At 42.3% G+C, this 140,138-nt stretch overlaps 3 protein-coding genes across 6 annotated transcripts in view; all 3 read left to right on the top strand.

Moving 5' to 3' along the window:
* The first annotated feature begins 21,299 nt into the window (after positions 1-21,299).
* On the top strand, positions 21,300-31,946 carry PRRG4 (proline rich and Gla domain 4). Of its 3 annotated transcripts, none has more exons than XM_074997634.1 (6): positions 21,300-21,461; positions 23,907-24,009; positions 25,218-25,381; positions 27,045-27,093; positions 27,897-28,032; positions 28,914-31,946. In XM_074997634.1, the coding sequence occupies exons 1-6, from the start codon at positions 21,300-21,302 to the stop codon at positions 29,134-29,136; spliced, it is 837 nt and encodes a 278-aa protein (XP_074853735.1). In that variant the 3' UTR covers positions 29,137-31,946. The 3 variants fall into 3 exon arrangements, with proteins under 3 accessions (XP_074853735.1, XP_074853736.1, XP_074853737.1); XM_074997635.1 differs by having other exon boundaries at positions 21,300-21,465; positions 25,276-25,381; XM_074997636.1 differs by having other exon boundaries at positions 21,350-21,465.
* A 13,202-nt stretch (positions 31,947-45,148) lies between these two features.
* On the top strand, positions 45,149-114,565 carry QSER1 (glutamine and serine rich 1). 2 transcript variants are annotated; one of them, XM_074997632.1, is made up of 13 exons: positions 45,149-45,413; positions 64,619-64,731; positions 65,713-65,874; positions 72,340-76,035; positions 82,469-82,758; positions 84,402-84,518; positions 85,768-85,901; positions 89,173-89,381; positions 90,275-90,412; positions 93,803-93,900; positions 105,584-105,736; positions 107,962-108,057; positions 110,479-114,565. In XM_074997632.1, exons 1-13 carry the CDS (start codon positions 45,286-45,288, stop codon positions 110,617-110,619), a joined length of 5,475 nt encoding a protein of 1,824 aa, XP_074853733.1. In that variant the 5' UTR covers positions 45,149-45,285; the 3' UTR covers positions 110,620-114,565. The 2 variants fall into 2 exon arrangements, with proteins under 2 accessions (XP_074853733.1, XP_074853734.1); XM_074997633.1 differs by lacking the exons at positions 64,619-64,731; positions 65,713-65,874 and having other exon boundaries at positions 45,350-45,413; positions 110,479-114,564.
* Positions 114,566-135,636: 21,071 nt separating this feature from the next.
* Positions 135,637-140,138, top strand: part of DEPDC7 (DEP domain containing 7) — a 12,199-nt gene continuing 7,697 nt past the window's right edge. Inside the window, exons 1-3 of the mRNA XM_074998973.1 lie at positions 135,637-135,709; positions 137,029-137,422; positions 139,639-139,766. Coding sequence (XP_074855074.1) covers positions 135,637-135,709; positions 137,029-137,422; positions 139,639-139,766 — 595 coding nt within the window. The remainder of the gene's footprint in view (positions 135,710-137,028; positions 137,423-139,638; positions 139,767-140,138) is intronic.

Below are 140,138 nucleotides of genomic sequence, written 5' to 3'. Positions count from 1 at the left end.
CATAGACAGTATGCTGATTAAGTTTGCAGATGATACCAAGCTAGGAGGGGTTGCAACTGCTTTGGAGTATAGGGTCAAAATTCAAAATGATCTGGACAAATTGGAGAAATGGTCTGAAGTAAACAGGATGAAATTTAATAAAGACAAATGCAAAGTGCTCTACTTGGGAAGGAACAATCAGTTTCACACATACAGAATGGGAAGCGACTGTCTAGGAAGGAGTATGGCAGAAAGGGATTTAGGGGTTATAGTGGATCACAAGCTAAATATGAGTCAACAGTGTGATGCTGTTGCAAAAAAAGCAAACATGATTCTGGGATGCATAAACAGGTATGTTGTGAACAAGACACAAGAAGTCATTCTTCCACTCTACTCTGTGCTGGTTAGGCCCCAGTTGAAGTATTGGCTACGTCTACACGTGCCCCAAACTTCGAAATGGCCATGCAAATGTCCATTTCGAAGTTTACTAATGAAGTGCTGAAATGCATATTCAGCGCTTCATTAGCATGCGGGCGGCAGCAGCGCTTCGAAATTGATGCGCCTTGCCGCCGCGCGGCGCATCCAGACAGGGCTCCTTTTCGAAAGGGCCCCGCCTATTTCGAAGTCCCCTTATTCCCATGAGCTCATGGGAATAAGGGGACTTCGAAGTAGGTGGCTTCCTTTCGAAAAGGAGCCCCGTCTGGACGCGCCACGCGGCGGCAAGGCGCATCAATTTCGAAGCGCTGCTGCCGCCCGCATGCTAATGAAGCACTGAATATGCATTTCAGCACTTCATTAGTAAACTTCGAAATGGACATTTGCATGGCCATTTCGAAGTTTGGGGCACGTGTAGACTCGGCCATTGTGTCCAGTTCTGGGTGCCTCATTTCAAGAACGATGTGGAGAAATTGGAAAGGGTCCAGAAAAGAGCAACAAAAATGATCAAAGGTCTCGAGAACATGACTTAGGAAGAAAGGCTGAAAGAACTGGGCTTATTTCGTTTGGGAAAAAAAGAAGATTAAGGGGGGACATGATAGCGGTTTACAGGTATCTAAAAGGGTGTCATAAGGAGGAGGGAGAAAACTTGTTCTTCTTGGCCTCTGAGGATAGAACAAGAAGCAATAGGCTTAAACTGCAGCAAGGGAGGTTTAGATTGGACATAAGAAAAAGGTTCCTAACTGTCAGGGTGGTCAAACACTGGAATAAATTGCCTAGAGAGGTTGTGGAATCTCCATCTCTGGAGATATTTAAGAACAGGTTAGATAAGTGTCTGTCAGGGATGATTTAGACAGTACTTGGTCCTGCCATGAGGGCAGGGGGCTGGACACGATGACCTCTCAAGGTCCCTTCCAGTCCTAGCATTCTATGAGCATATGGTCACCGATTCAGAGTCCAGAAGAAACTCTTCCATGTAGAAGCATGGCCCCCGAGGATCTCCCAGAAGGAAATCCTCCTTCCGGAAGACCCATAAGAATAGCTTACTTCAAAATGGGGCTTCCGGAAGGAGGATTTCCTTCCAGGAGATCCCAGGGGGCCATGCTTCTACATGGCTATTTTGGAGTTTGGAAGAGCTTCTTTTAGACTCCGAATCACCTGCCAGAAATTTACGTCCACACCTCATCAGCATTTTCTGGGCTCTTCATTAGCATGCCGCTTTCGGAACAGTGGCATATGTGGAAATGTCCTTAGTGTCTACACAAAGCAACCACTATTTCAAAATAATTTCAACATAGCAGTTGGCTTATTTCAAAATAGGTAAACCTCATTGGCCGTGTCTACACTAGAATCTGCTCATAGGAATAAGGGGACTTCAAAGTAGCTGGGGTCCTTTCGAAAAGAAGGCCCGTCTGGACAAGCTGCGCAGCGGTGAGCCACATCAATTTCGAAGTGCTGCGGCCACCCATATTCTTATGAGGCGCTGAATATGTATTTCAGCGCTTCATTAGTAAACTTCAAAATGGCCATTTGCATGGCCATTTTGAAGTTTTTGGCTAGTGTAGACGTAGCCATTCTATGAAGACTAGCGCCTATTTTGAAATAGGTGCTGTTAAGACAGGGAATAAAGCCTATTTTGAAATAAGCCATAGCGTGTCCAAATATGAACTGTGTATGTAGATGCCAAGTGCTATTTAAAAATATATTTTTGTATGTAGCATCATTATTTTGAAATAAACTATTCTGGAATAGCTCGTCCAGAATAGTTTATTTCGAAATAAAGCTGCTGTGTATACATACCCCAGTTTCCAGCTGTTTACAATGTTAAGGCAGCACATAAGGGATTCTCCAGGTGGTATAAACCTAACATAGCTTTATTCCATGCAGCTTGGCACAGAGCCGTCTACAGGTCCAGTCCATTAAATTTACAGAAGCTCTGGCAACTGGTAGGATTCATGATTTTTAATCTGACAGTGTTAGCCATATAGAAGATAAACCATAATATTTTACACAAAGTTTTATATGATTGAGAAAAATGTACCCACTAATCTACTCCCTAGATTATACAACAGGGGAGACTAAAGAAAACATGGCTGATATTTTAGAAAGGGTGCCATCCATCTCCTTTCTGTGGGCTCCATCCCAGGGCACGTCTGTTCTCATAATGACATTGTTCAATTTTTTGAAAAACAATTGATGGTAGTCACACCAGTTTAAGGAGTACTTGCCTTGGTATGAAATTAGAGATGAAACAATCATTGATGTAAAAATTAAAAGACCCTCTGCATCATCCAGGGAAAATATTTCAGGGTCCACTACAGAATTGAGAAGGATTTTTTTATATTTACATCACTGCAATGTATAGATGGCAGATAGCACTCTTAGATTTGAACTTAAATTGCTTCATCTATTCATGCAGGCAAAGTGACCACTATGATTTATTTTTCCCTTTCTATTCAAAAATATTCCAACTCAGTTCTAGTAATGTATTAACACAGTGTAGCCAGAGAGTTAATAAAGTTTTAAAATTAGTGTGCTTAAGGAAATGGCAGATATTTACTCTTGAAAGGAGTATAAACTTTTAAGAGAAGGTTACAAAAGAAATTCCTCCAAATCTAATTGAGAAATGTCACATCCTAAACTGGAAACGGAATTTATAAGCATTTCCCTGTATTTGCTATTGAAGACCTTCTAAAAAGAAGAAAAATCTGATTTCTTGAGTCTATTACTTTAACCCAGGAGTACTGTACTTCAGGACCTCTGTATATGGCTCACCTAACCTTAATCTGAATTTGACACCCCCCTCAACACTGTACAGTTTAACACCAATCTGATAATTGATTCACGCTGACTCAAAGGAAAGTGTGCCACCTGCTGAACCTACCCATCACTTTCTGCTGCCGGCTTTCCCAGCGAAGTACTAACCAAGCTTGAGCTTCAGCTTGAGATCAGATGTCACTGCTATTTTGATTGGGAAGCAGAACATTTTTAAATTATCTTTGATAATAACATACTGTAGAACTGCAAGATCAACAGACGTAGAAAACCTGTTGGGAAATTTGACTGAGATTTACTCCTAAATAATTTTCGATCAAAAGCTTGAAAAAAGATAACCAATGAAAAAGGATCTATGAAGTTACAGAGGGTGGATCACTGAGTTGGTCACTCTTTGATGTTACCTACCAAACACAGAACAGTGGCATGAAGAGTCTATTTGCCCTTTTCCTGGTAGGTGTAAAGTACTAAAGGAGATGGTAGATTAGAAAATGCACAGGGGGGAAACATCAAAGAAGTCAGAAGTAAAATCATCTGAGATTTCTATTATGGATAAACTCAGGATAGGGTTTACTGAAACACATTCTAAACTAAATAATATGTTAGATATGTCTCAGAAATACAGACTTACATTATGTTTCAATATTCCTGGTAAACCCTTCCATCCATTCATATGAATGGCTATTGTCTTTCAAAATTGTTGCCCAGAAATCTGTAAAATAAAACAGTATAAAGGAGTAGGAAAAGGTTATTTTAATCATGTGGGAAGTTTGCTTAATACTTAAAATGAGATCATGAAGTTAATACCACATGTGATCTGCAAACTAAAAAAGGTGTCCTTTTTGCTTTGTGGCAATGTATAAAGGAAGCATCAAAGTCTATTTGTTCATTTTTAATGGGGATTTTTCTACTTTATCTTCAGAAATAGCAGATTCTTTCCAGCCCATTTTTTCTGGAGCACTATATGGAAATTGGAGAACCAGTGAGACTATGAAATATTGGACTGGAGACTGAAAGGAAGTGTTTTATTCAATCTTTAAGACACTATCAACCTAAAGTTTTTTGAAAATAAATTTAATTCAGTCATAAGGCTTGGGGGTTATACATGGCTCTTTAACATATTTCCTGCATCTCCGTTCAATACATTATATTAAAACTGTGCGATTTTAATTAGTAACCAACTAAGATTATTTTGCTAGCTTACTAACAAAATATAGAATACTTGATCAGTCATTTTGCTGTGAGAATGACACACACACACACACACACACTCTCTCTCTCTCTCTCTCTGGCCCTTTGGGGTAATCCTGGATACTAATGTGGCTCCTGAGCTACTGAGGTCTAAGTATCACTGATTTAGTTAAACTGACACAAATTCTGTATGGGCATACATTACGTAAATCCATTTTACAATTGAGTTACATCAAAACATTTGAAGTAAGCTAAACTATACAAGTGTATTGTCAATTCATGTAACAAGGAAGTTTCCATCGGTTTAATTAACTTGATTTAAAAACTGATTTTAATTAAACTGATATAAAATTTTTGAGAACTGCACGATAGCCATTGGTGCTTTCATTTCCAATCTTAAGAAAGAGAAAAAAGATTGAATAGGTGTACAGAATAAATAAACTTATGACCTCTCAAAATAGTCCCTTTAAAATTAGATTGGATACACATGTGCAGCGCACTGTGGGGAGCTTGTATCACCTTTGCTTCAGTGGTACCTGTGGATAAATAAGACTTCCTGTATAAGGACTGACAATCCATGAGATATAAGCATTACCATTTAAAATTATTTGAACATCTGCAAGTGTAATTTGTTCAAAAAACTAAATTTTCCAAGTATGGTGTGCAAACTACACAAAATGTATTTCATGATAATAATACCAATATGTAAAAAAAACAATAAACAAATGCATGTCTGTGAACACAGAAGACAGAAAGGCAGTCAGAGGAAAGGACAGTAAAATGCTCCCTCTAGTGTGGAAAAGAAAAGCTAGCAGTTTAAACAGGGGAAGAGATTGTTGAAAGAAACTACATGGCATTTACAGGAAAAAAATATAATCAAAGTACAAGGAGAAAGAAGTAGCTACTCCAAAGCACACAGAGAGAAAGTTGAGACAAAAACCAGCCTCTTATTTTCAAAAAAGATAAGTGTACTAAAAGATCAGCCTAAATAAACGCAAAGAAAACACTTCAATTTTCAGTTCTTGTCAAACTTGCATTAATGAAGAGAAAATGTAGGCTGAATATCAAGTTAAAACTTCCCACAGATCTACTGGTTTCTGAAAATCTCCCAAAGGAGACTATTTAAACTGGAAAAAATTATTAAAAAATATGCTTTAGGGAATGTTGCTGTACCTGCATGAAGATAGATTCAAATCAAAGTTATGGCTGTGTGTTGTGCCCTGCACAACATTGTGGAAGGGAAGTGGGACACCTTCCTCCCAGTGGGGGGTAGGGGGGGCAGACGCCAGCCTTAGGTATGAGCAGCCAGGTACAGCTCCAATCCACCAGGCCCATCAGGACAGGCTGTGGATCCATGAGGCCCTAAAGGAGAGCTTCTCCCATGGCCCCCATTATCCTCCCCAGGGCCTCCCCAGCAGGGGCCTTGAGCCTACAGCCCTATCTCATCCCCATCACAACCCCTCCTGTTGCCCCCACTCCTCTTCCCAACCCATATCTAAGAAAGAGGGATGCAGGAATGGTGCTCAAAGAACTATTTTACTGACATAAAATCCAATGCAAAACAGAAATGGTGCAATAAAGAACTATTTACATCAAAAGCAAGTGCAAAAACAATGAACTATGTACAGTGGAGGGGTTTTCAATGGGGGTGGGCAGCTTCAGAACTCATGGGGGCTTGGGACAGGGTTCGGGGAGCCTCAGTCCATGGAGGGGGAAGGGGGACATGAACCTGAGGGGGAGCAGGACCCCAAATGGCATCAGCCTCAGTATCCCCTCCTGCCATGGCTTCAGAGTCTCCATTGGGGCTTGGTTGGGGCCAGGAACAAGTGGAGGTATGGAGGCAGTGGGGCTGCAGCAAGGTCTGGGTTAGCAGGAGGAGTTGGGGCAGGGCCTGAAGAGCAGGGGGGCCTGATGAGCAGGCAGGGGGTGGGCATGGTCTTCAGCCATTGCCAGAGGCCAATGATGCCCTGTGGGATGGCCAGCGATGGCAGGGCAGTGGGGGCATTGATGAAGCTCTGGAGATGGCTTGGCTGGCGGGGACTGACTCCAGCACAATGAAGAAGCTGTACCTGTCCTCCAACACCATATCTGGCCCCAGCTCCAGTGGGAGGTTGGGGCTTGGAGGCCTCCTCCTGATGATTGTGTTCCAGCTGCAGTGGGGGGCACAGGCTCGCTGTGGCTTTAAGAACAGCTGGAGGCAGGCACCATAGAGCACTGCTTGCTGTCAACAGGGTGTCCCCTGGGGCACCTACGCAGTGCCCTGGAGCTCTTTCTGTCAACAGAAGCCGCGCCCCCCCAATGTCCAGACCCACATTTTGTCAACAGAACAAAAAAGCAGTCAAGTAGCACTTTAACGACTAACAAAATAATTTATTAGGTGAGCTCTGGTGTGACAGATCCACTTCTTCAGACCATTAGCCATACCAGATCTCTGTCGACAGAGGTGTTCTTCCTTGTGGGGAGAAGCATACAGCTGTTGACAAAAGTGCTGAGCTCTGTCAACTTACTGTTGACAGAATGCGCTTGGGAATCTGGATGCTGCACAGGTTTTGTCAACTGTGGACAAAACCTTTTAGTGCAGACATAGCCTAAATTTCCTATCCTAATGGGAAAGAAAAGCTTAAAAACACATAACTCCAAAACCAGAAGACAAATAAGACCTCAAAATTCTGATTTAAAAAAGAAACATGATTTTTAAGCCACTGTCATTACTCTTTGGGCCATACTCAGGATTTTTTAATTTGAGGGGCTGGTAAACCCACTCACATTTTACAAGGTTTTTGACGGTTAACAAGAAAGTTAACCAGAGCACAGCCTGTTCTTTCTGCATTGTTGTTACTGCTAAGGTAAACTAGATCATTAAACATTCCTTTCCTTTTACAAATCCTCCATCCTACTACTGTGGCATCTATCTAAAACACCAACTGTCAGAAATTCCCATTTCAGACACAACTCCATTCCGATCAAAACTGCAACTCTCTCTCATGACTCCACTTATAACCTGCTCAGGTAACTGGGACTAGCCAGCTCAATAAAATATATATATATATTTAATCTTGGGGTAGATGTAATTATCTTGCCAAGTGGGGAACAGGCAGTGGAAGGTGTGAGAGTGCACAGATTGCTACAAGCATATACACTGTACTACAGTATGGAATCAGGAAATCCTACTGCAGTTAAAATAAGTGGAAATGGAGGTCAGCTTGGGAAGTGAGTTCACTGCAAAGCTTCCTAAAAACTGAGTTGAATTTATTTTCTTCTGTGTTCATTTTCAACAGGACAGTCTCACGTTTTAAAAAATAAAGTGTGCATAAAAGTGAAGATGTTGCTAAATGGTTGCTGGGATCACGATCACAAAGCATGGGGTGCCCATACTCAGTCTTTCTCTTTTTATCCCTATTCTGACTGTTCCATGGGCTCCCACATCAAGCTATTCCAGCCTGGTAAGTCTTCCCTAAAGTGAATCTTTTAACTTAAAAGTGAAAATCCTGCTTGCCAGACCTATTAGCATAACATTGAACCTGTGAAAGAGCCATGAAGTGGTATTCATCATCATCATCATCATCAACAACAACAACCATGGACTCAGCGCCTGTTGGTATCTGATACCTCTCATTATTTCCTTCCATTTTTCCCTGTCCAGTGCAGAGCAGCTTAGTTTCTGTAGACTAGCTCTGCACCAATCTACTGTAACAACTACCCATTCTTTGGGGGGTGTGCCTTTTCTATTCAAACTGTCCATTATGCTGAATACCAGGGTCTTGACTTTTCATTTGTCTGTTATGCAAATTTTGGCCAAGCCAGAATACCCTGCAAACGCTCAGAGCAGCCAGAAAAACAGTACAGCAGACGGCCAGGCACTGTGCCAACAACTACTGGGTTGAGCTATGCAGCAGCATCCAGACGAGTGCTGACTTCGGTAACCTCAGGGGAATGTACGAGAGCATCAAGAAGGCATTAGGACCCACCCAGAACAAGATGGCACCTCTGAAATCCAAATCTGGTGATGTCATCAGTGACAAAGCCAAACAGATGGAGCACTGGGTCGAGCACTACTCCGAGCTGTATTCAGGCGAGAACATTGTGGTCGACTCAGCCCTCGATGCCGTTGAACTCCTACCAGTAATGGACGAACTGGATCAGGAACCAACTGTGGATGAACTGAAGAAAGCCATTGACAACATTGCAGTAGGAAAGGCCCCGGGCCAGGATGGTATACCACCAGAGGTAATCAAGTGTGCCACAGACACTCTCCTGGAACCCCTACATGAGCTACTGTGCCTGTGCTGGAGAGAGGGAGAGGTTCCACAGGACATGCGTGATGCTAACATCACAACCTTGTATAAGAACAAAGGAGACAGAAGGGACTGCAACAATTACCATGGAATCTCCCTCCTAAGCATCACTGGTAAACTGTTCGCTCGCGTCATCCTCGGCAGACTCCAGAAGATTGCTGAGAGGGTGTATCCTGAATCACAGGGCGGATTCCGCGCAGAGAGATCTACCGTCGACATGGTCTTCTCTCTGAGGCAGCTGCAGGAGAAATGCAGGGAGCAGAGGAAGCCACTCTATATTGCCTTCATTGACCTAACCAAGGCCTTCGACTTGGTCAGCAGGGATGGACTGTCAAACTGCTCCACAAGATAGGTTGTCCGCCACGGTTACTCAAGATGATCCAGTCTTTCCACGAAGACATGAGAGGAACTGTCCAATACGATGGCACATTATCGGATGCTTTCAGCATCAGGAGCGCCGTCAAACAAGGATGCGTCCTTGCTCCGACATTGTTCGGGATCTTCTTTGCACTCCTCCTTAAACATGCCTTTGGTCTTCAACAGAGGGCATCTTTTTGCACACAAGATCTGACGGGAAACTGTTTAATCTTGCAAGGCTGAAAGCTAAATCTAAGGTGCGGGAAGTCCTCATCAGAGATATGCTGTTTGCAGATGACGCTTCTGTCGTGTCACACACAGACGACTAGCTTCAGAAGCTGCTGGATCGGTTCTCCAAAGCATGCAACAACTTTGGGCTCTCCATCAGCCTAAAGAAGACAAATGTACTTGCTCGGGACATTGCTGATTCTCCATCAATCAGCATTGACAACTATACATTAGAGGTAGTCCATGAGTTCGTTTACCTCGGATCCACCATCACTGACACCCTGTCCTTGGAGACTGAGCTAAATAGAAGGATCGGTAAAGCAGCCACAACTCTGTCCAGACTCAGCGAGAGAGTGTGGAATAACAACAAAATGCAAGTCTACAGAGCCTGCATCCTCAGCACCCTCCTTTACGGCAGCGAGACTTGGACCCTGTACGCCCTCCAGGAAAAGAGGCTGAACGTCTTCCACTTGCGCTGTCTCAGGCGCATCCTTGGAATATTGTAGAAGAACTGTCCTTGAGCAAGCTGGAATCCCAACTATACACACCCTCCTCAGGCAGCGGCGGCTCCGCTGGCTTGGCCACGTCCACAGGATGAATGATGGAAGGATCCCAAAAGACATCCTGTATGGTGAGCTAGCCTCTGGCAAAAGACCTCCCGGATGCCCCCAGCTGCGCTACAAAGATGTTTGCAAGAGAGACCTCAGGGAAGCAGACATCAAGCCAGACAGCTGGGAGGAGCTGGCAAACAGTCGCAGCAGATGGAAGCAGGAACTATACAAGGGCCTTCAGAAGGGTGAGCTGAGGATCAGACAGCCAGCAAAGAAGAAGCGAGCCCACAGAAAGCACAACAAGGACCTGCCAGACACCCATTACATATGCAACAGATGCAGCAAGGACTGTCACTCTCGTGTGGGTCTTCAGAGTCACAGCCAACACTGCAAATGAGAATGCCAAACAGAACTACGAAGGGCACGATCCATAGTCTACGTAGACTGAAAGATGCTACTATTATGCAAATATGCCCAAATAGCTGTAACTTTCGTTGTATAATCTTCTGCAGTAGGTTCTTTCAAATTTAGTTCTTTTAATTAGGTACCTTCTGCATATCCAGTCTTCACAATCTGCAGTGGAAAACATGCTCCATTGTTTTTAGAAAAAAATTTAGAAGTGTGTTTTTTTCAAATGTCATTTGCTACATTTAGGTTCAGGAATTTGGCTGGAGGGGGTGAGAAGGGAGAGGGAAGGAAGAGAAGGGGGAGACAGTGGGGAGGAAGCAGGACCTGGGCAAAGTGGGGATGGGGCCTGGGTGGAGCAGGGGTGAAGGATGTCCTTGCCTCCCTAGAGAAGCAGCCCACATCCCTTTGAACCCTTTGCTCATATCCCAAAGAGAGAAGTTCTCTGTTCAGTTTGCAACATGGTTTCCCAAATTGGGGGATGTGCCCCCCTGGGGGGACATGCAGAAATTTCAGGGGGGTGTGAGGTGACCCAGCCCCCACCCCCCCGTCATTCCCCTTACCCAAAGAAAAAGCTGGCCTTTGCTTCTGGCTCTCAGCCCCTGCCATTTTTCATGGGCAACCCGACAGCTGCTCTAAAAGCAGGAAGCTGGCGAAGACCCACGTGTAGCTAGCTGCCACCTGCAAAGGTGAGTGGGTGTGGGCTGGGGAAGGGAGGGGGAGAAGGAGGATAGGGTTAAATGAGGAGGCTGCGGGTGCCTGGCTTGGGGGAGGGGGGTGGGGTGTAAGTTGGGTGGGCTGGTGGTGCCTGGCTTTGAGGGAGGGGAGGGGAGGGCTTCGGGCAGTGGTGCTGGTGGGCCTTGGGTGGCCAGCTTGCGAGGCTCATGGGGCTTGATAGTTGGCCCCAGCAACACAGGGCTCAGGAGGCTGGTGGGCAGGCAGCTGTCCCCAGCAGCATGGGGCTCAGGCGACTCAGGCTGGCAGGCAGGTGGCTGGGGCTGGCAGCTGGGCAGCTGGCCCCAGAAGCGCAGGTCATGGGAGGGCAGCTTGGGCAGCTGGCCCACAGCTGGGGTGGCTGGCAGATGAGCAGCTGGCCCTGGCAGCACAGGGTCCTGGCAGCTGGTGGGCAGAGCCAGCAGCACAGGGCTCAGCCAGCTGGCTCTTGCAGCTTAGGGCTCAGGTGGTGGGCAGTTCTGGCGGCTGGCATGGGGCTCACGTAGCTGGCCAACTGGAGCTGCAACAGGCTCCTGCAAGGGGCCAAGAGCCGTGTCTACACGTGCACGCTACTTCGAAGTAGCGGCACTAACTTCGAAATAGCACTCATCACGGCTACACGCGTCGGGCGCTATTTCGAAGTTAACTTCGACGTTAGGCGGCGAGACGTCGAAGTCGCAAACCCCATGAGGGGATAGGAATAGCGCCCTACTTCGACGTTCAACGTCGAAGTAGGGACCGTGTAGTTGTTGCGCGTCCCGCAACGTCGAAATTGCAGGGTCCTCCATGGCGGCCATCAGCTGAGGGGTTGAGAGATGCTCTCTCCAGCCCCTCAGCTCAATGGTGGCCGCATGGAGCGGCCCCTTAAAGGTCCCCTCCCCCTCCCTTCCTGTGCAGGAAGCTGAGGGAACGTGCAGGTGGCAGCCCAGACGCGGCCAGCCTGCACGTCCCTCAGCCATCCAAACCAGCCACCCCACCTGCGATGGCTGCCTGGCAGCCCCCCCAGTGCCCCCAGGGGACCCCCCCAAGGGGAGCCAGGGCAGCCAGCCCAGCCAGGCGGGCAGCCAGGCTGGCAAGCGGCAGCGGGGCCCCTCCTGGACGGAAGCCGAGCTGCGGGACCTGCTGGGGCTCTGGAGCGAGGAGGAGGTGCTCCAGGTAATGGGGAGCAAGAGGCGGAACGCGGATGCGTTCACTCGGCTGGCCGACAGCCTGGCTGCCCGGGGTCACCCTGCCCGCACTCCTGATCACGTCAGGAGTAAGGTGAAGGAGCTGCGGCAGGGTTACTCCCGGGCCCAGGATGCGGCCAGCCGATCTGGGGCCGCCCCCGTCACTTGCCCCTTTTACAGGGAGCTCAGGGACATCCTGGGCCCCTGGCACACCTCCTCCCCTCCGGCCACCCTTGATACTTCGGCCGACGAGCCCCAGCAGGCCCTGCAGCTGGAGTGCACCCCGGAGGTAAGCCCCGCACCCCGGGGGCCCCCCCAGAGCCCACCCCCAGGACATCGCGGCAGGAGGAGGAGGAGGGAGATGGGGGCTCCTCCTCTGCAGAATCCAGGCTGCAGATCCTCCTCCTGCCATCCCGGAGCAGCAGCCGGGCCTCCGCCCCCCAGGGATCTCCAGACCGTGGGAGTAGACCGACAGGTATGTACCCCCCTCTGGTGTACACCCCTGGGCTTGAGGGGTGGGGGGTAATAGATATGTGTCCAGGGCCCCCCACATGCTCACATGGCCATGGCCCCAAGGACAGCAGGGCCATGTCCCTCACAGCAGTGCATCAGCCCCTGCCCCCGCCACCCCGCACGACAGTGCCATGCCCCATCCCCTGGGCAGGGGGGAGCGGAACCTCGAGGGGCCCCCGGGAGGAGGGAGTGGGACACCCCGCAGCAGCAGCAGCAGCAGCAGCAACAGCAGCAGCAGCATGTGATGGAGTGGGGGGAGTGCAAAAGGGAGACTCAGGCTAGATATGAGCAACAAGAGCCGAATAGCTCCCAGGGGCAAAGGATGATCCTGGGGCTACGGCTGGCAGGTGACACCTCTGCCCTGAACAAAGAGGAGGGAGGAGCCGAGCTGGCTTGGAATTTGGGGGGGAGGGCAGGGGCCACAGGTAGAGGCTAGGGGAAGGGAGAGCTGGAAGGCAGCCAGCCTGAGGAGGGGGAAAGCTGCATCCCAGAGGGGCACCCCTTGGGGTCTTCTCCCCAGGATGGGTTGGAAGGACTGTCTCTTCCGACAGCTGGTGCTGTCACTTCTGGGAGAAACTGGGCATCTGTGGCCTAAGAAACCTCTCCTGCTGTCAGACCCTGCGGAGTGAAGTGAGAGTCGCTCCCACCAGGGGACGGGGTGCAGGGCAGGGGGACCCCTGAACCCCATCCATCACAGCAGCATCTCCCGGGGACGGGGATGGGGAACCTGCAGCACAGGGCTAGGGGGACAAAGGCCACAGCTCGGGGCCCACACTAACGCCTGTCTCCATTCTTCTTCCTCCCCTCCTCTCCTGTGTCCCGCACCTGCACCATCAGAAGGACCAGAAGAGAGCGCCGGAGAGCCCTCCGGGACCATCGCTCCAGGCCAGCCCCTCGGCCGAGGACCGACCGGCCCCACGGCGGGCTAGATGGCGGACCCCGCGCCACCACCAGCCGACGGCGACGGACCCCCAGCTGCTGGCCATCCACCGTCGGCAGCTGGAGGTCGCGGAGCAGCACCTGCAGCTGCAGGAGCGGGCGCTGGCCTGGCGCCAAGAGGCATGGGGGGCCTACATGGAGACTTTCAACCACCTGGTGGACTACCTGGCCCCCCATGCCGCGCCGGCCGCCGCAGCGCCCGACGTGCCTGCTCCACCCGCTGCACCACCAGCTGCTCCGCCCGTCGCTGTCCCGTCCGCCGTCGCCCCGCCACCCACTGCCGAGGGCCGGAGCGCCGAGGGACCCCTGGAGCCAGCTGAGACTCGCTGGGCATATCTTCCAGTCCGGCCCGCCCCCAGCTAGCCCCGGACAGGGCTGTGGCCGCGGCGGGGCTCCTGGCCGCCCATGCCCAGTGCCGGACTTTAGGGGCGAGGGGCCCAGGACGTGGGCCCCCCCCTTGTATATAGTTGGAACTTATTATTTTGTGCCCCCCGTTTGCCCCATCCCCCCCATGTAAATAGTTCTCCTCTTTATGCTCCCTGGTTTTCTTTTTATTACTGAGCACACTTTTTTCTTACTATTGTTTTATTTGTACATATTACTTTGGTTCCACACGTTGTATATAGTTTGTTCTTGTTTTATATATTTATAGTTAAAAAAAAAAGTTCTCAAAGAAAAAGCTGTGTAAGTTCAGCCACAAGTGCGTGCTGTCATTTGTCCAGGAAAAGGGAGCGGGGTGCGGTTGGGTGCTCCATGGTGTGGGCGTTGGGGCAGGAGTGTTGTGGAGGAAGGGGCGGGCAGTGGGGGGCCTGGCAGAGTTCACCCCACGGCCTCATCATCGAAGTGGGCCCGCAGGGCCTCCCGGACCCGGGTCCCTTCGGGGTCCACCTGCCAACTGGGGGCAGCGGGTGGCTGCACGTCAGCCCTGCCGGCCTCCACAGCCCAGCCCTGGAAAAAGGCCTCCTCCTTGCTCTCCACCAAATTGTGCAGGGCGCAGCAGGCACCCACAATCAGGGGGATGTGGTTGGGGCCCGCATCCAGGCGGGTCAGGAGACATCTCCAGCGTCCTTTCACGCGGCCAAATGAGCGCTCCACCACCTGGCGCGCGTGGTTCAGGCGCTGGTTGAAGCGCTCCTGGCTAGCGGAGAGATGGCCCGTGTACGGGTGCATGAGCCAGGGCCGGAGGGGGTATGCTGCATCTGCGATGACGCAGAGGGGCATGGTGGTGTCCCCCAGAGGGATCTCCCGCTGGGGGATGTAGGTCCCCGCCTCCAGCCGGCGGCACAGGCCCAAGTTCCGGAAAACCCAAGCGTCATGGGTGCTGCCAGGCCAGCCCACATAAATGTCCTGGAAACGTCCCTGGCTGTCCACCAAGGCCTGGAGGACCACAGAATGGTAGCCCTTGCGATTCATGTATCGTCCTCCACTGTGATGCGGGGCGCGGATGGGGATGTGAGTCCCATCCAGAGCCCCGAAGCAGTTGGGGAAGCCCAGGGTGGCAAAGGCCGCGATGGTGGCATGTGGGTCCCCCAGCCTCACGAGCCTGTGCAGGAGCATGGCGTTGATGGCACGCACAACCTGCAGGGAAAGCACATGGGACAGCACCAATGAGGGGTAAGCAGGGTGTGCGTGGCCCTGCCCTGCCCTCCCCTCCTCTGCCCTGCCCTGCCCTCCTCTGCCTGGGCCCCCCTCCCCTGCCCTGCCCTCCTCTGCCCTGCCCTGCCCTGCCTTGCCCTGCCCTCCTCTGCCCACCCCTGCCCTCCCCCCGTGGGTTCTCTTACCTCCATGAGGACAGCCCTGATGGTGGCCTTGCCGACACCAAACTGCTGGCCCACGGATCGGTAGCTGTCGGGAGTGGCCAGCTTCCAGACAGCGATGCCGACCCGTTTCTCCAGTGTGAGGGCACGCCGCATGGTGGTGTCCTGGTGCCTGAGTGCGGGGGTGAGCCACTGGCACAGCTCCATAAATGTCTGCCGGCTCATCCTGAAGTTCCTGAGCCAGCGGTCGTCGTCCCACTCCCCAAGCACCAGCCGCTCCCACCAGTCGGTGCTGGTGGGGTAGGTCCACAGCCGCCGGCGTGTGAGGCGGGGGTGGGGGCGTGGTGCTGCAGGGTTGGGGGTTGAGCCCTACTGCCCTGGGGGCAGCTCCTCCTCCGGTGTAGCAAGGAGGTGCTCAGCTGCCTCCCGCATGGCATGGAGCAGGGCAAGCCCTGCTCCTGCCGGGAGGGCTGGGTGGACCTCTGGCTGCTGCTGCTGCTGCTGCTGCTGCTGCTGCTGCTGCTGCTGCTGCTGCTGGGGGTCCATGACTGCGTCGCCCGGGGTCTGTGTGCCTATGGCTCCTCAGACCGAGTGCTGTGCAGGCTGAGTGTGTCTGGGAGGGGCCTTTAAGGGAGCGGCTAGCTGTTGCCCCGGAAGCGCTAGTCCGCCCTGTGACCCTGTCTGCAGCTGTGCCTGGCATCCCTATTTCAATGTGTGCTACTTTGGCGTGTAGACGTTCCCTCGCTGCGCCTATTTCGATGTTGGGCTGCGCAACGTCGAAGTTGAACATCGACGTTGCCAGCCCTGGAGGACGTGTAGACGTTATTCATCGAAATAGCCTATTTCGATGTCGCGACATCGAAATAAGCTATTTCGATGTAGGCTTCACGTGTAGACGTAGCCAAGAAAAGCTATTTGTACTTATTTTTAATTGTAAATTACATTTTTATGTCAAGCTTTTGTGTTTATTTTAAATTACAAATTTAATTTTTTGTTAAAAGTGGGAGTTGGATGACGGTAGAGAAGAGGGAGGGCATGAGGGTTTCTCAGAAATCAAAAGGGGGGCATGATGCCAAAAAATTTGGAAACCGCTGGTTTACAGGATGGCTACAGCATGAGCAGTGACACTGCAGCTTCCCCTGCCACTGATGTTCCTCAGTTAGGAACCTGAACAAACCAGCTCTGGGATAACAACAGGGGTGTCTCTGAAGATAATTTAGCACTGTCCTTTCTGATGAATAGCTATCAAGAATGCCAACTGAAACCAAATGTGATGGTGCGTTTTGTGATTTTGATTCCAATCCACTCGGAATTGAGACCCTCCAAACTTTGTTTTTTATACATGCAGTGAGATATTTATTTCTATCACGAATTTCTGGATCCATATAAACAAAAGGACTTTGTGCTCATCCCAAAAGAGAAACAGGTGTAAGCATGCTACTTTAGGACATCTATTAGCACTCGTGTCTAGTGCAGAAAAGGGGCCATGAGGAGTGTCAGCTCAATATATTTAACTCAGCCTATCTGTTCAGCATTTTTATAGTGCATTCAATCAATGACTTTTGAACAAAAGATGATTTTTTCACGATAGGATATATTCCACAATGTCTAAATTGTTTGGTGTGAACACCTAATTCAGAGTGTCTGTGCTTTTGTGGATTTAAATGTGAATCCAAGTATTATTTTAATCATTTTCTTTTTGTACAGTCTGAAAATCTTAATATATCATATCATGATCTAAGCTGGACAGACCAAACTTTTTATGTTGGGCCCCACTTTTCATCCCTGCAGTTAGCAGGGCTCCCCCCAACCTGTCTAATGTAATTGAAATGGATGGAAGTTTCAGTCATGTTGATATGAAAAAAACCCTTCTGACATGTTTAAGAAAATAAGTATATAGAACATAAAAACTTTATTAATCAGTATATAAATGTGAATACACATGCATAAAAATGAGAACATATTTCAACATTTCTGATGAGACAGATGAGCCTGAGACCCAGCAGCTGATCGTGTTGCACCCTCCTTATGAAATTTCATGCCCTCTCCCCAAGGGGGTCCGCCCCCGCACTTTGCGCAACCCTGCTCTAAGCCAGTCATATTTAGTTGCATTAACTGTCTGTTGCTACAGTGGTAATGGAAATGCAAACAACTGAAATGCAGAGATCTGTGTGATGCTTCCCCATGGTGCCTCAGGTTGTAAGGTACTACACCAGCACTTCACTGTGAATCAATCTTGTCTTTGCACGTTGTGCATCTGCTTCCTGAAACCACCCATCTCTGGGAGCACAAGCTGTGCTTTCCAGGCCCATGCAGACCTTGCGTTCTCTCCACAGGTAGCAAATAGGCACATACCAACCACCAGAATCTCAGAGCATTCCCTGTAGTGGGCAGCCGTGTATCCACTGAATACTAAACTATAGTAAACTCTTTCATATCTGGCATTCTATCATCTGGAAATGTCATATAACCAGCATTTTAACCATAAGTACATTTTAGTTATATTTTCTATAAGTACGGTATAGTGAAAGCAAATACAGTATAAGTTACAGCGTACAGCACTACTGTTGTTGGCAAATAAAGTACTCTGCATACATTTTTGTTTGTTTCTTAATATCTGATCTTGTTTTTCCTTTAGTGTTATGCATTGCTAGTTATACCTCTCTACTATGCAGAGTATTTGAATATCCGGCAACCTCCCAGTCCTGGCGCTGCTGAATCTGAGAGAGTTTTCTGTAATAGATTAAACTCCTGTCCAATGTTCTCTATAAGCTGAGTGCTTGGGCAGCTGTCCAGGATAGATCCAGGTGTCCCCCAGCTGATTAGCAGAATGCCCAAAGCCATCCATAGTGGGTACCCTGTGTTCCTATTGGTGTTGCACATGTGTACATTCTTTGTTGCATGTAACAAAATGTATTCTGTCTATAGATAGAAAAAATTAAAGGGAACATTTGCTCCTGTCTAAAGTTTATATCATCCTAAATTATCTTCAGCATTTTCAATAAGCCTGTATTAGAGCTCTATTTCATTAAGCAAAATCACTATCCTTTTTCTTCCTCAGTGAAAGATACCCAGGCATCCTTTTTTTTCCCCTGGAACTATACTCAAGCAAACCTTTGGTCTGTACCACCCAATATGGTTCTCTCTCCTTCCCCTTTTTCTCCTCTTTTTACTTTCTTTCTGAAGTCCCCACAATCATTCAGTTGCATTTGGTTCAGACTAGTTATGGGAGACCTGTTGTGAGTGAGACAATACACAATTTACATATAAACAGACAGATGGATAAACAGAAACCTGTTTTGCATCATTGCTGTTGGCCAACTTTACAGACAGAGACTTTAAGAACATACATTGGTTATATGTACACAGCTCCTTACACAACACCTGTCCATGAATTTTGCAATGACCTTGATAGCCACTGTGACACCGGCTTTTATGTGAGACCTTGCATGATATTCTTTGGGGAACTTGAATTTACACACCAGACTCATGAGGTTCTTGTAACCCCTCTGCCTTCCCTTGCCAGTTGGCATTAAGCCTAGGTCTACAATAGCGGTGGAAGAGCGAACACTTAGGTTCGATCTTCCAGGGCGCTGTTTCACGCATGCATGAAAACCTGTGTTCTGGGATCAATGTCAAGCCCAGAATTTCTTGTGAGCCATAAGAATTCAGGAATGTCATTGGAAGGAGTGCTTCTGTCAACTTTCTGCAGTGAAGACAGGGACCAATGTCAACATCTGCAAAATTGATTTTAGGTACACAATAGGCATACCTAAAATTGCATAGCAGCCATCGACATTTCCAGTTAGTGTAGATGTAGCCTAAGAGGTTCTTGGGTCACAATCAGGACAGCTTCACTTCAGATATAAGGCTCTTCCCCACCCCCTGCCGACATATACCCTTCAAAAATGACATATTCAGTAAGTATCTCTTCCATGCAGGCTATGCATGTGAAAATGTAAATACCATATGTAATTAATGTTATCTTTCCTTCAAACTGTACTCTTACACTAGAGTTTATCTTTTCTTCCATATATGCATAACCCACCAACACAGTATTTAGTAAATAATAAGTAATATCCACACACAACAGGCAAAACTATTAGCATAATTATGAAACATGAATCACTTGTAGTTCCTGACCAGCATGGACAAAGATTTCTTTCTGAGAATTCTGCTAGTCAATTCATTATGTATTATATATCAATTATTCTCAAACTTTTTTTTTTATTTGCAATCTTCAAAATTCCGCCAAATCCTAACATGATCTTTCTCTCACCATGCTGGGAAAGCAACGATGCTCTGGTTGTGCTACATGAGAGAGCTTGTGGAATCAAGATGCCTCTTTCTTCCCTTTTCTTCAAAAGGTTGTGAATTCAGTTCCATGGTTCTTTTAAACACTTCTCCTGCCTGAAAGATAAGTGCTGTGTGGGGAGGCAGTTGCCCCACTGCCTTGTGGGTTATCCTGGGAAGGAGCAAGGCTAAGGGAGTAAACCCTGACAGAAAATCCGGAGCGGAGTCCTAAGGCGGTTCTGTGCCAAGTTCTGGCATTGACCTGGCAACTCCTGCAGCTGAGCTGGTACCAGACGTAGAGGTTATCCTCTTCTTCGGACTATATCAGTAAAGCTGAGAGGGGGACACTGGCGTCTGGGCAGTCCAGGGTCCCAAAAAAATTGCCCAGGCTCACGCCTGGAGAGGTACTCCAGCATCGCTTAACAGGGGAGGCAGTCTGACAAAATGTTCTGAGTTTATGTGGTGAGCAGCAGTCCTTAAGGACCTAATTTTTGCTTTCCTTCCCCTGGGCCCTGGGAAGCAATAAAAGCTGTATTAAGTTGTGTTCCAGCCAGACATTCAGCCCCCTACACTGGGAAGGGAACACTAGGAGTAGGCATAGGGAAAGTCTCAGTGTACTTGCAAAGGGGCTCCAAACCACTGGGGGGAAGGGACGAATCACAAGACCACCTTTCCCCCCCAAAAATACCCCAACCCAGAGTCAGAAAGGCTATGGCTACACTATTGTTGCTATTGCTGATACAAATGTATCCCAAAATAGCAACTCCGGGGCTAAACACTGAGCTCAAAATACTGCACTCAACGTGAGAGAGGTCATGGAAACCTCTAAACAGCCCCTTATTTCAAACTTCGGTGCTGTTTGGATGGCACCAAATTTGAAATAAGATAACTCAAAATAACTTATGCAAATTACGTAGGTTATCTCAAGTTATGGCTACAGTGTAGCCGTAGCTAAAGGGTACATTGTAGGAGATGCATGCTGTGGTGGGAGCCAATGGGCTGGAGCAGGGCCAACACCCAGGGGCAGGAGGCAGTGCAGGGTGAGGTAGGGTGAGCTCTCTTTTCCTTTTTTATCTCCCTTTCTTATTTCAAAATGTAAATCTTTTTACTTTTTATCAATGGTTAAGCGGGTCTTTGCCCAAGAAACCTTATGCTCCAAAATATCTGCCAGTCTATAAGGTGCCACAGGACTTCTTGTGGGTTTTGAAAGGGTTTGCAGAATCCCAAATATTTCAGCTCGGAAACATATTTTCCTTTTTTCTCCTACCCCTATTTTCCAGTACTTTTATTATCAGGTACTAGATGGATTAAGATCCTGGACTGTTTAGTGAAACCCCTAAGACTTTGGTGTGGCTCCTTCTAAATTTCACAAATAAATCACAGTTCCCTTGCTTCATCCTTCCAATAAGGGCAGCATCCCCCACCCCCGAGGGAAGGGGAAAGAAAAGATTAAAACACGTATCCGAAATTCTGGCTGGGAACAGCTGGGGGGAGGGGAAAAATGGATATGGGACAGAAGGAAGACGATACCTGCTCCTGGTGGGGCTGAGAGGCTCAGCTCGGAGGGGGAGCCACTCGGAGGTCGCTAAGGGCCCCTCCCCTTGTGTCAGGTTGGGGGACCTGCTTGCGGGGGCTCAGTGCTCCGGACAATACCGCCACCTCCCCGCCCGGCCAGAACAGGTGCCGCTGGGGCGGCTCCGGATGAACCAGCGGCTGGGCCATGTGATCCCGGCCGCTCCCAGTCCAGGAAGCGCCGCACAGAAGAGGAAGCCGGACCCGGGGCCGCGGAGCTGTAGATCGCGGGCGGTGTTTCTTTCCGACTCCTCAGCCTGGCGTCTGGGCGCTGCACCTCGAAGGGAGCGGGTAGGTCAGTACCCGGGCTGCGGCGCGGAGCGGCAGGCGACAGACAGTGGCCGGCCCGGGCGGGGGATTCCTCCCCGCTCGATCTCCCCTGCAGGGAGGGTCGCGTGAGACTTGTTACTTTTACTCCTCTTCGCCCTTTCCCGTCGGGCCAATCGGGAGGAGAAGCTCGTTCCCGAAATCAAACCTGAGGGTAGCCGGGATCTCAGCAGCCACCAAGTCTTGGCCAGCGCTCTGCTTGCACAGAGGTCAGGTGGTCTGGTCCCATCTGACTTGAACGTGCCTGCGGAGAGTGGAATGAGGTGACAGAGTGCTGAACGTTTGTCCCGGGCTAGGTTATGGTCAAGAGCCTGGGTTAGTTAATCCCACTTTCCATAATTAGTCATGTGAGCGCAAAAATAAGCCTCTGTAATGGGATCCCTGCACGGGCGCCTGATTCCGTCGGAGAACAAAGAGGGCGCGGCCAGGTTCAGTTTTCTTGGAGGGATAAATGGTTGTTGCTTAAATTCCGTCGACGGACCTTATATAGGGCTCTGTCTGCTAGCAACAAACTAGCATGGCAGGAGGCAGATGCCTTCCATGCAGACAAGGTCAGCTCCCTCAGTGTTTCGGCCTTAAAAAAGAAAACAATGGTTTTCAACAGGCTCTACTGGAGGGGAAATTGTTTTTTAATTAATTATTTCTTAGAGCCACACTGTCACATCTTAGAGTCTTTCCTTTACTTAGAAAAGCATTTGAGATGCATCTTGAAAAGATTTAAATAGAGAATCCGAACTGTCTTATGTTCTGGAACAATTTAAACTGTAACTAATTGGAGATATGCACACATCTCATAGAACTGGAAGGGACCTTAGGAGGTCACTGAGTCCAGTCCCCTGCCCTCTTGGCAGGACCAAACATCATCCCTGATGGATATATATATATATATATATATATATATATATATTTTAAATCTATTTGCCCCAGATCTCTAAATGGCCTCCTCAAAGATTGAATTTACAACCCTGGGTTTAGCAGGCCAATGCTCAAACCACTGAGCAGTGGTTCCCAATCTTTTCCACTACTGTTAGGGCAACCATAACACCCTGTCTCAAATACGGGCCAGGGAGATATGAGGGGGAGGGGCAGCTCCTCCAAGTTCCAGGGAGCTGGGAAGGAAGTGGCAGCTGCTGGCGCTCCCCAGGAGCCCTGGGGAAGCAGCAAGTGCCCATGCTCCCCCTGCTTCCCTGAGGCTGGGGGTGTGGCAAATATGGGACAATGAGTCCCTTTTAAAAAAAAAGTCAGGACTTCCTTTTGGCATCCCAAATACAGGACTGTCCTGCCCAATACAGGATGGATGGTCACCTTAATTAGTGTGGACTGCCAATCACACCACCGCATAACTATTTGCATTCCCCCATCAAAGCCAATTCTATTTTCTATGATCATTTTCATCTTTCTTTATTTCCCCCATGGATCCCATACAATACTTTCATGGACCCCAGGCTGGGAACCATTGGGATAGAATATTGCAAACTCTGCCATAAAATGTCAAGTAGCTAGCCGTTATCTGATAAAAATCGCTGCTCTCTACCCATGTGATGTCTGTACTTCATCTGTGGGCAAAGTGATTCTTTCCTTTACAATCAGTCACGCTTTCACTTGCTTTGTTTGGCTGTAGGGTCATCAATATTAAAATCTTCCAAGTGCAATTGCCAGAAACACTACTGCACTCTGTCAACAGAAGATACTGTCGGGAGAAACTTCCCAACAAAAATTCTGCTGACATTGCAGCTACACACGGAAGCCAATCAGAAGAGCTCTCTGCGCTGTCGACAGAGTGACTGGACTGCCTGGCTGCTCTCCCGACAAAACAGGCACCCCAAAGCACAGTGGACAGGGCTGCCCATTGTTGTGCGTGCCCTGTCTATCATGAGAGGCCCCATGGGGGCATTTACACAGATTTGTTGTTAACAGAATCTGTTGACAGCAGCATTATGCGTCAAAGCTTTGAGGCAGAACGCTGCTGGTAGAAGTCCAATGGTTTGTCAAGATACTGTTGACAAATTCCATTTTGTATGTGCATGCGCCACAAGTTTTGTTGACAAAACCGGGATTTGGCTGGTAAAAGTCAATAGTATAACCGTAGCCAGAATGTCTGGTATCAACCTTTGATAATGGCCTGTACTACTTCTGCCTGCTAATATAGTTACTCCAGCTCAAGTGGTAGAATACTATGCTTTCTTAATTCAAAATGTGACAACTATCAACGTGGAGGTCATTATGCAATTATTAAATACATATGGGACTGGTTTGGGTAGGTGTACTGCCTACAGGGAAAAAATACAGTAATCCAAGTTGCATGTAGGGACTTGTGTCTGACAAGTACATAGAGAAGATTCATTAAGACACATTAAAAACATCTGGGAGTTTTTAAACTAATACATACTTTATTTTTACAAATATTAGATTATGTCTGTGGTTTTGGTACTGCTGTGTCAGCTATCAATAATGTTTGCATTTCCGCATTGCTCAAGAAGATTAAAGGATTCAACACGTACAAGGAAAGAAGGTAACATTCTTCTAAAATGAAGCTGTACTTTCTGAAGCAACACTGCATTTTATAGTTGTCCTGTTGTTTCTTCAATCTTTTGTTAACAGCTAACATTGTGCAATAAGTTGTGATAGTTAATTAACATTAGAAGCAATGGGATTTAAATAGGTTTAAAGGTTATATTCTTCTCCCACAGTTTTAAAGTAGTTGAATATTTTTGATGAAATGATCACCAGAGAGACTGTCATTGGGGTTCCAGAAAAAAAAACACCCGAGTGAGATGAACAAGATGATAATAAGGTGCTCTTATAATTCAGAGAAGATCAGATTTTTTTAAAGGGAAACTACATATCTTGTCTTGATCTGGCCCACAGTGGCATGTGCTGGTATTGGTGCTCCAGCCCTGCAGTCCCATTGTGGCTGGAGCAACACTACCAGCTCCCTTCTAGGGGCAAGAAGCAGTTCTGTGTGCTGCTGTTCCCCCTTCCCAAGGCTGGAAGAATGACAGCACGGAAAACCACTCACCTAGAGACTTCTCCCCCACTGCTCCCATTGGCTGGAATCACAGCCAATGGGAACAGCTGGGAGCAGTGAAGGGCACGGATCAGAATTCAGATACCAGAATGTGTGAAAAGGCCTGTATGCTGGGGATTCTTACTGGAACCTATCAAAGATGGTAATCCGTAGGGTTTTTCAAAATGTAGTTACTGAATCTTTTTCAGTCCAGGTCTGCTTAGAAGTCCATCCAGATCTGAAGAAGCAGGTCTGGCCCATGAAAGCTCATCACCTAGTTAATTATTTTGTTAGTCTTCAAAGTGCTACATGACTGCTTTTTTGTTTTTGTGAATATTACAAGGTACCTTTGAATTCTCAGGGACTCCCACACTTAAGCAGGGTGACAATATCACAGCTGTGGTGACAATCATTTCAGACAACTGGCATGAGGGACAAATTCCAAAAAGTAGCTATGAGAAAATCTGAAACTATTGACATGGGAGAGAGAATACTTGAATTTCAATGTGATACAGATAGAAAGAGAACAGTTGTATTAGCAGCAAAGAAAATGATTAAGGAAGAGACCTTAAAGTCTCCTCTTATATCAGGTGAAACTTAGGAGACACACAAGAGAGACATTTTATTTTGGGTTAAAGAGATGCAGAGTTTTTGTAAAACTATCCTCCAGAACTATCCTCCTAATTTAACTATTTAAAATTAATTTTTGTTAGTGTTTATATCGGCGAAAGGAGCCAATTTGTTCATTGGACGACATCTTATGTATAACAGATTTGACTTTGAAGCATTTACCCCTGGTAATCTAGAAAGAGAATGCTATGAGGAGCCATGCAATTATGAAGAAGCAAGAGAAATTTTTGAAGACCCTGATAAAACGGTAAGTGTGTTGATTTAGTTTAAAATACTAAGTAGCCATCAGTATGCGATTATTATGAGCTACTGCAGTCCTTCAGGAAAGGCTACTTAAAATAGGTCTGCTACTATGGTATTACTGTAGACCAGAAATCCCAATGACAGGGATTGTGTTAGGAAAGCAATGAACGCACACAAATATGCCGTAAGTGCCCCAAAGAGCTTATGGGCAAAAGCAGCGGTAATGTGAATACTTACAAACATCAGTGGACTTTAGTAGGACTATTTAGAAAAGTAAAGCCAGGCACATGCATAAGTATCTTCAGAACTGGGAACTTCTCGAGGGCAAACAAGTGACCTGAGAAGGAGAAAATGTCACACACCTAAATATGTGTATTTTATGCTTTTTAAAAAACTATGTGTCAGCTATTTCCATCTGCCCTTACTCGTTAATTAGATGATTTAATATACAAGTTACAGCAAAAGGGAATCTTGAAGAGGGCGTGGGTGACCTTGTGGATCAGATAAGGGTGAGTGTTCCATGGCTAAGGAGCAATTTGGAAGATACTGTACAATGAAAGAAACTTTTGTCAGCAGAGGGACAAGCCTTCTGCCCCCCTCCCAGGAAGCCATCCTGTGCAATCAAAAAGTGCACCATCTCCCAGGAGGATGGATCTGCCACTGGCGTTTGCATTCCCTAGGAGTCTCCCTGGAGGAATTTTACGTGACTACATCATCATTTCCTGGAGACTTCTGCACAGTGGCTTCTTACTCCTGCTATACTCTTCCGTTCCCTCCTCCCCGCCCCACGATCCCCAGGCTTTTCCAGTATGGGTTATGGATTACCCTTAATCTTAACTATAGGATTAAATTTAACATAGTGTGTTATTGTCTTCAGTCATAAAATACTGTTATATGCATCATATTATTAACCTATGGAACTCACTGTTGCAGGATATTATTGAGGCAAGTAGCTTTGTGGAATCAGGCACTTGAATGAATAGCATTGGAAATTATTCTACTAGGGGCACATCTTCATTTCCAGGACGATTGACCTGCTCAGGGTCGATCTTCTGGAGTTCGATTTCACACATCTGGTAGACACATGCAAAATTGATCTGTCTGGGATTAGCAGTCCACCCCTGTACCCCTCACAATAGCGAGGAGCAAGGAAGGTCAATGGAAGAAATGTTTCCATCTCCCATCAACCTCCTCAGTGAACATAGTCTGGTAAGTTGATTTCAGATATGTCAATTTTAGCTATTTGATTGCTGTAACTAGAATTGTGTATCTGAAATCAACTTATTCCGCTAGTGTAGACCTGGCCTAGGTGTAAATTAAGCACCATCAATCTTTATTGTCAGCATGTAAGCTAATTACTAAGTGATATCATGAAGAAATTCTCTGTATAGTACAGTACTGCAGTGTAAATGAAAAAGGCACAAACCACAAACACATGTAAACAGCTGACAGTTCTTTATATTGATTTAAGTGGACCACTGGTTTGTTGTAGTTTGGCAGTTTTTATGACATAATACAAGTGGATTTTCAGCCCTGGAGTAAATAAGTGCATTTTTTGACTTCAGTGTAAGTTGTGCCCATTTTTGCCATGCCTGAATTCTGTTCACAATCTTATATAATAGTTATACTTTACATATATGCTTAAACTTAAAAAAATATTTTCCCAGATGAATTTTTGGAAAGAATATTCCATTAAGGGACCCGACACAAAAACTGGTAAGTCAAAATCAGAGTTTCTCATTTCTTTCCCAATTATTTTGCAGATATTGTACCGCTCCCCCTTCTAACCATGTTGCAATTTATGTTGTCACTTGGTCATAACTAAGTATTCAGCTGGAAAAATTATAACTCTTGCTTTTACAGTCTTTTTATATTTGTGTATTTTCTTATTACAATTTATACACTGAAGTGTATATTTATATAGTATAATATCTAATACATTTGTGAAGCACCGGTAGTTGGAAGACTTAAATAATTTACTATTGCATATTAAAATATGCATTCTCCTCTCCATTTCCTTGTTTTTTTTAGACTGTATAGAAACTTTCTAACCATTTTTCTGGTGCTGCCTATTTCTGTTTGTATTTTATATTGCAATAGTTCAGAGAGGTCCCAGTTAGGATCAGGACCCTGTGGTAGATTCTGTACAAACAGAGTAAAATAAAAGTCAGTATCTGTTCTAAAGGACTTAAACTGATGAAAGATGCAACACATATGTGAAAGAACAATTGGTGGGGATGGAGTGGTGGAGAATCTCAATAATCTGCATATATAAATGATCTAGGAGATGAATATTTGTTGACCTTTGCTTTTGGTTGGGGTGGCATTAATATCTTTGGGTAATGCTGGATTGAGGTGAGGTTTGTCACGTAAGAAGACTAATAGGAAGGAATTACTATTGTTAATGTAACTATAAAATTGCTCTCAAATTTTCAAAAAGAGAAGGCCACCACTGAAGAAGCATTTTTAATAACGCTGTGGTGTTAGTCAACTGAAAATAATTACTCATTTCTGTTCAGGTGGTGAAGCTGTACAGAAAATTGATGTTACAGTACTTCTGATTGGCCTAGTTGCAACTGGAGTTTTGTTGGTTATAACTGGATTACTTATTTATTATTTTTGCAAAAACAGATGCAAATCAAGACAACAAACAAGGTAAGAAATTGAGTCTTTATAATTCATTTTCCTTTCATAGAAGAAACGGTGACTAAGGTGCAACTTTCAAAATCAGTCTGCTTCCATTGAACTGAATGGACTTCTACTGTCAACTCCAGTGGAGACAGAGTAGGTCACTACTAAATGTTTTTGAAAATAACACTCTCAGGATTAAGGGCATATAAAAGATATAACTATAAATCACAAGAAATTATATAAACCAACTTTTCATGGGTGACATATTCTCATTAAACAATATTTGCTAGGTCACAAAATCTTTACCAAGAAAAATGTTCTCTGCATGCAGGGGCCCTGAGCTAAATCTGGTGTTTGAAAACTGCAGTGGAGGAGGATGGACAGATTTTAAGAATAGTTTTAGGTATTAGCATTTGTAACTGCTGGAGAGTGTAAACTGTTCTCAATCTTAGTGGATTTAGCAGTAATCTTAGTGGACTTTTTCCAAGAATAAACTTGCTGAGGATTCACAGTCTCCTAAAGACAGAATTTTAAACCTAAAATTATCAAATACAAGAAGGCATTGCTCGGGTCTTTCAGAGATGAAAGTGTGGGGAGTGCAGGAGACAGGGTTGCGGGGTGAGGGATCGCAGGAGGCAGAGCATGGGGTTGGGAGGTGAGGAAGGACTCAGAACAAGGGATGGGGGTCCCAATGCTTCTCCCTGGGGTAATGGGGACTGCACAGCCTGCCAACTGGCTGCTCACTGAGTCTGGAGGATTCCAGCCTATCCTTGTCCCTGTGAATTTCTGCAGCATCTAACTGTGCTCTTCAACTAAGGTTCTGGGGATGCCTCTTTGGCCCATGCTGTTTAAGATTATTAATATAATGTACTTGTGTCATTCATAAGACTTTTAACTCTATTTAGGTACTTGGCAAGTGTAAGACATAGAAGACATTCATCAATCTTCAGAAGACATGAAGAGGTTTCTTTAAGTCCATTCCCTCAGAGAACAGATGAGACAGGCCTGCCAACTTACGAAGAAGCAGTGATATTAGGTGGAAAATGTGATGCCCCCCCACCACCATATCCGGGGCCTGCAAAAGGGTTTAAGGTGCTTAAAAAGTCTATGTCACTTCCTGCTCCATAGTCCCAAACTGACTTTGGCAGAGTGGGGAATTTAATCTTCACTGAAAGATGTACATTTGAAAAGGTATACTACCTTAGAGGACATTTTTCACAAATGTGAAAGAGCTACAGGTCTTCAATACAGCTAGGAGCAAGTGAATTCTTTCATACTGGAAAGGAAGCAACTGTATTACAAACGTCTATTGTATGAAACTTGTTTATACAGGTTTTTGGTGCTAGAACTGAACCATGTAGAAAGGTACAAATCTTTATGAGTTCCCAAGCATTCTGAGCCAAGTAATAACTATTGATATTCCATTACTAGTTTTTACTGTTTATTCAGAAGGAAAAATACTTTTACTGTTAAAACTGGACTTGATGACACTAATCACCTTTCTATTAAAAACTGAAACCACTGTGACTATATTATGCAATGAATAACAAAAGTAGATACCTCATTTGGTTGCTGGATGGTTTTTTTTTTACTGGTTCTAGAACTAATGATAGGCTGTATTGATGAAAGCTAGTTAATCTTTTAAGCTTGTATAGCATTATGTTTTCTTCTGAATTAATTTACCTAGTTGGTAGTGATAGGCTTATTTCTCTTCTTCCATATACCACCTTAATATTACATGGTGTACATTTTCAAAGTGTTTTGTGGGGAAACAACTTCCTCTTGAACACAACTTCCATTGATTACTTTAGTCTTGGAGGCTTTAGTATGCTGAAATGTGAATTCAAAAGCTGCTCCTGCATGCTTTTGCAGATCATTTACATTGCTCTGCTGGAATGACATTTCTTAGTCTGATATTTTAGGAATCTCTCATCAACAGAATGTCCAGTAATCAAAAGAAACTGGACAAGATTTTCAATAGTGACTAATGACTTTGGGTACCTTCATTTCTGGGGCTGCAACAAGAGACACCTTTAAAGTTGGGAGTCTGTAAGGTGTCACTAGTTAGTTGGACTGTCAGAAGCCGAGTAACTTTTGAAAATCTTGGCCCATTGTTCAAGAACAGCAAATTAATTTTTCATCTAAATAATTAATTTGTATTCAGTCACTGTTTAAATTTAAAAGTTGAATGTATACTTGTAACGTGATTATTTTTTGATGGAAGCTCAGTGAGAAACTATTATATAATGACTCCATATCACTGTTCTTAAATCTAAAAATCTCTTGAGCTAAAGAGAAATCTCTGGACATGGGGTGCTACGTAAGGCCAGTCTTTTCTGTAAGTAACAGGCATTGGTTTACGTGGAAAGGAATTATTTTCTTATTCCTGATTAACAGGATTGAGAGTCAGTTGGTTTCTCTTCTGTCTCAGTCAGACTTGCTCTTGGCAAGTCACTAAACATTTGTTCCTTACTTTTCAATCTGGAAAATGGGTATAATACCTACTTCAGGGTGATGGGATGTTTACTTCACTGAGATTCTTGGTTAAAGGGTGACATAAATCATTCACTGCTGAATCTTCAAAGACTGCATCTCAAATTGTGTGGTAGAGCAACTGATACATGAAGTGCTGATCTAAGAGTTTCATGGCTTAATAATAATAAGATTAGAAACCCAACATTGTCCATGAGAAGTGCTTGATCATTGAATTATCTTGAGACCTGGTTCCCTGACATATCATGATCCAGATGGGAGATGGCAGAGTGGAAGAAACTGAGGATAGATAGCTCCGCTTTCCGCAGCTCCTGCCATGAGCCTCATGGGGCCCCACAAAGTGAAGGGCCTAAGGCAGCTACCATGAACCATGCTATGGACAGGACAGTTCTGGCTTCAGTATAAGTGCCTTTTGTAAATCCATCCTTTTCCAATTATTAAACTAAAGATGGATGGAGCATGAGAAGTTTTCATTTGGAAAAAGAAAATTAATACAAGGAAGATGACGCTTGGTGTGATAAATCTGTCCTGAATACAAAGCAGAATTGGTGCAACAGAAATTGCAGAGTTATAAAATACCGCCTCAAACTTTGGTATCAAGCTTCATATGATGGCATTATTAATGAAGTCACTTCAACAGTAGGAAGTGAGAAGTTCAACTTATACAGGTAAACAGGCCTAAAATGATCTAGTTATAAGTTTTAAGGTCTGCACCACGTTGCTAAACAAAGTTTCTCTAAACTCTGTAATGCCAAGCTTTTTAAAGAATTGATCATTTACATAATTAACAGGTTCCTTTTTCAGAATAAAATACTTAGGCTAGCATTAGCTTGTTTAAAATATTTTACAAATTATTTTGGATGAAGTAGCAGCTTATGTAATTTTACAGTTCAAAGGATCTACACTTACTTGGATTATGAAATATGAAGGCATTACTTACTAATGATAATTTTAATTAGTAGATATTCCAATTGATAGCTGTTGATCTTCCACATATAATTTGTCAGTTTACAAAACTAAAATAGTCTGCTTCTTTAAATGTTTGCATAGTTGGAGACAATATGATCAAACTGTTTCAAATTAAAGTATGAAGTGGAAAAATTCCTGTAAAAAGGAAGAATTTTTCAAAAGTTGAGTTTTCCAGGCCTTCTTTACGTTCATCCCAATGCACCCCGATCTTCTGTTTAGGGATGCTTTTTAAACATGGGTATTATGGGGAAAAATTTTAAACAAAACAGATACACATTCATGTATCCAAAACTGCCACCACATTTGCAATTTTACCAGCTCTGCTCTTTAGAAGTACAATTATTACCAGATGGTGATAGAAACTACATTTATATAGGAGGACATTTTTTGATTTTTTTTTGAGTATGACAAATAAAATATCAATGACACATTTTAAACATATCTGACTTTTATCGTTTTGAAGAAGATTGCATGGGGCAGGGAGTGATATATTTTAAAAAAGTGAACAGGGTAAGAGTTTGTTAGCAGAGCTATAAAATCATGTCCTTACTTCCTACATTAAATTGTATTTGTTGATACTGTCCTTTTACTTCTGTTTTCACAGAACAGGTCTAAAATAGCAATGGTACATCACTTCTGTACCCATTGCTTTTAATTTCTCTTTAATGTTTCCTTCCAATTGTAAGGTTATAAATTGACCCAACTTCAAAACCCTTCACCCATCCCTTGAGAGTGATTTATAAAATTGTATTGCTAGGCTATAAGGAATATTGGTTGGAACAAGTTCTCTTAGTTCAGGGCAGGAATATCTATGTTCCCTTTTTGTGATCCTTCACTGGCACCTGCTCTAGGCTCTTCAGCCGTTATGTGTCTTGTGAGAGAAACATGCCTCTACTCTTGTTACTTGCTTTTCTTCCCCAAGCTGCTTACATTCTAATACTCCCAGAAAGCCAGACTGCCAAAACATGTCACTGTTTGAGTTTTACTTTCTCTTTGAAAGCTAGGAACAGCCAGCCACATAGCTCTTTATGTAAGTTCACATGCGTACTTTAACCTTAAAAGCATTACTGAGAATAAGCTTATCAGAGGTCTCCCATTAATCATATGGCAGCTTTAGAAGGTCAAATTCTTCCAACCCTTCCCTAAAGACTAGGATCCCCATCTCTTGGATAGAAGTTCTGTATGTTTGCTGGATCAGAAAGAAGGTCTTGAGTTAGTTTAACCTCAGACCACCCAGAAGCCCTTCCTTTGTCTTTGGTCTCCAGAGAAAGACCTGGTTTGATTTAATAATGTAGAGGACTGGATCTGATGACCTCTAGAGGTCCCTTCCAGTTCTAGTATTCTATGTGAGCCTCACCAGGAGGGGATATCTCCTTGAGGTACAGGCTGTACCTCCCTGGTCTGGCACTCGAGCGATCCCAAATGAGGGAATTTGCTGGACCAGGTGAGATCAGGCCTTGAGGCTGCCCCTCCTGGCCGTCCCCAGCTCCCCACCCATAGGCTGCCTGAGGGCTCCTCTCATGACAGGGCTCCCCATCACTGCATCACTGCCAGAAGAAATCCTGGTCCTCAGTCAGGATCTTTGCCACAGGGCTGCTAGAGGGGATCCCCAACCTGGCTCAACTTCCTACTACCAGGCTGCCGCCAGGGATCCCCTGCCCTGGTGCAGCTCCCCACTGTTATGGGGCTGCTAGCAGGGCTCTCCAGCCCTGGCTGCTCTCCATGAAGGGCTTCTAGGCCAGCTGGGCTCCCCCCAGTGCAACTCCCTGCCAACAGTGGGAGGAGCCTGCCAGCCAGACCTACTCTGGGCAGCTGGAGCTCTTTAGTCCAGGCATTCTCTGGTCCAGTAACATTTGCTTCAACTTGTGATTACAAACTGGCTTATTCACCTTAATCACCACCTGCTGTTTTTCAATTCCTGGATGAGCTCTGGTAGCCCTCCCACTTGGAATAACATAATCATACATAAACCATTTATGTAAAACAGTGGATCCCAAAGATCCTGCATGATGATATAATATTTATTACACCTTCCCCATAAAGAAGCTACCTACAATCCAAGCCCACAGTAATGCATTAATTTAATACTTTCAGGTCTTCAAAAGATACTTCCAGATATTGCTGTATCTGTCAAACTAATGACTAGATACCAGCATTTTTAGGTTCTGTTTCCACTTCTGCCAATTGAATAAGCTTGGGCAACTCCCTTGACTGCTCTGTAATTAGGTAAAGTAAGGATCTCTACCTTTTCATAATGCATTTTGAGATCAAAGGAGAGATTTAAAAATTTTAAAATCACATTTTTAGTGGCATAGTTAAAGAGCAAAACCTTAAGTACTGTGTGAAAAGTGAGTCAGAGAAATATCTCCAGGCTTATGTGGGGCTTGAGGGGTTATACCCTACTCCCATTGAAGTCAATGGGAAGTTTCTGACTTCAAGAACAGTGGTCTTGGATGCAAAGACTGTGGTCACACTAGCCCCTCCTTTCAGAGGAGCTATGGTAATGAGGCACTTTGGCAGATGCTAATGAGGCCTCATTAGCATAATGGCAGCCACGCACTTCAAAAGTGCCTGTTTCAAAATGCACACCACCCATGTAACTGGGGGCTTTTTGCAATGACCCCTGATTTTGAAAGCCTCTTCTTCCCATTTGGTTTTGGGAAGAAGGAGCTTTCAAAATCAGGGGAATTGTTTCCAAAGGCCCCCAGCTACACAGATGGTGTGTGTTTCGAAACTGTGACTTTCTAAAAACACATGGCCATCATGTTAATGAGGTGCTGCATATTCATAGCAGTGCCTCATTAGTATCTGCCAAAGTGCTTCATTACACAGCCCCTCCGAAAGGAGGAGCTAGTGTAGTCACAGCCAAATTAAATGACTGATCAAAATCTACTGGCAACTTTGTATATGCTTACAACCGTACTGCTGTCAAATTTACTTATGGAAGACTGCTTAATAATGGCATGTAAATTTAACTAGAGTTTGTTTGAATGTTTTTTGCTTTACTTCTTTCCTGAAATAAAGCTCAGCCCCTGCTAGTGCAACATAAAAGAATTTTACTTTTGGTTAGATTGGTACTACAAGTCTTGGGGGAGTTGGTCAGAGGGAATAGTTGTGAAGAGATAGGCTGTGTCTACACTAGAGAGTTTTGTTGACAGAAGGCCCAAATCTGTAGTACCAGCAGAAATGTGATGTGCCGCTTCTGTCGACAGAGAAGACTTCTGTTTGCTGGGTGGTTCTCTTTGCAGAGCTGCCATTCTGCTTTCTGTCACCAGACGGCAGTGCAGTCTGGCAGTTCTCTGTTGAAGAGCGAGTTGTGTGGAGCAGCAGTCTGTCAACAGATGCTTCTAGTTTAGACATAGCCATAATGAAATCACTTGGCTATGAGTATCAGAGAGGTAGCCGTGTTAGTCTGTGTCTTTGAGAACAAGAAGAAGTCCTGTGGCACCTTATAGACTAACAGATATTTTGGAGCGTAAGCTTTCGTGGGCAAAGACCTGCTTCATCTGACTTCACCTGTTAGTCTATAAGGTGCCATTTGGCTATGGTTACAGCACAGTGCTCTGTAGACGGAAGTCACTATTGGAAGAGATTTCCCGACAAAACTTCTGTTGACAGAGTGCAGCCACACACAAAAGCCAATAGGGAGAGCACTGCAGTCTGTCAACAGAGCAGCTGGACTGCCTAGCAGCTCTCTCAACAAAACAGGCACCCGAAAGCACAGCAGACAGGGCTGCCCATTGTTCTGGATGTCCTGTCTGTAGAGAGAAGGCCCCCAGAGCGCCCACATAGCATTTTTGTCAAAAGAATCTGTCCACAGCAGCGTTATGCCTCAGAATGCTGTGTTTTGTTGAGATACTGTTGACAAATCCCATTTTGTGTGTGCATGCTCCACGAGTTTTGTCGACCAAAACCAGGGTTTTGCTAGTAAAGCTTACTATTGTAACCATAGCCCTTGATTATTGTGATGAATGGTTCTTTTAAAACCATAATTTTCAACCTTTTTCTTATTGTGACCCCATGTTACAAGAGAGAAGTTTTGGGGCCCAGCTATCAAGGCATAAAAAAGGGAGAGGTGTGTTATGAACCCAACTTTGAGAACTTATGCTTTAAAACACACTCTGCCTTCATCTGAACTTATTTCTGTACTCATGTCTGTAATGCTTATCAGCTATACAATTCTCAAATCAAGAAAAGTCCACTTGTTAACCTTCAGAACCTACACACATTCCCAAAATGTTCTGGCTGTTCTATTTGTAATTTTAACAGTAACTTCTGACTGCTTTAAGTAACTTTCTGACCGCTTTGTAATATTTGTAAATGTTTCCAAAACAGGGCTACTTTAATATGTTTTTACTGCCTAATCTCACTAGAGAACTTCACTCTTCCTGCAAGTCCTCTGCGATAATAGGAAACTGTATAGCATAGTTGAGTGCTTTACCATTTTTCCCTCATGTAATGCTGAAGATGTGCCAATCTCCATATTAATGTGAAAAGTAGTACCTCAAAGTAAATGCTTTCAAAAACCAACCACAGCAGAAAGGAGAAGTACTCATTCACTCTGCAAAAGAAACTTAACACACAACTAAAAACAAATACACAAATTGTTGCTTGAAGTGTTCTAGTGTATTGACTACCTAATCTCTTGACACATGGGATTATCCTGTGAATTGCCTAATACAGTAGCTCTCTCTTGAGGGTGAGCTGCAAAAAGCTGGTAGGTCACAGGTTGCAAGTTCTGTTTCCTCATGTCAAAAAGTTCATGTAGTCAGGTTTTTCATCACAAAAGAGCCTTGCTTCCTCCAGAAGGAATTAGTTGTTGCACCAATGAAGGGAAGGAACAGGAAGACAGGGACTGCTGGCAGGAGCTATCAGAGATGGGAGCCCAAAGCAGCAGAGAAATGTCTATAGATGAGAACTAGGTAGCACATTTGAGAGAAAACAAAGCAGTTGTGGTAACACACAGGCTGTGTCTACACATGCCACTTTTTCTGGAAGTGGCATGGTAATGAGCCATCCAGAAGATGCTAATGGGGCATGGATATAAATTTTCCATGCCTCATTAGCATATGGATACATGATTCAGAATCTGGAAGAAGCTCTTCCAGACTCCAAAATACACATGCAGACACGCAGCCCACGGGGATCTTCTGGAAGGAAACCCTCCGTCCGGAAGCCCCCTCTTCCCCAAAATTTATATCTGAGCCTCATCACCACCTTCCAGACAGCTCATTACCATGCCACTTCCAGAAGAAGTGGCACATGTAGACACAGCCATAGAGAAGAAAGAAAAGGATGTCCAGGAGCAAATGTAACAGAACGGGTCAGCGACCCCTCAGGCCTGGGTGCCACAAGTGGCACATGAGGCGGGAGCTCAGCCCACCATTCCTGCTCCATGCAGCCAAGAGCTTGCTCAAAGCCATGCCACCTGGGGATTAATAAAAGGCCAGCTAAAGCTACCAACCTAAATGGTAAAGCTCTGCATCCTAGTTTATTTATTAATCAAGTTGTTGTGAGTAGGACTATTAGTGACTTTAAAAAGTATCACTGGCACTCAGACCGTACATAGAGCTCAAAAGGTCAAATTTCGGCACTCTGCCTCAAAAAGGTTGCTAACCCCTGAAATAGAAAAGAAGCCAAGACATTAGCATTTTATGGCAGTGGGGTGTAGGCAGCCTGAGAAACTGAGACCATCAGGTGGAAATTTTAATGAAGATGGAGGAGAAAACTTATTTCCTTTATGTCACAATGAATTTTTCACCATATTTATGCAGCATCTACACTACATTCCTTTGAAAGGGGAATGCAAATGAGGGAGATCAAAAATACAAATGAAGTGCTGATTTACAAATCTCATGTTTCATTTGCATAATCTCATGTGACCATGTTTTTGGAAGAGACTTTTTGAAACCAAAAATAGCCATGTGGACAGGGTTCTTTTGAAAATAAACCCCGATTTCAAAAGAACCCTTCTTCCTACGTTGCTTTCAAAAACTCTTTTCCGAAAACGTGATTGCATGAGATTATGCAAATGAATCAGATTTGTAAATCAGTGCTTCATTTGCATTCCCCTTTCGAAAGGGGAATGCAGTGTACACACCAGCCTTATTCTGAAATAAACTATTCCAAAATAGTTTATTTCAAAATAACACTGCTACACACAAAAATGCATTTTGAAATGGCACGTAGCTATTTTGAAATACATTGTCTGCACACATACACAGACCCTATTTTGAAATAGAGTTATTAGATGCACTATGTCTTATTTCGAAATAGGCGCTATTCCTGGTACATGAGGTTTGCCAATTTCGTAATAAGTCAACTACTGTTTCAAATTTATTTCAAAATAGCGGTTGCATAATGTAGATGCTAAGATAGTTATTTCGAAATAATGGCTGTTATTTCAAAATAACTTTGCTTTGAGGACCTACCCTTAGAGCCTTTTCTTCTCCTATTACAGGAAGCATGTTTAATTTAGCTGGGTTCAGCTATTTGTATCCCTGCCCTCTAACCTGAAAGTTACTGTTAGAGCCATGAAAAATCCACTTTTCATGTAGTTTGTCAATTCTTTTCACTTGGTTACTATACAACCTTCAATAGTCACAGTGTTTCAAGTTCAACCAAATCAGAAAACAGACTGAAACCCCACAGAATTTGACACATTTTGCTTTATTTTGGGTTACAACCATAAGAAACCTGAATGTTCTGCATGGTTTTGAACAAAACCACAAATTTCTTCCTAGAATTAAGCCACTCTTTGCTTTTGTCTTCTGAAGGATTGCAGCATTTTGGTTTTATAACTAGAAAAGTTTAATCAGCTTTATTCCAAAGGTTTTGTCCAGCTGTTGTTGTTTTTAAAGTCCTAGATCTGTTTGAGACATTGCACAGTAACATACTGACCTGTTCTTTGCACTTGATAATGAACAAAAGAATTTAAACAATAATATATTCAGTATATATATTTTTGCTACCTGCATGAATGGGTGCATCTTCATTTATTTGAAATGAATTGATCAACATTCTACAGATGAATAATGACCTCAGAGTTAGAAAACCAAGTGCAGAATTTGTGGCACATAAGATTGTATTAATGTAACTAATGCCAGAATTTGGCTTGCAGAAATAAGCCAGTTTAATTTTGAAATCCCAGGCATAGGGTTTAAGGCTGCTAGTGCGTGGAAAAATTAATAGTAAAGGGAGCAGAAAAGATATGGAATCTCAGAGACAATAAACAAGTAATGTAATATTAAAGCCTTTGCTATTGTCTACATTTTATGACAAAATCCTATCCTGCATTGGGCAATACTATAACTTAGTACAACCCTCTCATCTGCATGAATTAAAACTAGAAGCCAGAACTCACATCAATGTACTTTCCATTCAATTCATACCTTCTGTGCTCGTTCTTTACAAAACCAATATAGTTTAGTTCAAATTACAAATACAGTTTTATAGTCTTTGCTATCTTGAAGTGAACTAGCCTGAACAATTTGACAAAAATGAAAGGTTAACGTTAAGATGAATTTCCATCCTGGAAACTGCAGCAGTTGAGGTAACATGTAGAGGAAAAAGGAAAGAATGTCCAGGAGCAAAAGGCAACAGAAGATAAGCCAGTACACTAGCAATAACAACAATGGACCCAATCTTTTTCTCATTGAAGTGAACAGGATTTTCACTATTGACCATGGGTAAGTTGGCCCACGTAATTTAGATCAAAACATAACATAGGTATTCTAAAATATTTGCATTGTGTGTTGCATTGAGTATATCTTTATGTACCACCTACCCTTTCTTTTACAGTCATGCTAACTACACCAATGGCTTACACGAAAAAGCAAAAGAGAAAAAATATGTAATGTATTTTAATAACCTTTAATACAAGGCTTGTACATTCTGAAGAATTAATTGCAGTTTATTGTTGCTCTTTATTTCAGCTTTCCTCCCCATGTACTTATTTTCTTTCCTTTCCTTATGGTTCTGCCCATGCTCTGTTACCTTGCTCCCTTTTCTTCCTCTCACCTTCCCTGCTGGTTGGTCAGAACCATTATTGAACATGCTTCCCTCTAGCTTTATCCCATTCTTTCCTAAATATGCAGTTCTCACCAGGTACTCTCCCCCCTGCACTAGGGGCACATATTTTCTGCTAGTGGCTGCAGTCCCACAGCTGACTTTGGTCCTGAAAGAAGCTAAACCTAGAAAAGAGAGCTAAAGTATTTTTTCCTTTGTTTTCAGCTACTTTAATAGGATTCCAGACTCCTCTTTGTGTGGCATCTATTGCAGAAGCAGCTTAAATGAGAAAGAGTCAGCACTATGTAACCAGCCAGCTGTTTACAGCCCATGACTTGGAAACCACTAGAAAACAATTTTACAGGCAACAAAGATGTAAAAAACAATCAGGAAAAGTATTTTCTTCTGGCTATCCGTCTATTTCAATGACAGCTTAAAAATGGAATCATAGAAACACGAGGTCCCAAATTTTTGGTACAGTATCTCCCAACTTCATTTTGACAGTAAGTAACAACTAATTTGGTAATAAAATCCTTCCTAGCACATCTTGTCTAAAAGCCCTAGAGATCTATAAACCTTACTTTTAAATAGGTATGTGTTACATATCTAGTATTTGCACATTATACAAAATAACAGCTGATAAATTTAAGAATAAACATTTCCCTTCTAAACAATGAGCCAACTACTTTTAGAGACATGACAAATGTCAGCAATTGTGTATAACCCTTCGCTGTGATGACCAGAGTTGCTAACTTGATAGTATCCAGAAGGCCCTACCTAATCTGTTTTGGGAGTAAGGACACTTTGAAGTTGCACGGGTAGTTCAAATGCCCACAGCTACACAGCTTGCCAGAGCTTCGAAGTTAACAACTTCGAAGTTGGTGCAGCGAAATTAGGCTAATGAGGTGCTGCATATGCTTTGCGAATTTCCTAATAGAAAAAAAAAATCTCTTTTATTTAACTTATCTCAACAGTCAAAGTCTGCATTGGCACACATCTCAGAAAAATACCTTTTGTAACATTAAATACTTGGAGCATGATTTCAGAGACAATAGCTCCTACAACCTTCAGTTTGAGTTTTCAAGTGTTCAACTGCTTTGAAACTCTGCCCCCATTATATAAAGCCTACTGAAGCTCAGCTCATGAAAGGAAGGTAATTGCTATATTTGAAGTTAAAGTTTTACATGCTAACAAAACAAGCACTAAAATCTAAATACTTTCACACTAGTGCTTATGGCTTTAAATTATATATCCACACTCTAATTTAAATCTAAACACATAATCCTTGTCTTTATATGTACACTTCTCTGTATACATATTTAAATAAACTTAAGTACTGAACATCAAATACAGATTAGGACAATCAAAGAATCGTTAGAGAGATCATTGAAAGACCTTTCAGTGAAACCCTGAGAGATAAAATATCAGATTGGACGCTATAAAGAGCTGATTGTTTCTAAGTCTGATCCTTTCTGAGCCCATTTGCATTAAAAGATTGAAAAATATTCTTCAACTCAAACAATAACCAAGCACAAAAAAGTAAAACATTGACATGACAATTCAATCTGGATTTCCCTTCCATAGAACAGAGTCAAACAACTGAACTTAGTGTACTAAAAAGTTGCAAAGGTTCAGAGCTTGCCATTAGAGCAGATGGATTTATACTATGTACATACAAGTGCAAAGCATTAGATAAACTGACTTTATTTTCCACTTGTGGACCTCAAGGTACACCATGTTAATTCATAACTCTCAGTTGCAACCACTTAAAAGAAACAAATCACAAGCTATCACTCAACTTCACTTAGAACATACTTGACCAATCTCAGCAATATTTTGTTGCAGCCTTAATTTTAATTAATGTAGGAAACTGGTATATGTGTTGAAATGTTTTTCTTACTTGTAAAGGCATGTGGTCTTATTTACATCTCATTTACCGTAATTTTACATGGACAGTCACACATCATAATACCGACATGAACATTTTCCCTTTAATGCCTGTTTTCTAATCAATATAGTATAAACAAAATATACAGTGCAGTAGTATACTATAGCTACTATTGTAATTTATTTGGACTGACCTCCACAATTCACTGGTAGGTCTGCCAATTATTAGCATGTTGTTGATCTACACTTGTGGCAATAAAACTTATATGGAAGCCCTGCATTAGCATAGTCTCTTGACAGGAAACACTGAAAGTTGGCAAAGCATTGTGTGTGATATGGGTGTCTATAATTCTTCCTCCTCACCCCCACATACTTTGGGAGGACACAATGTATTGTAACTGTAATATTGTAATGGAGATTACTTTAGATCCTGCAGGGAAATCAAGACTATGTAAATCCTTTCCTGCTGGAAATGCTACTTTTAATAGCCTCAAGTGTATATTTACTTGAACATTAGCATAAAACTGAGTCACTTCTTGTCATGACATTTAATTCATATGTAAATGGCAACCTACATCTTCTTCAATGGGTGAACCACCATCTCATCCATTCCCTTGAAGGGTGGCTGCAGCAGTACAGGTGCTATCATGTGGAAGAACACGGAAAACTCAAGTCTTTTCAGCCCCCTCTTTCCTCCTCCGCACACTTAGGTGACTTTATGAATTCTCAAGATTTCTTATTACCCCTGTACTGATAATTCTCACATCTACTTCTCCACCTATGTATAAGCCCTAATTTCTTCCTTTCTCCTCCTGGAAGATGCTGCTTCCTTAAACTGACCATGGCAAATACTGAACTCCCAGCTTATGCTCCTAACTCTCTAGTCATCTCCCTTTCATCATTTATAATGACCAGTGTACTGTTTTTGTTTTATTTTGGAATTGATCACTTACATTCACAGACTTGGTTAATCCTTTACTCTCTTCCAACCAAACCTTTTCCTTTCCTGCTTCTATACAGACTCTAGCCCAATTTTGTTTCTTCTGTCCTGACTTTCCCTCTTCCTCTACTTATTTAAATAATCTTCTGTTTCTTCTTTTTTGACCATTCAGTCCTTTCAATTCATTTTCTCTGAAGTTAAAATTCCTCATTTTCACTTTTAAGGCTCTGCACCAACAAACGTCTCATGTCTCTACTCATTGTCATCGCATCTGATAAAGTAGGTCTTTGCCCATGAAAGCTTATGCTCCAAAATATGTTAGTCTACAAGGTGCCGCAGGACTTCTCGTTTTTGTAGATATAGGCTAAAATGACTACCCCCAATACTCCTCATTGTATGGACTACACTCTTCTCACCTTGTTTTTCCTTTTCTCTTTCCTCTCTAGCCTTTTACATGCTATTTCCAAAATCTGAAACACCGCTCTATGGCTATATCCACACTAGAGAGTTTTGTTGACAAAACCTGGGGAGCGTCCAGATTCTGAAGGTGTTCTATCAACAGTAAATCATCAGAACACAGCACTTTTGTTGACAGTCTTATCGTGCTCCCTGTGAGGCTCAATGCATCTGTCAACAGAAAGCCAGTCGGGAGTGAGGGGGGAGGCAGGGGGCGCCTCTGTCAACAGCCCTGCCTGCTATGCTTCTGGTTGGCCATTTTGTCAACAGAGTTGCCAGGCAGTCCAGCTGCTCTCTGTTGACAGAGTGGGTGAAAGAGTGATCTGCTTTGCAGTCTAGACTCAATCTGTCGACGGAAGATATGTTGGAAGACGTACTCAGACAAAACTTTCTGTGGACAAATCGCTGTAATCTAGACACAGCCTATCAGATCAACAACCATCTTCAAACAGTGCCACCAACTCTCTTCTCACAACTCCTCTTCTTTTGCCTTATCACACATAGTAGAGTCCTTCCTCTCCCCTTTCCCTAACCACCTTCCTGTGTCTATATCTCTGTTCTAGGTTTATGTAGGCCTCAATCCTGCAATGACATCCATGACAGGATCTCTGTGGCTGCACAGACTTCCCAGTGAGGCTCTCCACTAGCTAAGGTATCCTAGATTTTACAATCTTTGTAGTAAGAATCATGTTTTTCTGAATCTCAAAAAAACTCCATGCAAAGTAACATTTTAAGTTCATCATGAAATAATGTGTTGTGGTGACAAAAAATACTTGTGGATGAGGAAATACCTCTAAGGCAAAAATATATTAATTTTATCTTGAGAGGAAAGGGATCATATTTTAAAGGAAAATATAAAAACAAAGGAGAAATGTGAAAATCAATAACTATTTTTGTACTTAAGTTAAACATATATTGATTATTACTGCAGAATATTTATGTCTACACCTTGAAAGCCAATGTGGAACAAAATCTGTCAGCGTGTTTGATTTTGTTTCAATTACACGTCTGTTTCTCTGAATATTTTACATTTATGTTGTCTACTGCATGGAAGGGGCTGATTTTTATTATGCCTTCTTTTGAAGGACCAATACAAACAATTTCTAAAACTGCCTGCAACAGAGCTGTTTTCAAACTGAGGGAAATTTCACAAACTCTGAGTGAGACTGTAATTTCAGCAACTCACAACAAACCCTTTCCTCACGAATGGGAGAAAAAATTGTTTCACTGCTTGTAAATGAATCCCCAAGAGGTAATCTCCCTAGGGAGGGCTGCAGTAGTGTAGTAATGACAGCTGGGTGGGATGGTAGGTAGGGAAGGGAAGTTCAGAGATTACCAGCAACTCCTTGATGGTTGAAATGTGCTCTTGAATGTAAAACTTCGGAGTGGGGCATCTAGCTTATCTCCTTCCAGCCATAGGAGAGAAGTCACCACATTCCCCAGAAGGGAAAATTTGTCAACGTCTGTGGGAGGGGTGATAGGTGGGGGGGAAGCTTGTATGGAGGTTTCAGGAGGAAATGCAAGTGTTAGGGACATGTTCCCTCCTTCTCCAGGGGAGCGATCACTGCCACTTATGGTTAAAAATAACCACCACCTCCTCCCCACCCCCGCGAGCTGACAAGCTGTGGGGCAAACGATCTGCTGGGGCTGGAAAAGGCGCGGGCCGGAGCGCCACAGAACGCACTTTCTCCTCTATAACGCGGGCAGCCAGAGCGAGCAGGCTGGAGGGCACGGGGCGTGGCAACGCGCTTTACCTGCCACTGCTCCGGACCCAGAAGGAACATTACATTACGGCCTTGCCTGAGGCTCACTGGGCCGACCCCAGGGACTCCCCCCTGCACCCCAGTCTAGATTAACACCCACCCCTGAGCACGCCTCTCCCACACAGAGACTTGGTTTTGTAGCCCTCCAACCACCGGCGGAACGTCCCATCCTTCGCTTGTGGGGGCGGCACGGAAGCTCCCCCTGCGGGGCTGGTTACACGCCCCCGCTCCGGAGTACATCTGAGACGAGTTTCGACTCACCCCCGTGGCTAAGCTGCGGCCGACTTTCAGCCTGGATTAAGGCCACCCCCTTTCTCCGAGGCTAGACTGCAGGCACCGCTGCCCCGGCCCATCCCCCGCTGGCCCAAGGTGTTTGCCCCGCTAGGCCACTCTCCCCCTAGCCTCGGGAGCCGAAGCCCATCAGCCCCAGTGAGCGGCGGAGGGGGAGGTGCATCCTGGGAAGGAGCAGCCCGACATGGGTCTCCGCCTGGGCGGCTCGCAGCCCCTGCCACCCTCTCCTCCGTGTGCAGCTCCCCCGCGCCACCCGCCCGCTGCCCGGAGCTGAGCGGAGCGCGTGTGTGTGGCGGGGTGGGCGCTCAGCGGCCTGGCCCGGAGCGGCCGGGGGGGGGGGGACGCGGCGCTGCCCGCCCCGCATGAGGGAAGGGGGGCCGCTCCCACCCGCCCTCCTTGGTCCCCGCTGCCGCCGCCCCGCACACAGGGCCCGAGCGCAGCCCCCGCGCCTCGGGCCCGCTCGCTGCCCCCATGATGGACAGGAACTACCCGCCGACTCCCAGCTTCGCCGACCCGCTGGCTCCAGCCACCGCCGCGCAGCCACCCGCCGCCACCGCCGCCTGGGCCTACGAGCGAGGCGCCAGCAGCCTCAAGCCCAGGTACGGAGGGTCCGCCGGGGGGCTGTGCTAGGAAAGGCCGGGGACTGAGATGGGGCCTTCCCCGCATAGGGGTGTGTGGGTCCCCCGCCGCCCCTCTGGGGGTCCCCTCCCCCGCGCGGCGCGAGCCAAGCAGGGCGGAGAAGAGCTCTGGCTGGTGGGGAGGGCCTGAGGGGCGTCCCCCGGGGCTGGGCCCGCCAGGGAGCTGCAGGGCATGGAGCCGGCCTTTGGGGCACAGCCGGGGCCCGGCGCTCAGCAGCAAGGCCCGAGGCACTAATCGGGCCACGGCGCGCTGCTGGCGCGGGCGGACAGCGGCGTCCTGGCGCGGGCGGGGGAGAGCTGGAATCCGGGCTGGCGTCCCAGCGGCCCGGCACACGCACGTCCGCAATGGCCAGGGCAGCTTCTCTTTCTCTCCCGCAGCAGCGGCGGGCCCCGGAAGGTGGGCGCGGGCTGGCAGCAGGCGCCTTTTCTCTCCTCTAAGATCCCCGCGCCGGATTTTGTACCCGGTTCCGAACAGTCAGTGGGGGAGGCTAACCTGAGCAGGGAAAGTTCTCCAAATCTGCAGCTAGGGTTCAAGAGTTCATGTTTTCCTCCTGCGATTCTTAGGGAAGCCCAGCACAGCGAACGTGTTGTGCGAGCTGTACAAAGGAGAGCCACCCTCCCAGAGCATTAAACTGCAAAACGGCAACATTAACAGGGGTCCAGTGGAAGGCGTGGGCCAGTTTATTAACGGCGTGGACTAATGTGCAGTGCGGAGTCAAGAACAATACCGTGTCTTTTAAGTGCAGTCCCTGAATTGGCAGCGTAAATTCTGGGGCATTGGGAGCTTTTGGTGACCTCATCCTACATCCTCAGAGGGAAGATCCCGTGTTTATGCTCTCACCAGAGCACAGCTTTGTTTCATCCTTTATTTTGGATTATAGCATTTTACTACTCTGGTGTTGTTCAGGGTTGCCTTTTCCTTATAAATCAGTTTTTCAGAAATATAGTACTCTCTCTGTGCAGAAGCTTGTCCAAGAGGATTCAGGCCTTTTTAAAAAAGTTGAGAGAGAATTTAAAATCTTTTGTAAATAATTTTTCTAGGGTCTCAATTGCTTTACTGTTGTGTAACTCAGATTAACTGTCAGTCTGAAAATTCAAATCCTAAAATTTTTCAAGTGTTTGGTCTCTATTTTTTGGCTTCTAATTAATTATATTGTCTAGCTGTCTTTGATATAGGTGTAATTCAAAATTACTGTTGTACAGAAAGGCAAAATATTGTGTCAGGGCAGGAGTCAGCCACCAAAATAGCAAGAAGAACCATCTTTTACAATTCAGTAACAAACTCAGTAATTCAAGAGATGCAAAGCATATGATTACGAGATGGTCCTTAGTAAATAATGTCAAACCATGCTTTTTGTAGACGCTATTTTAGGAACAGCACACACACAATGATTTGTAACCTGATATATGTTTACTGCAAGACATCCACATACTTTTATATACTTGATTTCCTCACACTTTATGTGTGTTTGTACCACTACCTTCCTGACTTCACTCCTGAACCTTTACTGTCTCTGGGTAGGTAGGCATCCTTCAGTCTGCATAGACTATGGATCGCGCCCTTCGTAACTCCATTTAAGATCGTCATTTGCAGCGTTGACTGTGATTGTGGAGGCCCACACGAGAGTGACAGTGCTTGCTACATCTGCTGCATATGTAGATTACTGTCTCTGGAGAATGGTAGTTCTGAACAATTTCATTTTTGTGTTTGAATTCACTGTTTAGCTGCTTTGATAAAGCACTCTTTTATAAATTTGCCACCCGTGAATGGCTTTCCTCGTTTCACAGTCTCTTGAGTTTTCACAAAACTAGCCACAGTTACGTTACTTGGTGATTTCACCCATTTAGCAAACATGTTCTTCCTTTGCTCTGCTTCATATAGTAGCTCCTCCACAGCTTTTTTTCTGGCCTCTCCAGGAGGACACTGGTCTGCAAAAGTAATGTGTTTCAGAAAATGCCTCTTGAGGTTGCATTTTTCATTGTTGGCGAATTTCTCAATACATATGAGACATAAACGGAACCCAACCAAACTTGATATAAATGTGTGGGATTACGTCCATTCAATTTGAAATTCTCTGTTTTCATCTTCAATTTTCCTCTTTTTTTAAAGCCATTCCAGCCCCACTTTAATTATGCCAATTTTACTTCACATTTAATTTCTGTTTTCTGTCTTAAAATGTGTGTTGCCTTTCACAGCATGAATGCTGCAAGCTTCCATTTCCTTTTCAAAATCAAGACTTTATTAGCAACACAATCAAAACACAGATACAGTTTCATATCCCACAATGCACTGCACATGTCAAAGGGAGAGTTATCCAGTATTTTGTGATCACATATCGTTTGCTATTTAGATATGAGTTGTTCATTGTTAAGCTTTTAGATATTCACTGTTTATCAAAAATACTTTGCAATTATAGCGTCGGGGGCCAAAAAGAAGTCCTTAAAGAGCCACAGCTTGCAGACCCCTGTGGTAGAGTATGCATAACATCAGAATGGATTCTGCTGTTGCTATGCTAGTATTTGGCCATGGACACTTGAATCCCCTTTTCCCTCTCCTTTTCCTTCTGCTGTAATGGAATGGGTTCTGAAAGACATCAAAATGACTAGATCTTCCCAGGTATTAGGGCTCCTAAAATGTCCAGCCGTCAGTTCCCAAAAGATTCACCTGTGGGTTTGTCTAGGAAAAAAAAAAAGGCCAGGTTTTGTGAAACATTTTAACTAGCATGTTTTAAAATTCTGTCATAGACAAAGCAAGTCCACAGCATCATAGGCTACTGAATACTACAGTACCAGAACTGGAAGACACCAAGTCTAGTTCTCTGCACTCATGGCAGGACCAAGTACAATCTAAACCAGGAGTCAGCAGCCCCCAGCATGAGTGCCATGAGTGACACACAAGCCAATTTCATGAACCCATGAAGCAGGAGCTCAGCCCTGACCCTCCCCCATGCCGCTGGGAGATTGCTCAAAGCCATGCCACTTCTGGATTAACAAAAGACTAGCTAATGCTACCAGCCCACACCTAAATGGTAAAGCTCTGCATATTTATTTATTAATGAATCTGTTGTCAGTTGGACCATCAGTAACTTTAAAAAGTATCTCTGGTACTCAGGCTGCCACACTGACTGTCCATAGAAGTCAAAAGGTCAAATTTCAGCACTCAGCCTCGAAAAGGTTGCTGACCCCTGATTTAGACTCTCTCTCACAGGTGTTTGTCTACCTGCTCTTAAATTGTCTCCAACGATGGAGACTCTATAGCTTCCAAAGGCAATTTATTCCAGTGCTTAACCATCCTTACTAGACATTAGGAAAAAATTCTCATCTAAACTTCCCTTGCTACATACAGTGTAAGCCCATTGCTTCTTGTCCTGTCTTTGGAGGATAAGAGAATATTTTTTCCTTCCTGCTTTTAACAACCTTTTAGGTATTTGAAAGTTGATAACATTCCCCTCTCTTAGTCTTCTTTTTTTCAGAATAAGCAAAGCCTGTTCTTTTAATCTTTGTTCATAGGTTGTGTTTGCTAGACCTTTAATCATTTTTGTTGTTCTTCTCTGGACATCCTCCAGTTTACCCACATCTTTTTCTGAATTGGCATCTAGAACTGCACACAGTACTCCAGTTGAGGACTAATCAGCTCAGAATAGAGTGGAAGAGTTACTTCTCATGTCTTGCTTACAACATTCCTGCTAATACATCCCAGAATGATGATAGGTTTTTATTTACAACAATGTCACACTGTTAACTCATATTTAGCTTGTGGCCAGTATGACGTCTAGATCCCTTTCAGCAGTACTCCTTCCTGGACAGACTTTTCCCATTTTGTATGTGTGAATCTGCGTTTTCCTACCTAAATGAGTATTTTGCATTTGTCCTTATTAAATTTAATGTCTTTTGGCTGAGACCATTTCTCTAGTTTGTCCAGATCATTTTGGCCGTGTCTACACTAGCCCCAAACTTCGAAATGGCCACGCAAATGGCCATTTCGAAGTTCACTAATGAAGCGCTGAAATGCATATTCAGCGCTTCATTAGCATGCGGGCGGCCGCGGCACTTCGAAATTGACACGCCTCGCCGCCGTGCGGCTCGTCCCGACAGGGCTGCTTTTCGAAAGGACCCCGCCTACTTCGAAGTCCCCTTATTCCCATGAGCAGATGGGAATAAGGGGACTTCGAAGTAGGCGGGGTCCTTTCGAAAAGGGGTCCCGTCGGGATGAGCCGCGCGGCGGCGAGGCACGTCAATTTCGAAGTGCCGCGGCCGCCCGCATGCTAATGAAGCGCTGAATATGCATTTCAGCGCTTCATTAGTGAACTTCGAAATGGCCATTTGCATGGCCATTTCGAAGTTTGGGGCTAGTGTAGACGTAGCCTTTGAATTATAATCCTATCCTCCAAAGCCTTTTCAACGGCTCCCTGCTTGGTATCATCTGTATACTTTAAGGTAGGCCATTACCTGAATTGTTGATGAAGATACTGAACAGAACTGGTCCCTGCAGAACACCACTTATTACGCCCTTCCAGCGTGACTGTGAACCATTGATATTTACTCTCTGGAATGGTTTTCCAACCAGTTATGCACCCAATTTATAGCGGCCCTGGCTAGGTTGTATTTCCCTAATTTATATATTTTATAAGATGGTCATGCAAGACTCTATCGAATGTTTTACTAAAGTCTACGTATACCACATCTATCATTTCCCAATTATTGCTTGTTATCCTATTAAAGAAAGTTGTCAAGTTGGTTTGACATCATTTGTTGTTTAGAAATCCTTGCTGACTGTTATTTATCACCTTATCTTCTTGATGGTTGCAAATGGACTGCTTAATTATGTGCTCCACAATCTTTCCTGGCAGAGAAGTTAATCTGATTGGCTTGTAATATCCTGGGTTGTTTTATATTTCCTTTTTATAGATGGGCACTATATGTGCACTTTTCCAGTCTTCTGGAATACTTCCTATCTTCCATGACTTTTCACAGATGGTAGCTAATGGCTCAGATACCTCTTTAGTCAGCTCCTTGAGTAGCCTAAGATGCATTTCATCATGCCTTTGTGACTTGAAGACATCTCCAGCATTCACTATGCCCGCGGTGTCCAATATACTGTCCGCTTGCCACATGTGGCAAACTGGACACCAAGGTGTGGTGAAGCAGATGGAGCACTTTCCGTGCACATCCCCACTGCTTGGTGGGACAAGTGCATGGTGGCAGCTGCAAAGGCAGCTCCTCCTGCAGCTTGCTCATGCTGGTGTGGCTTGGGGCAACATGGCTCCAGTGAGTCACCAGCAGTTTGTGTGGGGAGGTTAGGGAGGAGTAGGGTGTCTGGCTTGGGGGGCGGTGCCTGGCTGAGGGGGTGGGCGCTTGGCTGGAGGGCATAGGGGGGCACTGTGACAATTGTTTTGGACATCATTGCACTATCTTACGTATCCTGCACTACTAACCTCTGTGAAAACTGAAACAAAGAAGTAATTAAGCCCTTCTGCCATTCCACATTTTCTTTTAGTTTTTTCCTCTTCATTGAGTAAGGGGCCTACCCTGTTTTGGTCTTTTTCTTACTTCTAATGCATTAGGAGAGTATTTTCTTGTTACCCTTTATGCCTCTAGCTAAGTTGAGCTCATTTTGTGCCCTTGCCTTTTAATTTTGTCCCTGCTTACTTGTGTTATTTGTTTATATTCAGCCTTTGTGATATGGCCTACTTTCAACTGTTTGTAGGACTCCTATTTGGTTTTTAGGTCATTCAAGATCTTCTGGTTAAGTCAAGGTGGTCTCTTGCCATACTGCCATACCGTTCCACGCAGTGGAATAGTTTGTTCTTGCACCTTTAATAATGTCTCTTTGAAAAACTGCCATCTGTGTTCAGTTGTGTTTTCTCTGAGTCTTGTTTCCCATGGTACCTACCAACTCCGAGTTTGCTGATGCCCACCCTCTGGAAATCTACTGTACTTATTTTGGTGTTCTCCCTCCTACCATTCCTTAAAATCACGAACTCTGCCATTTCAAGAACACTTTCACCCAAGCTGCCTTCCACTTACAAACTGTCAAACAGTTCCTCCTTATTTGTTAAAATCAAATTGGAGATACACATCTCCTAGAACTGGAAGGCACCTTGGGAGGTCATCTAGTCCAGTCCCGTGCCCTCTCAGCAAGACCAAGCACTATCCCTGATATCTGAAAGAGGAATGCAGTGTAGATGTTGCCTAAGGAGAGTGATGTACTTCATTGTGCCCTACTGATTCCTGAATTGCAGGGAGAGCTTCTAAATGTGAAAGCTAAACGTGAGAAAATAATGCAGTCTATGTATATAGTGCACAGTAGTAGCAATGCTGCTGTAAGGTATGCTGAGAAGCTGCTCTTTTTGGGGTCTCTCCTGCCAACAAAATAAACCCACCCCCAACAGGTAACGGCAGCTTTGTTGGTAGCAGGGCATCTCCCACCAACAAAGCATTGTCCACACCAGTGCTTTTTTATGGGCAAAATATTTGTTGGTCCTGAGGAATGTTTTATTTTTCACACCCTTGACCAATGAAGGTGCAGTGTCGGCATAGCCTCAGTTTGGTCCTTGACCTCTTTTCAGAATAACTACGAAGTTACTCTACTCTGGCTCTCCCCTTGACTGAGACTCCCTCTTTGTACCCTCCTCTTAAACGCTCCCCGCCCCCATTAATCTGATGAAGTGGGTCTTTGCCTACAAAAGCTTATGCTCCAGATTATCTGTTAGTCTGTAAGGTGCCACAGGACTTCTTGTTGTTCTTGAAGATACAGACTAACATGGCTACCTCTCTGATACGAAGTTTTGCTAATTTTGATCATTTTTATTTTGGACGTGGCCTTTGTCCATAAGAACACGAACACTTCAGATAGGCCACTGAAGAGATTCCTGTACAAATGATTCTCTTAGGGCTCATCTGCACTAGCCCCTCTTTCAAAGGGGGCATGTAAACAAGTTTGATTGGTGAATAGCAATGAGGTGCTGCACTGTATACGCAGGACTTCATGCTGCGGGAATTATGTTAATGAACTTTGAAGTTGCTAACTTAGAAGCGCCAATAAGCAGTCTGGCCGTTGGCACTTTGAAGTACTTGTGCAACTTTGAAGTTCCCTTACTCCCAAAATGCTATTCACCAATCATTACTATTCACCTATTGGGCTTGTTTACATGCCCCTTTCAAAGGAGGGGGCTACTGTAAATGAGCCCTTGGAGGAGACAGGCTACCAGGGCAAAAATACATTCGGTTCTATAAATTTTTCTGAATTTTTTTTCTTCCTGCCTGCTGCTTTGAAAGATTAATCCTTCTCTGCATTATAGACCATTACAGCAGCCCTTTCACACTTTTTGTTTCTTGTCCTTTTTTTGCCTAGCTTTTGTTTGTATTGGAACATTTGATGAAGGTAGCAGGATGAGCTATTAGGAAGAATTCAGAAAGGTTTAGAGCATTGGTCAGCTACCCCTCTGATATCTGAATTTTTGAGGGTATTGTAAAACAACTAACAAAATCATGGAATATGTGTGTCTTTTTTTCTATTGAAATTGGAAATTTTTGACTAGTTTCACTGATAATTTGAATGTATGTTTAAAAAAACATTAACAACAAAAAGGCATCGAGACCTGCCTTTATCTATCATAAAGAAGCCAATAAGGAAAAAAATTCAGGCTCCTAATACTCAAGATTAAAATTAGTCTTATGGATATAAATTATTTTCAGATATATCGTTCAAAATGTATTTGAACTAATTTCATGCAATTGTAATTGTCTTTACTGTTAAGAATTCCTTGGGTGTGTTTTTTTTTTAATGTAAGCAGGCAAGCCAGCACTTGCATTCAAGTAATAAAATACTTAGTGTCTGTAAGAATGCCTTGGCCTTCAGTTAGCATGCACTTTTTTCAAGGGCTTAAGTCAAAGAATTCAGCTCTAAAAAATAAAATAAAAGTTTGTTTCCTTTTAGCTTTGAAATTGTTGTTTTGCTTTTTAAAATTCAATATTTATTCACTATAAACTAAAATAACCCCACATAAATTATGGACTTTGGCTCTGTATTCAGCCAATCTATGTTAGCTGTACCACAAAAGTCTTCATTGGAAGTGTCGCATCTGAATAAATGAGATCCAGGAAATGGTGAAGCTTTTGCACCAATGTCTTGATCAGTATACCATCTGCCTCGCAGGCATCTCAAACACGTTCTCAGTAGTCACACATGATTATTGAAAGTGGGGACTATCTGGGGTCATAACATAGTCCTGGCTAATAAACTCAAAGGCTGAAAGCAGAGGTTTATTCATCAGTGAGACAACGATTATGATTTGTTTTAATAGTCATTGAATGCATAAAAAAACAAGAGGACAAAAATGCTAACATGGCTCAGACAGAAGAGATGGTGTGAGACAAAAAGACATCCTTTAAAATTTGGAAGTCTGATCCTACTGAAGAAAATAGAAAGGAACATAAGCTCTTGCAAGTCAAGTGTAAAAATATAATTAGTCCACAGAAGTCACAAAACCCGTCAACTATGTGTGGACTTTTTTATATTTAAAAAAAAGATTGCCAAACAATCATTTGGGTCGCCAAACAATCAAGCTTCAGAAGGAGCATTCAGACAAAGCCACAGTGGAGGAGCTAGTGCAGTGGTAGTTAAACTTCCATGCTTTAGGTACCATTAGCAATTAGAATTACCCTAAAGGGCCACAGTAGTGTGACTCCATTGATGACTTTCACTAATGCTAACAGCGAAATGATTGACCAAGCATTCTACGTTTTGTTAATAAGATAGCAAAAGCACCTTGATTGGCTAATAATTAAATCACACAGGCTACATCTACACTTAGAAAAAACTTCAAAATGACCATGCTAATGGCCAAATCCAATAATACTAATGAGGTGCTGAAATGAATATTCAGTGCCTCATTGGCGTGCCGTATTTTGCTCGCGTGCGGCTCAACCACACGGGAGTCCTTTTTGAAAGGACCCTGTAAACATCAAAATCAGCTGATAGGAATAAGGGGATTTCGGTATTTGCAGGGTCCTTTTGAAAAGGACCCCTGTGTGGATGAGCTGCATGCGAGCAAAATGCATTTTCAAAATGCCGCAGCCGGCAGCATGCTAATCAGGTACTGAATATTCATTTCAGCACCTCATTAATATTCTTTGATTTGGCCACTGGCATGGCCATTTCGAAGTTTTTTCTAAGTGTAGACCTGGCCACAATATTTGAATATCATGTGCTGCAAATGGCAAGAGGAGACGCATTAAAGAGCCACTTACAACTTTTGAGCATTGGTCAGTATCACTGAGCTAAATGAATTCTTTGCATTTGTTGTCTCTGTAGAGGATGTATTGCGGGGGGGTGGGAGATTCCCCATTAAGGATATAAAATTCTATTTAATTAGTTAACTGGTTAAACAGCTAGAGGGGGAGCTGTCAGAGGGGCGCTTCAGCCCAGGTAGGCCAAAGTGCCTTCTCTGTCTTCTGTCACAAACAGGGGCTGCTTTAGTGGGGCTGGAGCACCCACTGCATATGGAGCTCGTGAGGCCACCATAGAAGGGGACTGCTCCAGGTGGGCGGGGAGAGTCCCTTCTGTGCTATGTTACTGTGGCTGCTCTGAATCAGGGCTGCTCTGGTCGGTCTGGAGTGCCCCCTCTGCCCTCTTCCCCCTTCCCAGGCCTGCTGCAGACTGGGGCTGTTCCAGCAAGAGAATTTGCCAGAACAGAATTAGCAGCACTACCAACACTTCCACTGCTTATTGTGCTCTTGAAAGACATTTGGGGTAAGTTACAGCTAAATAACAGCACAGAATACTGAGAGCCAGGACTGGTGGCTGGAAACAAAAGTTTGTTTGACCATGGGAAACTAGGCCACACCTATGATATGTGGTCATCCAGCTAACTAATATCATGCCAGATTATGGATGTTGCCAGACAAGTGTGTGCTGGATTAGAGAGGTTCAACCTGAAATTAATACAAACTTGAGCTGAAATTATATGCATCTAGATTAACCTAAAGGCAGATAGATTGGCAGAAAAATATAATGGTAAAGTATACCTCAGTTTACAAATAATTTACTGGCATATCTGGTATAAATTAGAGAGGAAATTATTTCTAGTTAGATTAGTCAGAATCACGTATCCCAGTATTTTCCTAGCGATTGAGAGGCTTTAGTAATTTTTGTCTGTCATCCTGCATCTAATTGCTATCCAGAAGAGAGTCTATTCTGGAATCCCTTTGTTTCTCAGGGAAGATGATAAAGGCAGCTGTGATCCAGGGACACAGGTGGTTCCAGGTAGTAAAGGACCCCTGAGAACATGAATTTAGGTAGAGATTCCCAGGTCAGTTGTATGCGAAATATGCCACTGAAATGTGACATGAGATTTCAACTGAGAGTTAGTAGCTCACTGGTAGCCATAACCATTGTACAATATAGCTATTCTAAATGTTATGCTCTTTAAGGTTTTGAAAGTTAGGCAGTGATACATGTCAAAAATATTCCTTTCAGAGAGGAGGCAGCAAACATATATCTGCTGTTTGGCCATTTGTACGTTGTTTATTGTATACCTAGCTGGCTGCTGATCCAGGTGCAAATTAAAAGAATGTGAAATCTACAGTAAAGGAAATCTCCAAAAGAAATGAACAATGGTCATGTCCTGTTTATGAATAGAAACTAAAGATTGTATTTTGAAGTGCAAAGGAGCACGTGGAGTCCTTCACCTAGGAAGCATAATTACACTTTGCTTGTCTCATGAAAGGAGGGTCACAAGGCAGCGTGTCTATAAAGAGCTACAAGGATTTGGGGTAAGCAGTATTCTAAAAGACATGAGAGTATAATGTTAATTAGGTCTTGGTTCTAGAATGCCTGCTTTGATTTTATTTTATATGTACCCATTTGTCTTGAATACTTCAGTTACCTACTACTTGAATCTCTGTGCTTTGTCAAATATTTTTTTCTGTAGACATGCATAGAGCCTGGGAAAAATAAAATCAATTTTCTGCTTGTGTCCAGGTAGAGACATAGAATCATAGATTACTAGAACAGGGAGGGACCTTCAGACGTCATTAAGTCGAATCCCCTGCACTCACAACAGTAACAAGCACCTTCTAGATCATCCCCTACAGATGTCTATTCAACCTGCTCTTAAATATCTCCAGTGAAGGAGCTTCTACAACCTCCCTAGGCAATTTATTTCAGTGTTTAACCACCCTGGCTATTAGGAAATTTTTTCTAATGTCCAACCTAAATCTCCCATGCTACAACTTAAGCCCATTGCTTCTTGTCTTGTCATCAGAGGCTAAGGAGAATATTTTTTTCTCTGTCTTCCTTGGAATACCCTTTTAAGCGCTTGAAGCCTGCTATCAAGTTCCCTCTGTCTTCTCTTTTCCAGATAAACAAACCCAGCTCTTTTAGTCTTCCCTCATAGGTCATGTTTTCTAGACCTTTAATAATTTTTGTTGCTCTTCTCTGGACCTGCTCCAGTTTGTCCACATCTTTTCTGAAATGTGGCATCCAGAACTGGACATGGTACTCCAGTTGAGGCCTAATCAGCTCAGAATAGAGCAGAAGAATCACTTCTCATGTCTTCCTTACAGCATTCCTGTTAATACGTCCGAGAATCATGTTTTCGTTTTATTTGCAACAATGTCACATTTTTGACTCATAGTTAGCTTGTGGCCCACTATGACCTCTAGATCCCTTTCTGCAGTACTCCTTCTTAGACTGTCATTTACCATTTTGTACATGTGAAACTGATTATTCCTCATTACTTCCTAAGTGGAGTACTTTACGTTTGTCCTTATTAAAGTTCATCCTATTTTCTGAGACAATTTCTCCAGTTTGTTGAGATCATTTTGAATTATGGCCCTACCTTCCAAAGCTTGGTATCATCTGCAAACTTTATAAGCATACTCTCTAAATCACTGTTGATGTTGTTGACCAGAATCAGCATTAGAAGTTTTAGTTTGAGGGCTTGTGTGTACTAAGTGGAAGATCAGCTTGTTCAGGGTTGATCTTCCAAAGTTGGATTTTGCACATCTGGTGAAGATGTGGCAAAAGTGGTGTCTTTGGGATCAGTCGACCCCTGTACTCCATGCTATCATATGGAATAAGTGGGGGTTGACGCACAAGTATAGAGGCTAGGTCTTCAGATATGTCAATTCTAGCTATGCGAATGCCGTAGCTAGAATTGGTGTCTGAAATCTACCTATTTCCCTAGTACAGATGCAGTTTTAGTGGGTTAGGTCTACAAGAGTTTCCGGTGTTGTTATTTAGGCTGATAGGATATAGTTTTCCATTTTCCAGCTTTTGAAAATTTCTGTTGATTGATTTAAAGGATTTAATTTTTCTGTTTAACTGTATCAGGAGCAATGAGACCAGTTTGCTGGACCCACAAAAGGCTCTTTTGCTTTCTAAAAGTCCTGAAAGCTACTTTCTTAATCTTAGCACGCCTACAGTTTGATCTGTAGTTCAGTTACTTAGCAATTTTTTGAAGCTTGCTTAAGAACTGCTAAATTCTCTGGATGTTGAAAGCACAATAGGTATTGTCCTCCCTCCATGTGCTGGCTCTCTCTTTAACACCCTTTGAAGGTAATCCCTAAAAACTTGTCAAAAATAAGATACAAAAATATTTTTTGCTTGTGTCCATCGCAGCCCCCCTCACGGAGCTGTGTAAGAAGGGAAAGCCTGACAAGGTGGTCTGGACCGAGCAGTGCCAAGAGGCCCTCTGTGAGCTGAAGGAGGCTCTGGTCAGGGCCCCAGTGCGGGCAAATCCAGACTTCAGCAAACCCTTCCTGGTGTTCACCGATGCCTCAGACGTGGGGCTGAGGGCTGTGCTAATGCAGGTGAACGACAAGGGGGAGAAACACCCCATTGTGTACCTGAGCAAGAAGCTGCTGCCCCGGGAGCAGAACTACGCAGCCATAGAGAAGGAATGTCTGGCCATGGTGTGGGCGCTGGGGAAGCTGCAGCCGTACCTGTTTGGACGGCGTTTCACCATGTACACCCATCACTCACCCCTGACCTGGCTGCATCACATGAAAGGGGCCAACGCCAAGCTCCTGCGGTGGAGTCTGCTCCTGCAGGACTATGACATGGAGGTGGTCCATGTGAAGGGGAACAACAACACCATAGCCAATGCCCTGTCATGCAGGGAGGGCCCCGAACTTCCCCAGGTCACTGACTAAGTGACCCCGCTCAGTTCGGTTTGGAAGGGGGGAGAGATGTGATGGAGTGGGGGAAGTGCCGGTGTGAGACTCAGGCTGGATGTGAGAGACAAGCAGAGCAGCTCCCAGTGGCTAAGGATGACCCTGGGGCTACAACCTAGGCTGGCAGGTAACACCTCAGCCCTGAACAAAGAGGAGGGAGGAGCCGAGCTGGTTTTTGAATCGGGGGCAGGAGTTAGAGACTAGGTGGAGAGGGACCTGGAAGGCAGCCAGCCTGGGGAGGGGGAAGCTACACCCCAGAGGGGCACCCCTCGGTCTCTTCTCCCCAGGACGGGTTGGAATGACTGTCTCTGACTGCTGTACTGATGCTTCTGTGAGAAACTGGGCATCTGTTGCCTAATAAACCTCCTGTTGTACCTGCTGAGTGAGAGTCACTCCTGCCAGCAGACGGGGTGCAGTGCATGGGGACCCCTGAACCCCATCACACTATCTTTGCTGTATGAATTGTAAGGAAGTAGTGTTTCTTGAGGCAGGAGGAAATAAAAATGTCTTGTAAGTATAAACATTGTTTAAACAGAGAACAACATTTTGTTGCAATAAGGTCCCCTGCACTTGCACCTGAAATTAGGAGACATACAAAACCTGCCACAAACAAACTTTAGGCAGTTCTGGAGGGATGGCTAGTATGATTTAATTTGCTGGCTTTTACTGCTGGAGACTAGATTCATCCAAGACACAGAGGTAATAGAGTGAATGCTATGAGTACTTCTTAAGTACTATGTAAATGCCTTTAAATCAGTGGCAGGCAAGAGCTCACAGGCTAGATCTGGCCCAACAAGCCTTTTAATCTGGCCTGCAGCCGGCCCTTATAGTTGTGAAGCAGGGAGTGCTTTGCGTGCTACCTCTGCCCCTGCAAAATCTGTCAGCCCCCATTGGCTGATTTCATGTGCTACTCCCAGTTCCAGGAAAATCACTCAGCTCCCATTGGCTGGTTTCTGGGCAGTGAGTGATACCAGTCAGTGGGAGACGAGAGATTTTGCTGGAGAAAGAGGGAATCTGCTTAGGTAAGCACCTCCTAGACAGAGTCTACCTCTGGCACCGCACCCCAACTCCCTCCCAGACCATGCACCTGCTCCTACAGCTCTCCCCGAGGCCAGAATTGTCCCCAGCACCCATACCCCCTCCTGGGCCCTGAACCCCAATTCTCGGCCCTATGTCACAACCCAAACCCACTGCACCCTCCTCACCCCAATCTCAGGTCACACTTCTCTGACCCTGCACCTGTTCTCATATCCCTCCTCCAGGCTCAGATCCTCTCCTGCACCGATCTCCTTCCCACATCCTGTATCCCAGGCCCCTACCCTGAGCTCCCTTCTGCATCCAACCTCCATCCCAGATCCCTCACCACCTCCATAGAAAAGTGCATCCTTTGACCACTTACCAAAATCTTTGCATGCCCCTGCATCAAAATTATTGTCCACCCTTGCTTTAAATACTAGGGGATTTGATTTATTTTAGCAATGTAATTTTTTTCTTGTAAATTAGGTGAATCCTTTCAGTTTGGGATAGTTAGCATTCTTGATGCAAAAGAGGCTCAACATACAACAACATGATTGGTTGTTGTACACCAGAACTGAGGTAGCATAGTGAGGTTAAGTACATGAATTTCACTTTCATTAGTGCTCAGGAGTCTTTGCTGTTAGCATTGCTGCGACAATAAAAAGTTAATAGTACTCAAGATGAAGTCTCTGGAAGAAGCTTCTTTTCTTTTTTTGTTTTCTTTTCTCTCTAAAGTCTATATCAGTGCTTTTTTTTTTTTTGTAAGAAAAGAGGAGCCTGTACACAGCTGGCTCCCTGTCCTCATTCCCAGGGTTCCTGTGGCTGGGGCTGCTGGTGGGGTTCTGTGCCCCTGATGGCTGCCTGCTGCAGGGGTGCCAGAGACCCTGCTCTCTCTGGCTGGTCCCCAGGGCTGGAGCTGCTGATGAGGCTTCCAGGCCCAGGACTGCCAGGGTTTCCCCTAGCCCCAGGCAGGTCCCAGGGCTGGAGCTGCTGGCAGGACTCTATGCTCCCACTGGCTCCCAGTCCTGGGGCATCCAGGGTCCCCCGCCAGATCCCCAGGCCTGGGGCTGCTGGCTGGGCTCCTAGCCCTAGGGCTGCCAGGATTCCCCCTCTTTGGTCGGGTCCCTGTGGTTGGAAATGCCGATAGGGCTCTGCACCCTGGCCGGCTCCCAGCCTGGGGGTTGCTGGGATTCCGTGCCCTGGTCCATTTGCCTGGGGTTGTTGGTGGGGCTTTGCACCCTAGCTGGCTTCCAGCCGCAGGGCTGCTGGAGTTCCCCAGTGGGGTCCCCAGGCCTGGGGCTGCTGGTGGGTCTCTGGGTCCTAGCTGGCTCCCCACTGCAGAGCTGCCAGGGATCCCTGCCCCTAGCTGGGATTCCTGTGGATGGGGCTGACAGTGGGGCACTGCACCCCAGCCATCTCCAAGCCATGTGGCAGTGGGGTCTCCTCTGCCACCCAGCTGGGGATCCTGAGGCTGAGCCTACGAAGGTGTCAGTACAGAGTACCAGCATGTACCAGGCAAAAAAAAATCAACAGCAACCCTCTGGTCCATATAGAGTTTTCAACATCTATCAGAATTGCACATGGGGACATTGCTATCCTTTTATTTGTTCAGGCCTCCAAGAGCCCTAAGTGATCAAACTGAGTGTACAATGAACTAGATGTCCATGGTATTATCCTTCAGTCCTTGATGTTTACAACTTTGCTGTGTATATTAAATTCATTATGAATTCATGTGCTTACAGCTGTAAGATACCCAAGGTCATAATCTTGTTTCAAAGTGTTTAAATTCAGGCACAGTAGATGCGTTACATAATATGCAGGGATATGTGGTTTTCTGAGATAAGAATCTACACTGTTAACAATTTATTGCACGATAATTGCTAATTATTTTTGTTAAATACAATTTTTATGTTGAAAGACAAATTCATTGTTGAGCTTGAGGCTGCATTAACTCCTGATGTGGGTGGTTGAGAAAGCAGAACAGAAATGTTGGACTCTTCAAAAACCTTCCTTGAAGTACATAAACATTAAAGTTATATTTACTATTCTTAGAATTTTGACATTTTAATAATAAAGCATTTTAGATAATGGATACAGTTAAGAGAGTGGTTAATTTTTGCTGTGCTCTTTGTTATGAAGTATGCCATTTTGGGATAGTTTGTCATTATACCTCCAATTCAAGTAGTTTTTGTCATCCAGAGACTTCTACCTCACCAGTTAACATAGGAGGTTGTCTTACTGAATTTGGATGTATTGGGATGGATAAGATACTGTATTGCATCTTGTAAAAATAGCCTGTACCAAAGGACCAGAATAACCAAATATTGTTTAAACACTTCTTATTCCAACAAGTCATTTTGAAAAGAAAATTTGTCCACTATGCAATTGCAGATTTTTCACTGTGAAGGAGTTGTCTGTTGGGTAGGAAAAACATATGAGGCAGTATGCCCCAAAACCATTCCAGGGCTTGCAATGCTTGTAGTAAGCTAGGTTGAAATAGGTTGCAGATTCAGGACATAACGCTCTTAAAAGGCAAACCTGATGGGAAACACCCTTTGATTGGCTCTTTCCTCACTTACCTGCCTTTTGGGGAAAAGCAGCCAATCATGGATGCAGCAAGAAGGAGGCAGAGCTATCTTCTTCCTTTTTGCTCAGCAAGGTGACATTATTCTCCCAAGAGGCAAGGGAAGAGGAGGGAGCAGAAGGACCAAAGCATTTTGAAGTGTATCCTTTTCATCTTCCCTTTTCCCTTCTATGAGCAACACATCAGTCTGAGTTCTGACCCATCTCCTTCCTTCTCCCTGGCTTGGGACAAGGAAGAGGGGATCTTCGCTGCAGCCCCCCCAAAGCCTGGGATGATGGGGAAAAATCATAGGACTAGTAGAGGTGATGCAGGGCAGGGGGGCAGAATTGTTGGAGGTTAAGTGGGGTGGAATAGTGATTGGGACAGAATGCGTAGGGGCCTAAAGGGATCAGGACTGACTTGAGGATACAGTTCCATGCTGAAGGAGACAGGGGCAAAGGTAGTGATTTGATCTTAGAAACCCCCACTTTTTTCAAACTATGTTAAACATTGTGCCCAAGGCCTTCTTGGGAAGAATGTCTGCCATGCAGTAAGGATCATTTTGGTACAGAGTGTGTCTGCAAAACCAGCATACACCTGCTTCTTGTAAAGTCTAATAGAGGAAAAACAAACTATTCTGCAGTAAATATACGTATTTATATACAGTATATTTTAGTACAGTTTAGCAGTAATTTATTTACTGAAAATTTGTAGCTTGACTTTCAAAACTAAGAAAAAGAATAATTATATGTTTTATGGATGTTACTGAAAATTGTACTTGAAGTAACCAGTTAACAATTCTGTCTGTAAATCAGATTTCATAGGGTTAGAATATATATCACTGAATATAATTCTTGCTAATAGTGCCTTTGAAACTTGAATTGATGATCAGTGTAGAACTGCACTTTTCAGTACAATCCAGGTTTGCTATATACATTTAAAAGTTACACGTACATTTACACTGATTTTGTGTGTATTATAAAATTCTCTGTTGGACTAGAAATATAACTATTTTTAGAACAAGAGAACAGAATAGAACTTCAGCCACAACAAAGTATAGTTATGCCTACCAACTGTTCTTAACAAAGCTACAAATGAGTAAAAATTACTTGTCACAGAGCACAAGAGCCTAACTCAAGTGATTGTTAGTGTTGTCACAGCCTAAACATGGAGCTGTAAAGAGGCATTCTCAAATCGTTTTTCAACCTCAATATTTTTTCTTCAATGTTTATGATAGGCTGCTGGGGTGAAATTTTGTATGTTGCTGAAAGAAATGTTGCCAAAGTAGTCAAGCAGAGCAATTGATGCATGCTTACCAATGAGCTATAAATATAAAGAAATTTTCACAGTGCTCGTCAGTGTCAAGAAATCTCTATGCCTATGCCAGATTGAGTATTGGTGAATAGGGTAAAATAATCATCATCTGCACAGAGGTAATGACATACTATATAGTGAGACCAAACGATATACACAGTAGGTGTTTTTAGGATTTTCTGTTACTCTTTTTGTATGCAGTGTAGCTCTCTTGTTCCCAGGCTATTAGGAAACAATTTGGGCAAGGTAGTATATTTTATTTGACCAGCTTCTGTTGATGAGAGAGGCAAACCTTTGAACTTACACAACACAGAGCTCTTCTTCAGGTCTGGGAAATATATTCAGTGTGTCACAACTAATGAAAAGATGGAACAAATTGTTTAACATATGTAATTAACACACATTTCACCTTGAAGGGTTACTTGAAATATGTGTTGAAATCCAGAGTTCCTGTTGCTCCTGCAGAACTGAGCCTCTAGAAGCTTAAAAGTAATTTTCCCCTACCAATTATCTGCTTTTCTAATTGTCAAATATTAGCATTTTTGTCCTGTGTTTCTAATGGAGTTTATTAATTTTGCTTTTCTAAGTTTATTTTATTCCTGGGCATTACTGATACTGGCAAAGATCTACACAGAACGTATTTTACATTTACTTACACACATTTGCTATCAATAGACTTGATAAACCTGAAGATTCAAATGACTTATTATAAAGTTTAAACAGTGTCTACAGTGTAAGTGTTAGGGTGTAATGGGTCACAACTAGGCAATTGGCAACTGATGCAGATAGCAAAGCAGTAAATTGCAAAAACGGTATGCTAGGTCCTTCACATCACTAAACTAAGTAAACAGCACTTTTTTCTTAAGTTAACTTAAGAGAATTTTTGTGGTTGTGAAACCAAGTTTTTTTTCTGGCCAGCTGGTTCATTTAGTACCATTTTTTAGTTACTTTACACTTTTAAGTCCTTGTTCAAACTGAAATTTCAAACCTTAGTGGTTTTCCTTTCTACAACTTTTTGGCGTCTTGTCAGAGTTTCATCTATTTGTTTCTTTGGTTGTGTGTTTTGTTTCCCACATTTAATTTCTTCCTTTAGCTTAAGCTATGGAGGAGGACATCCATCACTCTCGGAAACAGATCTTCTTCACAGGCAGACATACGCAGCTTCTCATCAGCTTCCAGGATATGCTACCACCCACCATCCTACTGGTAAATGTCTTTTGAACAAAAAAAAATCAATTTAAACAACTGCTGTGTGAAATATAGCATCTTTAATCTGATTAATTATATAGGCCTCAGGAGCAAACGTAAGGCAAGAAGTGACAAAAGCTATTTCAGGAGTGAATTTACTATTTCAGCCATTTACTAATGGTTTTCAGCCATGTGTGTGTTGTGTGTTCACAATGAGGAAGGTCACTGGAAAGTGCCTTGCTTCATAATCTGGTTTACTAGTTCTACGAGGTTTGTTGTTTTGTTTTTCTTTAAAGACCTGAGTTTTTTCTTTCAGATATTGAGCATCAAATTTTCGATGACTGTAAAGCCAAATAAGTATCTAACTGTTAATCTGTTCTGCACACATAAGAGTAAGAGATTCAGTTGGTCTACAAAGCCAACTGCTGAAATTGTGCCAGTAATTTTTATGCAAGTCAGATACTCGGAAGCCTAATTCATGTCAGTTTGGAGACAAAATTGCTTACTAATTTGAGCAAACTTACAGTGTGATATTAAAGGTTTGCAAAAAATGTACCTTAAAGTACAGTAATAATAGAGAATGCATTATAAGCAAATGATGCAACCTAATGGTTCATCGCTTCATAAACATTTGTCTGTTCTGCGATCCAGATATTGACTTGTATTGCATATGAAAGAAGACTTCACAAGAATATCTGTGATACAAAACCTGATGGAGAGAGGAAAGGCATATCAAAACTTAAAACTGATAGCTTTGCTTCCTAATAACATAGATTGCATTATAGTATAGGACTTTAATATATGGCTGACCATATTGAATTCACAATGCAACTCGTAAGCAAATTAAAATTGTGTGCAAATTTATTTTTAGTTTTTAACAGCAAGTTAAAATTTCATACACAAATGTTTTTGAAACAAGATGAAAGGGTTTGTGTTCTTTAAGTAGCAGCACAGCTCTGACTGTGGATTGTTAAGATTTGTATATTTGTTTCTTCCGAGGTCTTTCTGGAATATTTGATACCAGTATGCACACTACAGGAAGTAACACTAAAGATACTTCAGTAATGAACTTTCTCTCTGCAATTGAATCTCGCACTGCTCAATCTGCTTCTTCAGGAGCTACCCTTTTACCACAATTCAGAGCTCCATCATGGCAGACAGGTGATACTTCAATTTTTAACACACTTGTAAATTTTCATATACTTAAATATGTATTTAAGAGTTGTGGTGATGTAATAAATAAGACTGAGATGGGAATTCTTTCTTAAACTCTTCATTATTGTTAACTTTGTGAAGAAATTTCCTCTTGAAACAAACTTTATCATGTTGGTGGTAGTCCAGTGTTGAATATTCTTGAGAGTTTAAAAAAAACTTCAGTCATTTTTGAATTTTCCAGTTATGAAAAAGGTACACATCTTCTGCATCCATTTTATTTCACCTAATAAAATGGATGCGGAAGTTTATAACCCAAGCCAAGCTTTTCATTCACATTTTCAAAATGTGGCAAAAAAAAATATGATCAGACCAATGGTCCATCTTGTCCAGTATCCAATCGTCTGCCCATGGCCAGCTCCAGATGCTTCAGAAGGAATGAACAGAACAGGGCACTTTTGAGTGATACATTCCCTGTTGTCCATTCCCAGATTCTGTCAGTTGGAGATTGAGGAATACCTGAATTGTGGGGTTCATCCATGACCATTTTGGCTAATAGCCATTGATAGCCCATATCTGTGAATTTATCTAGTTCTTTTTAAAATACAGTTCATACTTGTGTTCTTCAAAATTTGCCCTCACAAGAAGTTCCACAGGAATGAAGAAGGCAGCTGCAGCCTACTAATTTTAGTGGGTGGCACACTGGTTTTCGTGTTATGTGAAGCGTCAGTAACACTTCCCTGCTCACTTTGACTGAACCACTCATACCTCCCTTTGATCATCTCTTTTCTAAACAGAGCAGTCCCAGTCTTTTTAATTTCTTCTTATGTGAAATGTCCCTAATTATTTTTGTTGCTGTTCTTTGTATCTTTTCAATACTAATGTCTGTTTTGAGATGGGGCGCCCAAGAACGAGATGCAATGTTAAAGGTATTTGCATACCATGAGTTTATATAGTGACATGAAGGTGGTATTTTCTCTTTCTTTTCCTAATGGTTCGTGGCATTCTGTTAGCTCTTTTGACTGCCATTGCACTCTGAAAGGATCTTTTCAGAGAATCTCACCATGGTGACCCCAAGATCCCTTTCTTAAATGGTTACAACTAATTTAGATACCATCATTTTGTATGTATGGTTGGGATTATGTTTGCCAGAGTGCGCTATTTTCCACTATTCAGCCCTGAATTTCATCTGACATTTTCACTGCCTTTTGTAAATTCCCTTTTTTTACTCTTTTCAGTCAGCTTTGAACTTTAACTATCTTATGTAATTATATATCCTTTGCAAATTTTGCATCCTTTCCTCTTTTTCCAGATAATTTGTGAATATGTTGAACAGCAGTGGTCCTTGGGGGGACTCACTATTTACCCCTCTCCAGCATGAAATCTGACCATTTATTCCTACTCTTCTTCTCTTCATCTTTTAACCAGCTAATGATCCATTAGGGCAGTGTTTCCCAAAATGTGGTACGTGTACCACTGGTGCTACTCAAAAGGATTTCAAGGGGTATGCAGCACCAGCAGAAAATAAACTACTGAAAATCAGGAGATCAAGTACTGGGATGGCACTGGGAGAGGGGTTACACGGATAAGGCCAAAGTTCTGAAGGGAATATGCGAATGTTCCAAGTATGGGAACACTTCATTAGGTGACCTTCCCTTTTATCCCATGGATATTTATTTGTCAGAGAGTCTTTGGTGAGGTACTTGTCCAAGTACATTATATCCGTTGTAGATGTCCTTGTCCATGTGGTTGTTGACCCCTTTAAAGAACTATAAAAGTTTGGTGAGACATGATTTCCTTTTACAAATGCCATGTAGATGCTTCCTCAACATATTGTGTCCACCTCTGTCTGCTGATTCTGTTTTGTACTATAGTTTTAACCAGTTTTCCTATGTGACGGAATTTGAGGGTATGCTCCTCCTGGTCATCCTTGGGATGCGCTCTGAAAGGGCAAAAGAAACTCCTGCACATTGAAGACCAGAAACCTCATTCATCCATTCTTGTAATAGACCTATAAACTCTGTGGAAGTTACTGAAGTCTGCAAATCATGATTTAAAGACTACATGTTACAGGAAATCCACTATTTACACTAGCTTAAAGTTGCAAGTTGCCTATGAATCGTGATCTCCTGATCCAAGGTTGGGGAAAGACCAAGCATCCCATCTGGTCTCATTCCACTAAGGCTTGGGTTTTTGGATGGGGTCAGAAACAGAATGCTCAAGTTCAGCCCCTGTTCAGGTGATCCTTAAATAGAATAGAGAAGAGTCAGCTGGAATCAGTTTTGGGTCAAACTGAGATGCTTTACAGCCTAAGCACAATGGTGACGACATTCCTCAGAAACTGTAAGCATTCTATGTATTCTAGACGATCTCCTATTCCTAAAGACTTCTGTTTGTCTTTTTATTTTTAATGTTTTTTTCTCTATTAGTTCACTACAAGTGTGCCGTGTAGTAATCAATATCTTTCTGTTCTGGTGGAAGGATGGTCTATTTTTACTCACTCAGCTAGAGTATGACTCATGAAAGGCCTGACCAGCACCTTTCCTCCCATACTTAAAGCTACCTCTCAATGGGCTGTAACTTTGTCCTGTCCAAGTTCACTAGTGCTACTTTTGAACCTGTGCTGACTTGTATGCAGTGGGGGCTGTCTGACCCCACAAATGGGGAGTGTCTGACTTCAGCCTGATCCCGCAAGCTCAGAATAGCCCACTTGTCCATGAAGGTGGCACTCTCAATACCTGTCACTTTTGCTAGAAGGATCAGTGAGTTGAGTGCCATTCCAGACCCTGCTTATACAGTGCTTCTCAAAGAAAGGGTTTCTCTTTGACTACACCCCAAGTCTGTTTGAGTTCCACATTGATCAGACTTACCTGCAGTGTTCCCTGTAAGTTGAGTTCTTGGGTGTCTGTCCTGGAGAGAGTTGGGTGCAAACCAGCTGATTAGTACAGTGCTCACAGCTGGCAGCCTGCATTTCTACTGGTGGTTCACATCCACAAAAGCCTCGGTGCAAATAACAGAATTTATTCCACCAGTAGATGGAAGAAGTAAGAGGGAACTCTGCTTATCTGTATTTTTCCTGAAGCCCCATGCTTTCACAAAAGACAAGAGACTTCTCTCTTGTTGTCTGTCATGAGTCAAACCCTTTAGAAATCTCAGAGGATCTTTATGGCCATAGCAGAGAGGATGCGTGAATAAGTCGTATCTTCTCAGAGGATTTCTAAGTGAGTCTCTGGATGTATGTTAAAGAACCACATGTGAACATTACTCCCCCTGAAGGTGTCACAGATCGCTTCATGCAAACCCAAGCTTTTTCCACAGTATTCATATCAGAAGTTCTATTGCAGCACATCAGTAGAGTGGCCACCTGGACTTCAGTTTACAGTTTAGCGATGCACTATGCCTTAGTCTGTGTCTTGGGTGTGGATGAAATAATGGTATTGGCACACATGTAAGTGTCTTTGCTGCCAGCTTCCTCACTTACCTTCAGTCTGAACACTGCTTAGTAATCATCCATATGTGCTGTACACATAGGGACTGTTGCTCAAAGAAGAAGGGGAGGTCACTTACTGTACCTGGAGGTTCTTCAAGCTCATCCTATCATCTCTCTGCTTCAGATCCTATTGAATTTGTGGTGAGATGAGGAACTGGAGAGGAATTCCCCCAACTACGTCTTACACCCTTGGTTGGGAGCATGAGGGAGGCAGTAGCGAACAAATGGATGCTACTTAGAAGAATTCCCTCACTCAGGTCCATGGCATGTATTCATACCTAAGTATGGTAATATGGATAATGATCTCACATCTCAGAGAACCTCCCATTACAGTAAGTAACCTCCACGGGGATGCTCACCAGCCACTTCCTCAGCCCGGGACCCCTGACCTTGCAGGGATGGCTATTTGACTGGCAACTAGGGATGTGAGATTCCGTTTAATTGGTTAACTGGTTAAACGATAGTTTTAACTGGTTACCCAATTAAAGAGGGGAGCAGCTGAGGAGGCCATGGACAGGGCTGCTCCTGCCAATCTGGGGTGCCCATGGTGCACGGGGGTCCAGGGCTGCTGCAGTCAAGCAGAGCAGCCCCTGTCCCTGGTGCACCACAGGCAGGGGTGCTCCAGCTGCTCCCACAGGCCATTGTAGGTGGGGACTGCTTCAGCCGAAGTGACCCTATAGGGGTGGAGCAACCTTCTCCCTGTGGTGGGCAGGGGGCTGTTCCTTCCCCTATTGGTTAACTGGTCAGGCATTAACATCTGTACGGACATCTTGGGACCAGCCACCTACCCCAGAACTCATGGGACCAGGCTACATACATCTCTCCCACTGCAGGCAAAACTCTTTGGTTACATCTACATGAGAAGCCTCTGTTGACAGAAGTCACTGTTGGAAGGGATTTCTTGGCAAAACTTCTGTCAACATATTGTGTCTACACATGAAAGCAGATCAAAGGAGCAATCCACTTTCTCGACAGACAGCAGCCAGACTGCATGGCCCTCTCTCAGCAGAACGGCTGACTGGAAGGTCTGCAATCAGCACAGCCCAGTGGACTGGAAGCCCTGTCTGTCAACAAAAGGGCCTTGGAGTGTCTACCTGGCTGTTTTGTTTACAGAACATTGTCAAGAGAGGCTTTATACCTGGACAGGGAGAGGTATAATGCTGCCGGAGGATGTGCCAAGTTTTGATGACAAACTGTCGACAAAGTGCATTTTGCGTGTAGACTCGCCATGTGTTTTTTTCCTGACAAAAGCCTCTCATGTAGATGTAGCCTAAGAGTTCCTGTGATGGGAAGTGCTGTAGAAGTGAAAGGCATCATTAAATAATTTCATTGTACCTATATTTAAATGTAATGAGAGAATATGTATAATTCTTGTATTATAATTCAAGTTATATGGAATTTGTATTCCAGTGATAAATATTTTAATCAATTAAGGATGGTGCAGCAAAGCAAGATTGCAAATAGAAAATAGCAGCCCTTTTGATATGATATGCGGATTGTGGATGCCATGGATGTTTTACTCCATTTCATACATACGGATGTAGTATAAATGTGTTTCTTCTCTACCCTCAAAGCAAAGCTTTCTTTTAAAAGTATACATGCAGCAAAATAAATGCATTTTCTCGGAAAATAAGTTATAAAAACTGTTGGTAAAATTCGCACTCTATGCATCGTGGCAGGGTGCCTCCCCCCCTTAGCCCAGGACCCTTGCCTCTTCCCCAACAGATCTGTTGTCCTGGCTTGGGGAGGGAGCCCACCACTCCTCCCACCCTAACCCTGCTGTTGGCACTCTCCTCCTCCTGTTGTGCTCTTGCTACTTTTTGCTTCGCTCACAGTGTCTCTCAAGAACAACAAGAAGTCTTGTGGGCACCTTATAGACTAACAGATATTTTGGAGCATAAGCTTTCGTGGGAAAAGACCCGTTTCATCAGATGAATGCATGCATCTGGTGAAGCGGGTCTTTGCCCACGAAAGCTTATGCTCCAAAATATCTGTTAGTCTATAAAGTGCCCCAAGACTTCTTGTTGTTCTCGAAGCTACAGACTAACACAACTACCTCTCTAAGTGTCTCAAGTGTCTCTCACACTCCTCTCCCTTCTCTCCTCCCCTTGCTCTCTGTCTCCCTGCCTTAAGCCTCCCAGCAGTTAGCTCAGCTGGACCTTGCTAACTGATTATCCATACCACATCCTATTGCTTACACCTGGAAGCTTAATTAACTCCTTCTATCTTTTCCCTAGCCCAGGCAGGGTTCTGGGCTGCCTTCCACCCGGGGTCTGCTGCCCTGATCCTGTTACAGCATGTTTCAATATAGGTTTGTAAACTTAACATCTCTTAGGAGTGCAATGTAAATTTTATTCACAGTAATGAGCATTATGTTCCTTGTGGCCCAGGCATTTGTGAGTGTTGATCACTACAGCTTAAGGAGATTTGTACATAACTGAAAAAAGCAGCTTTCTTAAGAAATTGTATTATTTTATCTGATGATTATTTGAAGTGTGTTACAGTGGAGAGTGAAGAAGTAAGTAAAGTGCTGCTGCTTTGAATGAACTATGGTTTGTAATGCTTATGGTGTGTTTATATTAAGAGTTGTGGATGTGTGGTTTCATATAGTTTAAAATACGAACAACTAAACAGATAAAAATAAAGGTGTCTGAGGATTCAGATAGCGCTCTTTTTGTAGCACATATTGCATCAGCAATACACAACTTCAGTTTGCTCTTTTTCTTGCTAATTAAGTGCATTGGGGAATCCATTATGCTTTCATAATGGAGACCTAGTTTGCAAATTAGACCCAGAATATGAGTCTTTGTATAGTCACAGGTGTGTAAGTAAACATTTTATGATATATTTGTGTTTCAGTCTAAAGTTAACATTCCTTATGTCCCTCACAGCATTGTTGAGCTGAAATTACACTTGTAAAGGACTTTAAGGTTGGAAGTACAAAATATTGTTACTTACACAATTTCCGTAAACCTTTTTTGCAGGTATGCATTCCTCAGCAGCAACAGAACTATTTGTTACTGGAGCACTGCCAACCTCTGGAACATTTCCACCAACATCTGCTTTATCAGCTTATCAGCATCCCAACTCTTTCAGCAGTAGAAACTTTGCTACTACTCCATCTCTGACACTTCAAGATACAACATTCAGTGCTGCATCAAATGGTCTTTTAACAGCTCATGACCCTTTACTGCAAATCAAGACATCACAAGGCACAATTCCAACTGCTTTGACATTGGAACGCCTAGGCAGCTCTGTTTTAAGTACCAGCATACCACCTCAGTCATCAACATACCGTTCTGCTCAAGAGTCTGCACCCCATCTCTTGCAACCTCAGTTTAGCTTGTTGCCTTCAACACTTGGAGGAGCTCAGCAGACTTCTCAGGCATACAGCACATCTGTCTTTTCCGCTTCCACTGCCTCCATTGATAGAGCACTTCAGAGAGAATGTAGTGTCATTAAACACCACCAGCGGCCTTCAAGTACACAGTCTGTTCAGGCACAACTAACTGGTTCACAGCATTCCTTACACAGTTATTTATCAAGTACAAGTGTAGTTAATTTTCAGGATACATCCAGGCAGTCAGGACTATCTTGTAGTCCAGTTGGAGATGCTACTGAGGTGAGCAATGGAGGATCACAACAGAAGATCTCTCAAGTCTCAGTGGAACTTGCTCAGTCTTATACATCTGCAGTTCCATCACCTGGTTTCCCCTCAACTTCTACAGGAAAATCAAAAAACTGTTCTGCAAAGCAACCATCAAGGTCAACAAAGACCCCTAAACCTCTAAATGTAGCCTCTCCTGTACAAACACAAAGCTATTCCAAAGCTGCACAAAACCAGAGTTCTGTAATAGCAGGCCAAGCACAAATCTATTCTACAGCACAGTTACCAAGTCTGTTGTCAGTCAGTCAATCCCAAAACTATGTTTCCACACAGTCACAGAATATGCCATCTGTCAGTCATTCACAAGTTTTCTCATCCAGCAAGGTTGAGAAGTTGCCCTCATATAAAACTCTGACTTTTTCTGGGCAATCACAAGCTATAACTTCTGATAGTCCGGGAACGCTAAGTTATTCTACAGATCAGCAGGTATTAACTTCAGTTCCAAATGAGAACTACTCTGGACAAACAAGGGATCTTTCTTCAGTTAGCCAATCTCAGAGTTATTCTTCTAATCATTCTCGGGGTTTATCTCCTGTTAGCCAATCACCGGTTAGTTATTCATCTCAATCACAGGTTTTATCAGCTGTTAGTCCTTCAGAAAGTTATACTTCAGGGCAATCCTTAACACTAACATCACCTTCTCTTCCATTTTCTTCCTCCCCTCGTGTTCAAAATTTATCAGCCTCAAGCCCAAACCAGAACTATATTTCTCTACAGTCTTCTCAGAATTCTCAGACACAAGAATCATCTTCTCCACAGTCTCAGAAGTTTTTGACAGCTCCTACATTTGCATCTCCAGCTCATTCACAAACACTGCAGAATAATAGATCTTCCTCAAATACAAAAATGTACATCAAAAGGAAATCTGACTCTAACCTATATGCGTCATCAAAACAAGAAGATGAATTGTCAATGCAAGATTTACAGGCACTGCAGCAGCAAACCTCTCTTGAATCCTCTACCCAAAGGCTAACAGATCATGAAATTAATGCTCAGGATGCTGCCTATAGGGTGTCAAAGGCAGATGACAGATATTCTCAAAGTGTAATCAGAAGTAATGCTCGTCTTGATGATCACATTGTTGGGCTTACTCTTCAAGGATCAAAAAAAGATGAGAGGATGGTTATTGGTTCTGTGGCACAGCTTACTCAACAGATTGGCCATATCACTAATGTAGCAAGCCATGATGTTAAAAAGGCAGCTAATTTAATGCAGACAGCACAAGTAAGTGTAAATGCTAAGGAAATAAACCAGCAGCATTCTCTTATGCATAAGGTACATGAAACTAAGGCCCAAGAAGAGCAGGGCCAAGTGATTAGCACATCATCACAGATTCAAGCTCATACCTTGAGGCATGGCAGTCAACTGTGTTTGCCTAATGCACAGGTACTTCTGGAATCTACCTGTGACTTACAAATTCTTCAGCAGTCAATACTACAGTCGGGGTTAGTACAAGCAAAGGCATCTCCACATGTGCAACGAATACAGAGTCCTCACCAGGTAGCACAACAGTACCTTCAAATGGATAGTCACATCATTCAAAGCAATGGGGGGCATTCTCAGCAACAGCTTCGTCCTCAAAATGCAGAAGTTATTAAAATGGACATTGCAGAGTCCTCAAAACCACTACAGCAACATATAACAACAAAAGACCATTTTACTCAACCAAATCAGCATGAATCAAAGAATCAGTTTGTTTCTTTTGGTTCAATATGTTTCCCAGAATCTATGCTTCTTAGCGACGAGAGGAATATCTTGTCTAATGTGGATGACATCTTAGCAGCAACAGCAGCAGCATGTGGAGTCACACCTTCAGAATTTGCCAAATCAACAGCTAATGAAGAAGAAATCCAGTCTGTTGAAAATGGTGATAATTCCAAATCTCAGTTCCAGTCAGTAGATGTTAGACATGTATCTCCTAGTTTCAGCTCCTCACCCACTGTAGTTGGGAAACCACACAGCATAAATAATATTTCTCTGAATGGAAGCCAAATTACCATAAACCTTGCAACAGTGTCTTCAATACAGTCAAAACATGCAGTCCTTGAACAACATATGGAGACTGCTGATCAAAACATGTCCACTAGAATGACTTCTTCAGCCCTTGGGCTTAGTCAGGAGGAGCAAGAACAAGGGTCTGGCAAAATTAAGAAACAGTCTAGCATTAGTCATGAATCTGAAGAAGATAATGATGTTTCCATTGATGGTACACTGAATGCTAGAGACTCGGAATTTGTTTCAAGTGGTCGGAGTCTAAGTGAAGAGAGTGTTACATCAGATAATGATTTTAATATGAGTGGTGATGATGGCATTGTAGTAGGTAACAAGATTAAAGGTCCATTGCAACCAATATCTGTGCTTCAAACAGGAGATGGAAGTCGTAGCAAAACTGAAGAAGAGAACCAAGATTTAAGTCAAGGAAACCTTCAAAAGAAAAAAAGTAAAGGAAAAAGCCAAATTAAAAATGCTACAGAAGATGACAGTGCAAGCCAGAAGCAACTAAAACGAAGTGGACAGTGCAAACGTCAGAATACCAGAGGAACTGACATTTGCTTAACGTATTCTTCTCCTGTTTCTGAAAGTTATGATACTTATCAACATCAAGAAAAAATGAGGCAAAAAATTAAAGAAGTGGAAGAAAAGCAGCCAGAAGTCAAAACAGGATTCCTTGCATCTTTTTTAGACTTTCTAAAATCTGGGCCCAGGCAACAGTTTTCAGCGCCTCCTGTACGAATGCCTAACAGGACTAGGCGGCCAGTTACCCAGATGGTCCGTGCCCCAGGTCCCCCGCCATTTTCAAAGTCACAGCAGGCAGTAGCTCCTTTGTCTGCTGAGGTTGGTTGTGAAAGTCCAACTAAAAAAGTTGATGATGAACTTAAGAAAAATTTGGAAACATTGCCTTCATTTTCTTCTGATGAAGATGATTCTGTAGGGAGTAACCACGATCTTCAGAAGAGCATCTCTACAGCATTATCAGCTTTGGATGATACTTCGGACAAAAAAAACAAATCAGGTAAATAGTTCTTTGCTTTCAAAGACATAATTCTGGACGTTTTCCATATACTTTACTTTTCAATTTCCAATATCTTTAGTTTTAAATAAACCATGTCTTTCAAAATAACTTCTGAGGTCACAATAAAGTTTAGAAGTAATGTTCAAATTATTGAACTGAGATTAAACTACATTAGTGGTTTCCACAGTAGTGGAAGTTATGTGGCTAAATCCTTGCATGCTGTTTTGAAAATGATTCCTTAAATGTTTCTCTTTTGAGTATAAAAGATGATTTTGGTATGGAATGGAGAAACTTGTGTTTTAGAAAACTGAAGTCAGCTCTGTTATTTTCTAACTCAAAATGGTAGATGAGGTTTTCCTTGGAAAACTCAGTAGTTCAGTACCAAATGTTCTTATCTCATGGTGTGACAGGATTGCCTAGGCCCTGAAGTCTTCTGCCTAGAGGCTTTGTGGTTCTGCCACACCCCACTCCTGAAACAAGGCAGGGCCTCCAAGCAGGCTAGAGTGGGAAAGCAGCCAGTTAGGGGCCAGGAAGGATGTATAAAAGATGCTGCAGAACAGAGCAGTAATTAGTTGCTGTGTGGAGCTCAAGGAGTGAAGACTGGCTAGCTGGAGGAGGTAAAAGTGCCCTGGACAGGTCCATATGGAGTGCTTATGGCAAATGAGACAGAGTGCTGAGGTAAGGGCAAAGATGGCACAGTTTCCCAGGCCCCCTATGCAGTGAGGAGCTGGGAACCAAGCCTCAGCCTGGTTCCTGGCTGCCCTGCACTGGCGGGAATTGGGAAACTGACCAGCTGGCACAGGGCACGGAGCTGGTCAGTTTCCCAGCTCCTGCAAGCCCAGGGGAGCTGGGAACCAGGCTGCAGCCTGGTTTCTGTCTCCTCTCTGACTTGTGTGAAAATTTGAGTTACATGTGTGCTTCAGGAATGCAACCCTCCCTTAACTTGAGGGTTTACTGTATTATGTACATATTAAATAAGATACGGTGATGCCATACTGTTTACATTAACTATAATTGTGGCTGTCCAGATACAACTTTACAGAACTCCCAAGCCAATCCATTATTTGGTGGCAACTATCCATAGGTGGCTCACAGACCTTTGGGAAAAGAATGCATCAAGTTGTCTTACAGCAGCATCTCTAGCCAAGTCAAGAATAATAGTATATATTATTTACAAAGGAACCTTATCCAGACCCTCTTTAAGAAAAGAATATCCAGATCATGAATCTTTGGTTTCAGAAGAAATAAGAGATCCATTATGTTTGTAAATTATTAGGTACTGCTTAAGAGACCTAATTCTCCTAAAAATGTATGCTGCTCACAAACAGTTTTGCTGCCTGGAGTTCAGTGCCACTTTGTCTCTTACAGCAAATTTTATATATAGAACATGCCTAGGATATTTGATCACTGGTTTGTATAGAAAGGTATTGACATTTGAAATGTATAGCAATAGAACAGGTGCTAGCTTCGAGCACCATGCTAAACATATATCCATAAAGATCCCTTTCTTGCTAAAAGAATGTGGGCCAGGGTATTATTTGTTGCTGCTCATATAAAGCTACCTTCATATCTCAGATACAGTGTATTTGGAATGCACCTCTTAGGAATTTCATGTAGCTAGTCTTGGGAGTCATAGAAACATAGTTTAGGAGGGACCCCAATGACCATGCAATCTAAATCCCTGCTAAAGTTCCAGTTTTGTTGTGTCTTGACTATGAAAGACAGATGGCTAGTCAGCCTCCTTTTGACAACCTCTCTAGGCAGTCTGTTCAGTCATCCTACTGTTTTTACAGTTAGAAAGTTTTTCCTGGGGTTGAATCTGCTGTAATGCAGTTTGAATCTATTGCCTTTTTTTCTTGCTTTCTCTGGCAAGAGAGTACAATTTATTTCTGCATCTTTTTATGGCACCTTTTCAGGTATTTGAAAATCATTATTACGATCCCTCGTAATCTTCTCTTTTCCTTATCATGCATACTGAGTTCTTTCAACCTTTGCTTTTATGGCTTGCATTCCATCCTTTTGATCATTTTTATTGCTTGTCTCCAGATTCTTGATGCTTTCCATTTTCTCTACATCCTTTCTATACATTGGTGACCAAAATTAGACACTATTCCAGTTGAGGCCTAATAAACGCTAAGTAGAGCGTAGGGATGTATTAGATTATCTGGTTACATGACTAACCGGTAAGCATCTGCTTATTGGTTAGTGCGATTAGGTTACTCTCAACCCACCTAAGTAAATAGGTAGTGGCTGGCTCAGCCCCTATTCCAGTTTTACCCTGGGATCAGGCAGTTTCCTCTTCTGCTGCTTTGCATTTAAAGGGCTAAGCCAGCACGCAGGTTGGCTTAGCTTCTGTTCCCCCTTCCTATCCCTGGTGTTGCATTTAAAAGGCTGATCCAACACAGGCTGGTTCAGTTTCTGTTCCTGTCATGAGTATCTGGCTCTTCCCTCCACCCCCACCCAGATGGGAGGACAGAAGCTGAGCCAGCCTGTGAGCTAGGTCAGTCTTTTAAATGCAGAATAGCAGGGTGGGGAGGGAGGTGATTAACCACGTAAATGACAGAAATGTTGGTGGTTACTCAGTTACCAGCTTACTCACTCTTTAACATCCCTACTAAAGTGATATTTTTACCTTCTGTGATTTATATGCTATGCCTCTGTTAATGCACTCTAAAGGTGCATTTGCTTTTTCTTTTTTTCTTGCAGTAGCATCACACTGCTGAAGTATGTTGTGGTTGTCACTTGTACAACTCCCAGATTCTTCTCAGCAGTACTGCTGCCAAACCAATTATTCCCCATTCTGTATTTGTGCATTTGTTATTTTCCCCTAAATATAGCACCTTACATTTCTTTGCTGAATTTCATTTTGTTTCTATAGCCCAGCTCTCAGAGCTCCCTCTGAATTTAAGCACTATGTTCCAAAGTGTTGAAAACACTTTGAGCGGTATTCAGTCCTTCTCCCTGGCTCCTTTATTCTTTTGCTTTGTAATGTTATGACAGGTTTTATTAATCTCACACTGACAGCAAAGGCCAAGGGAGACTGTGTGCGCACAGGTAGCTGCACCCCTAGTCCTACCAATAGGATCCATAGTCTACACAGACTGAAGGATGCCTAGGACTAGGACTAGTCCTACCAGTAATGTATGGTAGAGAAGAGGGCTTTAAAAGGAGGAAAGTGAATGAGCAGGTAACAAACAGCTGGAATGGTACTGAGGCAGCAAGAAGAACCCCCCATGTGAGAAACCATGCCAGCTCTTTGATGAGTTCAGCAAACTCCAGGGGCAAGCCTGCCATGGAGAGAATGACTCAGTCACCTGGCCGTAAGAAACCTGATAAAGCTGCTACTCAAGCATTCCTGAAGTAACATAGTGCTGCTGACCTTTTAACTTTGTTATCCTAGACAGCACTTGCTCTTTATTAAGTTTGGACATTTGCTTTTCTTCTGCAATCACAGTACACAGGACTACGGTGTGGGGCCCACTGCAAGGACTAAGGGTGTGTATACACAGCAAAGAAAAGCCTGTGACTCGTCTGTACCAGCCAGCTTGAGCTTGCAGAGCTCTGGCTGCGGAGCAGTTTCGTTGCTGGGTCGGCATCTGGGCACAGGAGCTCTGTGATCCTAATACCCTGCAAGGTCCTAGCTTGGAAGTCTACACAGCAGTGAAACAGGTTTTAGCCAAACCCATTGAACTCAAGGCTGTCTTAGGCCAGCCATGGGTTTTTGTTTGAAATGTAGACATACCCTTAGAGAAAAGAGCCTATCTATACCTGGGCTGACCTAATCATGGTAAACCTATGTGGCAGAGGAGCTTCACCTATCAAAGTTGGTACTCCAGACAGAGACGGTTATAAATACCATCCATCTTTCTTTTCCAGCCATTTAAAATTATTTTATGACTTTAAAGCAATCTGCTCCAATCTTCATATTTATCAAAAGTAATCATGTTGAAGATGTACATATATCATGAACGCTTTCATATCCAGCAGCCCGAGGACCAGGAGGTTGCTGGATATTCAAATATTCTGGATAACAACGAGGTATACCTAACAGTGCATAACACTAAAGAAAAACAAGATTAGATATTAAGAAACAAACAAAAATGTATGCAGAGCACTTTATTTACCCACGAGATTATTATTGTACACTGTAAACTTATACTGTATCTGCTATATTTATTTGTATTTACTTTCACTATAGTGTATTTATGGAAAACTTCACTAAAATTTACTTATGGTTAAAATGCCAGTTATTTGAGAGTTCTGGGTAATAGAATGTCAGTTAAGACAGAGTTTACTATATACTTGGTAAAAACATTTCTGTATGCAAATTTACATGTGTATGAACTCAAACCAGTGCCAATATATTGATTTAATTCTTTCACTATGAATAATTCATGTTCTTTTCTGAAATAAGTGTAAAAAGATTAGCTGTAACTAATGTGACCTAAAAATATATTTTTAACTTAAAATAATAATTTCACATATGTTACAGAAGGATGATAGCCGTGTTAGCCTATATTCTATCAAAACAAAAAAGCAGTCCAGTAGCATTTTAACAAAATAATTTATTAGGGATAGGCCCATGAAAGCTCACCACCTCATAAATTATTTTGTTAAAGTGCTACTGGACTGCTTTTTTGTTTTGATACTAAAGGATTTATTCTACTGTATATTCAGTAGTAAGGAAACTGTTTTGGTTGAATAATGGTTACGTTTGCTTTAGTGGGTATATTTAATTAAACTGGTTCCTTTATAACTTCCATTTTTGAGCCAAGGAAAGAGATGTGTCTTAAAATAAATCTTTATCTGTTTCTCTCAGTGTGAAATTCTGAATTTTAAAATGTTAAAAATAGTTAATATTTTTTCTGTATTTTTTCTGTTGGACATTCAGAATATTGTTCTGAGCAAAGTAGGTGAAGCTTTATTTTGTTTTTCTCTTCAGACTTTATTCTGTAAATATGGCTGTACCTTCGTTGACCTATTTGTATAAAGATATGCTACAAAAGTATTCCACCAAATCTCACTTCTGTTATACAGAGGACTATTTGCACCTCGTAATAGTAATTGACATTCTGCAACATGCTGGTCATGCAGAGTCAGTGCTGATTCTCTTATACATGTGTAATTGTACATCTGTTCATTTTTTAGACTCACCAATATAAAAATGTAAATATATTCAAAATTTTTATATATATATAATATAATCTCTTCTATTTTGGTAACTATTGTTCTGGGGAACTTCTAGATACACTTGGAAAACAATTGCATACCAACTTTTATATTATATAAAAATGTTGCAGCTTTCACTAGAGCAATGGATTTACCATACTTGCAGTCTGACTTGAAATATTTTATTCTGTATGCATTGTAACATATTTTCATGTACATTATTCAAATTTGGCAAAAGGGATTTTTAAAATCTTCCTATTTCCAGATATGTACATGTTTGTAATAGAGGGGAAATAAATGTCCAATTACCTTGTTTCTAGATTATTTTATAATGATGATTTATATGGACTGTTCTTTTTTTCTGTATCTCATTGTTTGAAATTTACCACCTGAAACAATACATTTAAGTTTTGTGCTATTTTAAAAGGCTATGTCCAAACCTAAGTATGATATTAGCAATGAAATTGTGGCTTGTGTTTTTAGTAAGATTAGTAAGTACAGCAACTATATCTTGAAAACAGATAACAATACAATATCTAAAGAAGTTTTCTTTCTTGAGGGACAAAGGGAATAATTTTGGGGACCTGGAAATATCCACTGTCTAAGCACAGCATACAGAAGTGGAATGCTTTACATTCCTTCAGTTTGTACCGTTAATTCTTGGTGCACAGCACTACTCTGTATAAATTGTATTATAGACTTGTAAAGAGTGTTAAAGATCTAACCTGAAACCATCTGTTAATGTATTAGGAGATGCAAAATGAGAATTCCCCAGAAATGCTAATAGATAATACATTTTTCATATTTGATTTGTTTTGTGTCTGTCTTGTTAGCCATTTTCCTTTTTCTTTATTTAATGAAAATAATTATGTAGTTGCACATCTGCATAGGGGAGGCCAACAAGATCCAAATAGTGCTTTGTTGGAGTCTGCCATTTGCTTTGTTCCACAGAGCAAAACAGTATTTTCCTGGTGGTTCTCTCTGCAATAATAATGTGTTGTTCTACAGCACATATAGCAATAGTGTTTATGTGCTATAGCTGTAACAAAATCAATTTCCTGCAAATATACAGACTTAATACTAATTATTTTAATTTATAGGTATAGGTTTAACTTAGGGCTAGCTATCTTTGCTATTTTAATTTATAGAATGGGTGATTTTTATGTATTATTTAGGAAAGCAAAGAAAATAAATATAATTTCCGTCTTATGTTGCTGATCCTTGATAATTCATATAACCAATGCTTGCTTGTTTTTCACTTCAGAAACTGAAAAAATGGCAGTTGCTTCTACTGCCAACACCATTGCTGTTGTAAAGCAGGAATCTCCAAACACTACTGCTCCTGTGGTAAATGTTCAGGAGAAAACAAGTTCTGCAGAACCCCTAAAGATAGCTGACCAGGATGGTGTGTCTTCAGACCAGTTAGCAAAAATACAGGCAGCTGTTGCAATAGAAGGATGTACTGATGAGGAGAATACGGACAGTGGAGGAGAGGGCATGTACAGAGAACGTGATGAATTTGTAGTGAAGATTGAAGATATAGATGTGCTAAAGGTAATCCAAATATTTGTTCTGAGTAATTACCCCCACACACCATGAAGCAGGTATCAAAAATCAAAGTGTTAAAGGGCAGAAGCTTAATATTCTAAGTTTTCTGTAGATATACATACTTCCACATTTGGCTGTATGTGCTTTAACCTTTTCCAAAAGAGCTAAAGTTTCCAAGGATTCTTGATCACAACAGAATACATCCTTACTGAAGACTTTGATAAGCTTACAGGAGTATGCTGTTGAAGAATTATGTCTTGGGTTACAGCTCCACTACAGTTTATGGTGACACAATTTATGTTGCTCAGGACTGTGAATACACCACTGCTCCAAGCAACGTAAGTGCTTGAGTGCACAGTGTTATGTGGTGGGAGAGCTTTTTCCACCGACATAGCTTCTGCTCCTTTTAGAGGTGGTTTTATTAGGCCAAAAAAAGGACAGAGCAGAGCATCTTCACCAGATGCACTGATCGGTACACCTGCACTGCTATAGCATGTTCATGTAGACATGCTCTTAGTTTTTTTTGTTTGGGGATTTTTTTTTTTTTAATTAATTTTGTGGAAGCTATGTTTGATCCTCTAACCCTTCAAAAGGTCTTCAGAGTTTAAGGAAACCTTACTGTTTTCTCCGTTTCTTATTCTTCTTCTGTGTTGTCTTTCTCTTCTCCACTCCTTTGCTACTGCTATAGCTTATTCATCAGATTATTACTTTTGTATGTCACTTTAAAAATCATTCCTAGATATCTTTATACTTTGCCTTCTTATGGATCTTTTTAATGCAAGTTTTAAAATAACAGTGCTGTCAATAATGTGCTTGGTTTGTCAGGTATGTTAAGGAAAAACTACTTTTAAATTATTCTCATTTTATAAGGTTGGGTCTTAATTGTATAGGGTTTTTCATTTTTTTTATAACCATTTAAAAATACACTTTGTTTTTTCTATACGCACCGTAAAATATGAGACTGTATAGATTAGTATTTTAAAGGATTTCTCATGGTTTGTCAGTGTTAATTATTACAAATATGTTTAAAATATTTGAAATACAAATATTTTAAGAGAATAATCTATTTGGGCTAATTGCTGTTGAACTAAAAGTTGAATTACAAATGTAATCTTTGTCCAGTTCACTAGTTACTACTGAACTTTTTGTTTTCAACTTGTTTGTAACTGTAATTATCATGATGTAAGGTTAGGTACTCTGGGAAATCTGCTGCCACAGAGAGCTAGCCCTAGGAACTATGCAGAATCATATGTCTGCTATTTGGTGGTATTCTTCAGTTTTCTTTCTAAAAAACATTTTCAAATTACCAAAAGCATCATGGGAAAAGAAACTTTGAAAAAAGTGACAAATTGATGAAATTAAAGGTCAGATTTTGATGGTTGAATTGTATTGTTTAGTAGCAGTGGCATCATAGCATAGATAGAGCTGGCTGTGTCAGCTTCAAGGATCTTGAAGAAATAAATTTTAATGCTTTGTCTATTGATGGTACTGTGTTGAATATAATTAATATTGTGGTGTAATCAGCACACAAGAATGGTGTAGCTGGAATCTGGAAAATTTAATTCAGTTTCTCTGTAAAGAAAAATATGGATAAACCTTGGAAGGACAATGAGCACAATTCTTAGCTAATAAGTTTTTGGTTCTTATAGCTTGCTTTACAAATGGGAAAAGAGCCTCCAGCTATCTGGAAAGTACAAAAGGCTTTGTTACAAAAGTTTGTTCCTGAAGTTCGAGATGGACATAGAGAGTTTGCTGCTACTAATAGTGTAAGTATGAAGGTTCCTTTTCAAACCACAGTGACTTCTGGTTTGGGCCCCTATTCACATAGGGCTTGTCTACACAACCACCTTCATTCGAAGGAGGGACGGTAACTAGGGTGTTGGGAGTTTACTAATGAAGTGCTGCAGTGCATACGCAGCACTTCATTAAGCAAATTCTGTCCCCACAGCAACTTCGAAGTACCAGCACACGTCAAGCCATGGCTCACCCGCTGGTACTTCAAAGTGCCAGAGCAACTTTGAAATCCCTTTTCTCCTGAGGAGGCCCTCCTGAGGAGTAATCTTTTTAAGTTTAAAACTTCGAAGTTGCCACGGGGGGGGGGGCGGAATTTGCTTAATGAAGTGTTGCCTGTGCACTGCAGCACTTCATTAGTAAACTCTCAACACCCTGATTACCACCCTTCCTTCAAAGGAAGGTGGTAGTGTAGACAAGCCCATAAAGAAAGTGTCTGAGCCTGGAGCCTTGAAGGAAGATGGCATTACTGTTTATTCTTTTCTGCAAAGACCTTCATAACTCTAGAGCTAGAAATGGATGATTAGTGGGTCCCTCTGTTACTTTTAGGCAAATTACATGAAGAGTTGCTGTTATTGTATGTTGAAGACCAGTTCTCACTTTCACTCTAGTGTTTTTTGTACCATTGAGGTCATGCAAAGGAACCACATTCTCATCTCAAGTGCACAGTTTATCATTCCCCCAGCAATGAGGGGTTCTCAGCTGGAAAAAAGCTGGCAGAGCTGGCTCCTGTGCCTTTTTCCTATACTTGAATCCTGGCAGTGTTTATGGGACAGAGAGAGAAAGCGGATTAGGTGGACTGGAGCTCCACTTTGACGATCACCTAGTGTATGACCCCTTATGGGTCATATATTGACAGTAGAAAGTATGATATCCCCCCAGTTGCTCTTCCATGTAAGTGTAGGTGCAGACAAGCCCAGTAACTAGCTCACTGAGGGTGTCTGTCATCCTATGCCTTGCAGAGCTCAGATGCAGGGAAAAAACAAACCCAGTGTCTATATTGTCATATTTTCCTCATTTATATATTTAAAATCCAAAGGCAATTCCATCCTAAATTTCAGCAGTTTTAGTTTTGATCATTTTTGTACCCAAGTAGAAGAGCTGTACATAAAGTACAATAGTATCTTTAAGTATTTGCACATGTAAATGTTAAATAACTCCACTGAGCATGTAACTTTAATAGTGAAATCTATATTTATACTATTTTTGTTTTGCTTTTCACAGTATCTTGGGTATTTTGGGGATGCAAAAATGAAATACAAACGGGTGTATGTGAAGTTCATTGAAAATGCAAACAAAAAGGAGTATGTCAGAGTCTGTTCAAAAAAACCACGAAGTAAACCTGTACAGTCTGCAAGGTATTTACTTTCAGGTCACTTTTTTTTTTTATTGTATTGGTTTGGCATGAGCCATGTACGTGGTCTAATACTTCAGAATATCTTATTGTTAAAATGACATTAATGCAGCATGACATGGAAACTTTCCATAACTTGCTTTGAACAATGACTTAATGTTTCTACAGCAACTGTTAACTCTTCCCCTTGGCTTTTATGGATTACAGTAGTTTTCTATTACAGCTGTGAAAGGTTAGAAATACGACGACTCAGTTGTCTATCGTGCTTTACTTCTTACTCAACATGGATGGAGGCCAGGTGAAATAATTTCTAAACACTTGATGATAATATATATGTATGCTGCTGGTACACAATTATATATCTCTTCCCTTGCCAGTTTTACAAGTTAAGCCTGTGCTTCCCATTGCATGAATAACAATTCTGTCTGGATGCCTCAGAAGTGGCATACATCATTCTAAACTCTGGGAAGACAAAATCTTTTATCTCAAATGGTAGAGATGGTTGTCAGAAAGATGGTTTCCTTCTTTTTCTGTCACTGCTCAGAGAGTGGGCTTGTTTGGCAGTAAAAAGTAAACTAAAGAATTTTGTCAACAGTTAAAATCATCTTCATACCTCTGACAGTATGTCATTTGTACACATTCACAGACTTCACCCTTATGTATCACATGCCAGCCTTTCAACAGCAATACATCTCCTAATGTCAAGAAGTTCAATTATTGTATTTCCATGCTAGTAAGACTATACAGTATTACTCATTGTTTTGTAACATGTTATGAATACAGTTGTATGTTTGCTTACTGAATTGAGTAATCCTAGTTACATTATGCTTTTACTTTACATTATTCTTTAGAATGGTTGACAGTAAAGTGAGCACCCTATTGGTGGGTAGATCCTTTATATCATGTAGATATTGGTTATATTTAAGGCACAATTGTAAATCCTGAAAATAACAAGTGCAATTATGGCTCATATCAGGAGTGCTTTAATAATTGAACATCAAAAGGTAATTCTCTAAAAAGTGGCAACAGGGATAGAGTATTAAGGATGAAGAACAAGAGAAGGATGAAGGAAAATATAGGTCGCCTCCTTAGCGGGGGAGAAGAGGTGATAATGGATGACAAGAAGAATGCTAAGTTATTTAATGCCTGTTTTACTTCAGTATTCTCTAAAAATGTAATTGTGGATAAATACTTACATTTAATATTATCAACAAAGGGGAAGGGAAATGCAAGCCAAAATGGGGAAAGAACAGGTTAAAAAATATTTAGATATGTTAAAGTCAACAGGACCTAAAGAATTCCCCTTAGTATACTTTATAGAAATAGCAGAGGCACTCCCAGAATCCTTTGTGATTATCTTTAAGACCTAAGAGAGGACTGCTGAGGTCACAGAGCGCTGGGAAATGGCAAATGTAGTACTCTTTTAAGAAGAGGAACAAAGACAACATGAAAAACTGTAGGCTAGTCTGCCTAACTTTGATACCTAGAAACCAGCTGGATTCGCTAAGAACAAATCATGCCAAACCAAAATATCTTTACTAACCTACTGAATAGGGAAGAAGTGGTGGTCATGACATCTATTGATTTTAGTAAGGCTTTTGACATTATTCCCTCATGATATTCTGATAAGAAAATTAGAGAAATATGGTCTAGATTAAATTACTATAAGGTGAGTGCAAAACTGGTTGAATGTACTCGAAGACTTATCAAAGGTTTGCTATCTAATGGAGAGTTTATCTAGTGAAGTTCTACAGGAGTCTGTCCTGCGTCTGATGTTTAATATTTCTAATAATGGCTCAAATAATGGAGTGGTGAATATGTTTATAAAATTTATGGACTATGCCAATAAGGGAGGATTGCAAATGTTTGGAAGACAGAATTTGATTTCAAAAAACCTTGATAAATTCTAGAATTAATCTGAAATTAACAAGATGAAATTCAATAAAGACAAGTGCAAAGTGCTACACTTAAAAAGGAAATCTCAAATGCACAAATATACAATGGGGAATGACTGACTCAGTGGTGATACTGCTGTTAGCAATCTGGGGGTTATAGTGCATCACAAACAGGAGTCAACAATTCAATACAGTTGTGAAAAATCAAATTCATTCTGGAGTGTATTAAAAGATACAGAAAGTAATTATTCCTCTTTGTTCAGCACTGGTGAAGCCTCAGTGGAGTATTGTGTCCACTTTAAGATGTGTACAAATTGGAGAGAGTCCAAAGGAGAGCCACACAAGTGATAAAAGGTTTAGAAAACCAGACCTGTAAGGAAAAATTTAAACTGGGCTTGTTTAGTCTTGAGAAGAGAAGACTGACGGGGGACCTGACAGCTGTCTTCAAATATGTTACGGGCTGGTACAAAGAGGACAGTGTCAGATTGTTGTTCACATACAGTGATGGTAGGAAAAGAAGTATAATGGGCTCTTTCTGGAGCAAGAGAAATGTAGGTTGGATATTTGGAAAAGCATCTTAACTATGAGTTTAGTTAAGCTCTGAAATAGGCTTAAAGTTTGTAGAGTAATATCAGGCTAATAGCTGCACAGCTGGGGGAAGGCAGAGAGAAGGTGCTCTTAGCTTGCCTAGCTGCCTGCAGCTGCAGTAGCTAGGCAGGCTGACAGCTTCAGAGCAGCTTCAAGTTTTGCTTAATTCGCGTTAAAGTAGTTACGCGCAACTAGAAGCTACGTATTTCAGGGGTTTCCTGTATTCTACTGTGAGCCAAGCAAATTACTGAGGTCATAGTGAGAGGGCAAAAAATAAAAATCTCATTCATTACATTTAACCTTACATAGTATTTATGCAAGAATATTAAATGCCACACATTCATATATCATCGTGAAAAGTAAAGCACAATTAATTTGTATTGTATTTTTTCCACAAACTGTTGATTTATAGTCTGCCAAATGAGTTATCAAATTTCCATCAGATATTAAAGATTAGCAAGATCATCAATATCTTAGTAAAATAGTGATTGGAATACACCTGTAACTCTTAAACACTTACATGACTCACCAAATAACCTTGGACAAGAGAGTTTTTACTTTGTGCAAAAGGAGAATACTGCTATCTAATTACCAGCTGTTACGGATTCATTAATATGTAACATCACTTCAAAGATGTAAAACTAAGTGCAAAGTTTTAATTAAAGTGATCTTACTAGAATGCAATGGAATAAACTTTCTGATTGTCAAAGTACCTTGATTCCTTCTATTGAAATTACATCTTGTGTGAGTTTATTTAGATGACTTATAAAACTATTTGTGATAATATTGCAGAACCATTCATTGCAAACCAAGTAATTGCACCAGTAAAGCTCCTGATCCTCCAGCACCAAAAACAACAACAAAAGTCTCTTCTGTGAAACCCAAAGTTAAACAGCCAAAGATAAAGGCTGAACCACCACCAAAGAAACGGAAGAAATGGAAGGAAGAGTTTTCATCTTCCCAGTCAGATTCTTCCCCTGAAGCCCAGAGTGATGAGGATGGTGAGTGATTCTGTTATCAGTCTTAATATTTGTTTTCAACTGAATTTTAGCAGAATTCATAAATATAACACATAGTCTACAATTGCTGTGTGACCTTGCCGTATTCCCTGAGAAGACAGCTATGTAAAATTGTCATGAAAATTTAACACCTGCCATATAAAGTTTATTTTTCCAGCCCTTTACATTATTAATAGTCTGATATTATCATTCTTCCTTTGGGAGCAGACAGATTTTGCAAAGTTGCTTCGGAATGCAGTTCCACTTCAGAGAGTGATAATGTAAGAATGACACATCTTAACTGTACCAGATCTGTTCCTTGTATGTATTCAGAGTCCTATTTGCTTAGTGGAATGCAAGAAATACATTTTTAATACTCAACTCCTTTTAGTCCACAGAGCAAGTGCATCTATTGCAGAAAAAATTGACTTTGGATCATACCTTCTTAACAGAATTGCTTAACAATTTCCTATTAGAGAGACTTATGTTCTCCACCATATCGGTGATGCTCACTTTCTGCACTGTCAGGTTTTTAGAGTAAAGGCTACTCAGGTGGTGACAGTCACCCTTGATAACTTGGAAACCTGACAGACTGGAGCAATCTCGCTACCTAGTTTGTTGCAAATTCTAACTTTGCCTTCTAGAGCCAGTAAAGTGCCCCAAGAAGCTGAGCAAATACTAAATCTGGACGTGTTAATGACTTCTGTAAAACACATGCAAAGTTTAATATTATTTCTGTTAAAACATAATCAGCTGTCTCAGGGAGCTGCCACTAGAGGTCGCTTGTGTTTACTAATGAAAGCCTTTACTTTCAAAATAGGAACATATGCTAATATACACACATTTTCAGGCTATTGAAGAAAGAAAATATTAATTGTATTCCAATTACTTTTCAGAACTTATACCTCCATCTCCTTATTTTGCTCGCTTTTTGAACACAAGAGCTATGAAGGAGACCTTTAAGAGTTACATGGAGCTGCTTGTTAGCATTGCCTTAGATCCAGATACAATGCAAGCCTTGGAAAAGAGTAATGGTATGGTGTGTTTTACGCGAATTCCTTTGTGCTCGGGTTTGTTTTGCCCCATGATGATTTTTTTTATTTTAAGGTGTTCTTACTTTTTTAATTAAGGAAGCAAATGTGAAAACTCTTCTTGTTTCACAGCAATATAGTAGACCTCTGAGTTCTATGAGGGTTGTGCTCCTGCACTGGTCAGTTTCCAGCACTGGTCAGTTTCCTGGCTTCTGCCAGTGGCAGGGAGCGAAGCGCAGCTTCTCCCCAGCTTCCTCCAGCTGGGGGGAGCCAGACAGTCAGACAGCTCCCTCAGCTGGGGGAAGCCGGGGAGAAGCCACAGCAGCATGGCTGTCTGTCTGCCGGGCTTCCTGCAGCTGGGGGACTGAGGCGGGCTGACTGCTGCAGCAGAGCAGCTTCTCCCTGGCTTCCACCAGAAGGGGGATCCAGGGGCTGGAGTGGGGAGCTGGTGGAGAAGCTGCTGTCCCGTCAGTCCCCAGCCCCTGGGAATCCCAGGATTTCAACTTGCGCTTAACTCACATTAATGCAAGTTAAGCGCAAGTCAAAATCACACATATCAGAGGTTGACTGTACCTTAACTTACACTTGATGATAAACGTAATGTACTATGTGTCATTTGCATTGGTTTCAGGTTGCCCCAGATTTCTGTTTTCCTGCATTCAGTATACTGTGGTATCGCATCAGGCAGTGTTTTGAGTTTGTACTTGCCCTGTATCTGAAAGTTCTAAACAGGGAGATGGCCAATATAATGGTATTGCCACAATAGCATATTTGACCACTGTGGTCCAAATTCCAGTTTCAATACATTATGTCTGTATTTGCCTGGGGAGAGGGGGGCCAGGGAATCATGACCTGTGGCTCAGGAGCAGGGAGCCACAGCCTGTGGCAGCCAGGGGAACCAGAGAGCCATGGCAGGGGCCAGCAGCACTCAGCTGGGGAGCAGGGGCCAGGAAAGCTGAGGCTGGTGACCAGAAAGTGGTTGGCAGCTGGGAGAGGATCTTGGGAGCAGGGCCAGAGGCCAGCAGGGGACTGACCTCCTGAGTCCAGCAAAATCCCTGGTCTGAGACTGCTCAGGTCCTATGGGTGGCAGACCAGCGAGGTGGAACCTGCATCACCAATGAACCTCAATTTTTTTATTTTATCAAGCTCACTATCACCAAACCATTTAAAACGTGTGCCTGCTTTCTCACACAACAACATGCTCATTATTACTTTATGACATTCTGATTTCTGAGCTGTGCAGTAACTGGAATTTGGGTTTAGGCTTAAGATTGGTGTTTGAACACAAGTATGTCCAGATAGTCCTGAAAAGAACTATTGTTGGAGGGGCGTGTCATTTCAACATTAACATTTTAGAACTATGTGCTGTAGTGGGCTGTAGCATGCAAACATCATCAGTTCTGTCTCTGGTAAATTTAATACAGAGGAAGCATGAGACTGGAGACACTGATGGAAAGCATGGATTTCATGTAGTGTACAGCTGCTGCAACATCAGGCTCTATGCTGCTAATCTCAGTTTATCTATATTTCAAAATCTACTTCATGTTTCAGATTCTTCTCTTTGTCTCTGTACATCAAGGACACAGTCCTGCAGCTATGTTAGTAGTCCCAGTGAAGGCAAGGGGTCTGCTGATCCGAGTAGGAGCTGCAGGATTGAGGCACGAATTAGCAGCTAATGAACAGTCTTTTCAAGCACCTGTGGCCACCTAGCCTGCTACCTAGGTTTTAACACCTCTTGTGCAATTATATAACTATATGTATGTATAATGGTACATGTCTGGCAATCTTACTTACATGTAGTGTTACTACCTCCACTTATTGTAAATCCAAGCTGTGCCATGTATGTATGTAATATATGACAGCCAGTTGAAACACATACAGTAAACCCTCGAGATATGCACAATCAAATTGGGTGTGTTTCAGGTTAAGGCGATTGCCGCCCCTGACAGGATCCGCTACCTGCTCCTGTTGGCGGGGGGCAGCTGCTCCTGTCGGGGGCGGTGGCTGTGAGTCAGGCTGCTGTCCCTGACAGGAGCGGTTTTTCCTCAGGGAGCCAGGAAACTGACCAACAATGTGTTGATCAGTTTCCTGGCTTTTACAAGCCCAGGAGAGCTGGTAACCAGGCTACAGCCTGGTTCCTTTCTCCCCTCAACTTGCATGAAAATTCGAGTTACACAGGAGTTGCAGAAATGCAACCCTTGCATAACTTGAAGGCTTACTGTACGCTCTTCAGCTACAAGGAACCTGTCTCTGAACTGAACGTTGCCTGGCATGACAGGAAGAGATTTGGAGAGCAATTTTACGTTTCGTGTTCATTCTATTTTTTGAGTCTTGCCTCGCAAAGTTAAAAACAGAAAAACAGGTTGCATTTAGCTGTTGAGCTGGATATTATAGTGTATGAACCATTATTTGTTAAGTTTTAGAGCAGTGGTGGGGAATGTTGGCTAGTGAATGGCTGCATAAGTGCCCTCTTTAGCTCAGTGGGCCACAAGATTGTCATAGCTAAGATGGTCTCCTGGGATGGGGCAGTTTTTTAGGGTGTACTGGTTGAACACAGAGCTTTGCCTGGCTGCAGGGGGAGCACCTGGCTTTCATAGTCACCGTTGGGTGCAGTCAGTACACACCTCACTTCATGTGTCCTTGCTTTACATACGTGTCACTTTAGTAATACTAGTAGAGAGAAAATAAACCATATGGAGGGAATTTTACAGTACTGTGCATGGACAGTGGTAAACAAAACACACACAGAACCCTAATGGGCCACTAGTTGCCCACCACTCTTAGGCCATTTCTACACAGGCCACTTCCGAAATGCTAATACACGGAGCGAAAGATGCTAATGAGGCGTGGATGCAAATTCCCCGTGCCCTCTTAGCATAATGTCACGTGATTTGGAGTCTGGAAGGAAGTCCTTCTTCCAGAAGCCCCTTCTTCCCGAAAACTTTTGGGAAGAAGGGGCCTCTAGAAGAAGCATGTCCTTCCAGAAGCCCCGCTGGGGGCCGCACTTCTACACGGCGTTTTGGAGTCCGGAAGACCGTTCTTCCGGACTCCAAATCACGTGACGTTATTCCAATGAGGTGCGGGGAATTTGCATCCATGCCTCATTAGCATCTTTCACTCCGTGTATTAGCATGCTACTTCCGAAGGAAGTGGCCTGTGTAGAAACGGTCTTAGAGTCAAATATTGAGTTCTGTATCTTAGCATATAATCTTAATAACTACTTTTCCTTTCTTATTTAAAGGTAAAATATAGTAGCAAAATATACTATTTTGGGCTTTGATTATTTTATGCTAATAAATAGGATAAAGTGGCCCATCTGGAGTTAAGGGTTATATACAAATAATAACCTTACATCTGTACTTAACTATTATGTATCTTTTTCATGTCTTTCAGATGAGCTACTTTTGCCTCATATGAGAAAAATTGATGGCCTGCTGAATGACAACAGGAAAAGACTGCTTTCCAAATTGCGTTTGGAGCATATGTTCAAGGTATTTCCTTTTAAAATTTCAGATTATTTAAAACAAAGTCTTAAACACGTCTGTAACTATATGCATGTGTACAATGAGAATGCAAAATTTTTGACAGGAATGGAATATGGTGTTTGAGGTATTTTGAATAAGAGTTAAAGTATTCCACTTTGCATACATTTTGTGGTATAGACTTTTCTACCACAGAGCTTAAAAGTTCAATTTTGCTACCCAAGCTTGAATATTTATTTAAAGCCTTTTCTCTTCTAAACTTCTCAAGTGCTCTTAAGTTCCTCATCGGAAAATCAAACTCGTGTCCCATTGGAGCCTTTTTAAATAATGATGCTTACATTTCTGTTCCATGGTTCATCCCAGCCTTGCAGCTGTGGTGAGGAGGAGAAAGCAGCACTCAGGCTCCCTAGAGCCAGAGATGAGGGATCAGAGCCGATGAAACAGTCAACCACCTTTCACACTCAGAATCCCAAGTTAAGGGATGGGAGCAGCATGGAGCAGCCAATCACAGTGGGTCTCACCCTTCCAAAGGGTGAATAAATAAATTATTGTGGCCTGGGTGAGGAACAAACAAGAAACACCAGCACCACTCCATACATTCTCTATTGATAGGCAAGCAGGGGTGTATTATCCCCCACTCTTTCCCCTGTCCCAGCAGCTTTGCATTGCCCAACCTAAAGAGGCAGAAGGGAGGAGGTAGGGTGTAAAGGAGGGGCAAAGAGAAAAGAGGCTAATTTACTGCTACTGGCTACTCAAGATCTGATGTCCTGATTATTTATAAGCAGGGTTGTCCCAGTGCTGCTGCTTTTTTCTGCCAAAACAGACCCTTGAAACACTGTGTAAGGCATAGGAAGTAGGTGTGTCTTTTCTCTCTCTCTCTCTCTCTCTCCTTTCCGAGCCCAGTCACAACAGGTGTTTAAAATGGAACTATTAAAGACACGGTCTCACTCTCTCTGTCTTGCACTTCGTGATTCCGCAGAACAAAGTGAAATCTGGTGATCTGCATTATGGATGGGATAAGACTAAATAATAACAACAATCTCTTCTGGCCTCAAAATCTCTCTCTTTTTTTCTTTTTAAAAAAAAAAGCACTGTAGTATCCACCTCTGCATACAGCAGAGAAAGTCACATAAGGATAAAATCTTGAACAGGCAGTTTCCAACATCAGTAAAATTGGCTTTAGCTCTCCTGCCCTACATTCTTGAATCTACTCCTTCCTGCGGGACTGAAGCACCTTTTTGGAGACTTTTGTTCAATCCTTACCACCTGCCTGTCTCTGGCAGCAAGTACACACGTCTGTGTAAGGAAGAGGGCAAAGATTAAACACTAGTGTCATTTCTGGCTCTTTATGTTAAAAACGATAAAAGGGATGTTTATTTACTTAACGATTCCCTGCCTGTCTTGTGGGTGGCATCATGCCTTTCTGATCCAGGGATGAAGGTGTTGTTTTGTATTAGCAGTTTTCAGTCATTTTCCTAAAGACAGGTTAATTCGCATTGATAGGTAACTGTTAAAACATGTTGATTTACAACTGTGCTTTTTTTTTGGGCTAACTAGGAGGATCCACCGTATCTGCATTTTTATTTAATCTGCTATATGGCTTCACATATGTATATTTAGATTCTTAATTTTTCACTTTTTATTGTGGTAGAATGGTGCATTTCTTATTTGCTAGGTGATGGGGGTGTATTTATTAACTCTTGATTTTGCCATGCTTTATTTGGAAAAATTAGGTTTTTTTTCAAATGCACAAATTTACCATTTAATATTGTTTTTATTAGTTAAAATAATTTAATCACCATAAAATATGGTTTCTCAAACTATGTCTGTAATAGGTGGAAAATTAAAAGTGATTTATAAAAAATACCATTATCTGCAATTGGTGAATTGAACTAAGTGTTTCTGGTCACCATGTCCGTCAAGACTTGAGAACAAAGAAATCTTGTACTCTCTCATCCAGTTCTATTCATCAGTTGGAAAACAAGTTTTTCAGCTATTTAATCTCCCAGTCTGTTTCTAACTTTGAAAGAACAGTTCTGGAACAGAACTAGTTAAATAAGCCAAAAATAAGTAAATACACACTCTGTGTGTGCAGAAAAAGCTACTGCTGACAAACACTGGTTTGGCACTTCATCAAACTTTGGTTCTAGTGCTTAGCCAGTGACTTCCTCTTGTTAGAGGTTTGACGCTCTTTAAAACTATCCCAAAAACATATCTTGCTTAATGTTCCTTTTTTTAAGTTTAATTTAAATTAATTTAATAGATTCTAGTATATATAAAGTACCAGAGGGGTAGCCATGTTAGTCTGTATCCGCAAAAGCAATGAGAAATCCTGTGGCACCTCCAGATCAGCTGCTGGAAGTGGGGCCACATCCCCCCTGACTGAACTGACCTCGTCAACTCTAGCCACCTTCTTGATTGGTATTTCCTTCTTTTCATAAACCTAGATATTTAGACCTGCCTCTGAAATCTCCACTACGTGCACCTGATGAAGCAGGTCTTTGCCCATGAAAGCGTCTGCTACAAAAAAGCTATTAGTCGATATGGTGTCTCAGGACTTCTCTCTCTCGCTCTCTCTTTTTTTTTTTTTTTTTTTTTTTAAGTAAATATAAACCTAAACATGGGCCAGTGATGGGCAGCCTACATTAGTGAATGGGCTGCATGAGTGACTCTCCCTCATTTCAGTGGGCAATAAAATTGTCATAACTGAGATGTTCTCCTGGGATGGGCAGTTTTGCTAACTGTGCTTGCATACATACAGTTTTCAGGGTGTGCCAATTGAATTGCAGTAGAGGGAGCATATGGCTCCCACAGTCACTGTTGTGTGCAATCAGCACATACCTCACTTCATGTGCATGTTACGTTAGTAATGCCAGTAAGAAAAAAACACATGGATGGAAACTAGCAGAATTTACAAAAACAACAGAAAGTCCTGTGTCACCTTATAGATTAACATATATTTTGGAGTGGATATTTGCACATGAAAGCTTTAGGCTCCAAAATATTTGTTAGTCTGTAAGGTGCCACAGGACTTCTTGTTGTTTTGGCAGATATGAACTAACATAGCTACCATTCTGATACTAGCAGAATTTGGGAAACCTGTGTAAAAACATCCCACAGGCCACACTCAGAACCCAGGTTGCCCACCACTGATATAAACTCATAATTTCAACTTTAAGTAAAATGGATTTATATTTAAAAATAGAAATGTATAAATATCTCTAATAGTCTTCATAATAAATACAAACTCTGCTTAGCTGATGCCGACCCTCCACTTTTACTGTAGTTTTTACAGTGAGAGTTAAGCACATCACAAAAATTGATTCCTGCTGTGCAGGCCTCCTGACAATGGGGGAAGGGGACAATTGCATAAGGGCCCAGTGAACTTGAGGGGGCCTGGGTCTACTGCTGCCACCATAGCTGTTGTAGCCCGGCTGGTCCCAGGTCCTTTTAAACAGTGCTGTTGTAGCAGCACAGTAGGACTGCAGGGAATCCTGGGAAATTCAGATCTGTGAAGCTGCAGTTTGGAAGGGGTCCTGGAGGTTGTAACCATGTGAGTGAGCAGGGAGGGGAGAGCTGGATTGGGAACGGATGGGGGTGGGCAGTCTGAGAAGAGGAGGCAGGACTGAGCTGTGTGGTAGATCTGGGCATGGCACTTCAGGGAGCAAGGGCTGGGGTTGGAGAGATGGACCAGGCTGGGAAGGGAAAAGAGCAAAGGGATGGGGGCAGAGGTAGTCAGTGATGTCTGGGGAAAAAGGAGCTCAGCTGGGCACAGAACCTCTGGGGGCAGAGCTGGGAAGTGGTGACGACAGTGGCAAAGAATGAAAAGAGTGGGAGTTGCATCTCCAGGCAGGAGGGGATGGGGCTACGACCAACGAGTGGATCCTCTGGTTGTGGGGCAGTGCTTTAGGTTTCCCTGGGAGGGGAATGTGTGGCTGGCTTATGGGCTCTGTCTGAGGGAGGGGGAGGGGGGCCCATTGACTCTGCTGCCCTGTGTCCCACCATTCCTGTCCGTGGACCTGCTGCTATGCTGATGCTTCTGTAGCTGATCATTACACCCAATTAGAAGAAAATCATTCTTAGCATACAGAAGATTGCTGCCATTACATATAATTATATCCACTTACTTATTATAACGTTACAAATATTAACTATATCAAGAAGCTTTTGCTTTCTGCTCACCAAATAAAAGAAAATAAATTATGTCTCTTGAATCAGGGAATGTAAGCCCAAGCCTGTAGTCCGGTCTGCATGGGAGTAAATGAGGGCAAGCCCAAGGATCTGCCCACATGGATCAGATTGTAGGATCAGAACATATGTTTGTAAAATGGTTGATTATGTTAATATGTCTGTATTCCTAGTACAGAAGCAGAAATCAATTTCATGTTTGTATTAGAAATTTTGTAAGAATGAAAGGTTAATTTCCTACCATGAACATCTGTACTGGTTTGAAATCAAACAGGTTACATGCTATTATCTATTATTTAGAACAAGAGAGCCTGATTCTGTAATAATACTGATAAAAATGAGTAATTCAGGTGTTAGAGATTCAGACCAGGCAACCAACTAGTAAAAGATGAAACTACTTTGATTACTCATTAACATCATTCATTTGCTGAATACTTTTTCGTACTTTGTAGCGATAACTGTGTATAGTAATTATAAATTATATTCACTATAAAATTGAAATGGGCAACATGGGATATTTCAGTATAGAGTCACAAAACAAATCACACAGTAAAATCACCAGTCACTGATCCAATGAGCAGCTTTGTCTATGCGCTTTTCTGCATAATTCGAACAGCTATAAAATCCTACACTCTCTGGTTATTGTCTTATTTCAGCAAACAAAATTAAACTATTCTTTTTCAGAAGGATAGCCAATTGCTGGACTTTCAGTAAAAACAAAGAGGAATTCTGTGTCACCTTAAACACTAACAAATTTGGGCATAAGCTTTTGTGGGCTAGAGCCAGGCTCCAGTTCTCACTTACATACGCCCCTCAAATTGAAGCAAGTACTCTTCACCAACTATACACCACACAACAGAAACACTAAAGCAGGCCCCCAGCTGTGGAGCAAACATTGTTGCCAATTCTATCCACCTATCTACTCTAGTGATGCTATCATAGGACCTAACCACATCAGACATATCATCAGGGATCATTCACCTGCGCATCTACTAATATGATGTATGCCATCATATGTAACAATGCCCCCCTTCTGTGTACATTTGCCAAAACAGACTGTCTGTGCAACAGAATAACTAGACACAAATCAGACCTCAAGAACAGTACCTTCAGAAACAAGTAGGATAGCACTTGAACCTTCCTGAACACTCAGTAAGAGACTTCAAAGTTGCCATACTTGAGCAAAAAACTTTCAGAAACAAACTACAGGGTGAAAATGCTGAGCTGAAATTCATATACAAACTTGACACTACAAGACTGGATCTGAACAGAGGCTGGAAATGGATAGCTTGCTGCAAAAAGTAATTTTCTCTCTTTTGGTATTCTCACCTTCTCTTCAGTTATTTGGAGTGGGCCACATCCACCTTGATAGAATTAGCCTCCTTGACACGGATTCTCTGCATAGTAATGTAACTCTCCCATGTTTGCATATTGCTGCCAAACTTGTGGTTTCCACTTTATGCATCTGACAAAGTGGACTCCAGCGCATGAAAACTTATTCCCAAATAAATGTTTTTAGTCTTTTAGTTGCCACAGGAGTCTTCGTTATTCTTTCTGTGTTAGTTTCATCTCTTTAAATTAACTCTGTCTTTTAGATGCAATTTACCAGTGTACATAAATGGAAAGAGATTAGACTTATTAATGTTGATCAGAATAGCATTGTTAGTTAACATCAATTGTGCTTCATTTCTTGGCAGTTTCATTTTCTGTAAAGTACTCACCATTCAAAGTTGTGTGGCTCTCTCCAGAGTAAGTCTGATTTATAGCTTGTCTTCTTGACCCACCAGAACTTGGAAATGATTAGTATTTTCCTCCTCCTCTTTCCAATTCAAAACAATTCCTGTTTTGGGTGAGTGCTCCTGTTTGAAGTCTGTTCTACGCCATAAGAATAAGACAATAACATTGAGCCAGTGACGGATGAGGCAGAACTTCTTGGCAAAAGACAGAAACTCTCAGAGTGCAGTGAAACACTACAGAGAACCCTATCAGGTAGAAAAGTAAATTCATGGAGGAAAAAGCAATCTGCTAGATTAATTTTTCATAACTTGAAGACTGCTGCTATGACTAGTCTACATGTTGGTGTCTTAAGATGACTAATACCAAAATACAATTCTCTCTTTTGCAAATGCATTTTTAGTTTCTTCCTGAGATAGTTACTAATGGGAAAAGAACTAAGCTGTATAAAACGCTAATTAAGCACATTGTGTTTTCAGGGACACAGAGCCAGGTGCCTGGAAACTGTAGGAGTTGGATAAGGGAGTCCTTGAATTCTGTTACTGTTTATTTAAAAGTTCATCTTATCATCTGTAGACTATATAGGGCACAATTTAGTTTTAATTTGAATATTTTAACCCCTTAATTTCTTGCAGCAGCAAATCCAGTTAATTTGCTCCATTCTTTCCTGAAATTTGTTATAGTTAAATTTCCCTGAATGAAGTTGTATTTCTTCACTTGAATAAATTGCTATCGGTTAAACTAGTACATATTCTCTGCGGATGAATGTAATATATTACAGAACACAATGGAACCTTGAAAAATAATTGTTTTTGCAATAATGTGTTATTCATTTAACACACTGCAAAACTGGAGTTAGTAAAAGTAAAATACACCACCGTTTAGTTGATGTGTGTGTCAGAAATAACCTCACGCTTTGCCAGAGATCTGTAGCTATGTCCTTAGCAAAATTATGGCATCTAACACAATTTTTTGCAAATGTAGTGACAGCCCATCTTTCATGTGAAATTCTACTATGCATGCAATGACTTTTCTGACTATGAACTGGAACTGCTCTTTCCCTGTGTAATTAGTTAATTAACATAGTGGTGTGAAAATATAATACCTCTTTGGTGTGTCATAGATATGCTTGCAAAACTGGTGTAGATCCACCTGTGACAGCAGAAAAAGACTTCTTTTGGCATAGCTACAGTCACTCAGGGACATAAGGTAGCTATATGCCAGATGAACTCCTTTTGTTGGTTTATACAGTGTCCCCACTGGAGGTTCTGCTGCAATATCGCTATACCAGAAAGTGATCTAGAAAAATGAGTACTAGGTTGGGAGCTGGGATCTCTGAATTCTGATCATGTCTCTCCCACTTACTGAATATTCTTGGCCTTAGTTTTTCATATATACATATTAACATATATTAATATATACATATTAATATACATATTAACACCTCTCCTTTTGGGCCTTAAGGCTCACTTCAATCAAAATAAGTATCTGCATTGGGGGTACACCAATTTAATTATAAATATTTTACAAACTAGAGAAGCCTTAAGAGTTAATTTAGCACTGTAGTGCTTCTATCTTGTAGATGAAGCTTCTGTTTAAGTTAGTTGTTTCAGGAATCCAAAGCATGCTGTATGCATTCCAGTCACATGCTCCAACTAAAGCAGCAGCAACATTTTGGGAAGGGAGCTTGCATTTTTTTTAATCCAGGCAGTTTTGCCAGAAGTCACGATTTCAACGTAAGTCTTGTGATTTCTTTTATTTTTCTTAAAGCTCCAGATATTGGATTTGTGTGATGCTTTAATTTAAAGAAAAAAAAGTTCCTTTCCCTTATGTCTTCAGAGGAAAGATTGAAAACGTGAATCATAGAATAATAGGGCTGGAAGGGACCTCAGGAGGTCTTCTAATCCAGCTCCTTGCTTCAAGCATGATTAACCTCCAACTAAGTCATCCCAGCCAGGACCCTGTCAAGCTGGGACTTAAAAACCTCTAGGGATGGAGAATCCACTCCCTCTCTAGGCAGTGCATTCCACTTCTTCACCACCGTCCTGGGGAGGTTGTTTTTCCTAACATCCAACCTACTCCTCTCCTTCTGTAATTTCAGACCATTGCTGCTTGTTTTGTCATCAGTCACCACTGAGAACAGTTTCTCTCCATCCTCTTTAGAGCTCCACTTCAGGAAGTTGAAGGCTGCTATTAAATCACCCCTCAGTCTTCTCTTCTGTAAACTAAATAATCCTAAATCCTGAATCCTAAAACATGTCAGAAGGCAACTAAAGTAAGTGAAAAGATATTTTTAAAAAAGTGTGAAATTTTATGCCAATTTCATGTAGCTTGGGGGCCTCACTTGTGGTATTGGCAGTACTACCACAGGGGCCTGAAGGACACTTGCAAATGCGTTCTTAATTAAGGAAATCCTGTGTAGCTAAAGAGAAATTACTATGTTTCACTGTAGTTTTGTTCCAGAGCTCCAATACCTGAACTTAAGGACAGCTGGGTGTTTCTTCCAAGTTATGAGAACTAATTGTAGGACTTTTGTTTGTTTTTGTTCTCCTGATTGTTTTTGGAATTGGATGAGAGAGACTCCCTAAAGCATTGTACAAAAAAAGGAACTGAAAAGCTGACCAGAAATCTGCTACATGTAAATTCCCATTCTCTTCCAATTAGTAGACTGACTAACTCCGACCAAGAATGCCCAAAAGTGTCTTGCAGCTTTTGGTGCCCCTCTGTCAAATGGGGAATCCAGGTCCTCAGTTTTTAAAAAAAAAAGTATCAAAACAGAACAGCATACAACAATACATTATTTCTGTGCTCTGTAGAATGTTGATTTTTTTTTCTGATGGGTGTCACTTCCGACTTCATCTGGAAATCAAATTTTATGAATAATAAAATCTGTCTGAAGAAATATGAGATCTACAGAATTAGTTGGGTATCAGAAATTAGGGTTACTTCAGATGCTGCTAATTGACTTTGGCAGGAGGGGAAAGAAGAAGTTGTCTCTCAATTAGGCTTTTTGGGAAAGAGGCTGTTCTCTTTTGTATACCCTTTGATCAAGGAAAGGACGGGGTGGTTTGACATTTTGCAGGAGTGGGAAACTGCGCCCCATGGTCTGGATCTGGACCACAAGGTTCGGGCCCCTCTCCACAGCATCTGGCTGTGGTGGGGGTGAGGAGTGCAGAACTCTAAGCTTCGCAGCTGGGTCAGGCAAGCCAGGACTGGATCCAGCTCACAGGCGCTGGTAGGGGAAAGGCCAGGAAGCCTCTCCATGTGGTGCCACTGCTGTTGCTCTAGCCAGAGAAAGAGGAGTCAAACTGGAAGTGCTATCTGGACTCTTCATCCTGCCGCTGTCACTTATCAGAATTCTGCCAATCAGGGCAGCAGAAGGCAGTTCCTGGGAGTGGTGGCAGGAGGGTGCAAAGCCATGTGCGTTATGAGGTTTCTGCCCTGGTAAGCTGCTCCCTGGTCACTCAGACCGCAGGCCCACAGACAGCTCCTGCACCTCCTCCTGTTCAGACCCCCGTCTCATCTCCTTCCTGTTCCCTGTCTCTCCCTGACTCCACACCCTGTTCCTGCCATCTGCCTCCCAGATGCCTCAACCTGACCCCTCCCTTCAAGACTCTGCACCCCAAACCCTCCTGTACCTTTCCTGCCACCCAGACCCTGCACTCCTAGCCTGCCCCTGCATGCTTCTCCCACCTAGACTCCTACCCCTCTCCTGCACCCCCTTCCTCGTCAGCCTCTTACCCCACTCCTGCACCCTCCCTTCCACCCAGACTCCATACTCTAAGCCCACTTCCTGGCAGCCCTCTCTCACAGTGAACCCCTCATTTTTGGCCCCACCCCAGAGCCTAGAAGGGCCGACAAAAAGTACTAGCTCTGGCCCCACTAGGCTCTGGGGCTGGTATGTGAGGGGAATGAGGGAAGTGTCTCCTCAGGTGGGGACCACATTAGTGGAGGTTTCGTTGGTTGGTTGGTGTTTGGTTTGGCTTTTTTTTTTCCCAGGGGGATTATTTTGTTTTTGCTTCTCGCTTTTGTGGCCCCTGACTGATTTTATCTGTGAGTCAGTGGCCCCTACAAAAAAAAAAAATTCCCCACCCCTGCTAAAGAGGACACATCAGACTCCTTTGGCTGTCTAACTACTGCCATATCCTTCTTTAATCTTATAAATTTTAAGGGCGTACTGTTTACTACCCTCTCTACCATTTGAGATTTCTATTAACATCAAGTGCTTTGTCTTTGTTTCCCTCTGTGACTTATTTTTCATTTACGTGTGCCCTCTGATTAACTAGTGTATTCATTTAAAACTTTCTTAATTGTAAGTGCTCAAAATCATATTAAATTTTTGAACTGATATAAAAGTTCAGATTTTTGTGTGCTTTTGGTGGGGGGTTAAACAAAGACAGCCCTTGAAGAGGATTTCAATTTAAAATAAATAGAGTTGCCACATCTTTAAACATTTCCATTATTCAATCTGTTCTTTCAGTGAGATTAAATTCTATCAGTAGATTACTTTGTGTCTTGGGGACAAATGAGAATTTAACTTTGTTAATTCAAAGTACTTACTACAAAGCAGTATTGTTAACTGCCATGCACATTTATCCTCCAGTAATGGTATACACTGTTGTCTATAGCAGAAAAGTTTATTTTTTAAGTACTCTTGACAATTGTTAATTTTTTGCTGAGATTGGGTGCATTTTCTGGAGCAGTGCAGAGAAAATAATAGTTCGATATCTAAAGTGCAAGGCATCAGTCAGCGGACTGGGTTTTATTCTTTGCTTTTATGACTGGCTGTGTTGCTGCAAAACTTACCTGTGTTTCAGTTACCCCATCTGTAAAAATTAAGATGTCCCTACCTTATAGGTGTCGTGAGGCCTAAATCATTGATACTTCTAAAATGGATATAGATTTCTTGGATGGAAGGAGTAGTGGAATATAAATTAAAATAAAAATTGTAAGCAATCAGAATTGCCTGCTCGATTCCTGGGTGGTTTTGGTTTTTAGTGAAGGAACCAAAGATGACAGTTGAGCTATGTGAAAGGCCCTGATTCTTTTGCAATGTTAAATCTAGAGCCAAACAAAAAAGTCACTTCTATGAGTGTGTGTGTCTGAGGGTGTTCCTGTCTTGCTGTCTCATAACTGATTGACTGAGGCTTTGTTACACTGGTAATTGAGCGACAAAGCTGTTGTGGTTCACAGGTGCTTAAGGCCCTGTCCCTTTCATTCCTTCCCTTAGAACGACAGAAATAAGTACAAGTCCATGGGTCAGCAACCCTTCTGAGGCGGAGTGCTGAAATTTGACCATTTGACCTCTTTGTGTGGTCCGGGTGCCAGTGATACTTTTTAAAGTCCCTAATAGTCCTACTTACAACAGCTTCATTAATAAATATATTAAGATGCAGAGCTTTACCATTTAGGTGATGGTTGGTAGCATTAGCTGGTCTTTTGTTAATGCACAGGCAGTGTGGTCTCACTTGCCAATGAAAATTGGCTTGTGTGACACTCTTGGCTTGCATGCTGGGGGTTGCTGACCCCTGTAGTCTAAATGGTGCCATGTCTGCCGGACTGCTCAGGTGTTGGAAGTTTTTGTCAGCAAAAGTGCTGACAGTGTGATTCAGGTCAGGTAGACATAGACATGTTGCGCTTTTAGAATTGTGTGTAAAATACTTTATAACTGGTTGCTTTCAATATTTTAATTTTTCTGATTGATTAAAAGGTTCTCTTTTGATAGAATTTTTGGATAATTCATAATCTTTTCTTTTATGCTATGTTTAAGAGTGCTTTGGAAAACTTTCCTGAACTGACGGTAATCACTCGCGATTCTAAAACAAAAGGTGGAGGAGCTACTCTTTCGAAAATCAAACTGAATGGCAAAGCTTACAACAAAAAAACCCTGAGGGCTTCTAAATCAACCACTAAATTAGCACAGGTAAGTGTTCTGAAGGTTGATTGTTGGTGCCATCTTATTTCTAATATAATGGAAAAACTAAACAAAAAATTGTGTTTTGTTGGTAATTAGATTTTCTTCAAAATGACCAAGAAATTAAAATTTTAAAAGTACTTAAATAATTTTGAAAATAATGATTTTTTGAAACCTACAGCTTGTTAACTCTTTTATCTTTGAGGTCTTTTTCTATTCTTTCTTAAACCATTATAGGTATAGGTTTGCTAGGTGTCCAGTTTTCAACCAAACACATGATTGAAAAAGAATTGTAAGGGGCCCAGTCAGCACTGCTGACCAGGCGTTGAAAGTCTGGTTGGTGCAGGGGCAGCAAGTTCCCTTCCCATCTCTGTGTGGCTCCGAGGAAGCTACTGGCATGTCCTTCCAGCTCTTACATGTAGGGGCATCCATGGGGGCTTTGTACACTGCCCATTCCCTTCAACACCAGCTCCCATTTCTCAGGAGCCATGGCCAGTGGGAGCAGCAGGAATGGTGCAGACAGGATCAGCTGGAGTGGTGCAAACGGGAGCAGCATGGACCTCAATGGCCTCACCTCTGCCTAGGAGCCAGAGGGATATATCACAGCTTGCCTGGGGCAAGCACCACTCAGAGCCCGTGTCCTGAATGCCCTCCCACACTCCCCACCCCAGCAAAGAGCCTCCTCATATGCCCCAGTCGCACCATAGAAGCTGCATCCCCAGCCCATTCCTCATCCAGTCCTGTACTCAGCCCCTGTACCAGCCCAGAGCTTCCTTCCACTCCCCTCATTTCTGACTTCCCCCTGGAGTCCACACCTTCCAATCTCGAGCCCTCACATCTGCTGACATCCCTACTTCCTGCAGCTTCCTCCCACACTCTGAACCCCTCAGCCCCTGCATAGATCCCCCTCCTGCATCGCAATCCCTCTACCCCACTCCCACCCACACACAACCTGAATCCCTAATTTCTGGCCCCATCCCAGAGCCTCAGCCACCATCTGGAGATTTGACTCCCTCTCACATCTCAACTCCCAGCATGGTGAAAATGAGAGCATGAGTAGGAGAGAGTGAGTGACTGAGAGTGGGGCTGGAGCATTGGAGACGGTATAAGGGGCGGAGCAAAGGTTTTCATTTTTCAGCAATTAGAAAGTTGGAAACTCTTTATAAATAGTTATCCCTAATAGGTAAGCAAAAATATGGAATGTTCACTAAAGTAATATTGCACACAACATTCTTGAATAGAATCATGTGCCTATGTAAATAATGTGTTAGGGCCACCTTGGGTACATACACAGGAATAAAAAGAACTGCTGTTGGCTCTGGTCAGCTGACACAGGCTTCTCAGGGCTTAGCTTTGGGGCTGAAAAATTTCGGTGTAGGTGTTCAGGCTTTGGCTGAAGCCTGAGCTCTGGGAGTCTGCAATTTTTAGCTACTCAGCTTAAGTCCCACATGTCCAAGTCAGCTGACCAAGGCCAACAGCAGCCATGCCACCGGTCCTTTATTGCTGTGAAGACATACCCATCATTGATCTGTTCTGTATGCCAAAGCAAGGAGTTAATGAGATACAAGAAAATCTCTTACCCCCTGTGCCAGGAGAATATAGTCTTCTTGAAGGTTGCTTCCTTCTTGCACAGGCAGCAGTGATGTGCCAGCAAGCACGTCACACCAGATCTAGGACTGGTTCAAGGTACATTCCCACTCCCCTCATCCCTCTCTGACTAGACCCTACGGGGGAATACAGAGCAATCTGTGGGAGAGCACAATGATGTTTTGCCCCTACATGGGGCTTGTGGTAGTATAGCCTTTAATATTTACATTTACTTAAATTTGCTGTAGATTACTTCAGAAAGCAGTTTAATAGATTTACATGGAAAAATAAATCTTTTAATTGCAGACATTTTAATTTAAACATAAGGTACATCTTAGGCTATGCATATAAACAAATTCTTTGTTGTAACATCTCATTTATCTCCAGTGACAGAACTTGTTTCCTGTATTATTGTTAAAAATATTGAAAAGAAATATTGGAGAATACATACACCTCATTCGTGTTCTTTTCAGGACAGCCTTAACTAGATTTTAAAAGATACTGGCAGTCTTGATGCCATTTCAGACATGATGTTATTTACCTTTTATTTCTGCATTGGTAAAATTGACTTGATCCATTTGGTAATAAGAAGCCTATCTTGGAACAAATAGAATTAATGTGCTTAAAAATAACTATTTCCTCTGCAGGAGTTTACTGTAGATCCAGAAAAAATACAGTTGTATTCTTTGTATCATTCACTCCATCATTACAAATACCACATATATCTGGCCTGTAAAGAGGAGGTGAGTACTTATTCTGTTTCATGCATCTGGCATTATTTTAAGAATAAGAAGTGGTGCAGAAAGCTATATTACCTGTACATAACATCATTGTTAGAACATCAACATAGAGCAACTAAATGTTTTTGATTTTAACCCAATCAAAATAATGATTCCTTTGGAATGCTTAAGAAATATATTTTCCAACTAATTCAATGTAATCAACAGTTGCTGTTAGTGGGTGATCATTTTCTATTCTGCATCATGCAATATGTTAAGAGAGGGAATATTTGCAAGTTGGAAATGATTTCCACAGTTAAACCTGTATTGGGCATTACTGTATAACTTGATTAAAATTTTCTTTCATATTTTAGTAATTGAAATTAATCCCTGTATTTGGGACAGTAACTCTTCTTAAGACATCTGGATCTTCGATGTACCTTTTTAAGTAAAATTATTAATGTTAATAGAAGAAACGTTTAAAAAAAACTAATTTAAAAAAAACTGTTTTTCTCCCACTTCTTGAAATCCTCTGACAAAACGCTTACAGTACAGGTTGTACCTCAGTAGTCTGGCACCCTTGGGACCTAAATGACCCCAATGAGGGATTTTGCCAGACTAGGGGAGGTTAATGCCCCCCAATCCCACTCTCTGGCTGAAGTTTGCTTGCTGCTTGGCAATCCAATACTGGCCCCATGCAGCTGCCTGGGGAGGTCAGATGCGAATGCTGCAGCCCAGGTCTCCCCTGTGGCTGCCAGGAGACAGTGGCGCTCTGGCCCCCTGTGGAAATGCTGGCTGTGACCCCCTCTGAGGCCGTGGAGGGGATGCTGGCCCTGGCTCCTGCTGTCCTTCCCCAGCTCTCTGATCCAGGAGCATCATTGGTCCTCATGGACTAGGGATGTTTCCAGATCAGAAAGTGTCAGTTTCAGGAGGTGCAACCTGTAGCCTCAGACTCAGAATTTCTCCCTCTCTGTGTCTTGTCAACATACACACTTTTCATACACACATTCTGATAACATTTTGGACATAGGTTTTTTTATTTAAACACACATGCTTATGGATCTAATTGAGTTTCACCAAGATTAATTGACAAAACTACGCAGACCAGCCACTGTTTCTGATTTAGGATATGATTCACCAACTGTGCTCTGTACAAATCCTTGATGAGGCAGGCTAGGTAGCCAGAGGCATGTGGGTTTCGCTCTGTGGGGGTGAGGAACCTTTAGAGATCCAAGAGGTTAGAATAGGTGTGCTGGAGGAAAGACTGAATGGGACTTTGGGAGACATGGGGTGTTTTAGCAGATGTGAGGGATCTGCAGGAAAGAGTCTTTTAGATAGCGGAAGGAGAGCCTGAGAGTGGGGCGACTGGCTCTGCAGAAGATCAGGGATAAGGAGTAACCCATTGCCTCTGCGTAAGGCATTGGCATATCACGGTTTCCCTCTGATATTTCTTCCTTCGTGAACAGAGGCCACAACTACCAGCAGAGCTCTTAGGCTCCAGTGCCTGGAAGCAAATTCACTGAGTTCTTTACGCACAAACTCACACATGTCCAGACCACATACAGCTTTGGCTCCACTTCAAAACACCCTAATAATGCACCACTCAGTTCTCAAAGCCCACTATGCAGCAGCAGTGTGGGGAACTCTGAGAGTAGCTGCCTAAATGCCCATAGTATTTCTATCTTGTAACAAGGTGAAAGGAAGAGGGAAGGAAGCACAGTGTGAAGGGAGCATGAAAGCAAGTGGGGTTTTCACTAGATTGGGTGTGCCATGGGAGGAATGGAGCTCAGTTTGATGGTTCTGAAACTTGGGCAATAAGATTGCAAGGGTGAGGAGTGAGGACTTAACTGCTTCTTTTATAGATGTCTTGATACTAAGTACACTGAGCATTTTAAACTGGTTTTTAACAAATTTTGAGTGAATATATAATAGTTTAGATTTAAAATTAAAAAAGTGTATTTGTGTATTCATTATGATTCATTTGCTTTTAAGTTCATTTTTCATAATAAATAAAATATTGTTGCCTTTTAATTGGGCATATTTGTAAATATTTTATACAATATCTTAGCATTTATTTATATTATTGGATCTTGTATTTAAGAGTGCTGAGTTGACACACATTTGTTCACATATATGGCATTTCTTGTGACCAGTTCCATACCTACATTTCTTAAGATACCAGGAGTGGAGGAGGATTAGCACCTTGAAAAATCATATCCTAGATTGATATGTTTAACTTGGTCACTTCAGTAATGAATAATAAACTTGGACCTTAGGGCGTCATGTCTGCAGAAGAAATGGCCCAGGACTACTAAAATTTGGTTAAGAATTTCTACCACTTGCAGACATCAGCAAATGAACCAAGGAAGTGTGTAAAAGCTGCATGCTACATTTTAAATGAGTAACAGAGGCGGACTAATGTAGTATTGTTTCTCTCTTAAATAGATTTCTTCTGTTCAGAAAAAGAGCACAGATCTAGGACATGAGGAGATCGTTCAGCTGTGCATGAAAAATATAAAATGGGTGGAAGATCTTTTTGAAAAGTTTGGTGAACTTTTGAATCATGTACAGCAGAAGTGTTCATAAGACTTTTTTTGGAATCTCACATTTTTCTACGGCACTAACCTGATGGAAAAGAAAGCTCAGAGAAAAGCTCTGATTACCCATACAATACCTGACTACATTCTTATTCATAGGCATTTTATTTCTGTTATGGAACTTTATACTTTGGCTTCTGCTAAGGAAAAGTGATGCTGCCAAGGAACTCAATCTTTTAGTGATGGAACTAAATATAAACATCACCACATTTTTAACCTGAATAATGATTTTTCTATTTTGTAAACTAATGGGTAACTTAGTTTTATTTTCAGAAATGTTTTTGACAAATGATAAAGCATGCACTAAGTATAATTTTTTTTCTTTATTGCTATAGAGATGATAACACTTAAAATACGATGGCTATGCGTGACTCTCTTGAACAGCAGAAAGAGTCAGGGCTGGGGTAAACTAAAATTTGCAGTTCTGTCTGACCATGAAATTTAGAGTATTATGCATTTTATAAACAGAGCTGGTGTGACATCAAATTCTGTATACAAATATTGCCATCATAAAATTCAAAAATGTCATATGCTTTATGGACTCCTTTTACTATTATCATGTTCAGGAGACTGAACATGGAGTTGGTGCAATCCTATGACTGCTTTTTGTGTCAAATTATATTGTAATGAAAGACAATGACCTTAACTATTTTCCCTGTTTTTAAGAAAAATATTTTCCTTTATACTGTGTTGGTTTTTTTTGTTTTGTTTTTTCTTTTGGAAGAAAAATCCAATTGTACATTTTATCTCACTCATAGTTGTATTTTTCATGGAGAAAATATTGTGGTTAAAGTTGTTTCATGTATCTTTGTAATACACTTTACATTGTTTTCAGTAAATCTTATTCATTTATATGTTGATTTCATATTGTAAACTATATATCTTGAAGTAACCCTTTTTGTTTATACAGGTTTGCTTCAGTGTTAACCATAATAATGCATAATAGACTAGTTGTGTTTTACGTGTAGTTGTGTTAGACACTGCAGTTATTTTCTCATACATGAAAATAAATTTCTTACTAAACTAGCACTTGATTAACTGAGAGTTTAAATGAAAGGTTATCTTACCTTATCTTCTGGACAACAGAGATTTATGATTGAATAGACTATATGCAGTGTTAAACACAGCTTACATAGTATTTTTTTTAGAACTGGGAGTGGCAGAGCTGTTCTCTTTTGGTGCCTTTCAGATCATCAGACATACTTTTGTGGCATCCTTCCCAGCCAGTTTCTTAACAGTCAGTAGTGCCACTAGTCCCACTCAGACAATGAATGTAATAGCTCAAAATAGTAGAATAATTTTCCTTGCCAATGGAATGCCTTACTTTCAGTCACTCAAACTCTGTGTGCATGTGTGTGTGCGTGTGTGTGCATTACCCTGCTGGGTCTCAAAAAAAAAAAAATAGACATGTCATTCTTTCCTCAGATAATTAAAAAAAAAAAAATTCTTGTATCCTTTAAACTGCCAGTTAGTGCCTTAATTTCAGCCAAGAAAGCAGGGTGCACCATTCATTGGCCAAAAAGGACATGCTTGTATACAGTGTTGTTTGTTTTCCAGTTTTCTGTTTTGATCCTATTTAGCTGCTAATATATTTGTTAGACCACAGAATTGTAAAGAATATAATGACGAGATGTGAAAATGCAATTATATCATCTTGAATAATCAAATCAGGGTTTTGAAAAATCAAAATGTATGTTGTTTTACTGATTGAGTTAGATCCTTATTAAGTTGGATGTTTGCCATGTTTCCAGAGGTTTTCATCTTGTTAAATGCAATAATTCTCCTTTAAGGTTTGTGCCCACATTACTGTGGACAGACTGACTCAACAATGAAAGTTGTAAATGGCTTTGTTTAATTTAAACTTCTTCATATTGTACCTGCTTTTTAAAGGCCATTTATTACCATGACAGAAGCTGCATTGTGTTCCTGCTGTGCATATCATCATGAAGGGAAGCAGTGTGGATTTTGACTTAGGAAGAGTAGAGTGTTAGAATCATTGTACAGGTAATTTTCTCTTTCATTGAAAAGGAGGGAGTTGAGGTATGATAGGGTAGGAGAGCTGCTGCAGTTCTCTCTGGCAGGACTGAATCTTGGATGAACTACATCATGTCTGAATCAGGAGTGAAGTGTCATCTCTCCCCCTGATTTTGTACTTAAACTAATGTTGTGGTACCAGTCAGTAAAGTTACAAGCATTACGAGTTTGCATTTAAAATCTGCTAATTTAAATATGAACACTAAAGTATATAGACATTTACCTAGAATATTCATTAATCTATCATTTAAAATCAAAAGCATGATGACATAGATTGAGCAAACAATATGGTTGGCTCTTTGGTTAGACAGGAAAGTACTAGTCAGAACTTCTAAGCTGCAGGTGCCTTCCTAATACACCCATGAAAAAACAAATGGAAGACATTTCTACATTTTTAATATCATGTTTCTACTTTATGCTTTCTGTAGGAGCCCGAATGGACGGTTTAAGAACCCAGTTATTTCAGACTATGCCCTCAGACTATTGGAAGCTAAGCAGTGGCTTATGGAGAAGCTGGTCTTTTCATAAAAGCAGGTACATTTAAAAAAAAATAGATGGCCAGTTATTAGCAGTGCTCTGCATTGCTATGGGAGGAAACTTTTTGCTTCTTTCCAGCTGTGTTTCATTGCCAAGGCCAATAGACGGAGCACTCTGCCTGTGGAAGATAGGACTCAAAAGTGACCACACCAGACTATTAAAGAGCAATATAGAGGAGCCTCATAGCACCCTAGAAAGATGGTGGTTGTGTTGCTAGGACATCAGATGAGGGTAGATTGAAAATATGGGAATCTTAAGGATGTGAAGGACTGTTCAAATGGAATAAAAGTTAGTCAGTGGTAATTGAGGGATTTTTATGCCGAAGCATATTTAGAAGAAATTGCAATGTACAAATTATTTTTGCACAAATATCCAGCTTTGTTTTGTTGTGTTGTAATTTCAGATAAGTGATGGGTAAGAGTTAATTATGCACCCACACCCAGGGTTCTTTCCTCCTTGATCCTGCAGTGGAGTCCATGTTCTTTAACCTCTGTTGCCAATGGTAATTCAAGCATTAACTTGGCTGAAGCACAAAGTAGGGGGTGGGGGGAAGATGCACTAGAAAGAAACAAACCCCTGTAAGATATTTCATTAGTTCTCAAATAGAGAAACTAAGGAAATCAAATGTGCAGTAAATTAGTCAGGCTTTAATTGTTCCCATTCCTCCCCCAAGCAGAACAGCATCCTTCTCTCTCTTGTTTCTGTTTTAATTGAAGCATAGTATGTCTGTGAAAACAGATTGCTCTCCAAGCTGCTACTTCCAAAGTTTTGCTAGTAAAAATCAGTGAAACTACTGGGTTGAAAAACTGTCTCTGTCTCTGAAAATCTCTGAAGACTTTAGGGCTTCTGGAGTATTATCATTTGTGTCAAATTAATGTATTGTTTAATTGATAGACATTTCGAAAAAGAAAATCTTCCAATCTGTCTTCCAGTGAATGCTTTCTGTAGGGAAAATATATTTTAAATAATAAATATTTAAAGTAAATTTTAAAATAAGCTAAAAGTATCACAAAATGTCAGTGTGCAATCACTTCTGATTTTTCTTGGTAGCGCTTGACATTTGGTTTCATACCGTATCACTCATCTGTGCATTATTACACAATGCACACCTTACCATATCTTATTGTTTAAGTTAATGTTAACATGTCATTGTTAATAAATGCATGTTTCTGTATATCTCCTCTACATATAGCAAAAAATAGGTTAGGACTAATACACCTTATGAAATTTTAGTCCAGATTTTCAGGTGGTCCATAATACAATGTATGGAAATGTGAATAAGGACACAATTTTGTACCGTTCATTTGATGTTATTAACTAAATCCATTAAAATGAAAACACTTTTTAAACAAAAGCTCATAATGTTCAGTGATTTATTATTAAAACACGAACAGCTAGACTACTGAAAAAATTGGCATATTTGAGACAAAATTATTGCTCATCTCTCACTTAAGATGAAATCTTTAATTGATCTAGTGTGTTTCATCATACTCTTTTAGTTCAGACACATGCTGTCCAGTTTAATGCTGTCTGTAATTTTGTTTAATATAAATGTGTATGTCTGCTTTCCAAATGTTTTAAATCAACTTTCACTAAACAACTGCCAGCAAGGCAGTCCATGAATAGATGTAAAACCAGGAGATAAAAGATTTTGGACCTTGGTAAAATAGGAAGAATATGTCCTCTTTGTACAGACTGGATAATTGTCCAAAGTTTTACAAATACATCATGCCTGCAAAAATATCTTGCTAGGGATTTGCTTGTCTAGTAATGGTGACACCTCATGTTTTAAACCCGAATCATCTCCCTTACATATTATTTCCATACAGGGGGACTGGAAGGCTCACAAGTTTTGATTCTTTGGTCAGGAACCATGATCTGCCTTTCTCCCAACTCATTGGCCATTTCTACACAGGCCACTTCCTTCGGCAGTGGCATGCTAATACACGGAGCGAAAGATGCTAATGAGGAGCAGATGCAAATTCCCTGTGCCTTATTAACATAACATCACCTGATTTGGAGTTGGGAAGAAGGGGCCTCCAGAAGAAGGACTTCCTTCCGGAAGCCCCCCCGGGGGCTGCACTTCTGCACGGCATTTTGGAGTCCGGAAGAACAGTCTTCTGGACTCCAAATCACGTGACATTATGCAAATGAGGCATGGAGAATTTGCATCCGCGCCTCATTAGCATCATTATCTCCATGTATTAGCATGCCACTTCTGAAGGAAGTGGCCTGTGTAGGAATGGCCATTGTGAGCATAAATGGGTGACTCAAGAGATCTACTGGAGGCCTGGGACATCTTTGTGAAGGCTGTATGCATCTGCAATTCTTCCCAACCCCTGTGCAGCGCAAGTCCTGGAAGAACCGCACTTCCAAACTCCTTTGGCGAGGCAGTGGGTGAGGGGGGCTTCGTACTGTAAAGGAGGGATGCAGTTATTTAGTGTTTGCATTCTAATATAATGGAAGCTATATTTTACAATGGAACATTCTAAGAATGAAGGTGTAAGGATCCAAACATGTACTAACTTTAGGAAAAGAACATCAGGGATGAAGTTATCAGTATGAATAGCTGGGAATGAATCAAGCTTTCGAAGAACTTATTTTCCACCAGGAATTCCCGCTCACTTGTGTATCATAACAGATCTTTTATTCCTTTGTGGAGCACAGAAGAGCAGAACAAAGTTTTCTTAAGGCATCTTATTGTAGTTTGATTTCTGGTAAATGATGAATACAGAGAGCAAGTAACTAAAAGAAGAAAAATAAAAGGTAAGTCAGAAGAGATAGTAGTATACACAGACTTCGCATAGGCATTAAAAATCCTAAGGAAAAATCTAAATAAAGGATGTAAAATTCCATTTAACAGGTTAACCAGTTAAATGCTAGGTTTAACTGGTTAACCAATTAAAGGGGGAGGGTGGCTGGGGAGGCTGCTCCAACCCATCTGGACTGGAGCAGCTCCTCTGCTGCGGACACAGGCTGCTCCAGCCTGTCTGGAGCAGCCCCCATCCATGACAGCCCAGCCCAGGAGCACTGGGGGCAGAGGTGATCCAGCTCAGCTGGAGCAGCCCCTGTAAACGGCAGGGAAACTGCTCCAGCCCTACTAATGAACTAATTAAACATTAACATCATTAATCTAAATCATAAAACTTTTAAATAACCTACTCTAAACAAGCAGGATGTTTTTTTTAATGTGGATATAAAGGTGTGTTGGGGCTTTTAATACATGTCAGTTGAGGATTTATTGGTTTTCAAGTGTGAGTTGCAAGAATTCTAGGAGAATGCAGTGTAAATGGATGAGTCTAAGAAAATATGGCATTTAAAAACCAACTTCATAATAAATTTCAACACATTTGAAAAACAGGAAAATTAACTCTTCCATATCAGTCTGATGGTGGAGGTTAGTGTGAAATGGAGATCAAATCATAGCTGTAGTTGCTGATCTTCACCTAGGGATGATGCAAGGTAATTGTTTGTGCTTATTTAATTCAGTCCATCAGCAAATTATGACCATAAATGTAGTGCTGACTTTCCTGCATGATCAAGTAGTTGTAGGACATTGACAATTAAGGACCTTCTCCTCTTCTCCTTACTCCCCATTTTTATCCCTTTAGTGTTCCACAATGAGCTTCCAGATAAAATGAAAGGATACTCATTAGATTTACTTTTGTTTGATGTGTGTTTATTTTTTTGGATTTTTATTCAGTCCTAAAAATTTAATTGCCAACATTTTTTTCAGAGAGAAACAAAAGTCATTCAATAGTACTCTTTGTAGGTAGTTTAAATAGGTATATATCATTTTATGTACTAGAGATGCTGGCCCCCATTCTGGCTGCCTCGTGGTGTTGCAGGGAGTGCATAGCTTATCTATTTACCTGCGAACTCCCCTTGTATAAGCTGAATCCCTGTGTGCATTTTCTACCTGTGCAGTGTGCTCTACTTTATACATATCGTACTGCAAGCAGTAGAACAGGGGTTCTCAAACTTCACCGCACAGCGACCCTCTTCTGACAGCACAAATTACTGCATGACGCCACAAAATAGTGTTGCCAGACATCCCGCAATGTGCGGGACACTCCTGCATTTCAATCAGAAGTTCCACATTCCAGATTTACCCACAGATGTCCCACAAGAGAATTATTGAATTGTGGTATAATGTTTGGTATCTATGGAACACCTGTATGAATAATTTTGGTGAGTTAATTGTGATGAAACGTTTTTTCTTTTAAATATTTTAAATGTGCCATGTAACCATTCTGAAAATCTGGCAACCCTGCCACCGAGGGGATCAAAGCCTGAGCCTGTTCAAGCCTTGCCACCTCAGGCATGGAGGCCAAAGCCCAAAGTCTTCATGCCTAGACCCTGCAGGTGGTGGCAGAAGAGGGTGTGCATATAAGCTAAGCCCTGCCACCTGGTCCTGAAGCCTTTGGGCTTCAGGTTGGCCCAGGTTGGTGGGGCTTGAGTTTCAGCTTTTGCCAGCAAGTCTAAAGCCATCCTCAGTGACTCTGTTAAAATGGGGCTGTGACCCACTTTGGGGTCGCAGCTGACCCAGGTTTTAGAACCTCTGCACAAGAGTAAGATCGCTAAAGATCTTGTGGCTAAACTTAAAGGCCTGCTTTACAGTCTCTTCCTCAGCCTTTATTTTACCCATAATATAGTTGATCACACTGGGTGTGTCTACATGGGCACAAATCTTCAAAATAGCCATGCTAATGCCTATTTGGAAGATTACTAATGAGGCACTGAATTGAATAGTCATCGCCTCATTAGCATTAGGATGCTTCCGGCCACGGCGCTTCGAAAGTGCCACTTTCAAAAGTTCATGGCTACACGGGGGTCCTTTTTGAAAGGACCCCACACCTTTCGAAATCCCCTTATCCTGCTCACTGATCGGAAAGGTGCTCACTGATTTCGAAAGGTGTGGGACCCCGTGTAGCCATGCGGAGCTGCGTGCTTTCGAAGCGTCCTAATGCTAATGAGGCGCTGAATATTCAATTCAGTGCCTCATTGGTAATCTTCAAAATATGGCTATTTCGAAGATTTGTGCCCATGTAGACACAGCCATAATGAATGATCCTTCCTCCATTTGGCTGCCAGGCATCCATATTATTATCCCACTTTTGTTTTTCACTCATTGTTCCCTTCCTTACTGTCTGTTTCTGCATGCTGAAGCTCTACTTGCCAAAAAGTGAATTCCCCCTTTTTCTCATGAGACCCTTCCCTGTTCCATGCCCCTTCCAAAGCTTAAGCTCATGACTGTATCATGCAACTGCTCTACCCTTAATTTTTTAGAGCCAGTTTTATCTCTAAATCCTGTCAGTTCTTCTTAGGTATATCTCCAAAATCTATCCCATTTTGTGTCCAGCTCTGCCCATTACTTTGTCCGTGCTTCATGTGCTACCTTATGGTTGATAAGTTGTGGTAAATATTCCCATGCTGTTGGGTTATGCACAGAAATAAGACAGAATTCCTGTTCTAAAGCCTTACCATCTAAAAACCTTGATTCTAGTCTCTCTTTCACCTCACTTCCCTCTAGGCTAAGTAGTGTTCGTATGTATCTCCTCTTCCTCTCCTCCTTATATAACTGTACCATTGCTTTCTAAAGTCTCTACCCTTCCTTCCCAACTCCTTGTGTAACCAAGGCAAACTTGACCTCACCTTTTCTAGGAAATTTCTGTTCAACAAGCTCACCTTTTTCACAGCTGGACTTTGACCAGCCCAAAAGTCAATGTGGCTCTATCTGAAAACTTCTGAAAACTTAGTCTGGTTGTCTCCTTAGTTAATTTAAAAAAAAAATCTGTCCTTTCTCAGAGTGTCTGTGGATAGGTGGATTTTTATCAGTTCAGCATTTACATTTCACCCCAGATTTCCACTGAGTGGTCCAGTAAAAGCTTACTATATCAGTACAATGTGGTATAACATAGTTTGATTTTTCTTTGTGGAGCAAGGACCAAACAGTGTTATCAACCCATGTTACAAAACCATGTTTTTGCCTTGTGAAAATTAGAACAAGGATCTGACTGAGGCAACTAAGTTCACAAATGATGAAGTCATTTTATAAAAATGTTTTAAAAATGCACCTAAGTCATATACTCCAGATATGTGGATGTGACTATATCTGGTAAACTATGCATTGAAATTGCATGGTTACACATGCAATTAAAATTATGAATTTTACAAAAAAATTTACACATTCAGTTAAATGTACGTCTTAGAATTAACAGTTCTTTGTGTTTGAATTATGCTGGTAAAGTTAGATTTCAAATACAAAGGGTTCAGCCATTCATGCAATTAAAATGTTCATCATACAACACTGAAATTAACTTAAAAAACATAACAGGTTATTTTTTTAAATAATTCTTGGGGTAGGTCCTCAGCTGCAATCAATTGTCATAGCGTACCTGAAGGCAATGAAGTAAATTGTATTTTCCAAAGCGAAGTGCTTGCTGGATTTGTGTGAATGTAAAAAACAACAGAATTTAGCCATTTCTCTTTCTTCAGTGCTCTCCATGTGTAAGTGTAATGTTTATTAATATTATCTGCCTTTACTCTCATCCAGGGAACAATGAAGGCCTTTAATATTCAATGCAATGCCTTACTAGAAAAGAGCTCTTTGTTTTCTGCACCACAAGTTGCCTTTGTTATATACAAAGAATTCCCAAAGAAATCAATGAGCGTTCTGCATGTGTAACATTGATAGGCTAATTGAAGGTCTGGTTTGTTAGTTCATAGCTAAATGGTCTTGGCATTGGGATTTACATATCCAGAGCCATTGAAACCTTGTAATCATGCATACTAGGCTCAACTCTTCAACTTTGGAAGCTGAATATGTGTGGTAGTTCCAGTCCTGTGCCCACTGTATTCAGTGGGGATCTTTCACTGGTTAGCCTCATTGTATGCAAGCTTTTGGAGTGAGAATTTACAAATGGGGACCCAGCCTGTTCTGCATAAATATTAAAGATCCTATTACACTTTTTCATGAGACAAAACATGCCTGTTTGTACTCAAGCAACATTTCTCCTCCTTTGTGTTCTGTATATCATATCACTTGGTTGCAAGAATGGTTGTATATTGGTGATGCTGCTGTTATTTAGGCCCCAATCCTTTAAACCGATCTGCATGTTTAAACCTGAAACGCATAGTCCAAAGGTCAGTGGGGATATGTGGCAGCACAAAGGTCTGAATCTACTTGGAGAACAAGGACTATTCTTTGAAAAGTATTTTGAGAGCTCCCTTAATGAAAGGTGCTGTATAAGTGTAAGTGTAGCTTTCATTGTTTTATTTTGCCTTATGATTTGACTGGCTTGCTGCAGCTCTAGGCACCTTCACAAATTGCAGCGTACACCAAGTAAACTGAAATAAATATGCCAAATTCTGAGGCAGGATTTTCCCTTCCTATGGTAATTTTATACAATCATAAGGTAACAAACATGTTTCATGTTCTAGAAATAAAAATAACTGACACTGTCCTCCATGTAATATATTATTACAGAATAAGATTTTACCTTGTATGTTTTATGAATTTAATCCATTTTTTTCTTGTTCTTTTAACTGTGTAACTGATCCATTTTTTGGTAATTGTTTTCTGTTCAGTTTGTTGATCTAATGACACTTTTGCTCAAGCTGGCCATAGCTTATAGAAAAAATACAATGTCTGCTTTCTGAAAACAATGTACAATATGGATCATTCTAGAAGGCTTTTCCTATATAATCCAATGAGGGGATGGACGGGTTGCACATGGGGACAATGCAGTGCCTGCCAGTCTTTACAGTTGTTATCCTGCTTGTAGAATACTTAAAATTTCACTGTAAGGACAGGTATAAAACCCCAGTCCTCTTGCTCCGAAAACATAGCTTCCTGTCACTTGAACTTAAGGAGTATCTCTTTTAGCAGCATAGGGCCTGTGACAGACAGGTCTGATTTGTCCAGTACACGGCAGTAGTCCATGTATGCTCCCTAGTTCTTTTCAGTGCCATGTATAAGGGGCCCGATTCTGTACTGGGAGTATATACAGTAATCGGGAGCATGCTTTTAGCCAACTCGCGTATCCCATCTTATCTGACAGAATGGGTGTGTCTTCACGGAGCAGTGCACTTGAATTATAACTCAGGTGTTACCCCTAACTAGGCTTCAGTCCATTTACAAAAGTCTCTAGATGGAGTTAAGTGGTGCTTTAAACTTAATGTATAAAATTTGGCTGATAGTTGCTGGGGAAAAGAGAGAGAGCTGAAACTGGAGAGCAGATGATGCTCAATGTAGCCATTCAGTGGGGATATTGCAACTCTAGTTACAAAAATTTATCAACAAGTAATCCAGTCACTCTATGCTGCTAAGCCAGTTGTGCTTTGTTCCTGCAATGTTGTTTTGAAGTATGGTTGTTCTTCCTCAAGATAGCTTGAGTACAGTAAAGTAGTAGTTATTACCTTATGGTAACTGGAGCTTCTTCAGGATATGTGGCTCCTACTGTATTCCACTGTGCATGTGCACACGTATTCCTGTGTGCCCAGAGTCAGAATTCTTGCAAGCTGTGTCTCTTACTCCACATGAGCCTTGCTTCCCTTGTGCTGTCAAATGAAGGAATAAAGGGTAGAGTGGACCGATCACTTCATTTTCTTCTCTGCTGTGTATCTATTAAAGATGCAAATCAGAAGAAGATGAGGCTAGTGGAATACAGATTGGGACCACACATGTCAAAGAACCTCCAGTTATTTTAAAGTGAGTCACCATCTTTTTGAGTATTGGTCATAATAAGAATTCAGTTGTAAAAAGCCGATAAGCAGTGCACAAGTAGGAGCAGGGGACAATGATGGAGATTATCCCTCTAGTGTATTTACAGGGCACAAATACCAAGAAGGGAGAGGAGTTATTAAAGTCAAGCACCAATGTTAAACTGGCCATTACCAAATGAAGGCTTGAAATTAGATGACTATTTCGAGCCATTAGAGGAGCGATGTCCTGTAACAGTCTTCCAAGGAAAGGAGTGGGGGCAAAGAAACAAACTGGTTTCAAAACTGAGCTTGAGAGGCTTATGGAGGGTATCGTATGAAACTGCCTACAATGACGTGGTACATCTGTGAATGCTAGTAGCAAAGATCCCCAAAAGCCAGAGATGATACATTAGATGGCAAGGGCTCTGAGTTAATAGAGAAAATTCTTTCCCACATGTCTGGCTGATGGGTCTTGCTGACATGCTCAGGGTCCATCTGATTGGCATATTTGAGGTCAGGAAGGAAATTTTGTCCCAGTCAGATTGGCTGAGACTAGGATTTTTTTCATCTTCCTCTGCAGCCTGGGTTTCTTGCTGGTGTAAATCTTATTAAGTGGTGAAGTTTTTGAAACTTTGTCTTTAAATCATGATTTGAGGACTTCAGTAACACAACCAGAGGTTATGGGTCTGTTACAGGACAGGACGGCTGAAGTTCTGTGGCCTGCAATATGCAGGAAGTTCGACTCAATGTGTGAGTCAATGAGATGGCACAGCCTTTTTGAGAATTGCTATCCTACTGGATCCCTCAGCAGGGGAGTTTTTGCATAACAAGTGGATGGAATTCCACATTTACAAATGTCAAGTAAGAATATTTCTTGGAGCAGTGCCACTAAAAGTTGTTTGTGCTTTGTGCTCCTGTACAATGAGCTCTCACCCTGTGAGGGGGAGAAAGGTGCAGCCATTGGTGACGGCAGGATACAGCTCAAAAGCCTCTGGGAGAATACAGTTTGACCTTGGGCTCATTCTGCGTATGTCATTGATGAGCCCTTGGCCATTATCTTTGAAAAGTCGTGGAGATCAGGAGAGATCCTGGATGATTGGAAAAGGGCAAATGTAGTACCCATCTTTAAAAAATGAAATAAGGATGATCCAGGGAACTATAGGCTGGTCAGTCTTACATCAGTCCCTGGAAAAATCATGGAGGGGGTCCTCAAGGAAGTCATTTTGAGGCACGTGGAGGAGGGGAGAGTGATCAGGAATAGTCAGCATGGATTCATGAAGGGCAAGTCATGCCTGACCAATCTGATTAGTTTCTACGATGAGATAACTGGCTCTGTGCATAGGGCAAAATCGCTGGATGTGATTTATCTTGACTTTAGCAAAGCTTTTGGTATGGTCTTCCACAATATTCTTGTCAGCAAGGGAAAGGAATGTGGATTGGATAAATGGACAGTAAGATTGATAGAAAGCTGGCTAGAAGGTCAGTCCCAGTGGATGGTAATCAATGGCTTGATGTCAGGATGGTGGTCAGTTTCTAGTGGAGTGCCCCAAGGTTCAGTTCTGGGTCCTGTTCTGTTCAGCGTATTAATCAATGACCTGGATGGGGGGTTGGATTGCACCCTCAGCAAGTTTGTGGATGACACTAAGCTAGGGGGAGAGGTAGACACGCTGGAGGGTAGAGATAGGGTCCAGAGTGACTTAGACAAATTGGAAGACAGGGTCACAAGAAATCTGATGAGGTTCAATAAGGACAAGTGCAGAGTCGTGCACTTGGGCCGGAAAAATCCCAAACATTGTTACAGGCTGGGTCTGACTGGCTTAGTAGTAGTTCTGCAGAAAAGGACCTGGGAGTTGTAGTAAATGAGAAGCTGGACATGAGTCAACAGTGTGCCATTGTAGCCAAGAAGGCTAATGGCATACTAGGTTGCATCAAGAGGAGGGTTGCCAATAGATCCAGGGAAGTGATTATTCCTCTTTATTCAGCTTTGGTGAGGCTGCATCTGGAGTACCGTGTCCAGTTCTGGGCCCCCAATTATAGGAGGGATGTGGACACACTGGAGAGGGTCCAGCGGAGGGCGACCAAAATAATTAGGGAGCTGGAGCATGGGACCTATGAAGAAAGATTGAGGGAATTGAGTCTGTTTAGTCTGCAGAAGAGAAGACTGAGGGGGGATTTGATAACAGCCTTCAACTTACTGAAGGGAAGTTGCAAAGAGGCTGGAGAGAGGCTGTTCACAGTGGTCACAGATGGCAGAACACAGAGCAAGGGTCTCAAGTTGCAGTTGGGAAGGTCCAGGTTAAAAATTAGGAAAAACTTTTTCACTAGGAGGGTGGTGAAGCATTGGAATGGTCTACCTAGGGAAGTAGTGGAGTCTCCATCCCTGGAGGTGTTTAAGTCTTCGCTTGACAAAGCCCTGGCTGGGCTGATCTGATGGGGTTTGGTCCTGCCTTAGACAGGGGGCTGGACTTGATGGCTTCTTAGCTCTCTTCCAGTTCTACTGTTCTATGATTCTAAGGAAGGAGGTCTATATGAGCCTGTTCCTTACAGAGCATGTCATAAATCAAGGCAGTGATGTCTCCTCCCTCTTCTTATGCATCTGGTTTCAGGAAAAACACAGATGAGTGGATTGACTGATACATATGAAACTCCAGTACAGCTCTGAGGTTAGATTTTAGACATGGCTGTGAAGAGACTTTGTCTTTCCATAATATAGTGTATGGAGAATCCACCATGAAAACTCTCAACTCACTCATTCTTCTGGCTGAGATGGTGGCCACAAGGAGTACAATTGTCATTGATAAGAGGCATAGAACATGTAATTAATGGTTCAAAGGGAGGCTTAATGAATGACAGAAGTATGATGTTTAAATCCCAGTGAACATAAGAAGGGACATGCTTTGTTAGACCAGTGGTCCATTTAGCCCACTATCCTGTCTTCAGACAGTGGCCAATGCCAAGTGACCCAGAAGGAACAAACAGAATAAATAATCATCAAGTGAGCCATACCCTGTAACCCATTCCCAGATTCTGGCAAATGGCGGTTAGGGACACTATCCTTCCCATCCTGACTAATAGCCATGGATGGACTGATAGTTCATGAAATTTATCTAAATCTTTTTTTTTTTTTTTAAACGTGTTAAAGTCTTGAGCTTTACAACATTCTCTGGCAAGGAGTTCCATAGGTTGATTGTGCAGGTGCAAAAAAGTACTTCCCTTTGTATGTTTTAAACCTGTTGCCTATTAATTTCCTTTGACCACCTCCCTAGCTCTTACAGAAAGGAGTAAATAACTGTCTTACTGTCTCTTCTTTTCCTAATGTTTGCTTTTTTGGCTGCTGCTGCACATTGAGCAGATGTTTTCAGAAAGCTATCCACAATGACTCCAAGAGCTCTTTGACTGTGTCTAGACTAAAGGGTTTTGTTGATAAAACCCATGGAGCCTTCAGATTCCCAAGACATTCTGTTGATGGCACTATTTACAACAGCTGTATGCTGCTCCCCACAAGAAATAATACCTCTGTCCACAGAGATCTGTTGGCAGCTGGTCTGAAAGTTCTGTGGGGCCCGCTGTTGACAGGGCTTCTGGGACACTGGGCAGCCCTGTCTGCTCTGCTTCCAGTTGGCTGTTTTGTTGAGAGAGCAGCCAGCTTCACAGTCTGGCCAAAATCTGTCGACAGAAGTTTTGTCAGAAGTTCTCTTGATGGAAGGGAGAAGTATTCAATTTGTTGACAGAAAGGCCAAGTGACTTGCCCAAAGCTGTTTGGAAAACCAGTGGCAGAACCAGGATAAGGAACCATATATTGCTGGTTCCATTTCACATGATTTTTCAAGTTATCTACTTTTTGCTGGTCAATATAATTGCATTTGAATGTATTGTTACTGATGTCTAAAACCCCTTTTGAAAGAGGAATGCAAATGAGGGAAATTGAAAATGCAAATAAAGGGCTGATTTACAAATCTTGCTCTTCATTTGCATAATCTCATCTGATTGCTTTTTCAGAAGAGATTTAAAAAAAAACATAGATGGGATTCTTTTGAAAAAAATTTGTTTTTGACAGAACCCTTATTCCTGAAAAAAATGAGGTTTACAGGGTTCTTTCTGACTTTAAACATGCCTTTTCCAGTTGCAGGTACTCACTGAGGTTTGCCACTTGCCACTCATCCTCAACTCTGCAGCATTTCAACAGGTTTACTGGGGTGATTGTGCTTTCTGCAAGCAGGGCTCCTAGGATAATTTTACGAGTCTGAAATATTAGTCAGGCTAAGCACCATGTGATTGTTTGTATTAATTACATCATCTCATTGCATTGCAGTGATGTACACAGAAGAACTTCATACATATTTAGTAAACAAAAAGACTTTATGTACAGCAGGACTGATTCTCTGCCCTGTAACACTGGCTTTATACCATTATAACTTCTGGAATAACCAGTTACGCTGGTGTATAGCTGGTATCTCAAGAAATCTAGTTAAGAGGGTCAAATTCAATCTTTCAGTTACTCCAGGGAAACTGCAGGCATATTTTGTGCGCTTTTTACTCTTTTTCAGCAGTAAGTCTTAACATTTTAATTTGAAGAACCATTCTGGACATTTTAAGTGAGCACCTAGAAATGTAAAGGCTGCTGCACCACACCCTCCCAGCCCAATGAGCCACAGTTTGTTCTTTTCTGTCTCACCTGAGCCCTCCTCCTTTTCTGGGTTGGTGTGTGTTTTTGTAGCAATCAATAACATTAAAGTTGTCTGTGTTTTTGCATGTGCCTCTCATTTGCATCCATGGGGTGGCAGGGGCAACTGCATCCCTTCCATCCTATAACAGCATTGTTTGTTGTTGTGTTTCTAAAACTTGTGGCTCAAGGAATAGTTCAGTGGTTTGAGCACTGGCCTGCGAAAGCCAGGGTTGTAAATTTAATCCTTGAGGGCCCATTTAGGGATCTGGTGTAAATAAATTTAAAAAAAAGGAGGGTTCTTGGATCTGCCAAGAGGGCAGGAGAATGGACTTGATGATCTCCTGAGGTCCTTTCCAGTTCCAGGAGATGTGTATCTCCATATATTATTAACTTGTGGCTTTGAGGGAAAAAAAATCATATGTAAAATGGGTACTAATAGAAGTGACTAGTATGCATCAAGAGAAGTTCAGGATGGAATAGTTCAGAGATTCTCACCCAGAGATCCTCTGGAGGGATACAAGCAGGTTTCAGGGAGTCCTCCAGAATAAACCAGAGGGGAAGCCCAGCATTAGACTCCCTGGGGCCCAAGACAGAAAGCCAAAGCCAGAGCTGAAACCAAAACGAGTTTCATGGAGCCCCATGTGACTTGGAGTTCCAGGCAGTTGCCCTGTATCCTAACACCAGCCCAGTCTTTTAATCTACTGAATATGCAGAAGAAAGTTGCTGTGGCACAGTTGGACTGTGGAGTTTTTATAGTGTGTTGGGAGTCCTTAAGAAAGAAAAAGGTTGAGAACCCCAGTTTAGAATAGAGTACTGGAGAGGTTGCAATTTAGAGCAGGAAGGTTGTATTCAACCAGTGTGGGTAACAATTTCATGTAGGAATGTGTGCAGGGGCAAATATGTTGCCTAACAAACTCTAGGGACAGTAGAGGGCATGGAAGGGATGGGGCAGCATATTTGCCCTTGTGCAGACTCTGCTCTCTTTTGATTCTTTGGGCAGCATAACCACTCCTCGCATGCTCTCTTGCCTCTATTGGCCATCAGGTCAATTAGCTGCACCTCCTCATCCTTCTCAGCCTACTACTTGTGGTCCCCATTAGGTAGCAGAACCTCCCCCAGAGCCATTTCATCTATAGGACAAGGTGGGATGGCCATCCCATGTCCCAGGGCAGCAGCCCCACTTATCCTGTGGATGGGAAAGGTGGGGGTTACCTGAAATAGGATGGGGGCAGCAGAAAAGGGTTCCTCCCCTCCCCCGCCCCCCTCCCTTCCTCCACACTCACCCTATGTGGCATGAGCAGCAGCCTGCTCCACTCTACTGCAACCTCCCAGCCTGCTGAGTCCTGCTGCTTCACAGCAGCAAGAAGCAACCTCCACTGCCAGTCATCCATGGAGAAGTGGGACTCAGTGGGCAGGGAGGGTGTGGTAGAGTGGGGCACACTGCTGCTCCTGCCACGTGATTAGTGCGGAGGCAGGGAGGCAAACCCCCGTTGCCAGGCTGGTCGGGGAAAGAGGCAGGGGTAGGGTCATTGCCCTGGGCCTTGCTACCCCCTTGGACAGCCCTGGATGCTGCTGCTCACTCTCCACACTCTGCTGCCCTAGGGGCCCCTAGCTGACATACCCATCCCTTCCCACATACCCTGTTCCCTTACTGGCCCATAAGAAGCATGGCAGCCATTCCCCACCTTCTTCTTCCCATAGGGGCTCTTCAGCAGCATGGCCAGGTGTGCCTTCTCCCTCCCTCTGCAGCCCTGTTGGCCCTGTGGCAGTACAGTGGCACCTAGCCTTGCTGTCTGCTGCTGCTAGTGGCTGAGGAGAAGCAGAGCTGCCCCGGCCCATGCCCTCTGCTGCCCCAGGGCCAGCTGGATGCTCCTCCGACACTTTCCTACACTCTCCGTTTCCCCAAGTGACTGAAAGACAGCTTTATTAAATCACTCTATTAAATAGGAATGGTAAGTGTTACACCCAGCTTCATGTTTTAAGGTTTTGTTTTCTTTTGTCACCATTTGTTTTCTTTATTTTCTCTGGTGTCAAGTTTAATTATTATTCTTTTCTAAGTACATCAAAGTTTGTTTTACTGTAAGTGCTCGGAAGCATTATGCACTTTTCAGGAGTGGAGGTTTAAGATATATCTAGTAAACTAATAAACCTGAGTGACTGGTGGTGTCAGGGAACTGACTCAAAGCCAGGAACAAACCATTCCCCGAACCCCAATGAAAAATTAACAGTCAAGAGTGTGGCTTGTGATAATATCAGTGTCTTTGGCTCTGTGCAGAACAGTCCTTTTTAATTCCAGTATGTTAAGTAAGATTTTGCACCTGTAGTCAGTTTTTTAAAGTGAAGGATGGGTGGGGTGGAAATCAGAGAAATAAGACGGGAAGAGGTTTTCAGGCTGTGAGGGGGCACTTTCAGTACAGAGGAAAATCACATGTATTGCATTTCATAATATCATACAGTGAAATAGTGAGGACTTGACAGTTTTATCATCTTTACAGTTTAAAGGGAATAAAATAGGAAATTTCTCCAGCTCAAGTTGCTATTTTCCACAATACCTTTATGTGAGCATATAAACTATATATTGAAATGTCATTTGTCTCATATCCAAATGGTACAAAATCATACAAGCAGCTATTTAAAATGTATGCCTTTCACCTCCTTCAGTACTGCAATGAATAGACACATTGTTAGTATAGTTAATTAGGTTAAAGAGAATGGAGTGGCTGTTCTAAATAACTGGAATAACTTTGCATTTTTATGATAAATATGATAAGTTCTTCAACAGCAACAGAACCATAGAAATTGGGTCCAGTAGGTCCTTAGGATGACATCACTGAAACTTACACCAGTATTTAGAGAAATTAAAGCTTTATTTGTGGGTGTACACTTTATTTTTACGCTTTCATTTTGTTGTAGTAGAAATACATTTTATTAAAATCTAGGGGAATAGTCCTAGTGTAGCTAAGTCCTAAGTTGTGGTTATGAGCTATTGCAGTTGCATGTTCAATTTCTGTGATTTCCTGTGCTTAGCAAGGTTAGTGTATAAAGTGTGCTATCTAAGCACTGGTCAGCTCCTCAGTGAGATGAAATTGTGTATACTTGGTTGAACTTTTGGTTTATTTGTTTTAAATGGGGGGGGATTGGTTTTTATATAAAAGTAGTTTTTGCATCAAAATGGAAACCTCTGGGGGAAATATCTTTCTCTGCCTATGTTTTTCAGTTTTTTTATTGCAAATCCATAACCCATTTTTTCCCCACTTTTTGGTAATCAAAAGCTGAAGACAATGTGGATTTTTGCCAAAATTTTCTGATTTTAAGCCCAAAAAATGGTTTCTGAATCTTGTATTTTATAAGAAAACCTCATAAAACTGTGAAGAAAACATAAAAATTGATTTGGTTTTGTCAAAAAAAATTGTAGGAACAAAAACCATTTCCTTATCATTTCATTACCTGTCTTGGTTGAGGAGAGGCATCTTCATTGTTTCTAATAATACACTATCTGATTAGCCAGCGTTTAAGAGAACAAGGTCGCAGCATTGGGTTTGCAGCATTGCCCTCTGTCTACCAATGTGGTTTAGAAACGTGTTGTCATTATCCTGTGCCATACAGCTCCATCTCCACCAGGTAACAGCTGTCTTCACCTGGCACATGGGGCTACAGAAACATGTCTGTAGTTCTATGAAAATTTTAGTCTGCTCTGTGCTCAGCTCAAACTAAAACTGCACTCGAAGTACTTAGGTCCTTAGTCTTCACTCAGTCCAAATTCGAGAAATTCAATGGGAGTAGAATGAATAAGGTCTTCAGAATTCAGGGCTTGCTGGTGGTCCCAGGTCTAGGAAAGGTAGTCAGTGTCCCAGCTAAATGTTAGGGGGAACAGATTGTTTAGCTTACCCACTTAACACAGGGTAACAAACTTCCTTGGGAGAATCAGAATGACCAGAGGAGTCATTACCTTTTCCTTCAAAAAATATTAATTCTGACTGTAGAACCGGAGCATTCTAATACCAATTTCTACTTCAACAACATTTATCTCAACTGTTGGTTATTCTTGATACAAATTATACATGCAAATTGATGGAGTCTAAATTAGCTGTTACCACTCAAACTGATCTTGGAGTCATTGTGGATAATTCTCTGAAAACATCCACTCAGTGTGCTGCAGCAGCAGCATTCAATAAAAAGCAAAAAGAATGTTGTGAATCATTAGGAAGAGAAGATAAAACAGAAATTATATTGCCTCTATATAATGCGTGGCATACCCACATCTTGAACAGTGTGTGCAGATCTGATTACATCATCCTAAAAAAAAGACATATTGGCACTGAGAAAGGTACATAGAAATGATGAGGAATATGGGACAGGTTCCATATGACGAGATATTAATAAAATTGGGACTTTTCAGCTTGGAAAAGAGATGTTTAAAGTGGGAGGAGGATATGACTGAAGTCTTGAAAATCATGATTGATGTGGAGCAAGTGAATAAGGAAGAGTTATTTACTCCTTCCCATAACCCTAGAAGTAGGGGCCACTAAATGAAATTAATAGGTAGCAGATTTTAAATTAACAAAAGGCAGTACTTCACACAGTGCACAGTCAACCTATGGAACTCCTTGCCAGATCATATTATGGTCAAGAGTATAACTGGGGTCATAAAAGAGCTAGATAAAACCATGGAGGAGAAGTTAATCAATGGCTATTAGCCAGGATGGACAGGGAAGGTAGCCCAACTCTGTCAGAAGCTGGAAAGGGGTGACGGAATGTATCACGATTTTTTTATTCTGTTAATTCCCTCTAGGGCACCTGGCATTGGACACTATGAGAAGACAGGATCCTGGGCCAGATGGACCTTTGGCCTGACCCCATATGGCCATTTTTATGTTCTTATATTTTCTCTATTTGGTAAAATAAACTTAAAAAGCTCAACCGTCTCAGGAACAGTTCACCATGTGCTAGTACTAGTTCATTATCTTCTGACACAGAGTTCTTACAACTTGTTCTCTGATACAAGTTGTACTGTACTTGTTATTACGGTGCAATATCTGGTTCCTGAAAATATTTTCTGTAGATCTTAACTCTGTGAGGCTTAAAACTGAGGTTTCTGAACATTCCAGGCCATTGTAATATCACCTTATTTTAGCAATGTACTGAAAATAAAATTACAAAAAGTCTAGTAGGTATTGGGACCCTGGCTGCTTTTCACTTTAATTTTGGGGATAAACTTTAATCTTTAGGTCCAATTTTAGACTTTTAAAGGACAACAGTAGCCAAATTGGACACATTTAAATTGAGTCTCCTGATCCAAGCCATTCATTTCTATGTTGTTTTATTCTTAACTGCTAAGGACACTGTCAGCTCTGACGCAGAACTACAGATTGAGCCTCTCTAATCCGGCACCCTCAGGACCTGACTAGTGCTGAACAAGAGCATTTCCTGGACCACAGGAGATCAAGATTATCTCTAGCAGCATTACCAACACTTTACTGCTTACTGGGATCTTACAAAACATTAGCTGCATCTACACTTGCATTCCTCTTTTGAAAGAGGCATGCAAGTGACAAAATCAAAAATTCAAATGAGAAAGACTTACATCTGGCACCTCATTTGCATATTCTTTCAAAAGAAGAAAGGGAGGAGTGTAGACACTGCTCTTTTGGAAGTACACCCCATCTTTGAAAGAATCCTTCTTCCCATGCTTATGTAAATCTGCACCTCATTTGCATTTTTGATTTCCCTCATTTGCACACCTCTTTTGAAAGAGGAATGGAAGTGTAGACACAGCCATTTTGAGGTAAATTACAGCTAAATAACCCCACAAAACACTGTGAGCGAGTACTTGGGGCTGTAAACAAGCTCTGTGGAACCACAGGAAACTTGGCTACCCTTGTGAGTGGTCATCCAGCTAAGTAAAACCATGCCAGACTATGTATGTTGCCAGACTAGAGAAGTTCAACCTGTATTTTTAGTACTGAGATCATTTTATAAGCTTGTCCAGAGTGAGACACTTATCTTATTTTTTATATTTTAATAGCTATTTTCCTCTTCAAAATAGAGCTGTTGCAGAAGAGAATAATTAACTAATTTCAACCTACATTTTATTTTGTTTTAAAGATAAATGTGTTTTGAGTGAGCCCATTTGTTTTTTATACCTGTTGTTTAAAAGACATTATAAGGCTGTTATAACACTGTAAGTTACTCCTGAGTGTCTGTCTGTCTTGATAAAGCACAATTCTTTTTAAAAAAAAAAAAAAAAAAAAAAAAAACTCTGATAAGAAATTAATACAGAGATTGCAGTTTTCAAAGAAGTTTAAGGCACCCACTGCAACTGGAATTTAAAGGGAGCTGGATGGCTAATTTCCTTAGTCCCCCTTTGAAATTCCCAGCTTTAAACTACAGCTATTGTTTATACAAGTGCATGTAAGGAAATCTATTCTGCTGTCTATACTGCTGCACCTCACTGACATATCCATGTATAAATTAAAGGTATCTTGAAGTTTTACATGCCAGCATCTAGAGGTTTGCCCAAGTTCTTCAAGGCTCTACAGGGCAGATAAAAATCTCCACAGAGAGCTGCCAGCCAGGAGCAAATTGCAGGATCAAGTTAAATAAAATTTTGCATTTGTGTAAGCTTTTGCAGGATTGGGTCAAATATTTTTAATAATCTAAAATTTTAAGTTTAATAGTTTTTTTTTCCCCACCTCTAATATCTATATTACAGGGATTTTTGTTTCTAAACTAAATTTAGCATAGTCTTCCTGTGCATATGTTGTTAAAAACACAATTTAAGACTCAGCATCTGTGCCTACTTAAATAAATAGCAGAAGTTCTATTGAATGAGAATGCAGGAGGGGAGCTAATACACCCTATTAACAAGTTGTTAGACAAGATATTCAATAACCTCACTATCTCTACCAAAAGGAAAGCTAAACTCTAACCATTTGCCATTTACACATCCACCGTAGTGACACATCACAGGGCCTGCTCATATCATACATACCACCCAAGGCTCATTCACTTACACATCTAGTAGTGTGATATATGCCATTTTGTGCGAGCAATGCCCCTCTGCCATATACATTGGACAAATCAGACTCTCTATGCACTTTACTTATGAATACTTGCTAAAACAAGGGACACGCATACCTACCTTTGCTCACTAGATGACTGAACTCCCCACAGCTCCAACACACTGTAGCCTGAACTCCTGCTGGTCCTGCAAGTCCAGCTCACGGCAGCCTGACCTCTCCACTAGCTCTGCAGCCTCAACCAACCACAGCCTGACTGCCCCCTGCCGGCTCCACAGCCCCAGCCCTCCATGGCCCCAACCTGCCACAGCCAGACCCACTGCAGTCTGAGCCCCCTGCTGGCGCCCACCTGCCACAGCCTGACCACCCTGCTGGCTCTGTAGCCCCAACCAACTACAGCCTTACTGCCCTACCCACCATAGACCAATCTGCCACCAGGTTTTCACCCTTCCTCCTGCTCATGGCCCCAAACTGCCCCCAGCCTTTAACACTTTCCAATCCCCCCTCCCAACCCAAGGTTCACTTAGCTTTCAAAAGCAGTGCCACGTGCTGACTCTCCTTTGCTGAATTAGGAGCACTTGGAACCAATCAGAGTCTTTTATGTGTATTTTAATGGTAATTCAGTGTTCCTCTTATGAGTTTTTGCCTTGGAGCAGAAAGTTGGGAACCAATTGTGCTGGTGTAGTGAGGGATGAGTGTACACCCTGATTGAATTAGTCCGATGTAACACTCCCGTCTCTGTATCTCTTTCTTTCCCTTCATGGATATGATGAAGTGAGTTGTACCTCAGGAAAGCTTATGCAATAATATAATTAATAAGTAAGGTGCTACTGGACTGCTTATGGTTCATGCCCCATCCAAAGCTTGTTGAAGTAAGCAGAGCTTTCCTTGCAGCCCTAAAGGTCAGCAAACTATGGTTTGTTCATGTCAACCGGAAATGATCACAAAAATTAAAAGGTTTCTGTAAGCTACATCAGTGATATGTGACTGACACACAATTTTGGGTGGACTGGTGAATAGTTGGTGTCCCAAGTTTAAAAAAATGCTCTTCTGTTTTCTGTATTAATCTAAAATCACTTGCAAGATTTTCTTGAGTTTGCTTTCTTGTTAAGGTTAGCTAGTTTGGACTTGTGCGCAACCTTGATTGTATCCTTTATTGTTTTATTAATCTAAAATTTTACACAGTAAAGGGGCCAATTTGATTATGCTGTGCTTTGACAAAGTTATGTTTTCTCTTATTAGGAGTATAAGATGAAGTTTTTATTGCTAGTGAGAGGCATTTGAAATATTACAATTCTACACCGGGCTTTTAAAACGGATTCCAATTTTATCCAGCTAATATGTAATTAAGCAAACACCATTTTTTCAAAATCACGAGAAATAGTGGAAGAAGCAGAAATGCTAAGCACATAACTGTCAGTATTCCCCTTTCTTGCTGATGTTCCCAATACTACTTACAGGAACGGAAACTCAGACAAGAGCCAATAGTTAAGCATTATATGTTTTTAAAATACTGACAGAGGCGGGACAAATCGCTCTGGAGCACTTTTGTATTTTTGCAAACTCTCTTACTGTAACTGCTCGGGTTTCTTTTTCTCCAGGATCCCCTTCTTCAACAGAAACTCGACTGCAACCTTGAGACAAGTTCGGGTGTCTAAATCAGGCGCTAAAAGTCCTTTCAGCGGCAGGGCGGGGAACCCCTTCCCTGACCGTCCGGTTTTGATTGTAACTATTCCGTTTTAAGTTGTTTGCCCCTATGCTCTTGCTGGGCCAGGCGAGGGGAGACGGTGAATCTGGCCTGGGGAACGGCAGTAAAAGCGAGGCGGGCTGTGGGGTGGACTCTTTCTTCCCGGGACTGGGGAGCGGGCCCCACGTGCCAGCCGAGTGTGGAATGCAGCGCGGCTGCATTGAAGACAGCGAGAGGCCCAGCTGAGCCAATAGGGTGGGCGCTGCTCTGGGGGGCTCCGCCCACTGGTGCGGGTAGGTCCGCGCTGGGCTGGCGGCTGCGGGCGCACTTTGCCTGTGGCTCTAGGAGCGGCTCGCTATGGCTGGCGTGCGGGAGAAGGCGGCAGCTTTGAATCTCTGCGCCGTGTACAGCCCGGCTAACAAGCCCCCGGGTAGGGGGGCGCGGTAACTAGGCGGGAGAGGAGCAAGCGGGAAACGCGGAGCAGGGGAGAACGGGGTGTCTGCTTGGGGCTGCTTCGCTCGCCGGCCTCTTCCCCGCACGCACCCGCGCCAGGCTTCTGGGAGCGGAGATGCGCCTTGGCGCCTGTGGCGTGTGGCTGCTAGGGCCGCCTCCTTACCCAGGTTCTGGCGCCTCAGACTTAGTTGGGTTGAGGGGCTTTCCCCATCGCAAGGGTGGGGCTCAGGCAGGTGTGAGTCTTCGGGCCTCCAAACCACCTCTGGCAGCAGTGGTTCTGGGAGTTGGGAGGCCTCCTCCCGGGTTTGGGGCCAGGGAGATGCAGAGGTGCTGGGAGCGGAGAAGTTATCCCCTTCCTTCTGCCTAGACCCTGGCATTGTGAGGGGACATGAGAGGGCTCCAGTGCGGGTCTGAGCAGGTGACATTCCTGTCCCTGTCAACCCCATCATATCTGTGGAGATAAGAGCCTTCAGCTGCTATGGGGATCCCAAGGTCATGGGAAAAATGGTTCTACGTAGGCAGTGTCTGTAGTAACTTGTATAGATACGTAGCTACTTACAGACTGCAAGTAAGTCATCCCTTAACTTGCTCTTTGTTAAGCTAAACTGGTTTAATTCCTTGAGTTGGGGGTCACTAATATAAGATTGTCACTCCTTTAGTTGTTTTTCTCTGACTCATCTCCAGTTGCACCCTTCTTGAATTGTTTAGCTAATAGGTGTTCATTACCTTGTTTGAGATAAATTGGTGATCTTGGACAAGTGCTTAATGGACAAATGTCCAGAAATCACATGCTCCTGCGTTTTAGTTTGTTTTGGAGGGCTTGTTTAAATGTGCATAGAGGATGGGTGGAAGGGATTTGGCATTCAGTTGGCAGCCAAAGCTGAGAAGCCAGGGAGTTCTAAATGTACAACTGCTGGGAACACTGGGTCCTTAGTTTTTAAACGTGATGGTGGTTTTAAATTTTGGGGAAGGTAAATATCTGTGGCAGTGGGTTTTTTCCTCCTCTCACCCCCTTTTCCCTCAATCTTGGCTGTCAGTGGTGTCTTGAACAAGATGCTGAAAGTGGAGAAATTCCAGGACTCTACCAGTTAAGCTACAGGAGAACTTCTAACTGTGGCTAGGTAGCAGGCTGAGGTGCTGAGGGATAGTACATGCATGAAACCAGCATAGGAAGACACTTTATTTTTCCTTGTCTGAGTGAAGAGTATATATAATTCTGAAAAACAGCACAGTGAAGTGTCAGCATGTCACGGTAAATGCAGTCATTAATTGCTTTTCCTGTTCATTCATCATTAGGTTTCAGCTTAGCACAAAAACCATTTGGGGCAACATACGTGTGGAGTAGTATCATCAATGCACTGCAGACTCAAGTGGAAGTGAAAAAGCGGCGACAGAACCTGAAATGTTATAATAACTGTTTTATTGGCTCTGATGCAGTGGATGTCATCTTTGCTCACCTTCTCCAGAACAAGTATTTTGGGGATGTAGACATTTCCCGTGCTAAAGTGGTGCGAGTGTGTCAAGCACTGATGGATTACAAAGTATTTGAGGCAGTTTCAACTAGAGTCTTTGGAAGAGACAAAAGATCTGTGTTTGAAGATAGCAGCTGCAGCCTCTATAGATTGACAAATTTACCTAACTCAGAAGATTCTCCATTTGAGAAAGAATATGGGAATTGTGCCCATCACAGGTTAGTACTCAATGGTACGTAAAGATAAGATGCTGTGTAATGGAAATGCTATTTTTGTGAGTTGTGTATGTGGGTTTTCTAGAGTGATATCCCACTCTAGGTATGCCTTCCATCCACAAACCAGTACGGCAAGAGTGACTATTTGTTACCTGTCAGGATCACATCTTGAAATGTGAAAATAAGTCAGTTTTCATGTCAGTTCAGCTCCGGCCTTCTCTAGCCAAGCAGGCACGAGGACTGAAGTCGAGCTAGTTATGGGGAGGAGGAGATGTGAAACTTATCTACTAAAGTAGATTTAGGTTGTCAAGTTTTTCTAATGGAGGCAGCTGATCACCTGTAATAACATTCAGTCACTGCAAATCTGGTGTGCATTTAGGCTAGTAAATCAGATTTTTTTTTTCTCATTACCAATTGACTGCACCATGCAGGATTGATCTTACTTTGAAAGGGGATTGGACTTGATGAGCTCTTGAGGTCTCTTTCAACCCCATGATTCTATTCAGTCCGCAAGGAAAATTGCTAAATTATTAGTCTTTCCACTTTTGGAAGTCCCTAACTGTTAAAAGGACTTGTGTAGATTAGGTCCCAAAATTACTTTTTTTAAAAACACCTAAAATATGTTTTCACAAACTGGGGGGAAGTGCCCCCCCCCCAGGTGGGTGTTAAGAAATTCCAGGGGAGGGCGTGAGGTGACCATATCGTGTGTCCCGTTTCATCTGACCCAGTAAAGCCATTTATTAAACAAGATCTTGTTCAGACACACATTCACCTTATTTATTCCAAGACCATTCTTTTCCTACTGATATAATCTGAATATTGATATATTTTTAGGGAGTTGGAGCAAGAGCAGAAAAAGATCTAGTGTACATACAATTAGAGGAATGACCTACATAGGCTGTTATACAAAAACGTGTACGTTGAAGCTGGGAAAAGTTCTTAGGCTGAATTGAATTGACAGTGTAAAATGGTGAAGCTGTAGATAATAGGATTGAAATGACTTGCTATTCCTAACTGCTTAAAGCAGAAAGGATCGGCCAGTTGGAGTTGCTATGGTATTTCTCTCAGGGCCTGGCAGATAACTGCATTCTAAGAGGTTATGACTGGAATGAAATAAAACATGGAAGCAGGGGGAGGTGGAGCAGGGAATAGAAGGGCAAACAGCCTACAGGTGTTTGTGTGCATGTTTAAGTTAGTCTTACAGCCTGGCTTCGTACTGCCTTGGCAAAGATGTGTTGCCAGTGAGTGGCGACTTTTTCTTTATTGCTTCACAATCTATGCTTTATCCTGAACAAATCCTTCACCGGGGCATGTGCTGTGTCCTAATCTACTGCCTATTTCTCCCACTTTTCAGGGGTCTTTTTAGAAGATAATTCTGTGCTGCTTCAGTGTGACCTGCCAATTCCAGGGGTGACCCAGTACCTGTGTTGGTGGCTCTTAGACACAGCCACTTATAAGGACTCAGCTGTGGGCATGTCTACACTAGAGGAGAGCGTCAACCTAATGTACGCAACTCCAGCTATGAGAATAAGGTAGCTGGAGTCGATGTACCTTAGATTGACCTCCAGCTGTGAAGACAGGAAGTCTTCAGTCAACTTCCCTTACTCCTTGTGACTGCAAGGAGTACTGGGTCATGAGGGTTCATACCAGATTCGCTAAATTAAACCCTGCAAGATCAAACTCTGTCATGTTGACTTGGTGCCAAGTGCTGAAAAACCAAATATGTTCTGCCTGTGGACGCTGGGGCTGGGAAGGCAGAAAAGCTTTCCACACAGTGAAGTGCTTTCATGCTCCCTGATCCATGTAGCCTCGGAGGGAGAGTAAACAGAGTGAGCGAGGGATATTGGCAACTTGCTTTCTTCCCTCCTCTCTAACAATCTGTGCTGCTTTGTCACTTTGTGCTGCTTAGAACAAGTAGTAAAGGAAGTGAAACAAATCGGTCTCCCCTGTGTTTTTCAAACTGGAGTAGAGCAGTGAGAGCAAAGGGGATTTTAACAAGCTCATAGTCATGTACATTTGCTCTACTTTCATCAGTCTCTAGGAGTCTTGTGCTCTTCCACTCTCTCTCCTTTCCTGCATTGTACAGAAGTATTCTGGGGTCTTTATTAATTGGCATTAGGGATAGTGACTCTTGTGTTAGATAGATTTGATGGTTTTAATAAGTAAATGGGCCCATCCTTTTGAAGCCCTGATGTGGGTTCCCCCTTTCTTTGTTTCAGACATGAGAAAATGGCATTTAATTCTACTCCAGTCAAATCAGAAAGCTTAGAAGACCTCTGGGAAAATTTGAGTTTAAAACCAGCTAATGCTCGTGGAGTAAATATCTCTGCAAGCTTGCCTCGTCAAGGTAAGCCAAGTAAGATGTCACAACTATTTCTTCACCCCACAAGCAGGTAACATTGGTAGGACAGGCATGTACCTTTCCAGTCTTAAATTGGAGTAAAGATGTTAAACTTTACTCTCTTCAGTGTTTGTTTATAATGTTCAAAACACAAAGAGAACATTACGTACAGGAGTTTTGTTTTAGTTCAGATTGTTAGAGACCTGTTACCTTGAGGTTAAACAACATATCAGTGTAGAAACTTCTGAGGAAGAGCACACTACTGTCATAAGCTGATGTATGTATTCAAACTGGAGTCAGAAATCCTTCCTCTTTGTCAATGAACATTTTAAGGTACACACACCTGACTTTGTCATAGGCCTAGCTTGTTGGTTGATA

Source organism: Carettochelys insculpta, chromosome 6 (genome assembly GCF_033958435.1).
Source record: "Carettochelys insculpta isolate YL-2023 chromosome 6, ASM3395843v1, whole genome shotgun sequence".
NCBI lineage: Eukaryota > Metazoa > Chordata > Testudines > Carettochelyidae > Carettochelys > Carettochelys insculpta.
Note: the sequence above shows the minus strand (reverse complement) of the source record. Positions and strands in the feature narration are given on the sequence as shown.

What these genes read in the sequence shown, in the direction of transcription:
- PRRG4 (XM_074997634.1), top strand. Translation starts at nt 21,300, where the DNA reads ATGAACCAGCGGCTGGGCCATGTGATCCCGGCCGCTCCCAGTCCAGGA. An exon ending in TTGAAGACCCTGATAAAACG is followed by an intron (nt 25,382 to 27,044) that starts GTAAGTGTGTTG and finishes ATATTTTCCCAG; the next exon opens with ATGAATTTTTGGAAAGAATA. An exon ending in GGGACCCGACACAAAAACTG is followed by an intron (nt 27,094 to 27,896) that starts GTAAGTCAAAAT and finishes ATTTCTGTTCAG; the next exon opens with GTGGTGAAGCTGTACAGAAA.
- QSER1 (XM_074997632.1), top strand. Translation starts at nt 45,286, where the DNA reads ATGATGGACAGGAACTACCCGCCGACTCCCAGCTTCGCCGACCCGCTG. An exon ending in AAGATATAGATGTGCTAAAG is followed by an intron (nt 82,759 to 84,401) that starts GTAATCCAAATA and finishes TGGTTCTTATAG; the next exon opens with CTTGCTTTACAAATGGGAAA. An exon ending in AAACCTGTACAGTCTGCAAG is followed by an intron (nt 85,902 to 89,172) that starts GTATTTACTTTC and finishes ATAATATTGCAG; the next exon opens with AACCATTCATTGCAAACCAA.